Source organism: Plecotus auritus (assembly GCF_963455305.1).
Source record: "Plecotus auritus genome assembly, chromosome: 3".
In the NCBI taxonomy this organism is placed as follows: domain Eukaryota; kingdom Metazoa; phylum Chordata; class Mammalia; order Chiroptera; family Vespertilionidae; genus Plecotus; species Plecotus auritus.
The window spans coordinates 151,882,294-152,026,472 of NC_137772.1; the positions used below are offsets into that span (position 1 = coordinate 151,882,294).

General features: G+C 39.3%; 2 protein-coding genes across 2 annotated transcripts; one reads left to right on the plus strand and one right to left on the minus strand.

The window, feature by feature from the left end:
• The first annotated feature begins 10,363 nt into the window (after positions 1-10,363).
• On the plus strand, positions 10,364-34,079 carry CSRP2 (cysteine and glycine rich protein 2). The gene is made up of 6 exons (XM_080660363.1): positions 10,364-10,477; positions 23,486-23,598; positions 29,329-29,497; positions 32,212-32,341; positions 33,106-33,199; positions 33,775-34,079. The coding sequence occupies exons 2-6, from the start codon at positions 23,487-23,489 to the stop codon at positions 33,849-33,851; spliced, it is 582 nt and encodes a 193-aa protein (XP_080516489.1). The 5' UTR covers positions 10,364-10,477; position 23,486; the 3' UTR covers positions 33,852-34,079.
• Positions 34,080-36,520: 2,441 nt separating this feature from the next.
• ZDHHC17 (zDHHC palmitoyltransferase 17) lies at positions 36,521-119,986 on the minus strand. The gene is made up of 17 exons (XM_080662462.1): positions 119,710-119,986; positions 105,388-105,491; positions 94,952-95,074; positions 84,437-84,514; positions 83,702-83,846; positions 77,944-78,008; positions 77,134-77,296; positions 70,144-70,269; positions 59,937-60,079; positions 58,532-58,632; positions 50,449-50,573; positions 49,426-49,488; positions 46,847-46,940; positions 45,869-45,952; positions 44,188-44,345; positions 43,439-43,533; positions 36,521-39,365 (listed from the first exon to the last, which is right to left on the minus strand). The coding sequence occupies exons 1-17, from the start codon at positions 119,800-119,802 to the stop codon at positions 39,227-39,229; spliced, it is 1,899 nt and encodes a 632-aa protein (XP_080518588.1). The 5' UTR covers positions 119,803-119,986; the 3' UTR covers positions 36,521-39,226.
• Positions 119,987-144,179: the final 24,193 nt, after the last annotated feature.

The following is a 144,179-nucleotide window of genomic DNA, read 5'->3' on the forward strand; positions in this document are numbered from 1 at the left end:
TTCCTTACATCCTTGAATCAGGATCTGCTCCCCATCTGGGCTCCTGTGTTCCCACATTATGCTCTTTATTGCAGGATTTTGGTTCTTGTAACTAAACTATAAACTCTTTGAGAACAGAAATCTCTTTGAATGCTGCATACCCCAATGCCTAACAAAGTATCTTCCATATAGCAGGTGCCTTTACAAACCTAGATTAATTAACTATATTAATCAAACTAAGGATTTTTATAACAAATGTGTGTGTGCTATAGAAATATAATACATAATCAGTTCACAGCATTCTCTGGGGCACAAAATAAATTAAATTATTTAAGCAATGTTTATATGAATCATAATTATTGATTTAGAAATATCATAAGCTATTCCAAGTTCAAAATGAGTCTTCAAGTTTAAGCAACAGATTGAATATATTTTAACACTTTATGCTTGAAAAAAATCATTACCCAATGAGGGACAAGATTTGAATTGAGTCCATATTTCTTAACATAGCATTCAAAGACCCACCTGGTCTAGCCCTCGCCTCTTTTTACAAGTTTAACTTTCATTCTGTTCCGTTGCTGTCTATACAGTTATATGATATTAATGCAAATGATTTGTAACTCAAATTTATCTTTTCTTGCTAACAAAAACTACATAATATCACAGATCTCACTTCATAAGAAAAATTATCGTCTTAAAATGGACAATGGATGATGAGGAGGAAAAAAAACAATTCCTTCAGATAATAATGTTTCTTCAGGCCCCACTTGTCTTCTCTGTCATTATTATATTGCCTATGACTCTTCAGTAAGAAATTCATTCAAATATCTAGACATTTGTAACGCAGTCTGAACTGGAATAATGATTTACATGCCCTTCAAAGATATTTCCAAGGTCTAATTCTGTAGCCTGTATCTTGAAAACAGATATCTACAAGACCCACATCTGTATGTCGTGTACAATCCTAGAAACATAAACAATAAGCCTCATTCTTTTAAGAAATTATATAGGTAATACTCATTGATGTTAGAAATACAGAAAAACAAAAAGAATATAATTATACTTCTGATCAAAACAAACTACTAGCATTTTAGTGTATGCCTTTTCTGACTTTTTTGTATAGTACTTTACATACATATATAAAAGGGCTCACGGTGTGAATACATTGCCTCCCTTCCCCCCAACCCCCGACTTTGCACTCAGCAAAGTAACACAATGTGGCAGCCAGCTGCACAGGGGCTTACTTAACACCCACTCACTCTTCTGACAGGCTTCTGTCCTTCAGAGGCTAGAAAGTTAAACATTCCCAGACTACCTTGCAGTTTGGGTTCTACATGTAACTGCATTTCCACCAAGCCCTGATGGGAGATACATTCTCTGATTTGGAAGGCATATGAGTAACATGAGGTGATAGCCATGGTCAGGGACAGCAGCTCTTCTGGTAGCTGAAGTAGAAAGTGCTCTCTTTGGCTCTAGCATAATAGATGATGAGAGGCAGGACTGGGCAGCAGTGGGGTCGCCTGTAAAACTGTGCCATACTGGGGTCAGACATTGATCCTGTCTCTATAGCATTGTTGACTGCCCTGCTCCTCTCAGAAATTCAGTTAACTGCAACCAAGAACACCAAGAAATACACATGAACACTTCCCATGTCAAAAGATGCATGACTATAATCCTATCTAATAAAAGAGTAATATGCAAATTGACTGTCACTCTGACACACAAGATGGCTGCCCCCACGTGGACACAAGATGGCTGCCACAAGATGGCCGGCAGGGGAGGGCAGTTGTGGGCAATCAGGCCAGCAGGGGAGGGCAGTTGGGAGGGAACAGGCCTGTAGGGGAGGGCAGTTGGGGGCGACCAGGCCTGCAGGGGAGGACGGTTGGGGGGACCAGGCCTGCAGGGGAGGACAGCTGGGGGTGACCAGGCCTGAAGGGGAGGGCAGTTGGCGGGGACCAGGCTGGCAGGGGAGGGCAGTTGAGCGGACCAGGCCTACAGGGGAGGGCAGCTGGGGGTGACCAGGCCTGAAGGGGAGGGCAGCTGGGGGTGACCAGGCCTGCAGGGGAGGGCAGCTGGGGGTGACCAGGCCTGCAGGGGAGGGAAGTTGGAGGTGACCAGGCCAGCAGGAAAGGGTAGTTAGTGGTGACCAGGCATGCAGGGGAGGGCAGTTGGAGGTGACCAGGCCAGCAGGAGAGGGTAGTTAGGGGTGACCAGGCATGCAGTTGGGGGGGACCAGGCTGGCAAGGGAGGGCAGTTAGGGGTGACCGGGCTGGCAGGGGAGGGCAGTTTGGGGAGACCAGGCCTGCAGGGGAGAGAAGTTGGGGGCAACCAGGTCGGCAGGGGAGGGCAGTTAGGGGCAATTGGGCCGGCAGGGGAGCAGTTAGGCATCAATCAGGCTGACAGGGGAGTGGTTAGGGGGTGTTCAGGCAGGCAGGCAGGCGAGTGGTTGGGAGCCAGCAATCCTGGATTGTGAGAGGGATGTCTGACTGCCCGCTTAGGCCCAATCCCACCAGGGTCGGGCCTAAATGGGCAGTCAAACATCCCTTAAGGGGTCCCAGATTGGAGAGGGTGAAGGCTGGGCTGAGGGGACCCTCCCCCCCAGGTGCACAAATTTCGTGCACTGGGCCTCTAGTATCAAATAATTTTAGAGCTAAGGGGGACCTTACCAATCAGCAGGACTTAAGAAAACTCAAAGAAATTAAATAACTCACCCGTTTCTTCAGATTGGACGGTGGTGGAGGCAAGGCTCTTCATTCTCACTCTGCACCCCAGTGAGGAAATGGGACAAAAATGGCTGCACCCCAAATTAAACTTTGGTAGTTTTGTGTTGCATAATGTGATCATCCATCATCAGGCAGGCTTTTGCCCAAAGAGGATAGTCAGAGTGTGATGCTTTTTCAACGTGTTTGCTGCTTCATTTCTACACCCCCACCCCCAACACAGGCCCCATCCCAGACCTGCTCCCCTGCTTGAATATGAGCTGGGCTTATTCACAGTGCCACTTCTTGTGGCCGGCTTCACTCCAGCCAGTTATAATGTGGAACATCTCCTCAGACTGCAAAGCTTCATGTTTGGTTTTCCTGGCTGAAGACTTGCTCCCAAGGCACTAACATCTTTAGGGCCATCAAGCAAAGGTGCCTTTTTGTTCTTAAAATATATTCTTGTTAACAAAAGACCTGTCATTTTGTTCTTCAAATATGACAGCAAAGAGTCGTAATTGAAAAGCTCCATTCAGTAATGAAAAAGAGTGTGAGGTTCGGATCCAGACTGGATTTGAGTCCCAGTTCTGCCGCTTACTTAGCTCTGTGGCTGTGATACAAGTTACTCAATTTCCATGAGTCTTGCTTTACTCATCTGTAAACTGGGGGGAAAATTACCTTACAAGGCTGTTGTTCAAACCAGAAAAAAATTTGTTACTATAATATCTGACATGCAAGGAACATTCAATAAATAGTTATTGTTATTAGGTTGCAATATTTGCTGTTGGCTTGAAGAATAGCCAATGGTGTGTACTTTGGCTCTTCTCCATTTATAAGTTTACTAAAGGCCCAGTGCACGAATTTGAAAGGAAATTAATTAGAAGAAATATTTTAATATTGCTATTCGCCCTTTCTCTATAATAGAAGTGTCAACCAAATTCACGATCGACAATGACAGATCGAAACATACGTGTGTGATTGGAGCCAGCGAGAGCTTTATATGGATCACGTATGAGCGAGTCAACTTAGCCATTTAGATATATAAAATAAACTTGCTTAATTAGACCTGCTTTCTGATTTAGCTAAACTTTTTCCAGCCCAGTGAAGCTCCCCAACTTCTCTTTTAGGTAATTTTCAGCAAGAGAGCAGTAAAGATCAATACGAAGCAGATTATTATTGTAGATCACACAGGGAGAACAAAAGGTAAAATATTTAACTGCAGCAGTGTTTGACTATATTCTGCGCAGTGAGAAAACCTGAAGTCATTTTCAAGGTCCATCATTTCTTACTTCTTTTCAGTCTGGTCAAGTTTCTAAGCTTTCTAAATCTCTGTTTTCCAGCTAATGAAAAAAAAATAGGATTCTATCAAGTCTCCTATCTATCTACTTTAGGACTTCAATGAGGATCAAATGAGATGAGGCACGGGAAAATGCTTCACAGACATTTGGTAAAGTGTAAAATGTTTCCACTTGGCTATAAAGCAAGTCATGTTCCTGGGCTGAAGAAACACCAAAGAGACTAGTCGCTAGGGAGAGGAAGCCAGGTGTTGCTATGTGATGTCATTACCTGGCACCCACAGTGATTGTTTTGGGGCTGGGCTGGGCTGTGGGCCGCATTTTGCACCATGGGGTCTCGGCAGTGTTGGCTGCGATTTGGTGGGGTGTTGCTCTGGGGTGGTGGTGGGGCCTGTGTCCCACTTGGGGGAAGCTGAGTGTTGCTTTGTGGGTCTGTGGTGCCATTTCTCTGTAAATGGCCAGTGTGTCACGGCAGCTCCTGCATTGAGTGTCTGCCCCCTAGTGGTCAGTGCGCATCATAGTGACCAGTTGGATGGACACTTAGCATATTAGCCTTTTATATACATAGATAGTTGAATTTGGTCAGGAGAGTAAGATCTCTCCAGGGTAGTTCAATGGCCTTTCACAAAGGACTCAGATGGTTTTGCAAGTCCATGCAAATATATATGTTTAAGCTCATACCTAGCCATTAATAGGTCAGTGGAGTTTAGTTTGGCTGTAGCACTCCAAGTCTCCTATTGAAGTGATCATAGGAGTGAATAAATCAAAAGCTTGAATCTTTTAACACATGACAGTATTTAAGAATTAGGAATGGGTATTAGGTATTCTCACAGTCTTTTTGGAACAGTGTTAAGTCAATAGTGTTTAAAGTAAAACCTAAGTCAGCGGTCCTTATAAACATATAAATATAGAATTTATAAGACCTATTATTTTTTCTTACAGTATTAACCTTTTTTCTATAGCTCAACACTTTTCTTATGAGCTGACAGCTGCAGAAAATGACAGTTTTTATTTTCTTTTACAAGAAAAGGTTCATTTTACAAATGAATTTAATTCCATATGTGAGGATTACACAAAAATCCTGGCAGGCATATGCCCATAAATAATTAAATGCCTATTAATTATATCATTGTGCATTGTTTCCAAAATCCTGTTAACCTTCCTTACATCATTTCCCAGAGAAGCATTATATATATAATGTTTTAAGTGGAAATTTTTATGAGGTTTTCTCTGGAGCTTTGTTCAACACAAATGATAATTTTTAAACCTCCAATTAGACTAATTTCCTACTTTGTCTTTTCCTAAATAGGGGAAATGATCAAAATTGTTTGATAAGCCCTATTGCAAACTCTTAAAATTTTTCTTGATATTTGGTGGAGAAATATACATTTATTTTTCCATAATCTGTAGCCAGAAAAAAATTCTATGTAAAAATTAGAATATGTATATTTTATTTTCTTGGAAGTGTCTGGTGTTTATTATTACAAGTGAGATAATAAAAATTATGTAATATATCCTATAGTATGCTCTGGTTTTCATATTAGTTTTTTGGGGGAAGAACTAAGTTTTCTAGTGGTTATGGCTTTAAGAATTTATTCCCATCACTCATCAGGACAGCATCTAAAGACAGAAGTTAACACTGGTGTGAAACTTCAGAAGTGTAAGAAAATTCCCTCCTGCGCATGTACACACAATCGTATATTTATTTAACATTGTTCCATAACCAAAAGGTCAAGTAGGGTAAGGACTGAAAAATGGCAATTGGTTTGGTAACTAGAAGCTTTCAGATGTCCACAGTGAAAGGCTCAATATTCAGCCAGAACTGGAATCATCATTTCAAGGTTCTGGAATCTCTTTCCCAGCTCACTCTTGTTTTTGTTGGCAGAAGGCTCCAACTCCCCTGGGGCTAGAGACCTGTTTCTCACCATGTGGCCCTCCACAGGCTACTTGAGTGTCCTTCTGACATGGCAGCTGGCTTCCCCAGAGCAAGTGATCCAAGAGAAAGAGGGAGAGACAGATAGACACACACACACACACACACACACACACACACACACACACACACACGGAGGGGGGTCAGTGGGTGGGAAGAAGAATGAGGAGGCAATCATAATGGTTTTTTTTTACTTAGTCTTAGAATCATAACTTTATTTTCTAGAAGTGAGTCACTAAATCCAGCACACACTCAGGGGAGAAGAATTAAAGTCCATTTGATGAAGGGAGGAGAATCAAAGAATGTGTGGACACAGTTTTAAACCACCATAGTCAGTTGGGAATCTTAACTACAGGAAACAGAAAATCCATCTCAAAACAACAATGGGAATTCATTTGCTTTGAAATGAAAAGATCCTGTAGGTAGATAAACTTCCTGAGGAGTTTGTTCAGAGCTCTGGTTCCATTTCTCTGCCTCCTCTGTGCTGAATCATCTGCAGGCTGGCTTCCTACCAGCAAAAATGGCTATAGCAACCCCATGCCTCATATATGCACACAGCACCTTCCAGAACAGGTGAGGGTAGCTGTCTTTGCACTCAACAGAGGTCAGAGATTCACACTGATTGGATGGGCTCAGGTCACATGACATGCCCCTAATCCAAACCAGGGGTTGGAAGGCTTGGTTGGTTCCACTGCTCCACCCTTGAATCAGGGCTGTGGAGGCACCTCCCTGACCCCACAGGGACCCCAAACAAAAACCTGGACCTCTGTGAAAAGAGGAATGGATGCTGAAGGGGCAACTTATGAATATCTATTACAAAAGTTAGGGAAGTCTTTGTCAATTTTTGTGGGGTTTTTTTAATATGGGGAAAACAGCATTTTTATAATCTGAAAGGAAGGAAGCAGTAGAAACAGAGGAATTGAAAAGTAAGGGAATATAATTTAGAATGCTGAAGAAATGGATCAAAAGCACAGGCGGAGTACATAATCTTGGTAAGGAGTTGGAGAACTACCGGTTTCTTTGAGACCAGCTACAGCAAATGTAAACCAGGGAGAGAATATGTGTACTTAGAGGCAATATGGGAGGCTAAGGAAATGTTGGCTGGTGGTTGAGGATGTGAATAAAGAAGGGAGAAAAGTGAAAAAGGTCACTTAAGGGGTTGAGGTAAGATAGATGTAGTAGACTGTCTTGGAGGTTAAAGTTGTTTTCATACCAATAAAGGTAGAAAAACTCGGCAGCAAGAAGAAAACATAAGCAGAGCTAGAAAAGCTAGAAGGCTGTAGCAGAAGAAAATATAAATAAGGCTATCGCAGAAGATAGCACTAAGGGAAATAGTAATCATTGGAGGAAAAAAAGGTTATGAATAATGAAATTTATAAGAAAGTGGGAGTTTAAAGCAAGTTTTTTTTTTTTAAAAAAAAGCAACTATGACCAATGTCTACAATAATAAAATACTCTAATCTACCTTTTAAATTTTAAGCAAGAAAATGCATCACAGAGTATTAGAGTTGAATATGAGTAATTTTTAATTCCCACCACTGCTGCTAAATCTTGGCAAAGAAATAAGATGGAATCGCTGCTTGTGTGTTTTTTATTATAAACTGTGTAGATTAGCTAAGTGAGAGTTTATTTTTTCCTTTTTTTAACATTTACTAAAAAATTCCTCTCCTCCATAGCCTAGCTGGCTTCTAGAAAGGAATCTTTGCCCTAAAATAAAGAGGCCCTTTGTTTATATTCACACTCATCTAGTTCGGGGTTTTGTTAAGAAAAAGTAGCATGAAATAAAAATATTTTAAGAATCTGAACTTGGAGCACAAAGTCATGAAGAAAGGCATCCTTGGTTCACCTTGCCTTAGGTATGAAGGAGCTGTTACAAGTATAATGGCATTTCTTGGAAAAAAGAAACATCCTGCTGGACACATTTGACCTTCAATTTTGCCTTTTGTAAGGTTGAAAGAGTCAAACAGACTAGGACCACACGGAATTACTAAGGGCTTATTCTTGTCCATGAGGGCAAATTTCTCCCACTAGCTCTTTCCCAGGCACACAATTACTTTCTTCTGGAAGGCTCTTGTTTTTGGAAAACACTACCTTCTTCCTACCAACATCTCAGCAGCCACATAAGATGCATGCTCAGCAAAACACTTTCTATTTCTATCTCAAGGCAGAAAAGGACATCAAGATATCCTTACATAACAACAACCACATATTGAGTATTTACCATGTGCCAGGTAAATGCTTTGCATTTTACAGACATCATCTGATTTAATTCTCCTAGTATAATGATTTTACAGATAAAGAAACATGTGCAAAGAAGTCAAGTATTTCCCTGGCCGGTATGGCTCAGTTGGGTCGTGGGTTCGATTACCAGTCAGCACACATACCCAGGATCTCGGTTCAATCCCCAGTAGGGGAGGGAACAGATTGATGTTTTCTCTCTCACATTGATTTTTTTTTTCTCTCTCTCCCCTTCTCCCTTCCTCTCTCTTTAAAATCAATTTTTTTAAAAAAGTCAAGTATTAGGCCAAGCTCACAGAGCTAGCTAGTAGGTGGCAGAGTTGTATGCTGAAACTATGTCTGTTTAATTACAAAGCCCACACTTTTTCTTTTGCACCACTGTCTAAATAAACAGAAAGAATTTCTTAACATTTATAACAAAGAGAGTCGACAGTTTAAAAAATGTTTAAAGGGAATTAAATACTTTAACAATGTTGATAAACACAAATACAGTTATTTAAAACCAAATATCTCCACACTTACTATAAAATATCCTAAGACAAATATATATATATATATATATGGACAGATAGCAGAAATACTTTCAGGTTAGAAGCAAGCCCAACTTCAAATGACAGGATGTGGCGATGGAATTTAGGGACAACAAGAGCCTGTCAGAAAGCTATGGGTCAGGTCTTAGAAGCATCAAAAAGAACCCAAGGGTAGGCAGTGAAATTCACTGATACAGTTTCATTCAGATAGAAATACTACATAAACCTATGCAAGAAAAATAAGTACTTGTAAGCAGCAAAGCTAATGTAGATTCTAAAGGACAAGCTTTTCATGTCAGTCCCAGAAGTCAGGTCACTTTTGCATGAGCTGATATCATGAAAATTCGGATTGCCCATATTTAGAAAAGCTCACCGCAGGCAGGAATACTTCCAGACTCCTGCCACAATATCAGGAGAAGTCAATCACCACTACGTTTTTGCACAGTGCTCGGTAGACAGAGAATACGGCTGCTATTATAACGAATTTATCCTGGATTGGCCCCAGCATATAAAATAAAACAATATTATTCTAAACCTGCTCTGCACTTTGTCATGCAGATACATAGTGGGGCAGTGGTTCTGAAACAACGCCTTCTGCCCACTCCCCAAGAGGGCATTTGGCACATCTCCTATGAGCTACAATGGGAAGGAAAGGGTGCTATTGGCAGCTAGTGGGTGGAGGCACAAAGCATGGAGCAGCCCCCACAACAAAGAATTACCCCAAAACCTCAACAGTGTGGAGGTTGACAAGCTCTGAACCAGAGGAAGCTACTGCATTTGTGGCCTGAGGGATATTTTGGCTCACCGCCTTTTTTGAGCCTCCCACTGTCCCAAATATCAATTCTTAGGGATCATCGCACCCCACACAGAGGTCATTAGTACGCCTAGAATGGGAACCAGATAGAGACTGGCATTTTTCTTGTTCTTTTCATTTAAAACGACAAATCATCCTGTAGCTCATGGAATTGGTTCGCTCGGTTGTCCCTGGCATCCCTGGACTTTCCTGAAACCAACACACCTAAACCCTTGGAGTACCCCCTTCCTGGCCGGGTTTAGGTTACTTCCCACAGCAGCCCGTGTAGCTGTGTCCTCGTGGTGGGAAAAGCAAAGCGCTTGGGGAATGAGGCGTTTTCCTAACGTCATTTATTTAGTCTAGAGGAGAAATTCTGCTCTTTAAGAACAGGAAGGCTGCGGATTCCCAGAAGCTGGAAATCAAACCGGAGAATATTGGTCCACTGGGGGAGTTAATCAAGCTGCGTTTACTTATAAGGATAAGGCAGGGAGGAGGGTGGTGCAAAGCCCCCATTTGGCCGATTTCTACTGCTGGAGCCCCCTCGACCTTGGACCGGTCCCTCCTGAAGGAAGAACGGGCACCCGGTGGGAAGGGGACGTGGCCGGGCGGCGGGCAATTTCCCGCTGGGACCGTCCCGCACCGCAGGAAGGCTCCTTTCCCAACTCGAATTACTCCTAGGAACTGTCGGTCCAACAGGCTCAGAGGGGTCCTGCCGGCGGGAGCGGCCCCTTGCGCGGGAAGCAGCAGGAAGAGGCGGGATTCCTGCCTTTTGTTTCTCGGTCCTAAAGCCCAGAGCCCCGCGGCGCAGACGCCCCACCTCCCGCCCGACGCCCCCAGCGCTCCCTCCCGCGGGTCCAGGAACCGAGCGAGGGGGCGGAGCGGGTGGGCGGGGCCCTTGAGGCCACGCCCACCAGGGGGTGTTTTAAAGGTGCTGCACTCCCGAGGATCTTCTGCGCACTCCCTCCGACTGCGCTGCCTCAGCTCTGCACGCGCTCCAGCCTCCAACTCGAGTGAGTAGCGGCGGTGGGGGCGTCTCCGCTGACCTTGGGGGCGGGTGTTCGCACAGCCTCCCGGGGTCCTCAGGCCGCCGTGTGGGAACCCCCCATCTCCTGTGACATCCCTACCGCGGTCCCCATTTAGACCCCAGCCATCCACCTCACCCCTATTCCCCCATCCTCCCCACCCTCATACCTCTCCCCTCGCAGCCGCCCCGGCTCTGCCCTGGGATCCCGGGCCCGCAGGGCAGATAAATAACAGTGCATGACCTCCCTATCAGCGTGTCCCTGCGGGTTTTCTGGGAGAGGCGGGTTGGAGAGTTTCGCGTGATTGCATTCCGCCTTTTAGTAGCCCTGGGCCCCTCCTCCGCGGCCGGTTCCCCCTCCGCGGGTCTCCCCTGCCCGGAGTGTGGTGCGCGCTTCCCGGGGGCCGGTTCGGAGCCTGGGGGATGAGGCGAGGGCTTCCACAGCCCGCGCACCCGGAGTCCTTCCCTTGCTGCGGCTCAGACCTCCGGCATCCCATTGTTCGGTGGTCTCTGCCCACTAAGCACTGAACCTTAAACCGCAAAAGGCACAGCAGTGAAACGTCAATGGAAAACTCCCTGCTTTTTCCGGAACTTTCTACTATTCGGGTACAAATAGGAGAGTAAGAATGCTCAGTTGAGAGATTTCTGCAACAGGTCCTGAAAATCACACCCTGGGTTTCAAAGCTCCACGTAGGCAGCTCCGGGGAGAGGGGGGCCTCCTAAGTCCGGAGACACCCACCTCGACCCCCACCCAAGCTAAAGCTAGGACGTTTGTTGACGATGTTTGTTTAAATGGTTACTCCAAATGTTTGACCTGTTTTATTTGCAGTCGACAGACCGAGTTTATTTTCATTCTAGAAATGCTTTTTATTTGGGGTAACTTTTTATACTTGGACAGTAAGAATGATCGAGTTTTTAACTTCTAATCAACCTGTTTTAAAGCTCTATCTATATAAAGAACTCAAATAGGACAATCTCGAAATTGGCTATAATCTGCCTCAAATTTTTCAGGAAAGAGATGGGCAGTATTCTAAAAGGGTGGATGTCACAAAGTTTCAAAACTGCTTACCAAACTATAACCAATTTCAAGGCCTCCGTGGTCTCTCCCCACTTTCTTCTTGGTCATAGCTCCTTCCAGGTGATTTTAGCTGATGCTTCATCAGTTTTTCTCAAGGTTCTTCCTACTCTGGATTCTAGTTTCTTTTGCTCCTTCAAAGTGAAGTTAGGTAGAGACAGGGTCTGCGTCCCATGAGAACTTGAAACACACAGTGCTTACTTGGGTGCCTTAAACACCCTTTGCCCAGAGCCAACGTTGATTTATTGAACGAATGAAGGAATTAGTAAGTTACAATTGTGATGAACAAAGATTTAGCTGGACTCAAGCAGTCTATGCATTAGCAGATTTTATCTAAGGTTTCTGTTAAAAGTTTTCAATGGATTCCTCTAAATGTATTCAATGACTATTGGTTGTTACTGGTATCTGCTAAATATTGCGCTGAAAGCAGTACTCAGTGGAGCTGTTTCCTGATTAAATTGCCAAAACATAGCACAGGACTGAAGCCAGTTGGGCCCAAATTCATATCTGAGCTCCAGCACCCATTGGCTTGATGACCTTGGGCAAGCTGTTCTCTGACCTCAGTTACCTTATCTTGTAAAACAGGTATAACATCACATACCTTGCAGGGTTGTCTTAAGGCCTATACAAAGCCAGCCCAGCCTGGGGAGGTTTCCTGTAACTAGACCCTGTTCTACACGTTGTTGAGTCTGTGGGGAAAAGACTGTTAGTGAAGGCCTCTTCCAGGAGAGCTGACTCAGACATGAACACTAACCCTAGGCCTTGCCCAGAGGCCAGCTCTTTCGCCTCCCTTTGCAGACATGCACGGGTTTCCTCCCATCATTTCCTGGTCTGATAATTGCATGGCCTCCCTCCCTTGATTACCTTCATTACCAAGGACGGTGCTACCTGTTTCTTTATTTTGTTTTGTTTTATTAATCCTTACCCAAGGATATTTTTCCATTGATTTTTAAAGAGAGTGGAAAGAAAGAAAGGAGGTGAGAGAGAGACACATATCAATTATTTGCCTCCCAGACGTGCCGGACCGACCAGGGTCTGGGATTGAATCTACAAGCCAGGTACATGCCCTTGATCAGGAATCAAACCTGAGACCCTTCGGTGCACTGGCTGATGCTGTAACCCAGCTGTGGGCAAACTACGGCCCGCGGGCCGGATCCGGCCCATTCGGCTGTTCTATCCGGCCTGCAGAGCCGAAAGAGCAGAGGGTTCTCTTGCTCTCCCCTCTGCTCCTTTACTTTGAATTTATATTAGTTCACACAAACACTCCATCCATGCTTTTGTTCCAGCCCTCCGGTCCAGTTTAAGAACCCATTGTGGCCCTCGAGTCAAAAAGTTTGCCCACCCCTGCTCTAACCACTAAGCAGCACTGGCCAGAGCTACCTAACTGTTTCTGTGTCATGGACTTTTCTGGCAGCCTAGTGAAGCCTCTGGACTCCTTCTCAAAATGTGAAGTGCATAAAGTACATGGTACCAAGTTCACTGATCCCCAGAAGTTCAAGGACTCTGTGACCCCAGATTCATAACCCTAACTTAGGGAGTTTTTTCAAACTGGATTATGGAGGAGCTGCACACAAGTTCTGATTATTAAAAATGTTAAGTTTTAGTGAAAGTCATAGAGGAAGAACCAATAGAAGTATATTGTGAATCATTTGCAAAAGATATTAGATTCCTTGCTTTTTTGCTTACCCTTTCAAACCAACAGTACTACTAATTTTCCGTGACTCGTAAGAAGAGGACACATACCATGTAATACATTAGGGCCAGTTCACTATAGGCAAGAAGGTTTCTTGGCAGGTTCTCTCCCAGAAGAAAAGAGTGAGGAGAGAATTGAATCCTCATCCAGCAGGTAGTAGTACAGGAAATACCCAATTTAAAAAGAACCTATGCCAGAGCCATATAAGTCAGTACTATATTTGTGTGGCTAATAGTGGTTTAGTTTTAGAGAAACATCTATGAATTTATTTGAAGTTTGTTGGTATTTTTTTTTTCATTTGGTTCAATGTGATTTATTCTTTTTTTTTAATTTAATAAATTTTTATTGTTCAGATTATTACAATTGTTCCTCTTTTTCCCCCCATAGCTCCCCTCCACCCAGTTCCCACCCCACCCTCTGCCCTTACCTCCCCCACACTGTCCTCATCCATAGGTGTATGATTTTTGTCCAGTCTCTTCCTGCACCTCCCACACCCCGTTCCCCCTGAGAATTGTCAGTCCACTCCCTTTCTATGCCCCTGATTCTATTATATTCACCAGTTTATTCTGTTCATCAGATTTTTTATTCACTTGATTTTTAGATTCACTTGTTGATAGATATGTATTTGTTGTTCATAATTTTTATCTTTACCTTTTTCTTCTTCTTCCTCTTCTTAAAGAATACCTTTGAGCATTTCATATAATATGGTTTGGCAGGGATGAACTCCTTTAGCTTTTTCTTATCTGTGAAGCTCTTTATCTGCCCTTCAATTCTGAATGATAGCTTTGCTGGGTAGAGTAATCTTGGTTGTAGGTTCTTGCTATTCATTACTTTGAATATTTCTTGCCACTCCTGTCTGGCCTGCATAGTTTCTGTTGCGAAATCAGCTGACAATCGTATGGGTGCTCCCTTGTAGGTAACTAACTGTTTTTCTTTTGCTGCTTTTAATATTCTCTCTTTGTCTTTTGCCCTTGGCATTTTAATTATGATGTGTCTTGCTGTGGTCCTCTTTGGATTCCTTTTGTTTGGGGTTCTGTGCACTTCCTGGACTTGTAAGTCTATTTCTTTCACCAGGTGGGGAAAGTTTTCTGTCATTATTTCTTCAAATAGGTTTTCAGTATCTCGCTCTCTCTCTTCTTCTGGCACCCCCATAATTCTGATGTTGGTACGCTTGAAGTTGTCCCAGAGGCTCCTTACACTATCTTCACATTTTTGGATTCTTTTTTCTTTTTGCTTTTCCGGTGGAGTGCTTTTTGCTTCTTTGTATTTCAAATGTTTGACTTGATTCTTGCGGTCCTCTAGTCTGCTGTTAGGTCTCTGTATAATATTTTTTATTTCAGTCAGTGTATGTTTAATTTCTAGTTGGTCTTTTTTCATATCCTCAAGGGTCTCGCTAAATTTATTGGCCTTTTCTAGGAAATTCTTGAAAAACCTTATAACTGTGGTTTTGAACTCTATATCCAGTCGTTTGCTTTCCTCCATTTCTTTCATTTGTGATTTGTTTCTTTGTCTCCACATTTTCGCTGCTTCCCTGAGTTGGTAGAGTAGCTTTGTGTGGTAGGTGTCCTATAGGGCCCAGTGGGTCGGCCTCCCCAGTTACCTGAGGTGGACACTCTTGGTGCACCCCTTTGTGCACAGCCTTGTTGTAGTTAAGTCTTGATTGTTGTTGGTATCACTGGGAGGAATTGACCTCCAGGCCAATTGGCTGTGAGGATCAGCTGTGTCTACACTGGGAGAACTTCTGTGCTGGAGACACCCTTATGAGACAAGACTTGCAAAAGCCTCTGTGCTCAGCTTGGATGGGGCCGAGTCTCAGGGTGGAGCAGACAGTCTTGGCTTCCTATCAGCCCTGCCCTATGAGGCCTCTAGGTCTCAGTGTCCCTCGGTAATCGCTGCAAGCACCTCTGAGAGAAAGCTGCCCTTGAGTTTCGCCTGCTGCCAGACAGTCTAGTTTCTCCCAGAATGAGTCTGGGTTCCCAGAGTCTCGCCCGGAACTGGAGTTCAGCGCAGTCAGGAGCTTCCGTCTCCCTCCCGCTTGAGAAAGCCAGTCGTGCACTCAGCAGTCAGTCCTCTCTGCGCGCGCACCTCCGGACCTCTGCCTTTCGCAGCTCCCCTCAGTCTCAGTGTGCTTTTCTCTTTTCCTGACAGTCCAGATTCCCCCCGAATGAGTCTGGGTCCCCAGAGTCTCGCCCAGAACTGGAGTTCAGCTCAGTCGGGAGCTTCCGTCTACCTCCCGCTTGAGAAAGCCAGCCACGCACTCAGCCGCCAGTCCTCTCCGCATGCGCGTCTCCATACCTCAGTCTTTTGCAGCTCCTCTGAGTCTCCGTGTGCTTTTCTCTTTCCTTTTAGTTATAGAATTTCCACTCAGCCAGCTTTCCTGTGGTGCTGGATGATGTCCGTTTTGTCTTTTAGTTGTAGTTTTGAAATTGTTGTGCGAGGCAGCAGTTTAGGTGTTTACCTATGCTGCCATCTTGGTTTGAAGTTTGGTGGTATTAATTTTTAGGTTGAATTGGTCATTTTGTTTTGGTTTCATCATTATAAGCCACTTAATATCTATACCTCAGCTTTCCCACTTATAAAAAGGGGATAATGATAATGCCTACCTCAGTGTTATGGGAATTAAGTTACTATAAGTAAACTACTTAGCATAAGTAAAGCATATAGTAAGCTTTATATAAGTAAACTAGAGGCCTGGTGCACGAATTTGTGCACAGCTGGGGTCCCTTGGCGTGGCCTGCGGAGATCGGGCCCCAGCTTGCAGCCCCAACTCGTGCCCCCAGCCTTGCAGCCCCGCAGCCCCACCTGGACCCCACCTTGGCCTGGTGCCGCCCCCTCACCTGCTCCACCATCCCGTCTGCAGAGCGATCAATCTGGGCCGGGCCCCCCGCCTGACTCCCTCAGTGCCTGGGAGCTGGGCGGCAGCCCTGCCCACTGCCACCACCACTGGTTGCCATCTGCGGGACAATTGGCAGGGTGATCTGGCCCGTGATCGGGCCCCTGCTCGCACCTGCCCACCTGCTCCACCATCCCGCTGCGGTCCTGCTCTCGTCAGGACCTTCACTGCCGCCTGCTACCAGTGCTGCGTCGCCCATGCCCGCCATGTCCCGCGCCACCCCCTGGTGGTTACCGCACATCCTAGCAAGCAATCAAACCCCTGGTCTCCCGGTCGAATGACCACCCGAGGGGACAATTTGCATATTAGGCTTTTATTATATAGGATAATAATAAGTAAATAATAATATAGTATTTATTTTAACCTCTTATGTGCAGGCAGTATTCTAAGTACCTTACATGTATTGTTTAATCTCAGAACTGCCTTATGATATAAATAAGCATTATCTCCATTTTTGAAATGAGAAAACTAGCAGATCAAATGACCAACTTAACCTAAGATAACTTGGCAGATAAACAGTAGTCTTGACATATAAATCTTGGTCTGACTCCATCCTGTGTAAATCATTCAAACATTAATTTGTTTGAATAAATCAATATATTGTAGTTAGCATGCTTGTGAATTGCTATGGCAGATGTTGGAGGCCAGGGTGACGGAGTTTATAGCATAGTTGCATTCTAATTACAATATGTGATTTGGCAGGTAGTCAAAGGATTTTTCTGTCAAGGATTTTTCTGTACTTCAAGTTGAAGATGTAAATGGTAACAGCCTATAGAATCAGTAATTAATGGTGAGGAGGAAGACTGGGGGGAGAGGAAGGTCTTCATGTGTGCAAGTAATTTGGTACCACAGGGGTGATAATTCTCAGGTGATTTAATGATCTCAATCCTTAAAATCAGATTCGGGAGTTTTGGGGACAGCTTGAAGCCTGCAGTCAAACGAGTGGATTGAGTCTGGATTTGCTTCTTTGGGGCTCAGTGACCTCAGCAAGTCACAGAATGACTGAACTTTTTGTAGCCATATCTGGGCCCAGTAGTACTCCTTAAGGAAAAGAAAATCAACGTATATGGAGTACAGGCTCTTTGCCAGGCACTTTACCAACGTTATGAACTTCAGAATCTTCCTCATCATAGTTCCAGGAACCTACTTTCAGTGGATCCAGGAACTAAAACCGTTTTTGCCATCCCTGTATAAGCAGACCATGCAGGCTTCCCAGAGCCCTTTCTACACACCTCTGTGTCATTGGTTATGTTGTCTTGCTGTTATTTGTGTACATATTTGCCACCACAGTCACACTCCCTGAGAAACAGGCACACTTCCTAAAACCTTTATCCTCAACCCTAACCCAGGGCATGACTTATAAAAGATTGAATGAATACATTAATATGAGGGCTTCAAAAACAGTAAAGCATTGCACAGTGTTTATTAGCTGCCCCTACCCTACAATTACTTGAGATACAGAAATGAAGTCAGGAGTTAGCCAGATGAGGGAGGGAGGTAAGTCAGTTGCCCTGATGGAAGGGATTAGGGGTATAAGGAGGAATGGAGACATAAGATGGAAAGAGGAAGATGAGTATTGACAACAAAGATTGAAAATTGCTAAATATTGATGAAAAAGATTACCAATAATTGAGTGCCTACTCTAAGCGTTTTCTCAGCTCATTCTCTTAACAGCTCTATAAGAAAGGTACTATTATCCTCATTTTACATATGAGGGAAAAGAGACTGTGTTGACTCCCAAATCCATGCTCTTACTTCACCCTGAGGCTGAGATGACTCAAAGGCCAGCTTGAGGATTTGGCTTTGGTAGAAGGAGTCAAATGAAACATGGAGCCAATTGCTGAGGCTCAAGGAGTCTATCTTTGGTTCATGGTATCTACTTAGATAAGGGAAGTAGACTAGGCAGGTAATTTGGGGAGCAGAAGAAAGAGTTTTTAGAATGGACATTGAGTAAAGCTTCATGTCCAATTACTGACAGCTCTGAAACACCGGCCTTGTTAAAAATCACTGTAATTGGGGACAGTGCTATTAACTTACATATTCTTTAGCAAAGTTGACCCCTCTGGATGTGGCTCAGGATGAAATTGGTTTATAATAACTTCGCCCTTTTGGGAAATTGGGTTATAACCATGTTCTAGTGTAGCAACAAAGCTGCGCATATGGTGCTATAATGTGAAAGCTTCTGGAAGCATTTAGAATTTGTGTGTATTGATGGACTCACTCCAGACCTTTGGTATCAAAACAAAAATCCAAACCTTCGCTTTCAGAACAAATAACAAACTTCAGGTGGCGACATGTAGGCTTGAAATTCATGGATTCAAGTCATTCAGATTCTAAAATAGGACAGTAAATGCCACAGGTGGTATGAGGGAGTCATGTGCTCACTTTGTGTCTCTTGGTTATCAAGAGAGTGTTGTAATTTTACCACAAGGTGACTCAGAGTTAGACTATAGTAATTTTCTTCTGGAGGTAGGACTTTGTAATTTTGGGTGGTGTTTCAGACTGGGGAGAAGCAGCAAACAGAAATTGCAAATAGGTGTTCGGATGTAAACAAGCTTTTTAATCTAACACAGTGCATACATTCTAGTGCTGAAATACTTTCAGACATTGGAAACCAAAAACAAGGCTGAGAAACAGAATACGCCCGTTTGGCCTGCTTGTGCGAGATGTGTGTGAAGTGGGATTTTATTTCTCCTCTTACCATTCTGTAAATTAATACACAGAACTGGGAGGCATGCTGCCCAGATTGCTCAGTGCACATCCAGTTTGCAGTGATTAATGTCAGCTGTTGTGAAGTTGTACAGACAAATGCACGTGTGAAAAACGAAGCCTCGAGTGGTTTTTTTTTTTACATGTGTAGCAATGCCAAAGAGTGACAGAAATGGAAGATCATCACACTTCCCCTGCCAAATGCAGGAAATGTCCATAGGAGCACACCCTGAAAGTGTAAATTGGGGCTTCGTTTCTTACATGGTCACCATAAGTGAAACCATCGCTATACTTGCAATGCCTTTCATCGTCCCAGGAAAAGGTTTGTGAGTGACTCAATGCTATGTTTTTCTTTAACTTGTTTGTGGTGCTGAGCTTTGCTCTGTGTGCTGGTCCGTGGGTTCCCTACTGCAGTGCTGACCACAGGGTGGACAGGGTGAGACGCCCCCTCCAACATGCTCACAGTTACTGGATGTCTGCCAAGGCATTTGTTTACCATGTTTTGTCTTCAGTGACTGAGAGATAGAGAGCTACCTTTCCCTCTTTTACAGATAAAAAACACAACTATGTTATAGATAAGCCCAAGGTTGCACAACTGTTACAGTAATGAACTTAACCCAGGTCTGTCTAAACTAACTTCCCCTCCTCCCTCTTTCTTTCCCTTCCTTCCATGGTGAAAATTTCAGACATACAAAATAGAGAATATAAGGAATACCCAACTATCCACTATCTAGCTTAAAAAATAAAACAAATTCAGCTGAAGCTTTCTGAGAATGCTCTCTTTTAAAAAAAAAAAATATGTGTGTGTGTTTTTAATTGATTTTAGAGTCTGAGGAGGGGAGAAGGAGAGATAGAAACATTGATCAGATGCCTCCTGCACACCCCCTGCTGGGGAGTGAGCCTGCAACTTGGGCATGTGCTCTGACCAGGAATTTAACCGGCAATCTCTTTGTGTGTGGGATGATGCTCAACCAGCTGAGCCACAACAGCCAGGCCTGAGGATGCTCTTTCTAACATCATTTGCCAGGACCACAGAGGTTTATTCAGAAATATTTAGGAAAGCTTTTAAAAAGTTAATGACTTGAAATTTTTACTTAAATTCCAAAAATGTGACAAAGAGAAATAGGGCAGTACTACTTTTGTTTTGAGAAGGATAAGATCTGATTGGGAATCATACCAACAGGTTGAAAAAAGAAGGATTCTTTAAAACAATAGAAATGAAATATTTTTATACAAGAGGCCCAGTGCACAAAGTTCGTGCATGGGTGGGGGTGTCCCTAACCCCAGCCTGCACCATCTCCAATCTGGGACATCCCTCTCACAATCTAGGACCGCTGGCTTCTAACCGCCTGCCTGCCTGCCGGCCTGATCACCCCCTAACTGCTCCCCTGCTGCCCTGATCGCCCCCAACTGCCCTCCCCTGCTGACCTGATCACCCCCATCTGCTCTCCCCTGCACCAGCCTGATTGCCCCCGAACTGCTTGCTCCCCTGAGCTAGGCTGATCGCGCCCCTAACTGCTTGCTCCCCTGTCGGCCTGATCACCCCTAACCACCTCTGCCTCGGCCCCCACCACCATGGCTTTGTCCGGAAAGAAGTCGGATGTCCGGTCGACCTGGTCTAATTAGCATACTACCCTTTTATTAGTATAGATATGTCAAGTATGCTGGTAGGTGGGCTGGGGAATTACAGAGGTGCGGTCCCCACCCCCGAGGGGAAGAAATAACAGAGTAAGTTGAATATTGGAGAACTTTGATGGATATTTCCTGGAAAATGACACATACCCATTTGGCTGCTATGGATGTATAATAGAAGTAAGACTTGATTTGCAAGAAGTGAAACTCAGTAACCCTGAATTACATAAAGAAAGGGGAGATATTCTCCCAAGCTGCTCTTTAATAGAGAAAGAAAAAAAAAGTAATGAGTTAGGTTTTTAAAAATGCATTTTTAAACGTTATTCAGAAACAACTCAGGATAGTGTGAGTCTTGATAGAAATCTGGCTTTCTATTGGTGATTGCTCCAAAGAAGATGTGTGTGAATGTGGAAGATGGCAGGCTGATATTACTAGTAGACAGTGTCCTATATAATAAAAGCCTAATATGCTAAGTGTCCAATCATCCAGTCCTCCGTTCAACCAAATAAAGCATAATATGCTAATGATATGCTAAGGCCACTCAACCACTGGCTATGATGTGCACTGACCACCAGGGGGCAGACACTCCCAACATGTAGGTTAGCTTGCTGCTGGGGTCCTGCTGATCAGGACTGAGTGAGACGGGGCCAGACATGCCCTGGAGCCCTCCTGCAATCCCTTCCCGGCCCCGATCGTGCACCAGTGGGGTCCCTCGGCCTGGCCTGCACCCTCTCCCAATCCAGGACCCCTTGGGGGGTGTCAGAGAGCCGATTTTGGCCCGATCCTGCAGGCCAGGCCGAGGGACGAATTTGTGCACCGGGCCTCTAGTACTTTATAATATGATGAGAAATGCCTAGACAATAACAAATATTTTAAAAGCCAGCTGGGCTACTAATTCTTGGGACCCAATTTTAAGTAATTGTATGTCATTACCTATAAGCCTGGATTTGGCTTCTGGTTTCCTCAGGAACCCTGAAGGTACTTTCTACCAGATGTCTGTTGCATCCTTGAACATTCCAGAACACAGGTAACTTTGGAGCTGTGGGGCAAAGTCAACATCACGAATTGCACTCCAAACTCAAGCCAATGCCGGCTGCTGGAGCCAAGGCTGTGGGTCAGGTTGTACAGCCAGGCTCAGGTTTCATTGTGCATTTGAACAATGGAGCACCTGTCTCCAGAGAAGGGAAGGAGCAATTTATGCAACTACTAAGGGAAAGCTTGCAAATATGTTCTGTTGTTGCTAGATATTGAGCCTGCATGGTTACCTTCACAGTAGCCTGGTAACGCTGTGGACCCTTGGAATACTTTGTTCCTGCCTGAATAAGGGAATAGGCTTTTTGCAAGTTGAGACCAATAGTTTAGTGATAATTAGTCATATCAGTCTGGTCTGTGTGTGTGTGTGTGTGTGTGTGTGTGTGTGTGTGTGTGTGTGTGTTATTGTTGTTTGTTTCAAGGAACAGGAGCTCCATGTCCAAGTGACTTAGAAATTTATTGGCTCACATACAGAGTACAGGATAAAGCGAGGCATGGCTGAAGACTGTCTACATCTAGTCTCCCCATCTCTCTTTTCCTCTGATCTGGCTGCTTTTCTTACAGTGGCTAGATAGCCGCTAGAAACTCCACCCCTACATTCACACAGTTCTAAACCAGAGCTTAAATTTAACTTTCATTGAATTGGCTTGGGTCCTGTACCCATTTCTAAAACCATCACTATGGCGGGAGGGAGAATGCAGTGACCTGGCTGCCCTCATGACTGAGTCACCCAGCCCTGGAGTTAAGGGCAGAATCCACACTGTTTCCGCCAGTGCTTCTCAAACATCTGTGGCAAAGGGCCTCTTTTTGTTTTGTTTTAATTTCGAAGTACAGATTGATCCGAGGAGACTTACCAGGCAGGGGCTACGAAGACCAGTCCATTGAGAGGAGATTAGGACATGATGGCCCTCCATCAGAGCAGGATAGCCAAGGACTTAAACTTCCAGCTCTGCCACCACATCGGCCACCTTGCTCAGAGGTTATTCTGTGTCACTCAACAAACAGTTCATTTTGCTGGGAAGGGAACTCGGTAGCATGTTCTCTATGGACTAACCGCCCCATCCAAGAGGGAACATTAACTGTTGGCTGGATTAGAGGACTCTGGGATTAGGGAGCATAGAAACTTGCACTGTAGCCATCTGGAGGGGTATTTGTTGTGATTGAAGCAAGGCTCTGTGCGTGCAGTCGTGCTTGTCACAGACACACTATGTTACAATCTCACATAACTTTTTTTTTTTAATTGATTTTTTACAGAGAGGAAGGGAGAGGGAGAGAGAGTTAGAAACATCGATGAGAAACATTGATCAGCTGCCTCCTGCACACAACCAAGGTACATGCCCTTGACCTGAATCGAACCTGGGACCCTTGAGTCCGCAGGCCGACGCTCTATCCACTGAGCCAAACTGGTTAGGGCTCTCACATAACTTCAGCAGACAAATACAAAATGTGTTCTTGAGGACAACACAACACTTTCTTCTTGGAAAGTTCCTCCCTAGAAAGTGTCATAGCTTATGCATGTTACCTGTTAAGAATTTGGTGAGGTTACAGTGAATTAAACTTATAATAAAACACTCCACCCAAGTGCAAGTTCCTCATCTGTTTTCTAAACCGCTCATTATGACTGGGCGTGTGTGGGGTGGGGCCAGGGCTTGCACTCCTGTGCATTCCAGTGCCAGTTTGCTTTGTGCCCGGCCACCTGTGCTTCTATTGAATGCGGGTCCTGTATCCTGTAGGGAAAAAAACTTGCATGTGACAAGCCAGAGTTTTCTAATGAAAGACCTGTAATTTGGGAGAGGAGAGCAGGGGAGAGGGGAGGGGAGGGGAGGAAGTTACTTTGGAGGGCCTTTAAGGATGTGTTTAGAGCGGTGCATGAAGGAAGGAAATCTTCACATGCTCCTGGGTTTAAACAGCCCCCTAGTGAGCTTGGGTATGGGGACATTCTAATGCATCTTTATTCCTTCAGGATGCCCGTCTGGGGGTGTGGAAACAAGTGCGGGGCCTGCGGGAGGACTGTGTACCACGCGGAGGAGGTGCAGTGCGATGGGCGGAGCTTCCACCGCTGCTGCTTTCTGTGCAGTAAGTACCGCCCGTGCTCGACTGGGTCAGGTTTATGTGTAAGAAGCTTCGATTTACATGTTTAATGGACAAACTGTGGTTTTGTAAAACATTTTTGCCTGTCTGTTCTCCTAGACACTGTTAAGTGCTCAGCCCAGCAGCAAGAACGGCAGGTGACCCAAGACCTTGGCCTTCCTGAGTCCTCATGGCTCTGAGCCTCCCTCCGGCCTTGACTGTCTTCATTTGTCACAGCTGTCTCCCCTGCCCCATTCCCCGAGAGTTCAGGGTCGGTTAGTTGGGCACCTGACACAGTGCCTGGCGCAGGGCATGGGGCTCGGCTCCCGTGGCTGAGCTCCTGTGGCAGGCTCCCCATCCACCCCAGCCTTCTCTTCCTGGCTGAGCTTCTCTTTGAAACCAGCGAGCTTGTTTCTCACCACACTGTTGAAATTCCAATGTCTGGAACAAGCATGTCAAACTCAAAGGCTAACACAGGCCAAATAAACAAGGTTTAAGTTTCTGTGGGCCGCAAAAAAACCAAAGCTTCCATTTTCATAGAAATGTAGGTTTATTTCCATAGAGACATGCTGAATACAAAGGGCTGAAATAAATGAGTAATTGTTAACATGAAATATAGACCATTTTAATAAAAATTAATTTTTTTTCTTGAACATTAACTTACCAGCCACTGAATAACTGCACAAATTAATAAGCGTAACATAAATAAACCTATTTTTCTTGTTCTCCAAAAGCGAAATATTTCCTGTTGTGCACACCAAACAAGTCAGTCCAAGACTAATGACTGCAATCGGCTGCTAAAATATTTGCCGCTAGTATTAGTGGAGAGAAATGGTGCACCTGTGCATAAGGCGAGTAAGGGAAATGAATGCAACACGATTATAGTAATCAGTTGTTAGCGAACATTGTAGTTCGTTATTAATAATTATGTGGAACAGGATATTGTAAAAATTAAGTTATGAAATTTTATTAAAATGTTTCTTACATACCGTGATATTGGCTGGGCTGCAGAAACATTCGTTGTGGGCCGCGAGTTTGACAAGCTTGCTTTAGAAGCTCAAATTCTGTCTTCTCCAGTAGTGAATACTGTTATTTCTGGTCATTGATACCCTACAGTTGAGGGAAAGGAACTTGGGATATGGAAATACCACAGAGGCAGTTGGGAATATTGTTTAAGATGGGAAATGGTCAGTGTCTGACGTAGGCAGGAAATAAAACAACACCGGCCTATATGCTCAAAAGGGAGTAAATACCTGATAATGAGAGAAACAGAATGAGATAAGCTCCCTCTTCCAAGCACATTTCCTCCAAGTCTTCAGTTTTAAACAAGAGAGTAGTTGCATCAAAAGCTCTTCATTAGGAGGGAGGATCCAAGATGGCGGCATAGGTAAACACCTAAACTGCTGCCTCGCACAACAATTTCAAAACTACAACTAAAAGACAAAACGTCTATCACTCAGAACCACGGGAAAGCTGGCTGCGTGGAAGTTCTACAACTAGAAGGAAAGAGAAAAGAGCATTGAGACGTGCACAAGCGCTGAAAGCTGAGGTACGGAGGCGCACGATCCAGGCTAGCAGCAGGCGTTGCTTTTTTCAACCCGAAGGGAGACAAGCCCCCGATTACTCTGAAATCCAGTTTCTGGGGAGATATGGGGGACCCAAACTCCTACAGGGAGAAGCTGGACTGTCTGCCATCGGGTCGGAAAGTGAGGGAGGCTTGCTTGCAGAGCTGCGCGCAGGAATAATTGTTTCCTGTGCTGGGGCGCGGGACACGGGGACGCGGTCAGAGACGTAGAGCCAGCTAACTGGCAGCCATCGCTGTTCGCCACGCTCTAGCCTAGTGACACCCTGAGACCCTGCCCTGCACAACCTACAAACCCACCCAAGCTCCAAGCAGTGGCTTTAGCATATGAATGACCTGCCCTAGCGCAGCTTAATCTAGCAAACCTGCAGTCCGGGTCAGACAGCTCCAAAACCTCTAAACCCCAAGCAAAGAGGAGAAAACTGTAGTTCTCGCTGTAGCTCCTGCTGGGTGGCCTCAGACAGTAGCTGACCTGCACCCCATTGGAGATCCAGAAGCCAGTGTACCTAGTGGTCAGTGTGAGACACCAGATTGCAACTCCTCATATCCATAAGTGACACATTCAAGAGGCAGACTCAGTGAGCACCAAAGCCCCACAGAAACAAGTTCTGCACCATAAGCGTGTCTCCAGCACAGTAGTTCTTCCATTATAGACACAGCAGGTCCTCACAGCCAATTGGCCTGGAGGTCAATTCCTCCCAGTGTACCAACAGCAATCAAGGCTTAACTACACCAAGACTTTGCACTCAGCCCACAAAGGGGTGTACCAAGAGCGTCCACCTCAGGTGATTGGGGAGGCTGAGCTACTGGCCCCTATAGGTCACCTACCACAAAGCCATTCCATCAACACAGGGAAGCAGCCAAAATGCGGAGACAAAGAAACGTGTCACAAATGAAAGAAATGGAGGAAAGCAAACTACTGGATGACATAGAGTTCAGAACCACATTTATAAGGTTACTCAAGAATCTTCTAGAAATCTCTGAGGAACTTAGTGAGACCTTTAAGGATCTTAATGAGAATGCCAAAAAAAAAAAAATGGAAAAGGACCAGTCAGAAATTAAGCATACACTGTCTGAAATAAAGAATATACAGAAACTCAACTGTAGATAAACGTACCCCAAGAATCAAACCAAAGATCTGAAATATGAGGAAACAAAAAACACCCAACCAGAAAAACAAAAAGAAAAAAGAATCCAAAAATATGAAGATAGTGTAAGGAGCCTCTGGGACAACTTCAAGCGTACCAACATCCGAATTTTTGGGGTGCCAGAGGAAGAGAGAGAGCAAAATATTGAAAACCTATTAGAAGAAATAATGACAGAAAACTTTCCCTACCTGGTGAAAGAACTAGACTTACAAGTTCAGGAAGCACAGAGAACCCCATACAAAAGGAATCCAAAGAGGACCACACCAAGACACATCATAATTAAAATGCCAAGGGCAAAAGACAAAGAGAGAATCTTGAAAGCAGCGAGAGAAAAACAGTTAGTTACCTACAAGGGAGCACCCATACGACTGTCAGCTGATTTCTCAACAGAAACTATGCAGTCCAGAAGGGAGTGGCAAGAAATATTCAAAGTGATGAACAGCAAAAACCTACAACCAAGATTACTCTACCCAGCAAAGCTATCATTTAGAATTGAAGATCAGATAAAGAGCTTCACAGACAAGAAAAAGCTAAAGGAGTTCATCACCACCAAACCAGGATTACATGAAATGCTGAAGGGTGTTCTTTAAGAAGAGGAAGAAGAAGAAAAAGGTAAAGATAAAAATTATGAACAACGAAATGACATCAAATACATACCTACCAACAAGTGAATCTAAAAATCGAGTAAATAAAAAATCTGAAGAACAAAATGGACTGGGGGATATAATAGAATCAGGGACATAGAAAGGTAGTGGACTGACAATTCTCAGGGGGAAGGGGGTGTGAGGGGTGTGGGAAGAGATTGGACAAAAATCTTACACCTATGGATGAAGACAGTGGCGGGGGGTTAGGGCATGGGGTGGGGTGGGGAATCAAATGGAGGGGAGCTATGGGGGAAAAAAAGGAGGAACATCTGTAATAATCTGAACAATAAAGATTTATTTAAAAAAAAGAAAAAAAAAGCTCTTCATTAGTCATCTTCTTATGTAAATCTTTGTCTTCAATGAAGGATTTGTTATGTGGGGAACCCACCCTTATATGCAGTTATTTGCTGTATCTGTAGTACTTACTGTACAGTGACTATTACTGTCAGAAACTACAAATGTTAAAAATAAATTTGGTTACACTGAGAAATAATTTTCAGAGAAAACTTCTCAAGTTTTAGTTGTCCTTTTCCCTCTCGGCACCAGCATTCAAGGTGCCTGGGACTTTTTATAGTGTAACTGCTCTGTAGCGAACTAGACACGGACAACACAACACAGTTACAAAAATAAAAATACAACATAGGAAGGTTTGCTATGAACGCCTCCATGATAACTACCATTTCTCAGATTCGGTTTAACTATTACTTCTCTTACAGGTTACTTTTCCTTTTTTTTGAAGGAATCTATTTTTCAGCAGGTTTGTAGTCAAAAGAATATGTGAACACAGAGGAAATGCAAATACTTTAGTAATTGCTCTTAGTTTCATCTTGGTTGAGCCATGATGTTTACACCACAATAAAGTCGGTGTTTATGAAATGCCAGGTTTTTTACTGGTCATTTTTACTACTCCTTCCTAATATTTGCCTCTGCTCACGACAGCCTTTTAAGGAAATAGAGTAGTTAGAATGGGGGTGAGGACTGTGAGGAGAGGGGTTATGGAGTAAATTTTTCATATACTTACACTTGCTTTGGTTAAATAGATTGTTTTTGTGTTTTCTTTTTAATATGTTTTTATTTTTAGAGAGAGATGAAGGGAGAGGGAGAGAAACATCAATGTGAGAGCAATGTTGGATCGCCTGCCTAGTGCACGCCCCATACTGGGCATCAAGCCGAAACCAGGGCATGTGCCTTGACCAGGAATCGAACTGGCAACCTTTCAGTGCCCGGGGTGATGCCCAACCGAGCCACACTGGCCAGGGCACAGATGTTTTTCAAAACAGCTTTTATGTTAGTTTATATTTAATGTCCATTAAGGGTGTTTGTTCTTCAGCAGTATATGGTTTTAGGTTAATTGTCTCTTTAAACAAATGTGTGTCAGTACTTGAGTCTCCACAGCCAGGTTCCAGGGTAGGTGATGTCATTTTGTTCTTCCACAGAGACTTTGGTCTAAGACAATAGAAACTTCATAACTTTTCTCTATTCTCAGCCACCCAGCTAGTCCCCTGCCCTTCTCTCTTTCTTTCCTTCCTCTTTTCACTTCTCCCCTTCTTTCAAATAAGAGGGGAGTCCCTTTTTCTACTACACTAATGTTGGATTTCCAGCTGCCCGATGGTGCTACCAGTGTGCTCCCTCATAATTTCTACTTTTCTCAAGCTTAATTGAAGTTTTCGAAAGTGAAATGTGTCTGGATTAAACATGATGACATTTGGCAGTTTTGTGAAGTGGGATACTTAGAAATGTCTTGTGGTAAGAAATCCAGCAAGAAAGAATGTGTTCCCCTTTGAGGGGGAAGGGAAACAAATGCAGACTTCCACCCACTTGGAGATCTTCAGACAAACCTCCCACTGCCGGAGAAGCAGTGGCAAGATGGGAGCATGCTTTCTCTTTGAGACTAGTGATGAAAATTAGAATTCTAGATGGAAAACAGTTTAACCAAGACAAAGGCCAGCTCTCCCAGGAGCTGCTTCCGGGGAGGTGGTGCTACAGAGGCAACTGTCCCAAGACACTCAGCCACCCTTCTGTTGTCCGTTAGGTTGTGATTTTACATTTGGTATGAAGAGGCTAAAAAGATGGGAGTGCCGCAGGTTTGGGAGCAAAGTGTTAGTTTTGTTCCTTGGTTTTAATTACAGTATTCTCAAACTCCTCTCCCTGCTGCCAGAGGGCAGGTCATATTGAAAAGTTGGAGGCTTTAAAATTGGGATGCATTTCTGAAACAACTGTCATATCCATGGGGAAAGCAAACAGGCCTCAGATGTGGCTGACCTGGCCATTACCATTTGCAGACCATGTGTCTATACCACCGATGTTCTCAAGAGACAGGCATCTTTGGCACATTTTTAAATTCTAACTTTTCCCCCCTCAGTGGTTTGCAGGAAAAACTTAGATAGCACAACAGTGGCAATTCATGATGAAGAGATCTACTGCAAATCTTGCTACGGAAAGAAGTATGGGCCAAAAGGCTATGGGTATGGCCAGGGCGCTGGCACGCTCAACATGGACCGGGGCGAGAGGCTGGGCATCAAGCCAGAGAGGTGAGTTAGGACCATGTTCATTACCTTCAGAGATGAATTATAACAATTAATGTTGCTTGGCAAACAGGAACCTGGGAGTTTTCAGACTTTTATCTTAAAACTAGAGGCCTGGTGCACCAAATTTGTGTACTGGGGGAGGGGGTCCCTCAGCCCAGCCTTCCCCCTCTCACAGTCCGGGAGCCCTCAGGGGATGTCCTCCTGACAGCATAGGCCTGCTCCCCACGGAGAGCAGGCCTAAGCCGCAGTCTGGCCGCCCTATGCGGGTGGCAACTGGGCTGATCAGGGGAAGGCGCCACCCCCATTACCCCGCTGCTGCTGCCACTGCTGACCACCACAGCCACCAAGGTATTTTCTTTCTTTTTTTTTTTTTTTTTAAAATATATTTTATTGATTTTTCACAGAGAGGAAGGGAGAGGGATAGAGAGTTAGAAACATCGATGAGAGAGAGACATCGATCAGCTGCCTCCTGCACACCCCCCACTGGGGATGTGCCTGCAACCAAGGTACATGCCCTTGACCAGAATCGAACCCAGGACCCCTCAGTCCCCAGGCCAACGCTCTAGCCACTGAGCCAAACCGGTTAGGGCAGCCACCAAGGTATTTTCATCAACACGGACTCTAGTCCCTTCACCACGAAAAAATGACAACTTTCTTTAGGCATTTTCAAGATGTCTCTTTTATAGGATATGACATTTCTTTCTTTCTTTCTTTTTTTTTATCCTCACCTGAGGATATTTTTCCATTGATTTTTAGTGTGGAAGAGAGAGGGAAAGACAGAGAGAAACATCAATGTGAGAAGGACACTTCGATTGGTTGCCTCCTGCATGAGCCCTGACCTGGGCCCCGGCCAGGGAGGAGCCTCAAGGTACATGCTCTTGACCAGAATCGAACCCGGACCCTGCGGTCCGCAGGCCGAGGCTCTATCCACTGAGCCAAACCGAATAGGGCAGGATATGACATTTCTTAGCCCCTCCAGCAGCGGACCTTCATTTTTTCCTCCAGGAGTGAGGTGGAAAAACCTAGATCACCTTCTTGGATTCTTATTACCCAAGTTACCAAGAACCCTGTGAGTGGTGTACAGGGAGCTTAGCCAATGAGCGGTCAGAAAAGGTGTTTCCTCTGCAGCTCACGTACAGAGGCGGGACTGCTGGTGAGCTGGGAGCTGTTGGGGCTGGGGGCAGGATGCCCTGTGTGTTGTTCTCTCCGGCTCCAGGCCTGCGCCTGGCGCCTCCTCCTTACCCTACAAAGTTGTTAGCAGGTGGGAGATAATTTATATGACGTTCTTATTAACATAGTGATTGACAGATTTGGGAATTGACTTGTTAACTGCAAATGCTGGATATCTTCGTAAACAGCTTTTGAAGATCACTTTTAAAAGGAAGTATACACCGAGTGGCCAGATTATTATGATCTCTGAACGCATAATAATCTGGCCACTCAGTGTGTATCCTATATAATAAAAGGCTAATATGCAAATTGTCCTCTCGACCAGGAGTTTGACCAGCAGGCAGGCTGGCCAACCGCCCATGTCCCCTCCCCCTGGCCAGGCTGGCCAGACCCCACCCATGCACAAATTCATGCACCGGGCCTCTAATATATATATATATATATACACACACACACACACACACACACACACACACACACTGAGTGGCCAGATTATTATGTGTTCAGAGAGCATAATAATCTGGCCACTCAGTGTATATACAGTAGGTTATGGAAACAGTTTTTTAAATATGCCTACACTAGGGGCAGTTAGAGAAACCAAATTACTATTGGTTTATGAATTGTATTATGAATTGATATTTGTTACTTAGAATAAAATTTCCAGGGTCCACATCAAACATGATTCAAAAAAGTACCGAGTAAATTTTTCCAATAGGAAAAATTGATACTTATACCATTTGCTGAATGCTAACTATTGTTGTTATTATATATTATCTGCTCGACTAATTTTTAAGGTTCCAGAAAGGCCTTTAAATCTTCTCAAAGCCCAGATTGGTGTTCTGCATAGTAGGTGCACCTACGTATTGAATAGAAAAAAATTGGGAAGCAAGGAAACTATTGCTTATCCAGTGACCTATAACAGTGACAAAATTCCACTCAATCTAGAGAAAAATGAAAATAATGAAACAAAATCAAATAGTATAAGCAAATTTTCTAAAATATTTTCCCACAAAGAAAGTGATATGTTTACACTTTTGTCTGTGTAAGCTATATTTGGAAATTAATTTGTAAAGCATTGCTTAATTTTATTAATTATAGACTGCTTAAGTCAACTGACCTATATGCAAAAACTGCTTAAGTTAACATTGATTTTTTCCAACCTCATGTGAAGTAAAAAGCTAGATGTGACTCTAGTGGTACTAATATGACTCTGGGTTAAAAATATGTGTGATAATATGATTTTATAAAGCATAGCATAGTAGTTTAGTGGAGAGGCTAGCACTGGGGACTGAATGAAATTTGATATTAGGCTTAGAAAGACAGATATTTCAGTTTGGGTCTTTTTGTAACAATAATGAGCCCATAAATAGGTTAAAGTAATAACTACGGCTGCACCTGAGATTAATTTCTTCTTACCCCTTGGCTGGCCTGGGAAGGCCTCCAGCCATGAGGTGTAGCACCAAGTCCAGAGGTCCGTTGTGCCTGCCGTATGGATTTACAAGGGCCCTTTGGAAAATCTCAAATAACTTTTTTCCTCCTTTCCACAGTGTTCAACCTCATAGGCCAACAACAAACCCCAACACTTCGAAGTTTGCTCAGAAGTACGGAGGTGCTGAGAAGTGTTCCAGATGTGGGGATTCTGTGTATGCCGCTGAGAAGATCATTGGAGCAGGAAAGGTAAAGTGGTGCTTTGCATTAACGACAGCGAAGGACAGCTCTCCGCTTCTCCCCTTAACCCTCCACATCCCAGACAGGCACGCGTTTTGTAAGTAAATGCCGAGGATCAAAGTTTTTTTTAAATTGCATTTCTACCTGAATCGTTAATTTTTTGAAGTACCGCCATTATTTGACAAATCACGTCTATGTTTAAAGGAAACTTGTTTTCCTAGGGGGCACTCCTGAAGGTTATTAACAAACACGGCTAGGCTATTAACCAATCTGGCTCTGCAGGTTATTCAGTGTAGCGCAAGCATGTCCAACTCAAAGGCTAACACGGGCCAAATAAACGAGGCTTGTGGCCTGCGGGCCGAGAGTTTGACATGCTTGGTGTAGTGGGGAAAAAGCAGTGAACCAGAGTCAGCACACCTGATGCCATTCTGGTGTGTGGATTTAGGGAAGTGACTTCACCTCTTTGAGCTGCAGGGTTTGTCAACCATAAAGGAGGCCGTTTAAAGGTGCGCACCAGCCTTGTGACAAGGTCTCAGACCGCTCTCAGGGAAGTGGCCCTTCCATGGGTAGCTTCCAGTCCATGTCTTGTGTGAGTGAAGTTTGAACTAAGCCCTTTTGTAGGTGACCGAGAATGCAAATGCTGGGGTGGTCCAGTCCCCTCCGTGGTTGGGTTGAACCAGCGGTCAGGAGCTCTCTCTGGGATGATCTTCCCGAGTGTCTGAATTTGTACTGCAGGAACCAGCCTCTCAGACTTGCTCATTGGTCTCTTTCAGCCCTGGCACAAAAACTGCTTCCGCTGTGCCAAGTGTGGAAAGAGTCTTGAATCAACAACTCTGACTGAGAAGGAAGGTGAAATCTATTGTAAAGGTAAAATTAATTTCAGGTATTGTTTATCCGTATGAATATCCTGCACTGGCTATTTGTTAATGAAATGTCAGCATTAAAAACACACACAAAAGAACAGTACTCTGAAAATGGGGGGAAGCAGGCTAGTGTCACTGGCTGTTTGAAAATAAAAGATGTAGGGATACTTCCAGATGACAGAAACCCACAGAACAATTTTAGATTGATACAGTCAAGTTCTTGATCACTTCAAACTCCCCTACCAATAAAAACAACTCCACAACTAAGTCTTCTTTCATCTTTTTGTTTTAAGCAAAGTTTATGAATATATGCTTTATGTCTATAGGTGAGTATATAAGGTAATAGACAAATATATAACTTAGCTGGCCTGATTTTCATGCTCGTAACTCAGTGAGCTGAACACTATGGAACCAGAATGCTCGGACTTGGCCTTTACAATTAGTTACTACATCTTAAATAAGTTGAACTTTTTGGCATAGTCAGCAGTTTTTTAACTTCCGATGGTCTGTTCATGGGTCTTAAGCAATGCTAGCAAGGCTTAGTGAACTTGCAGTAACTCTCCCTTTCCTTTTTTGTAGGATGCTATGCAAAGAACTTTGGGCCCAAAGGATTTGGCTATGGCCAAGGAGCAGGAGCCCTTGTTCATTCTCAGTAAAGGTGTAAACCCAGAACCGAGATCACACACTGAGAATCTCCATAATCTAGGCACAGAAAATCTAACACTAAACTACTGTGAAATTCTACCAGCACTTATGTACTGTATATTGCCCTGTACTTGGATAGGCTGGCCGACTAGTAGGAAGAGAGCACTGTATCCTTTTGCTTTATTCATCAGCATTTTCAAGAACCATTTCTTTTACACTTTAAATAAAACTTCAGCTGGATTTGGGTGTTGTCTTTCAATTACCTTCTGGAAGAGCTGTTGTGATTTCAGTTAGTAGAAAATCCTTTGGGTCCCTACCTGCATTTTATTTGTGAGAGAGTCCACCCCATTACCCAGTTTACTCACTAGGTTAATGTCTGCATTACAGCTATTGGAAAAGACTTCTCTTTTAAGATGGTAAATATGCCTCAAGAGTGAGGGTTACTGAACAGTTCAGATTCCTCAGAGCTAGTTTTCAGCAGTGCAGCATCTCCTGTAGCGTGGTGGTGACTCCGAATGGCTCCTAGACAACCCGCATTAGAATCACCTGGGAGTACTAAAAGGCAGTTCCCAGGCCCAGATTCAGCCCCACAGCAGCAGAATCAATAGGGGTGGAGCCTTAGCCCTTTCAACAAATTCCTCAGAAAGGCATATTGATCTAAGGTGACTGAACTGTTAAATCAAAGATTCTTTCCTATACCCAAAGATCATTACAAACAGCTCCCTACTGACAACTGTCGAATCTAAAGCTTAGGGTGACATTTTAGACTCTGCTAAACCCTGGGAACTGAGTGCTTTCTCACATCAATTCTGCACAAGTAGCAAAGCTTGTTGCATTGTCCTGGTGCATTCAGCTGGCTCAGGTAGAAAAGGAAAATTAGATTCTAGAAGGACTATTTTCATTACTTAGAAACTTAGTTCTTTACCAAAGACTCAATCCAAACTTTTCTTTTCCAGGAGTAGGGTCTGAAATTGGTCTATAATTTAATGAAATTGAACCAGCCTGATTTGTGAACACATCTTAACCTTTTCCAAAGCCTATCTTATTACATTGCTTATTTTGAAGAGCTAAAGGGTGTGTGTTATGTCTGACATCAAAAAGATAGAAACTTATTGGGAAGAAGTGAATTGAGGGTGTACCAGGTGATAGAATTCATGCTTATTTACATCATAGCCCAGAGCACTTCACAAGTTCCAGGTGGGAGAGGGGTGGGCCTTTCCTTTAAGCAGGCTAGGGAAGTTAATTGGCAATAAATGAGATCGCTTGACTTGAAGAATTATGCAGTAATTTCTGTATGTGGGAGTTTTAAAACATCTTAGTCATACACAGATTCTTTGACATACCCATCAAAAGATGGAGTCTAATTCCCATCCCTCTGAACAAAGGCTAACCTTGGTGATGCATTTTTAACTCGCAGGATCTGATGGACAAGTCTAGATAAAAAATGACAATACAGTTTCTGCTTGCTTACTTTCTCTTAGGGTGCTTACTCATAGAACTGAGCCACCATGTTTTAAGAAAGCCCAGACTACATATGGAAGCTAAATATAGGTGTTATAGTTATCACCCATCAGCATGTATCAATCAACCTATCACACATGTGAGTGAGCCTTCAGATCATTCCAGTCCTGTTTTTGAACCATCCCAGCTGACACCAAGGGGGTTAAAGTGAGCTACTCCTGTTGAGTTCTGACTAAATGCAGATCTGTGAACAAAAATACCATTTTACACCACTAAATTTGGGGTGGTTTGAAGCAGTGATAGATTACCCAGAATGTTTTATATAATAAACTTCCCTACACAGAGGCAACATTTCCCACTTACTGTTTCCCAAATTGTGTTGGAGATGCTAGTAATATCCTAGAAAAAATATTCTATGTGAAGTTGCCAGTGCCTGGTAATTTGAGACTTCTTGCTAAATTCGATATCCATTCATAATTAAAATTATTTTTAAACTGGAGTCATGGCAAAACAGCTGCTCCGAAACTGTAAACTTAGCTTCCACTGGTTTCAGGAGTGGAGAAGGGAATTTGGCTTTGGGCAGACTGTTCTGGGAAGAATTACTTTCATCATGTGGATGCAAACTGACAGGGTAGCACCCAAGTAATCCAAATGTGATATTAAAGTGCTACGTGGCAAATACATGTTTTTATTTTAAAAACTATCCATTTGGGCTGATGTGGTTCAGCTGGTTGGGCCTCATTCCGTGCACCAAAAGTGTGTGGTTTTGATTCCCAGTCAAGTGGGCTCGATCCTTGGTCGGGGGTGTGTAAGAGGCAGCCGATCAATGTTTCTCATTATTGAGGTTTCTATTTCTCTCTTTCTCCCTTCCTCTCTGAAATAAAAAGTGTATTTTTAAAAATCTCTTAAATATACTTTAAAACTTGGAGATTCATATAGTCCCAGAGGATCCTACTAACTCCATATAACCTAAGATTCTTACAGAAAACTTTATTTTCTTTATTAAAAAATAATAATTACACACACATATACACATAAAATTGTGGAGCTTTTTTTTTAGAATACCATTACCACCCTTTAACCAATTTCTAATCTTGCAACTTGAATCCTAGTTGACTCGATATAAATATATAGAATAATCTATTCACATTATAGGTACCACTACTAGTGTTTCATCAATTTCTTGAAGTGAATCAAGTGAAATAAGCAAGCACACACCTAAGAGTCAATATTTATTCTGATTAATATTTTAAAAATTTTGACAGATTTAATTTATGTGAGGAGAGCTAATTTATTAAACACTTTACAGGTTTTCCTTTCCACAGAGTAACACGGTAAGTAGCAAAATAATACTTGGCACAGTTATAAATAAAGAAAATATAAAATAAAAATATCAATAGCTTAATTATAATGATGTTGTTTTATGCCTTCTAATATTTCAAACAAATTCCTGGGAACAACAAAAATATGAAGGAAAAAAAACTCCAAAGAAAAAGTTCATGTTCAGAGCTGAGAAATGTTCCTATTTGTTAAATGTACCCAATTAAGCTGATATGAACTACTTCCCAAAGGGTCACCTTCATACACAAGTTTAGAACTGGGTTAAGCTGGTTCCATATACAGACCTATGAAATAATTAAACAGAGGGCGCAATGCTGCACAGTTGGCTCCTGACCATCTGACCATTTCTGAGTTATAGATTTCATTGGTATTATGAGATGGTTAGTACTAGTTAACATTGCTAATATTTTCCATGTAATTATATATCTAGAGGGTTTTTCTATTTAACTGAAAGACATCTCTTGCACTGAAAAGAATATTGTACCACAAAGAAAAAACATGGTAGCAACACTCTTATCCAAATTAGAAAATCACCGTAGTATTTGACTGTTAATAAAAATGTATTCAATAAAAACTGTAACCGAGTCTTCATGTGAAGTGGCTCAAAATACAAAAAATTAAAACAAATTCTAGGCTTTTATAAATAATTGTGAAATAAAAAAATTATCTAAAATTTGCCCCAATTAGTAGTCAAAACTAGCAGAGACATTTGTAAATTGACCAGTTTTTTACACTCTGACAAAAATGGCACAATGCTATTGCCACCCCACAACCATCTCTTCCCTTTTCAAAATAAAGTACATATACCAATTTTCTAATCTTAAAACACTCACAAACACACTAAGAGTAATCTTTCTGATGTGTGACTTATGGTCAAAGGAACTATATAAAAACAGTATTTGGAAATACTGAACATCAACTATATACATTTTCACTGCTCCTCTTACTAAGGCAAGGGGCGGCGGGTATATCACTAGATTGCTTTAATACCTGTAATCTGCATTTTACAGGGAATACTAATTTTACCAAGCATCAGACATGCAGTGAACTTGCAAGGTATAATGCCTATTAACAGCAATATGAAACATCACTAGAAGCTCATTAGTTATCTTTTCTTTTGGTTGGATAAAATGAAATGAGCAGCTTTAAACAACTAACACATACACAGACACAAAGAGAAAACTATTTGATAAATTATTTATATACAGATACACAATCTTTACACTGGCCTAGGATCTGTCATTAGTCTGACCACCCTTTTCCCACCCTCCCCCAGCCCATTCCCTCTCACAGGTTTCCCACAGGTTGCTCGAACCACAGTTTGCTACAGCACTTAAGAGGACTACAGCAAGTCTCACTCTGTAAACAATATTTATGGAAGCAGTGACTGTTAGCTCATTGTGAGTATGAAAATGCTGCAACAAAAATTGATCAGTGCATCACGTTTAACAATATAAGAAAATCTTTTTTGAAATCCAGATGGCATTAACAAATTTCAAAACATTCAATACTGATGAACTCAAATAAACTTGGGGATTAAATTCTTTCTGATAGGTCATATTTTTAAAACCAGAATATATCATTAGCTTTTCTTTTATTCAGATGTGCTATGTACAGAGATCATGCTCCATCTTTAGCTAAACTCCATCATTTTGTCTTTTTTTTGTAGCTCAGAATTTTAAAAGTAAATTCACTTATCTATTAGTGAGAATTTAGCATTAACTTACTCTGCATTTTCTTGAAAATACCTTAACTCTTAAAAAGTAGATTGTGTGCACATCAAATTAAATTCTAATTTATGCTTTACTGGATAGTAGGTGCTAGAATACATTCTATGAGGTGTATCATGCACTTAGTAGGGCTTTTAAGCTTGAACAAAATGGCATGACTTACTATACTCATGCAAGTGTTTTGTTATCAGACCATAAAACCTCACAGCAAGGTTACTACTAAATTATTTACTAAACCAGAAATATATCAGCACTGCAAGAGCTGATAACAATATAATATTGTTAGCACATTTTTTTTTTTGGGTGAACATTATTTTCTTGTGCCTTTGAAGACACATTAGAGAGGATCCCTAATAAAACCACATGATTTTCATCACAGTATAAACATGTACATTCTAAAACATACATAACACTAGTTTGAATCAACTTAAGACAAATTCTCATGGAATTAACTGCAATACTATTAGTAGATTGTACCATAAAATTTAGCTGTATACCATAAATTTAGTTTTAGCAAGACTCAAACATTTCTGATTAGTATCTGTCAACAGAATAAGTTCACTCTTTTTTTTGTGAAAAGTGTTATGAGAACAAAACCAAAAAGCTGAGTACGTTGTGAATTCCCACATTAAAATTCTTTTTAAGATCTTTACTCTTCCCGGAAGTGGCAGTGTGTTCTGTCCATATTTACCTTTGTTAATAAAAGTGTTGGAAAAAAAGACTGTAAAATTCACTGTTAGCCCCACATACAACATGCTCTTGTTCAAAGGATGTGGATTCGAGTGTGAGAGAGACACGGACAGACACATTTTCAGGCACCACTTAGCAATATGCTTCATAAGATAAAGACGCTGCTACACAAGCTGGTACCCAGATCCTGATATTTGGTCATATTCTATTGTATACTGCCTTGTCCAGTCCACGATAACAGGACGAAAGAGGCCACAGCATCGAAATTCAAAGAAGTCTATAATATTCCTTACACATCCATGGCTAAAAAAACCCGAAAAAGAAAAAGAGTATTAGTATAATGATTTAATATATGAGTTTAATATAATTTTGGTGGTAAATATTTTTTTTCTAAATTTAAAAACTCAGGTTACTTGCCAGAAAGAACCTGTTTTTTCAATATTTATAGCTCAATAAAATATATGTGCATTCATGTTTCTTTACAGCTTGGCCAACCCTGGTTTTTCTTTTCTCTTGTGTGCTAATTTAATGGGTTACACACTTACATTTTAAAGTTATTCAAATTTGCATTTCATTCTTGTCATGTAATTTTTTATAAAACCTTTCCTTGATTGGTGGTTCTTTGGCAAGAAGACAAACTACATCCAAAATTGAGCAAGTAAAAAACGAAATAAATAAAAATAGCATGAATTTGGTAGTGTACATAATATAACAACTTAAAAAAGGATCCAGGCAAGTTCAGGGAATTTTAGAACTTTGACAACACCTTTGGAAAAGCAGTCTGCTTCCCCTCTTACACAACTACTAGGGGCCCAGCGCACGAATTCATGCACCTTGAAAGGAACTCTGGGCTGCAAGGCTGTAGTGGGCACAGGGGCGGGTCTTGGCCCATCCTCCACGCCCCCGCCCAGCCCCTCCCACCGCGGCCCCCAGTCCCCTGTCTGCCGGCAGCCCCGCTCCTGCCGTCACTCCCATGCACTGATGGTGCCGGCCCTGCTTGCACCTGCTGATGGCGCAGAGCGATTGGGGCTGATGCCAGCAGCAGGTGCAAGCGGGGCTGGCACCGTCAGTGGGTGAGAGTGATGGCTGCCAGCCCCGATCGCCCCTCAGGAGCAGGGGGAGGTGGAAAAGCCCTCAGGGGCAATTGGAGCCGGCAGCCGCCACTCACACCCACAGATGGCGCCGAGTGATCGGGACCAGCGCTGAGTGATCAGGACTGGTGCGCCAGGTGCCAGCAGCAGGTGCGAGCAGCGGCTCTGGTGCCAGCTATGGTGCGAACAGGGCTGGAGCCAGCAGTGGGTGTGAGCAGCAGCTCCAGTGCCAGCAGCAGGTGCGAGCGGGGCCATTGCTGGCAGCAGGCGCGAGCGGTGGCTGCTGGCCCCAATAGCCCCTTAGGAGCAGAGAGAGGTGGAGAAGCCCTGAGGAGTGATTGGGGCCAGCAGCCGCCGCTTGCACCTGCTGACGGCGCCAACAGCAGGTGCGAGCAGGGCCGGCACCAGCAGCAGGTCTGAGCGACGGGCGGGACCGCAGCACGTGGGAGCAAAGAATTTTCAGTAACCACCAGAAGCTCACCCTGATGACAGCGACGATTGCCCTGCCTTGGTCTGGTGCCCCCGCTCACCTTTTCCACCATTCTGCCGTGGTTGATCCCCACCATGTTCCGTGCTCTGCCACCTGCTGCCGATGTCTGCCATGTTCCACACGCGCCCCTGGTGGTCAGCGCATGTCATAGCAACCAGTTGTTCTGCCGTTTGGTCTATTTGCATATTAGCCTTTTATTATATAGGATTATGCCTAAAGTAGAGTTCTGAAAACTACCTAATTGCCTCTCTTATTTTTGTCCTTAGTTATAGGCTTGTTTGCTTCCCAGAAGCATACAATAGTTAATAGGACTGCAAAAGCTTCCAGGTGGTAGGCAAGTAGCTTGAATAAAACTCCAAGTTTTAAATATTTCATATAATTAAGAAACTACTATTTCTTGGCATCAAACTGAATTCATTTTTAAAATGTATATATAAGGAACAGGAGTCTTTTCAATAAATGGGGTTGGAAAAACTGGATAGCACATGTAAAGAATAAACTGGACCATCTTACACCATTAACATGGAAATTAACCTAAAATGAATTAAAAAATATAAGACCTAAAACCATAAAACTCCTAGAAGCAAACAGGCAGTGAGCTCCCTGACATCAGTCTTGGCGATGAATTTTTGAATCTGACACCAAATGCAAAAGCAAAAATAAACAAGTGGGGCTACATCAAACTAAAATGCTTCTGCACATCAAAGAAAACCATCAATAAAATGAAAAGGCAACCTACTAAATAGAAAATATTTACAAATCATAGATCTGCTAAGGGATTGCTATCCAAAATATATAACAAAATCTTACGACTCAATAGCAAAAAAGCAAACAATCCGATTAAAAAATGGGCAGAAGATCTGAATAGACATTTTTCCAAAGAAGACACACAAATGGCGAAAAGGTACATGATATGAAAAGATGTTCAACATCACTACTCATCAGAGAAATGCACAAATAAGATAAACTTCACACCTTTTAGAATGACTATTATATAAAAAAAAAAGACTAACAGTAACAAGTGCTGGTGAGGAAGTGGTGAGATTGTAAATTAGCGCAGCCACTATGAAAAACAGTATGGAGTTTCCTCAAAAATGTAAAGATAGAACTACAATATGACCAAGCAATTCCACTTCTGGGTATTTATCCAAAGAAAACAAAAACACTAACTTGAAAAGATAAATGCACCTCCATGTTTATTGCAGCATTATTTACAATAGCCAAGAGGTGGAAACAACTTAGGTGTCCATTGATGGATGAGTGAATAAAAAAAAGTGATGCATACAGAGAAAAACAAATACCATATGCTATCACTTATATGTGGAATCCAAATGAACAAATGAATAAACAAACAAACAAAACCCAAGCTCATAAAAAGAGAACAGTTTGGTGGTTGCCAGAAGTAAAAGGTGGCGGGATGGTTGAAAAGTGTGAAGAGGATTCCTCAAAAGGTACAAACTTCAGTTATAAAAGAAGTAAGTCCTGGTATACTGTACAACATGGTGACTATCCTATATAATAAAGGGCTAATATGGAAATTGTCCCCTCAGGAGTTCAACCGGGAGACTGGGAATTCGATTGCTTGCCATGATGTGCTCTGACCACCAGGGGGCGGCACAAAACATGGCAGGTGACCAGCAGCGGCAGCAGGGCACTGAGGGAGCGAGGGAAGGAGGAGGTGGGGAGGTGGGAAACCTGATCAGCCCTGATCACTGTCCAGGCCTAGGGACCCTACCCATGCATGAATTTCGTGCACCGGGCCTCTAGTAGTTAATAATATTGTATTGCATATTTGAAAGTTGCTAAGAGAGTAGATCTTAAAAGTTTTCATAAGAAAAAAAAAATTTTAACTATGTACGGCAGGGGTCCTCAAACTTTTTAAACAGGGGGCCAGTTCACTGTCCCTTAGACCGTTGGAGGGCCAGACTATGGTTTAAAAAAAAAAACTATAACGAATTCCTATGCGCACTGCAGGCCCGGGACGAGTAGTCTGCTAAGCAGGACAGGCAGCAGCACCCGTCAGGCCAGATAAATGTCCTCCGCGGGCGGTAGTTTGAGGACCCCTGATGTATGGTGACAGATGTTAACTAGACTCCTGTGATTATTTTTCAATGCATACAATTATCAAATTATGTTGTACACCTAAAACTACTATAATGTTACATGCCAATTATACCTCAATTTAAAAAGATAAGACATGTGGGAATTATTGTCTCAATCAGAGGGTAAATAAAATACATAACTTGTACTGAAAAGTTGTCTTAGAGCAGTGGTCGGCAAACTCATTAGTTAACAGAGCGGCAAACCGCGGCTTGCGAGCCGCAGTTTGCCGACCACTGTCTTAGAGCATGGGAAATTTCCCTAAATATAAACTTCAATTGATTGTATTTTTAAAATCTTATTTCATTTCTCTGGATACATTCATTTTCTAATGAAAATTTATAAATTGATGGAAAGATTAAAAATCAAATACTTATGTTAATAGGTCAATAAAGTTTGAATTGTGCAATTAAGGAAAAAAAGAGTACCACAAATTTATAAACAGTTAATGTGATAAATTCTAAAGTTATGATAAACTAATTAATGCTATGTGTGGCTGAATCTAAAATTTAGTAGGATTTATAAACTATTTTACATATTTCTAAGTAAAAGAAACATTTCATATTTAATATCCTATTGCCATAAATAAATAAAACACTTCTCTTTGATGTATTCACTCGATAATTGCTGAGTTTGATTTAGTAAGGAAATTTATATGCCAAGGAAAAATATTAAATTTATAAACATGTACGTACTTAAATGGGCTTTCAATAGATGTTGTTGTGACTTTAAAGTGCTTGTATCTTCTGGCATTCATTCTTTCATTTGTAGTAATACCTAAACATGATATCTAAGAGAGAAGGAAAGAAAGCCATTAATTCTCTGAGTATTTAATGTAAATAAGTTAATGAACTCTCAAGGTCAGGATGGAGAGAAAAATGATGAAGTCTGCTTTTGGTTTTCAATTAGGAGAATATCAAGCTAGTTCACAAAATATCATTTTGACTCCATGAAAAATAGCTCATAAAATGGGGAATATATTTAAAAACAGGTTACTTGGCATTGTGCGCATGGAGAGATGGACACTATGTACACAGACCACCTCAATCAGCCCCTTTAAGAATAAGCTTTTTAAAAAATACTTAATTTAATAAAAGACAAATAAATGTTGATATTTGTTGGTAATAAAACATTATTATTAAAATGAACACAAATTTAATGGCATCATCAATCTAAGCTTATAATTATATCCAACTGGATGTATTTGAATCAGGAAAAACAGAAATAAAAAGTTCTGTCAAGAGCAGTATTCAAAGTCAAAAGTTCGTAAAATAAGAAGAGGGAGGAGAGGAGAAGAAAAATACAAAGAAAAAGTAAATTAAAATTGTATTCTTTGAAATGTAAGAGTGAGTGGAAAGAGAATATATTATCTTTTAAGCAAGAAGTGAATTTTTAGGAGTTTTCAATTAGTACACTAAAGAACAAATAATGCACTTGCACGTACCTGGTACATCTGACACATGAGTAATACAGCCACCCACATGAAATGAAAAACACTGTTCAGAAACATCCAAAACATCCAAGGTGAACATGTGGCAATTTGAGTAATATATGTCCAAAATCCATCCTTGGTATAAGTGGTCTCACAGTGGAGTCCCCAGTCTAAAATCAGAAAAGTACTCACATTTACTCAATAATCACCCAAGCACCTGTGTAGATATTTGTGGTAGGCACCACTTAAAAAACATGATCCAAGCCCTGGCCAGGTGGCTCAGTTGGTTGGAGCAATGTCCCATACACCAAAAAGGTTGCAGGTTTGATTCTCAGTCAGGTTACATGCCAAAGTTGTGGGTTTGGTCCTCAGATGGGGTGCATACAGAAGGTAACTGATTCTCTCTCTCTCTCTCTCTCTCTCTCTCTCTCTCTCTCTCTCTCTCTCTCTCTCTCAAGAAAGCACAAGCCAACACAATAAACATAACCTTGCATGAGGCTTAAAAAAAAAAAGGGCTGCCCCCCTAAAAGAAACCCAAAACAAAAAGCATGATCTAAGAGTCTAGCTTTAATTAGTGACTTTCAATGCACATTTTTCATAGTCTTAAATAATCCCATTATACATTAGTGAAAAATGTGAGTGTGTGTGTTGGGGGTTTAGGGTAAGGGTTGGGAGGTGTAGAGATTGAGAAAAAGAAAAAAACAAAACAGGAACAAATCATGGTTAACATTGTGGTGGTGATTGCGGGTGGAGGTGGGAAGGGAGGGTGGAGGTGGAAGAGGACATGAGATAAATGGCGATGGAAAAATAAAATAAAAAGTAAAATAAAAACAAAAATCACATCAGAAATGGAAAGCAAAGCAGTCAATCTTCAAAAAAAAACAAACACACCACTGTATTGTAACAATATTAAGATGTTATTTGATGGATACTATACACACATATTTGAGGACACAGCCTCCTTTTTTATTAGGGCAATAAGAGGTTATTCTTAATATCTGTGTGCGTAGGAGAACCAGGAAATCATCCTTCCAAGATTTATGTTTAAGCTGGGATCTAATACAACTTTATGCTAAGTACCACCAAGACCTGCATAGTAACTAATATATTCATCTAAACTCTTTCCAATTTATGTTTTCAATGCAATAAAACCCCACAAATTCCTCTAAGGTACTAAACCTATATGATCAAGTGAATGACAACTTATTCTTAAAAGAGTAATTTCTAATATCTTTTAATATTCTCTAGTAGGCAATAATTACCTCACTTCTCAAAATATTTCAAGTTCTCTGCAAATTTAACTTCAACTATCTTTTACCAACTGTTTGGTAAGAAAGAGCAACTAGCACAATCACAAAATCTATAAACTACTAGAGTAAAGCAAGCAAATGATGTAAAAAAGTGTATATTTAACCCAGAAGCTTTTCAAAGCCTACTAAGCCAACACATTTTTCAGGGACACACGTATTAAACAATAGTTAGTTAATTGATCATTCTGTTGCTTATACTATATGTTAAACATTATTGATAATTCTATTATCTATTTTTTCTTTATGCTACATTGCAGTGAGGTGCCCCAAACCAAAATTTTTAGTTAAAATACTTTTGTCATTTTCATATTGTTGTTAACATGGTAAGCATGAGTATGCAAACATTTGTGTTTTAAAAAGAGAAAAAACCTAGTTGTACTCACAAGAAATACAACCATAAATCATCCAGCAGATCATAAAAAGTAAGAAGAACAGGTAGCCCATAAAGTATCTATGGTTGCCTGCACCTAAAAAACAACAAAGAAGCAATTTTTTTCAGCTAAGAAAACAACTGGAAACACAGCAGGGGTGGGAAGAATTAGGGGAGAGAGGGACTGTCATGAAAGGTGTGATACAACTGAGACAATAATCACACACATTAATTATTTTAGAAAATGTTCAAGAAAATTAATGATTTCACCAAAGTCTTAATATAAGAATGCCTTTAACAACATACAAAGATGTGATGACTGCAATGATACTCATTTTGAAGGCAAAAGAGTCTCAAAGAATCAAGTAAATCACAATTCTGAGCTTTAATGCTCCTCTTTACTTTGTGATGTTAAAATATCCCTATTTTAGCTTTACTTTTATAAACTTCATAATCCAACTTTTCAAAGGCTTCTCCCCAACAGTTACACAATCTTTGTAATGTTTCCCTGCTGTCACCTCATGAAATCCCAGGGCCATCTCTCAGATCACTCAGCTCATCTCTTCAGAGTACACCATTCTTGAACACTGAATTATGTAGAGTTCTTATTTGTCATTCCTCTCTTCCTCTGTGCATCATATCCTTTCAAATATTTTTATTGCCTTACTTTCTCTAGTTTAACAACTACAACAAAAAATACTATCTGCCTCCTTTTCAATTTCACTATTATCCAATGGAGAAAACAGGAAAGAGTAGGCACCAGAAAAAATTGATAGAGAAATGCTATCAATCTTTTCTAGACACTGATTTTAAACGCATCCTCTCAACTGAGCTGGTTCTGTCAACCTGAAGATAATTAGGGCGTTAGGGGGAGTGAGTGTAGTAAGGTACAGGAATGAACTTTCTACTATCAGCTTTAATATTATACTTTATTAATTACTTAGAATAACTTAAATAAACAATATACTTAGAAATTACTAATAAAACTTACCTACACAGTTACCCACCCATGGGCAATGATGATCAAATTTCGCTATACAGCGGTTGCACACACCACAATGTTTGGACCTCACTGGTTTCCGTATCTGTTAATAGGCATGTTAAAAGATTATAAAAGGCACTATATCTTGGAGAGGAGAGCAGAACATTTATTTTCTCAAAGTATAATTATGAAAAAAACAACAACAACTATATTTTTGGAAAAGAATTTTACCAAGGTTTCCAAGGGTAAAACAAAACAATTTCAACTGCAACAACAAAGCTGAAAGGATAAGGCTACTCTAGAATATAAACTCTTAAGAATGGAGTAGAATCTCCAATTTGCTGTGTGGATGAATGGTACTATTTTAATTCATAACCCTCAAATTTCTGAATAATAAAAACACCACTTTCCAGGCTTCTAAATGAAAATTTATGTGATTAATGGTCATGATATTAGTTGTTCTTTAATAAAATGAAATTGTTCTTTAGTAAAAGGAAGGTCAAGTTAGAAGTGAATAAAAGCTTTTAGAATTCAAAATCATTTAATATGAGTCTTCCCATATTCTAGCAAAAAATGTAAGTGTACAGATCTATTTCTCTTTCAGTGCCTCCTGCGATCTCAGTTTCAGGTATAGACATACCCTGAAATGCATGGCCATATCTAAGAAAGTACAATATGCTTAGGAAGTTTAGGTAGTCCCTATTTCTTGCAAAACAAAATATAAATACATTATTCAGCTTCTGACAGACAATAAAGAGTTCATGTTTATGTCTTAATGTTTTAACTGTTGTAAAATATTTTACTCTATATTAGTCTAAATCAGCCAAGTGAATACAAGAACTCAGTAGTAATCTACGAAGGGACTGGTAGTCCCAGTACTGGGTATATGGCAAAAAGCTAAAGTGATTAAACTATGCCAGAAACAAAATTTATAATATCCTTCACTGGTGTTTTAACAAAAGCACTGCCATTTCCCCAATAATTTGCATGAGGTTATACACAATTCTGAGGTCCTAAGAAGAAAACCTAAATGGACTCTGCAGTTTTTACATGTACTAATATGATCTGTGGATCAAAGAAAAGGGTAAGTTAGTCTTTACCACAGATAATGTGACTACATCTATTTAGGAGAAAGTAGCATGATATATTAAGTAAATTCTACTCTCACCTTGAACCCTCAGCTACATTTCCCCTCTGGGAATTCACTTGTCCATGAATTCTGAACTAAAGACTAACAGAAGTCCTGAATATAGTAGTCTCTTCAGTTCCCTTACAAAGTAATTGTTTTTAGAAAATTGTGATCTAGCTGTGTCTCCTTAGAGACTTGCCTATTTATCAAAGTGAAAGATACCCATATGATGAAAAATACTGTTGATTTGAATCATTTCATAACATGTATGTTCTTACTTTACAAAACCAAATTATCTACCCAGGAGTACATGGCTTATAAAAACATATTATAAAACATTTACACTATGATGGCAAAAAGTTTTGTTCTTGTTATTAAATATTTGTTTAACAATAAAACTGTACTCAGTGACTCTATAAAGAATTTGTTTGCCATATGGCAAACACATCAGCAATGCATTCTTAACTTTATAGGACAGAATAATTTCCACAGAACAGGCTATAAAAACATTCTATAGGTTAAGAATGCCAAACATGTAAATAACCCATTGTAAAGCACAGAAACAAAAACTATTTTTTAAAGAATGCTTGAAAATAGCACCCTAAAGTTGCTTCTAAAAGCACAGCAGTATATATTTTGAATATTCAAAACCATGACTGTTTGGTCAATGAATGTTAAGTGAAGCAACTTAAGGAATCTGTAGCATTAGAGCTCAGTTTTGAAAACTCATTCCATAACCCTAAACTATTTTATTATTCAAATGTTAAGACATCAGTTCAGTTGCAAAGGTATAAAAGAGCATTTAGTTTCAGGTACAATTTGAAGATATTTCAATTTCCATGTAAAAAAACATGGTAACCATTGTAGCAATTTACACACTTTTCACAAGAATTATAAAAATTAAAGCAGAAAATAATAAAAACTAAAAATATTCTATAGAAATTTGATGTCTATAATAAAATAATGTCAATATTACCATAGCTGAGTCAACAAGTAAATGCTATCTAATTTCATACATATCTTTATCTATGACCTGGTTGAAGATAACAATTTTTAATATCGATAAAATAGTGCTCAAAGTTGCGTAACATTCTAATATAGCCAGACTGATGTAGTTAAAAAAATATAGTGTTAGGGATCATACTAAATCTTTGATTTTAAAGACATTATTACTTAGTTTTTATTTGTTGAATTACATTTTAAGAGAGAGAAAGAGAATAAGAATGAATATCGATGAATGGCATCTCTGAATCAGAACTATAGTCAAGTTCTATCAGGGGGGAATAAGCAAACTGGGAAGGAGACATAGTTTTACCATCTTTCCTCTTGTATCTCTTTTTTGGAGGGCACAAAATGTGCTCAGCAAAAGAACATCTTCTCTTTGTTTCCCACACCCTCTATGCTATGCCACTGCTAGGGGAAGAGGATAGATGGAAGAATGAAGAAAAAAAAATACTACCAAACAGGTACTGCAGAATATACTGAGGTCCAGACTTCCTGTCTCTGCAAGTTCAACTATTGTCTGTAAATTAAAAATATATATTTTACTCAAAACTGAACAATGTTCACCAACTACTGTGCCATCAATATCAATCAATCAACATGATGTTCATCTTTAAGTAACCAATGTTTTCAGCTCAAATAAAATCTTTCATTCATTTACTTATGCTATTTCACCACAGTATGAATATAGGAGTTTTGTTCCATGGATATATGAAAAGGCGATCCTAAACTTAGTTATGGGAATATTCCTCTGAGAATAAAACTAAGTTACCTACCCTAACAGCTGGTCCTGAATCTTCAGAACTGGATTATGACTAAGGAAACCTGTCAAACCAATTATTAGCAGTAATGTCTGAAGAATACTATAACATAACAGTAGCAATCTCCTAGAAAAGGGGGGGGGGGGGGATTGGGCCATAAGAACATGCCAGTGTTTTAGTCTACTGTAGGCAGACATAATTCATCAGGATTTGTTTTGTTTAAAAAAAAAAAACTGGTTAAAATAGATATTTTCCGTATGTCCATAACTAGTGCTTAAAATAATAAAATTGGCTTCCTAAGTACCTGTGTTACAGGTGAGGGGTGCCCAGGATCATACATACAAATATTTCAGTTATTGTGATGATATATCTTCAGTATCAACCAATTTATTGGCCTTTCAATTTACAAAGTCTTTCAACAAACATCTACTGAATGCATATTATTTGTGGAGGGTTTACAGAGATGTTTAAAATACTGTATCCACCTCTCAAAGCAATCCCAGTAGCCTTATGAATAAGCGAAGCATAAAAGTATCAAATGTTATGGAAGTGTAAGGACAGGCATCACAAGAGCACCAACTATACATCTGTTGGTTTTGAAACTTCTTTGGTTTGAAAATTCTAAACAACAGTTTCTTCCTTTGTACTCTAATATCTACCATAACTACTGGTAATTTGGCAGTGAAACTCATGTGACTAGTTAGATTGTTTCTTGCTACCTTTTTCTTTTGCTCTTCTGTAGCTTTAATTATCCCTGGATCAGATTTCCAAGACTTCCCAAAATTGTAGAAAAGTGCAACACTATTGGCAAGGAATGGAAGATGGATAAATAAAAAGTTGAGATGTACTTAAAGTTAAGGAATCTAAAGAGCCAATGAGTTACTCTTACAGGTAAATTTATAATCCATAAAATTTTATCACAAAAAAAAAACACACAAAAGCCCACCTACCAATCAAAAAATACAAACTGATTTAGTTATTACATGAAAACAGATTATTACATCTACTATCCAAGCTGGTTTATCTATTTTGTAAACATCAAATGAGATATTTTCCATATGTCTATAACTAAATGTAAAAAGTAAAAATGTAAATTCTTTTTTTTAAACATATTTTTATTGATTTCAGAGAGGAAGGTAGAGGGGAAAGATAGAAACATCAATGACGAGAGAGAATCACTGATTGAGAGAATCACTGATTGGCTGCCTCCTGTATGCCTCCTACTGGGGATGTGCCCTTGACCAGAATCGAATCTGGGACCCTTCAGTCCGCAAAAGCCAATGCTCTATCCACTGAGCCAAACCAGCTAAGGCAAAAATGTGAATTCTTTATAAACATTAAATCATGTAGGCTTATCTACTTTTTAAAAGTCAGCAAGTACATTAAAAATTCATTGACTAGATCATTTTTAAATTATTATTTCTTTTGACAAAAATGAAGGGACTTCTCATGTTCAAAGTTATTATCATACTAGTGGCCGGGTGCATGGATTCATGCACATTGAAAGGGAATCTGGTGCAGGTGAACCAGATTCGGGGTCGACAGGGCCCCAGGAGCAAGCTAACCCATGGACGATTCTGTGAGGAATCAGGCTTCCTCCTCCTTCCTCTCTGGGCCCGGGATGTGGGTGAACCAGATTCGGGGCTGATAGGGCTCCAGCAGCCACCTAACCTATGGGTCGGAGCATCTGCCCTCTGGTGGTCACTGCACATCACAGCTACTGGTCGAACAGTTGAATAGTCGCTTAGGCTTTTATATATATCTATACTAATAAAAGGGTAATATATTAAGTAGACCGGGAGACCTTCCAGACAAAGCCATGGTGGCGGTGCCGAGGCAGAGGCAGTTAGGGGCAATCAGGCCAGGAGGGGAGGGGAGTTGGGGGTGATCAGGCCAGTGGTGGGGGGGGCAGTTGGGGGTGAGCAGGCTGGCAGTGGGGGACAGTTGGGGGCAATCAGGCCAGCAGGGGGGGGCAGTTGGGGGCGATCAGGCTGGCAGGAGGGGGGAGTTGGGGGTGATGGGCTGGCAGGAGGGGCAGTTGGGGACGAGCAGGCTGGCAGGGGGGGCAGTTGGGGGCGAGCAAGCCGGCGGGGGGGTCAGTTGGAGGTGAGCAGGCTGGTGGGGGGGGCAGTTGGGAGCAATCAGGCCAGTGGGAGGGGGTAGTTGGGGCGAGCAGGCCGGCAAGGGGGTCAGTTGGGGGCAATCAGGCTGGTAAGGGGGGGCAGTTGGGGGTGAGCAGGCTGACAGGCAGAGTGGTTAGGGGTGATCAGGCAGGCAGGCAGGCGAGTGGTTAGGAGCCAGTCGTCCCAGATTGCAAGAGGGATGTCTGACTGCCGGTTTAGGCCCAATCCCACAGGATGGGGCCTAAGCTGGCAATCAGACATCCCCCAAGGGGTCCCAGATTGGAGAGGGTGCAGGCCGGGCTGAGGGACAGCTCTCCCCCCCCCCCCCCCCGTGCACTGGGCCACTAGTGTATATATCTATATATCTATATACCTATATATACATAGAGATAGATAGATATACTTTATTTATATGCATTAAAATCTTTATATAGCTACCAAACTCTTGAGATATCATACTCATATATTTAAAAGATTGCTTTCAAATTCTCTCCTTTGCCTTTTTTGAAAACATTCAAGCTAACCTTAATTTTAGAAAAGATATTTATAAATTGCTTAAAACAGAAATAGTTTCTATGGTCTTATTTTCCTATCTAATAAAAATATAAAAATGTACTAGGCATTTAAAAAGCATTAGGAAAAATAAAGCGATGTTTTTAGAACAATACATTTCTGAAACACAAAAATCTAGAATACTAAGATTTCATTTTCCATATTTTATGTAAGAAAGTATCATACAACAATTTTGTAAGACTTTTGGACATGATCACATATATACACTGTTTACATTTCTTATGAAGCACAGAAAAAAGAACAGCTTTTTGAATAAAATAATCCTATATTTGTGTGGTAAATACCCAAACACTAAATAACCTCATAAAATATAGTAGTATAGGAGAAAAGAAGGAAGAAGAGTCATTATTATCACTTGTCATTCATACATACACACACACACACACACACACACACACACACACACACATATATACACACTAGTGGCCCGGTGCACGAAATTCATGCACGGGGGGGGGGGGGAGGAGGGGGACCCTCAGCCCTGCCTGCACCCTCTCCAATCTGGGAACCCTCAGGGAATGTCTGACTGCCGGTTTAGGCCCGATCCCACAAGACATCCCTCTCGCAATCCAGGACCACTGGCTCCTAACCGCTCACCTGCCTGCCTGCCTGATCACCCCTAACCACTCTGCCCGCTGGCCTGCCCACCCCCAACTGACCCCCACCAGCCTTCTTGACCCCAACTGCCACCCCTTGCTGCCTTGCCGGCCTGATCACCCCCAACTGACCTCTCCTCGCCAGCCTGCTTGCCCCCAACTTCCCCCGCTGCTGGCTGCTCACCCCCCAACTGTCGTCCCCCCCGCCGCTGGCCTGATCACCCCCAACTACCCTCCCCTCCTGGCCTGATCTCCCCTAACCACCCCTGCCACCATGGCTTTGTCCGGAAGGACGTCCGCAAGGTCTCCCAGTCTAATTAGCATATTACCCTTTTATTAGTATAGATATGTGATTTCTCTTTCTCCAGTCTCCTATTTCTTCCAACTTTTACCATCTTTATTTCAAAAAATGCACTGATACAGTCCAGATGGTGTGGCTCAGTGGTTGAGTGCCGACCCATGAACCAGGAGGTAGTGGTTTGATTCCCAGTCAGGACACATGCCCATGTTGCAGGCTTGATCCCCAGTGCGGGGAAGGAGGGAGTGTGTGCAGGAGGCAGCCGATCAATGATTCTCTCTCATTGTTGATATTTCTATCTCTCCCTCTCCCTTCCTCTCTGAAATCAATAAAAACAGAATTATAAAAAGAAAATGTACTGGTACAGAGGAGAGTAAATACAAAGTCAATTTTCAGCTGTTCCAACACCTAAAAGTCTCTTGAGAATGAAGTTGGGTAAATTCATGTGCAAAGAATGCTGAATCCTAGCATTTTTCAGAGACAGTACTTTTACTTATAACAGTTTCAGAATGTAAAATAAAAGACCATCTTTAATAACTTCAGAGACTTTTGCTCATGTGCACAAAAAATATACAAGAATATTTATAACAATATTGTTGGTGGTGATTGGATACCTAAAGAAAGGTATTAAAAAACTTAGAGGATATTAGAAGGAAACTAGAAAAGATATACAAAAAATTGAAGTAGAAAAAATGTTTAAGAGAAAAAATACATAAGAGAATGGTGAAAATGATAATTTTGCACTCTCTTCATTTTTATATATATAATCATTCCAGGCTCTAAAGTTCTTCACATCTATCTTTAGTTTAAAAACTTAGTTGACCTTAAAAACTAATTGAAAATAATTTATTTTTAGACACAAATAATTTCTAATAACCTACTGTCAATATTTCAAAAGTGCTGCCCAGCCACGGTGTCTCAGTGGTTGAGCATCGACTTATGAACCAGGAGGTCATGGTTAACCAATTCCTGGTCAGGGTATATGCCAGGGTTTCGGGCTGGATCCCTAGGAGGGGGCATGCAGGAGGCAGCCGATCAATGATTCTCTCTTATCATTGATGTTTCTATCTCTCCTTTTCCTTCCTCTCTGAAATAAAAATAAATAAATAAGAAGTGGTGGCAACCATAGTTGTACTGGGTATGACAGTGAATTTCAGAGTTGACTATTATAAAAGCACAGTCAATAAAATTTTCAAATAAATAAAAGGACAAGAAACAAAATAAAATCACGCATGAATCTAACATCCAGAGATAATCACTGCTAAAATGACATGTAGTCACTTCCAGTTCATATCCTTTGTGCATTTTAAAATTAGAATCATTCTGTAACTTAAAGCATTTTTATTATATCCTAAGTATCAGCCCATATCAAGTCTATAAAAGCATTTTAATAGCTATTTTATCTCATACCATATGTAGTGTAACTGATACAACTATCCCTATATTAAGATTGGATATTTAGGTTGTTTCCATTTTTCTCTATTATAATAGTACTATGATAAGCATCCTAGTAAATAAATCTTTGATCTTATCCCTGATTACTTAATTATGAATAAGTGATTAAGAGATCAAAGGGTATTTTTTAAAATATATTTTATTGATTTTTTACAGAGAGGAAGGGAGAGGGATGGAGAGTTAGAAACATCGATGAGAGAGAACAATCGATCAGCTGCCTCCTGCACACCTCCTACTGGGGCTGTGCCCGCAACCAAGGTACATGCCCTTGACCAGAATCGAACCTGGGACCTTTTAGTCTGCAGGCCGATGCTCTATACACTGAGCTAAACCGGTTAGGGCTCAAAGGGTATTTTTAAAGCTCTTTCTACAGGTTGCCAAATTGCTTTAAAGGAAGGTTTATGAATTTAAGGTTATTCTATATGGGGTCAAAGGAGTGGTTCTACACCAGACTTGATAATCACCTACCTATGTGACTCTGAGCAAGACATACAATTTCTCAGAACCTCAATTTATCCATCGGTTAGAAATCAGCATTACAATTTGTGCATTTTGCTTTTTCTAATCTTAAAAAATTGTTCTGAGAACCAAGTAAAATATCTCAGGAAGCTATAAACCAAAAAGCACTGAATAAATATAAAGTGTATAACGGGGTGGTAAATATTTAATGAATAGTAAAAAAATAAGAACTTATTTATTAAAAGAAATAGTTTATGTCAATATAAAATTCATTATCTTCACAAAAACACCTAGTTTGGTATATTATGAAAACCATAAAGTTGATCCTCATGCCTACTCGGTAAAAAATTTATTTGCAGCCTGCAAATCAATACTCATGGTGTTTGTGCAGTCATTTATGTTTATGCACTAAGTGGCAAACAGTATGAGTCACCCTACACACACATTCTCAGCTGAGCTGAACAAGGTCACACTCTGCCTTCGTGTTTCACCTTTATAGTGTGAACAATGTCCTTTTCATAGTTTATTTAGTGCCATATCTTCCACATCGCTGTGCTTTTTATTGGTGACTTTGCCTTTTGAAATGGCCTCTAAGTGTAGTGCTGAAGTGCTATCTAATGTCCTAAGTGCAAGAAGACTGTGCTATGCCTACAGAGAAAATACATGTGTTAGGTATGTTTTATTTAGGCATGGATTATCATGTGGTTGGCAATGAGTTCACTTTAATGAGTCAACAATAAATATTAAATTTTGTGTTTAAACAGAAAAACATGTAAAACAAGGTTATGTTCTGACTGGTTGATAAAAATGTTGTGACCATAGGCTTATAGGAAGCTAACCTTCTTTTCCCCTAGGAACAGTGGGTATTCACAGTGACTTTATAGAACTTAACTATTATGAATAATGAAAACTGACTGTAATTCTATTTTTCAAAACTAGTCTAATCAGCTTTAATTACATACGTAGTACTTAGTAGCAAGAGGAAAGTGGTAGAAGCAATAGCAAGGAGACGGGGTCAGCAAAAGAGGTAGTCCCTGATAGCTGCTGCGACTTTAGCTCTGCACCTTAATCATTATCCTGTATCTTGAGCCTCCTGGCTCCTTTCTGTCTAATATCCTTTGTGTGTCCATTATAAATTCATCTGGGCTCTTTACTATTTCCTTCCCACAGGTTTTTTGGGCTTCTCTCTCTGGCTCAGAAATTTAATACTGAAAAACAAAAAATGTAGCTCTAAAATCATATAGGAACTAGAGATATGGTTCTTTTACAACACAGACAAGTATAAAAGGTGTTGTTTTTTTAAATCAGAATTTAAAGTAATTTGTGATTGTATTCCACATCCATGAGTAAGATATACACAAACACATCCAAATATGTAAATGCACATTTAAAGCCTATTGAGACATCAACTTAGATTTAAAAAGTCATATATAAATAATAACAGGTACTTATTTAGCACTTTTTATATGTCAGGTATGTCTTGCACTATATTATATTCATCTTTTCTAGAATTCTCTGAGACAATACTATGATCAACCCTACCTTACAGGCAAGTATAAAATTTAGTATTCTCATACTACAATTTTTATTTGAAAAATTAGCATGTGCAATTTATTCCATGCATTTAAAAATGAATTATATACAAATCTATTTTAAAAGCAGAATTATTCAAATAGGGCAAGTTAAATAGGCTTGAATGTTCTGGCCTTTCCTTCCTCTCACATTCTCAACTCTCCAGCCGTGGGAATCTGCATAGCTCTTTTTTATACTATATCCAAATAAAGAAAATTCAAATTGTACTATGTAAGAAAGTCTGGCATAAAGTTTTCATTATTTTGTAATTTACTAATTTTCCTGTTTTTTCTTCACTTACATGCACAACAGATTAAGGGTTTAGCAACAGTCTCAAATTATTTTAAGATAGGAATCTAACTTTTTTCTTGAACATAAAATTTACTGTCCAATTTAGGAAATCAAGTTAAAAAATATGTCTGGACTACAAAGTCACTTCAGAGGTCAGTGCTTTTTTATAAATTTAAAATAGATGAGGTAATGAAAACAAGTAAATCTGTTTTACTCATACTAAATGTTCCAATAAGACAATTCTAATGTTTAATAATAAATTCTTGAAAGACAATTTTTATGTGAAAATATTATGCAAGCCCAGAATGAGCTAGTGAAAACTGCCACATGGAAAAATTTCACTTGATACTTACACAAGGAAGTATTTTAAAAGTACTATACTTTCTGAAAGTAATCATATACATGATAAAAATATAAGCATTACAAATGTAGTTACAATTGTGCCTTACTCTCAAAAATAAAATAAGCATGTTTTGTTTTTCAACTAAAATACAGGATAATTTAACAAAAATAATACAGTATTATAACATGCAAGACTGTGAAGTGAAACCAGGTACTAATTAAAATCAAGTCACCAAAAACTGCACACATTTAAAATCTTATATACTTTGTGGTAATGTTTTGAAAATGACTTAATGAACATTTATGAAACATGTGCCTTTATTATACTACATTAGACTCTCTTACTGACTGAACTTTTTCTATGTAAAAATATCATAAATTAACAATGATCTTACTTCTTTGATACCCACACATGCACACACATTTACAATTTGAAATATTATTTTTTTAAATACACTACATTGAAACAATTTACTGAAGTTAGCAAATATTTGAAGATGTAGCATTACATGCTTTTCATGAAGTAAAAGAGAAAATTAACTGTTAGCTACCTTAGCAAAAGTAAGTTGTGAAATTAAGAAAATATTTAGAGAAAATAGCTTGATATTAAAACATAAAAATCACAGTTTAAAAGAGAGGTTTAGAATATGTGTTATAGAATCAGATAAGTTCATGTTTTTATACCAGAGACTAGCTGTGTGGCCTTAGTCAAGGACAACAGCCTAACCTAGTTAAGCCTAAATTTTCTCATCTATAAATTGGAGATAACAATACTAATGTACAGGATGTGTATTAAATGATACAAAGTATTTAAGAAAATGCCCTTTAAACATACAATAAATAGTAGCTATTATTATTATTATTGATGTTATTAAGAGCAATTTTCAAAAGCAATCTATTCAATATGTAATATGTAACATTTTAAAAACAGTATTTATATACTTATTGTTCTAGAAATACTGTTCATACTTATTTTTCTAGAAATAGTTTACTGTTAATTGTGAGTTCAGTCCTAATGTTAAATTATTATTAAACAATTATTTAAATAACAAACAAAAATTTCTTAGATATGGCCTTTATAACCAAAGGATATCATTCCAAAACCAGAAGAACCACGTGACATACATCCAGAATTTGGTTGCCAAATATATTCCAAGGGGCAATGCACTATGCATTGAATGATCAAAAAAGGATCTGTAAAACATAAGTTTTATAAAATTTGAGCTCTATATTTTATTGTTTAAATTAATATACATATTTAAATGAAAATTACACACTTTTCACATAATAAACTCTGGTTAACCAAAATCTAGAAGTCCAGGATGCTTAAATTCCAAGACTGTTTTCATAGTAATCAATAATAAATGACTTCAATCTGAATGACTCAGCAAGATTTTGAAGCTTCTTTTAATTCACCAAGAGTTTAAAATTATATTCCATTACTTTTCAATTTTAATATTTCAGGGTACTCCTACACTCTTAATAAAAAATTCAACTTTATCATTCTGCATTATTCACTAATGATGGGTTATAATTTGACAAAGAAGTAGAAAGCTATCCTAAAGTTTTTCTTTGTATTTCATCTTTATTTCTCCTAACCTATATACTCCTGTTAGTCTTCACCACATCTTTTCAAGTAGAATGAACTACTAATTCAGTAAAACTGAAGGTCATTATTTACAGCATTTAGAATTCAGGAAAAATAAGTATTAATAAATTTCATCAAACATAAGCAGGATCAATCATCCATGTAGGCTAAATAGAAAATCGTGGTGAATTCCTGTTTATAAAGGCCTTCAAAGCTCCAAGAAACACTTAAATGTGATTAATTACCTAGAAGTAAGCCTATTCCTGAGAGTTAACACATTAGTGTATTACTAGTCATTCTCATCTCTGTGTAAATTATTTGCAGAACTCTTTTTTGAAATTCAAGGAATAACAAAGTACTAAAGGAATAAATGGAAGGTGGGAAGTTTTGGATCACAGACTAGTGATTGATTGCTGGATGGGCAATTTTAAGGCAATGTCTAAGGATAGAAGAAAAAGAAATTATCACAATGTTTAAAGAAAAAATAGGGAGAAAATAATAATGATAAAAAACTGAGCTTGCTTCATATGCTTAGACTTTACCTTGCTACTAAAATTAAACCTCTTTTTTGCATATTACCTATGACCAAAGAAAATATCATTCCTATGACAAGGTAAGTTCAAGCATTATAATTATCTAGAAAGAAGCAATATGTATCTTACATTTAGAGTTCAACAAACTCAAGTCCACTTTTATTAAAATGTTTAATAGCCTTAAGAATTAATGCTAGACAACATTATTAAAATTTTTAAATATTTCACATATAAATTTGCCAAAATTCTTTAACATTAAGATCAAACATGTTACAGAAAGGCAATTTTCTGAACATACAAAACATTAATTTTATATAGCAGGATCCAAATTATAATCTTACACTTATAATTAAGGTATAGTTAAAAATGACACTTACTTTGAAAGAAACTGTACTGTAGCCCAAACACCACCATACATTAGCCCTTTAATGAGCCAGGAATCGATATTTAGGTCTGCTATAAACCCAACCAGCCAAATAACTAGGAAAGGAGTTCCTAGCATTACTTTCTGCCGAAATTCCTGTAAAGAAAAAAACAAAAAAAAAAAACAATTAGAAAGTTTTTAATGTTTTAAGTAACCTCAATACGAACCATTGTTACCTTTGTAAAAACATGCAACAAGAGAGTGAATTGATTCATTCAAATATGCTTACTATATGCAAGTATTATTCAAGGTGCTGGTCTCTATCTTCTGGAAACAGGCAATACACAAATAATTTAAAAGTACTTGGTTAAAATTGTGGAAAATGAGAATAGAAGTTACAGGAGTGAGTCTAGATAGTCAGATACAGAAGAGAGCAGTACCACCTGCTAACACATGAACAGGCTAGAAATAGTTCATGACAAATACCACCCCATTTTACCAGGGGCATTGATAACTAGAGACAAGGACAATCAGAATGACTAATGATCGAAGAACTATGTAAGATAAGGAAACTGAGGATGCTTAGCCTGGAGAAGGCATTTTGGATGATACATATAAACTGCATTATCAAAACCTTAAAATTAGATACAGTATAAAATTAAACAATCTACAGGGTACCAGAATCCATAGAATGGAGATTATGTGCCTCTGAAAACATTTAAAAGCCAAGTGCTTAATACTCCAGAGGTAGTTCTATTTCGTTTTTATACTGGTTGGGTTATTAGAAAGTCCTCTCTAAGAACCTATCTATTTCCTTGTAACATCTCCACAATAGTATCTTCAGAGCAACACTGCCTCTTCCACATAACAGCCCTTTCACAAACTTATAAGCCTCTATCAAGTTTCTTGAATTACAAAACTATAACTTTTTCAAATAAATGGCCATGTTTTCCCCAATTCAACCATTTCTGAACTAAATGTGTAATTTTAACTTAAATTAATGATTAAACATATCAACTCCAGAGTTTAATTTTATGTTGTAGTAAAATAAGTAATCCTTCCAATTTTTTTTCATCTCTAGTATTTTGAATTTTATATCAAGACACTAGAGGCCCGGTGCATGAAAATTCATGCACTGGGCGGGGGTGGTGGGGGGGGGGTCCCTCAGCCCAGCCTGCCCCCTCTCACAGTCCGGGAGCCCTCAGGGGTGGGAGGCAACCTGGTGATCAGGGGAAGGCAACGCCCCCATCATACCTCTGCTGCTGCCAACTGCTGGCAGTGCAAGCCTCGGCTGGCCCTGGTTACCTGAGCCTCAGGCGGCCCCGGGCAGCTGGGCAGCCACCATCCGAGGCTTGCCTGTGCCTCAGGATGGCCCTGGGTGGCTGGGGGGCTGAGGGGACTGGGGGACTCCAGAGGCAGGCGTTCGAACGCCGCGCGACTGCCTCCCTGGTGCGGCTGAGGGGACTGGGCACCACCATCTTGTGGCTGTGGGTGCCGCCATCTTTGTGAGGGTGTGACAGTCAATTAGCATATTGCCTCTTTATTAGATAGGATTAGAGAAGATTTATAACTAGAAGAAAGAACCTATAGGTAAGGGGATAGTTATTGGTGGGAGAGAAGGTGGACATGTGTCATTTGAAAAAGTCTGGTATAAAATTTTCTGTAATTTGGTTTGTTTTTAGTCAAGATACTTGTTTTCCCTCAGCAATGACCACATTTCTTCATTAAAAAATAAGATACAATTCACATATAGTAAAATTCACCTTTTCTGCATAGTTCTCTGAGTTTTGATTAACATACACAGTTGTGTAATTAGCACAAAAATCAAGAAACAGAATAGTTCTATCAAGTCCACAAATACCCTGCAGCCGCAGGCCCTGCCCCTGGCAAACACTAATCTGATTTCTGTTCCTAAATTTTTTTCCTTTGCAGGAATGCCATATATATAAACTAGAAGCCCGGTGCACGAAATCATGCACGGGAGGGGAGTCACCCCAGCCCAGCCTGCACCCTCTCCAATCCGGGACCCCCTCAGGGGATGTCCAACTGCCTGGGGATTGGGCCTAAACCGGCAGTCAGACATCCCTCTCACAATCCAGGACTGCTGGCTCCTAACTGCTCACCTGCCTGCCTGCCTGATCACCCCTAACCACCTCTGCCTGCCTGCCTGGTCACCCCCAATGGCCCCCTTCTGCCATTCTGGTCGCCCCTAACTGCCCCCTGCTGGCCTGGTTGCCCCTCATTGTCACCCTGCCAGCCTGGTTGCCCTCAACTGCCCCCCCGCCAGCTGGGTCATCCCCAACTGCCCCCCCTGCCAGTCTGGTCGCCTAACGCAGCCTGCTGTTCAGTCGTTTGGTCATCCCTCACTAACCCCCTGCTGGCCTTGTCGCCCCACGCAGCCTGTGTTTGGTCATCCGTCCGGTTGTTTTGGTCGTGATGGCCCCTGGCTTTTTATATATTAGGATGGAATGATACTGAATGCAAACATTTAAGTCTGGCTTCTTTCACTTCAAGAATGCATTTGATATTCATCCATGTTGTTGTGTTTATCAGTACTCAGTTCCTTTTTAATGGTGAGTAGTATACCACTACAGGATTTATCTGTTTTTTTATCCATTCCTCAGCAAAGGAATTAGGGTTATTTCCAGTTTTGATGATTGTGAATAAAGACACCATAAACATTTACATGTAGGTTTTTGTGTAACATAAGTGCATTTTTGTGGTTAAACACCTATGCATGGGATTTCTAGATTTTTTTAAAACTATCATATAACATACACAATACAAAGGTATAATAGTGATACACTATTTCTATAGATATGATAAATTTATTTTCTCTTATATTTTATTATGGAATTTTTCAAATATAAAGTAAATTTGAAATAATTTTATACTGAATACCTGCATGTCTACCACCTTGCTTCTACAATTCAGTAATCTATTTTTTAACTAAACTTTTTATTTTGAATAACTGTAGATTAACATTCAGTTGTAATAAATAATACAGATAGATCCCAAGTAACCTTTAACCAGGTTCCCCTAATGACTAACATCTTGCAAATCAGTAAAGTAGTATCACAACCAAGACAGTGACATTAATACAGCTATGATACAGAAAATTTCCATCACTATAAGGATTCCTCATGTTGTCCTTTTACAGCCTCCTCCAGCCCTACCCTCACCCCCATAATTAACCTCAGGCAACCACTAATCTGTTCTACATTTCTATAATTTTGTCATGTCAAGAATTTTCTATAAATGGTACACGACTTTATAGAATTGGCTTTTTCATTCAACATAATTCTTTGGAAATTCATCCAGGTTATTGTATGTATCATTAGTTCATTTCTTTTTATTGCTGAGGAATATTCCATGGTACAAATTTACCATGGTTTCTTGAACTATTTACCCATTGAAGGACTTTGGGGTTGCTTCCAATTTGGGGCTATTATGAATAAAACTGCTATGAACATTCACATACAGGTTTCTATGTGAACACAAGTTTTCATTTCTTTGGGATAAATAACTAAGAGTGAAGTTTCTGCATTGCATGATAATTGCATCTGAAGTTTAAAAACAAAAACAAAAACAAAAAACACACAAAACTGCCAAACTTTTCTCCAAACATTCCCACCATCAATGTTTGAGGGATCTGATCCTTCTGCATTCTCACCAGCGTTTGGGGATTTCACAACTTTTTAGTTATTCTAATAGGTATATGAAAGTAAGTTGCTGTGGTTTTACTTTGCATTTCCCTAATGACTAATGATGTTGAACATCTTTTCATGTACTTATCTGCCATTTTTATATCTTTGGTAAAATAATTCTTCTTGTCTTAAGACGATTTTCTAACTTGATTTTTTACTTTTGAGTTTTGAAAGTTCTTTATATATTCTAAAAACTAGTTCTTTATTAGATATGTGTCATTTGAGTTTTGAAAGTTCTTTATATATTCTAAAAACTAGTTCTTTATTAGATATGTGCAAATACTTCTCTCCAGTCTGTAGTGTGTCTTTTCATCCTAATAACAGGGTGTTTTGTAGAACTATAGTTTTTAATTTTGATAAAGTCCAAATGATCAACTTTACTTTTATGGATCATGCTTTTTGTGTCAATTCTAACTCTTTGCCTAGTCCTAGATTCTGATGATTTTTCTGGTTTTTTTTCCTAAAACTTTTATAGTTTTATGTTTTATATTTAATTCTGTGAACTATTTTATTTTCTTATATGACGTAAAATTTGAGTAAGGTTTTATTTATTTACTCACCTATGCATATTCAAAAGATCCAGCATTATTTGCTGAAAAGGTTATCTTTCCTCAATTGAATTGCTATTGTACTTCTGTCAATATCTTGATGGCTCTATTTCTGGACTCTATTCTTGGCCACTGACCTGTGAGTTTATTTTTTTCCAGCAACAAAAATAGCTATATGTTGACGATAGCAAAATATTGCTAGAATTTTTATTTAATTGCAATGAATCTGTATATCAATTTTGGGAAAACTGACATTTATTATGTTGAGTCTTCCAATTCATGAACACAGTATATCTTTCCATTTATTTATATCTTTGATTTCTTTCATTGGCATTTTAAAAATTTCAGTACATAAGTATATTACACATTTGTTTGTATTTACACCTAAATATTTAAATTTTGAGGTTTCTTTAGAAATCCTAAATAGTACTTTATTTTTTTAATTTTAATACCCACATATTTATTCCAAGTGTAAGAAATAAAACAGATTTTTAAATATATTTACCTTATATCCTTTGATCTCGCTGAATTCATTTATTAGTTTTAGAAGTTTGACAGATTCCTTGGGATTTTCTATGTAGACAATCATGTCAACCACAAATAGGGACAATTTTACTATTTTTTCCTTTCTGACCTATTCTTTCTTTATATCACTAGCTAGAATTTCCAGTACTATGTTGAATAAGAGCAGTAAGAGATATCTTTGCCTTGTTCTTGATCTCGGGAAAAGCACTCAATCTTTTACCATCAAGTACAATGTTAGTTAAAGGTTTTATATATGTTCTTTATAAAGTTCAGGAAATTCTCCTCTATTCCTATTTTTCTCAGAGTTTCATCATGAATGGACATTAATTTTATTGAATACTCTTTGGCTGATACAATCATAAAATTTTTCTTTTATAATTTGTTAATAAGGCAGGGTATATGAAATAATCTTTGAATATTTATTCCAGGCCTTGCATTTATAAACCCCATTTGGTCATGGTGCATAATTTTCCTTATATATTGCTGACTTATATTTGTTAGTATTTTGTTAAGGTGTTTTGAGTATATTCATAAGGGATGCTGGTCTATAGTTTTCTTTTTTGTACTGTCTTTGTCTGGTTTATTTAGACCATTTACATTTAATGTAATTAATAATAAGTTCCAGTTTAAGTCTATAATTTTATGTTTTGTTTTCTGTCTGTTCTCTGTTTTTTTGTTCTATTTTCTTTTTCCTGCCTTCTTTTGGGTTATTGGAAAGTTTTTTAGAGTCCTATTTTCATGATCTACAGTGTTTGTGAGTATAGCTTTTTTAGTGGTTACTCTAAATATTACATTATATAAACATAATTTATCATGGTGTACTCGTCTTCATTTTACCAGTTCAAGTGACGCTTACCTCCTTTTATGTCCTTCTAACCTCATTTATGTTATACAGTATCTCAAATATATTCTCTACGTACATTTAGAGTCACATCAAACAGCATTATAATTTTTGCTTCAACTGTCAAGCAAAATTTAGGAGACTTAAGAAGGAAAATCTACCATATTTACCTATAATTTTGCTTACCATAATCTTAATGTTAAGATTCTTGATTTTATTTCTTTTGCTTAGAGAACTTTTCTTAGCCATTCTTTTAGAATAGTTCTGCTGATGACAAATTCTCTTCGTTTTTCTTTATCTGAGAATGTGTTGATTTTCTTTCATTCCTAACAGATATTTTCCACTGTATGGGATGCTGGGGTTGATAGTTCTTTCCATTCAGCACTTGGAAAATGTGTCAGTTCCATCTGAGCTCTATGGCTTCTGATGAGAAAGAAATCCAGTCATTTGAATTGTGTTGCCCCTATTGGTAAAGGGATTTTAAGATCTTTATTTTTTCCAGAAGATTGACTATGATGTGTTTAGTGAGGATTTCTTTGTGTTTATTCTGTTTAGGATTTGTTCTGCTTCTTAATCTGTAGTTCTGTCTTTTGCCAAATTGGAGAAATTTTTGTCCATTATATCTTTCAGTACTTTTTCAGCTTCACCCTCTTTCTTCTATTCTTCTGGGACTCCAATCATATTAATGTTAGATATTCTGTTATAACCACAGGTCCCTAAGCTTCTGTTCTTTTTTTTTTTTTTTCCAGTTTATTTCCTTTTGTTGTTCAAAATGGGTAATTTTTATTGTTCCATCTTCAAGGTCACTGATTCTTTCTTCTATCCCCTAAAACTTGCTGTTGAGCCCATCCAATGAGTTTTTTGTTTTTAATTTTGGTTACTGTAATTTTCGGTTTAAAATTTTTTTATTTGGTTTTTCTTTATATTCTATTTCTGTATTTCTATTTCTTTGCTGAAACTTTCATTTGTTTTAAGCATGTTCATAGCTACTTGGTGAAGCCTTTTTATGACAGCTGCTTTAAAATCTCTTATCAGATAATTTTAACATCTCTCATATTGTTGGCATCTGTTGATTCTTTTTTCATTGTTTTAGATCTTCTTGGCTTTTAGCATGATGAGTGATTTCCAACTGAAACTTGGACATATTGAGTATTGTGTGATACTAGATCTTACTTAAACCTTTTATTTTACATGGATTCCTCTGATGTAGGTTGGGAGGGGAGTGAGGCACTTTCTCATTCCTGCCAGGTGGGATGGAAGTCCAGGATTCTTGCTTGGCCTCGACAGGGCTCCTCATTACTGCTGAGCAAAGCTGGAACTTGTAGGCCTCCAATGAACCACTACTGATGAAGCATAGTAATTCCTCCTTTGGAAAACTGCTGTTTGAACTACTCTGTTATTCTTAGACAGTCTCTTATTCTGTAGGTCAACTCTGTTGTTTTTAGATAGTCCCTTATTCTGTAAAATAACTGTTTTAGTTTGAATAATAGAAAAAGATAAAAACTTAGCTGTCTGACCTTGCAAGCTAGCCATCTGACGTAACAGACAAATACTGATACTGATAATAATTCCCATATTCTTATGCCAAGTATTGGTTCATTATGTATTCAAGGTTACAAACTGTCTGTAACAATAACCTACACAGAGCTCTTTGTGAAATCTGCAGACAAAGAAGCTCAAAAGGTATAAATATGGGAAACTTCTTCTATGTCGGGGCTCAGAAATTTGGGAAACACCTCCCTCTGGGCCCTCACAAATAAAGACTCCTAATTAATTGGCTCATTAAGGCATCTCGTATCTATCTCACTGATTTACGATATAACACTGATACCTCCCTGGCTAGGAGAGTTAGGTGTGCCTCATTACTATTTCCTATGTGTTCTCCACTGATACAGCAGGGGATGGAACGTCATTCACAGCCAGTGGGAATGAAAGTCTCAACTGTCTACTCAGCCTTTTTCTGACACCACCCCTGGAGAGAAGTTGGAGCACCTCATTATAGCCTGGTAAGGACAGAAGTCCTGGCCTTTGCTGTGTGAATCAGTATTTTCTGTAGTGTTTGGATATAGCAGAAAGTTATTTTCTAAAAGCTTCTAAAATTTTTCTTTTTTTCCTCCTTTTTTTTTTGGGTCCTTTGAATAGAGAACAGACTTTTTTGTTGCAAGCTTTTTTGTCTGCACCCATTCATGATTCTAGGCTGTTGGCTTTGTCAACTCCTCTTCTGGGATACTGGTATATAAGGCAAAAATAAACAAACAAAAGAAAACACAGGGAACTCAACACCATGTTATTCTTTGGGGCCTGAGTTCCCTAGCCATTTTGCCACGTTCTCTCCATCTTCCACAGTCTTTTTACATTTATTTTATAAATGATGTTCAGGTTTTTTAGTTACTTAGAGGGAGGAATAGGGAAAAGTACATGTACTTCATATTCCCGGGTTTATTTTCACATTATCAATAAACATTAAAAAATAAGATATTGTGAAATATCCACTGTAAACAAAAGGGATCATGGATTTTTAAATGTGCAGAAATACTAATTTAGAGATTTTCATCTAACTTTTCATTAAGCAAGTTAATAAATCTGCCTGTCTAAAATTTTCTCACTTTAAAAACCCAAGTTCTAAAATCAAAATTCCTTCCATATCTAATTGTCTATTAGCACTGCCCAAAAAAAAAAATCTTTTTCCCTTTTGGAATGATTTATTTTTGGCATATACTATTGAATCCTAGGTCTTACTGTCTTCTTATTTAGTTTTAAATACAGAATATACTTTACAGACTAACAAATAAAGTCATGATCATGATTTACATTTCTCTAATTTGAGATGGAAAAAGAATAGTCTACATAATTACAAGTACTTAATTCCACAAAGCCCCTAATCATCATCTATTTTTATCTAGTAACCTTTTTTAAAAAGGTAACATATTTAAGGCTAAGTCAAAACAAAACAAAAACACAGGAATACTTGACTTCTGAACTTATCACAATAATATATAAATGTTAGTAAAACTGTGCTAAGCTTTTTAATGAAGCTCTTTTTTTAAAACAGATCATGTTCAAATACACAAACCTAATATATAGTTCATTATTGCTATAAATAACTTTACATGTTAATGAATATCTAGAATTTACAATGTCATTTTCATCTGACAATATATTTTTAAAAATTTAGAATAGTTATACTAAACAAATGAAAGCATAAAGATTATGAGACATCCCAAAGTAATACAAGATACTTTAATTACTAGCCTAGTTATTATAAGACATCAGCCATTTTCACTCTGCTGAGCAAAACTGCTCTAAATCCTGGAGGATAGAGCAACACCAAAGAAAATAAATAATAAGCCATATTTATATCATAACTAATGGTGAAATAAGAGTTAACATAACTTGCAAAAATTGTTCATTATTCTCAACTATGGCATAGAAAATAGGCAAGTTTATAAACTATAAATTTAATTCTTCTGATGCCTAAATAATACACCAATGAACTTTCAGCTCATTAAGGAAGTCTGAACTACAAGTAAATGAGGCATGCTTTCAAGTGTGTTTCCCTTTATTCAAAACTTGTCATTTTGTTCTGATAACAGACAGATCAATATTAAATTTACACAAATAGTTTTACCACTGGAACAACCTGAGGAAGACATGCATAAGATATGTATGCCATTCAAGTTTTGACTATTGACAAGTTAGCAAATACCTTGTCAATTGTTTAGGTATATAAAGAAATTGTCAATCAGCTATTTTTTAAGGGAAATTTTTAAGGCATACCAACTCTTTTGGAAAAACGTTCTTGATTTTGAAATCATATAATTACAAATGGGCAACTGAGCCAAAAGTCACACAGTTTATAATTAAAGGTATATGAAAGGTCTAAAATGGGATTTCTATAGAGAAGTGAAAAAATGTTTCCTCTCTTTAAAAACAGTTACAACATCACAAAAGAATGAATAGCTTAACTTAACTAGAGGTAGACTTGTGAGTAGTTAAAAAGATATGTATTGGGACTAAGATTTTTTACAACTGATTACCATATTAACAAATGCACTTAAACAGGAAAAACTTTTATCAATTACTTAACTAAGGCCAGCAGAATCAATGAACTAAAATTTATGAGATTTAAACAATCTCACATATACCCTTCTTAATTATTAATAGACCATCAGTCAAATAGGCAGAGCCTTGAGAAACTTTGCTATCTACCTTCATTGTATGCTGGGTGAAATATTTAAATATTATATCGGTCAATGTCAAAATTAAAGGCTGTAAATGCTTATGAGAAAAAAGTATGCTTGCCCTCGCTGATTTGGCTCAATGGATAAAGCATCGACCTGCAGACTGAAGGGTCTCAGGTTCGATTCCGGTCAAGGGCATATGCCCTGGTTGCTGGCATCGAGATCCCCATATCCCCAGTAAGGGGCATGCAAGAGGCAGCTGATTAATGATTCTTCCTCATCATTGATGTTTCTCTCTCTCGCTCCCTCTCCCTTCCTTTCTGAAATCAATAAAAAAAATTTTTGAAAAAGAAAGTATGCTTATGAATCTTACTAAAAAAAAGACTAGATATTTGAAAATTTTCAGTCATGAACTTACCTTATCAGCTTTCAGTTTTCTAAGGAAAGATGGATTATCATATCCTTTTGCTTGTCTTGCCTCTTGCAAATGGTTGATCATCCAGACATTTTTTCTCTGCTTTGCCAAATCAAGTGCTGATTCACCCTGATAATATAAGTGGAAGAAATTCATATTAATAGTAAAAACAAAATATTTTAGTTACTAACTTTTAAAGCACATCCATAAAAATAAATTGACTGCATATTAGCTCATTACTGTTTTTATACTGGGCAGTCAACTACTAGAAGAATCTAAAAATCATTAAATATTACTTATGCTTTCCCATTCAAGGTACAATCAAAAAATGTATTTACTCGTGTAGATTCTATTTGTGCTTACATTTTGGCTTATATTATAGAGAGCAAATCAAAAAGTAGGTATTTTAGTACCTGCTGGATCAGAGACTATCACACAGTTTATCAGTTATTTCATATTCATTAAAGGTTTCATTAGTAATAGTTATTGCTACATAACATCCTGCTATATTACCAAATTTTCAGAACTCTTTCACTTTAATTTTAATGATGACAAAAGTCTGAAGATGAATACAGGAATAAAAAAAATCAATTTCTACTTCTACTACTGTTGTATTGCCATTCTTGATCACCTTAAATTCATTCATCCATAGAAATTTCCAAAGAGAATAAGATAAGAGCAGTAACCAAAAAAGAGTGAACCTCAAGTTATGAACTTGTAGTTCCCTTTTATCTCAAGAAAAAGAATGCCAAGGAATACAAGTGAACAGAACTAAAATGGTTTAAAGGAAGTAAGAAATAGCATCCCTAATTCTGTATCTATGCTTCTTTATGCCTGTATTAATTTAAAATCTTCTCCTTTAAATTAATCAGACACCTACATATCTATTCTATTTAATGGTCTCCACTATTTATCTAGTACTTCAAGTATAAATGTGAAATTAAACATTTTCCAAATTTGCCAAAATTTCAAGAATGTATCAATGAATATTTAAAATAACTTCAAAAAGAAGAAAAAATATTAACATTTTAATTTTAAAAACTATATGAAAATAAAGGAATAAGGAGCCTCGGGGTGCCTTACTTATGAGGGATGATTATCAAGTATAAAGTACAGTTTATTTTTTAAAAAACCTAAAAAATTTAAAAAAGCAAACAAAAAAAATAAACACACCACTACCACCAATAGCAACAACTATAACAACACCAAAATAACAACAGAAAGCCCAACCAAACCTTTAATAAAAAGAGCAATTGTATTTAATTAGGAACAGGCTAATCTAGGTGGGTCTTCCACAAATAGGAATATTTACTTTTAAATATCTCCTTACCTATTCAAAGATTCTATCACCTAAGTTGTTAGAACCAGCTAATTAATCCAAACTATAAAGATTACCTGAATAAAAGCAATCCCTTGGATAACAACTCCCAGAGAATATTCTGCAGTTGCCTCGGTCCAGCTGAGCATCCCTTCCACTAGAGGGCCATGTGACACCTAGGGATTGCCTAGATAAAAAGATGGAGGGAGCTTTAAGAAATCTTTCAACTACTCCTCTAGTCAACTGACTGCTTTTGTATAGTTCTTTTATTCAGCTGGTAAAATAAACAAGCAATTAATTTAAAGAACTGTATTAAAACCAGGGTTCCGAATAAAGTCTTTATTTGATCACTCCATGTGTTAGCTAAAATAGTAAATAATAACATCTCTTAAATGGAGTATTTATGGACGATGTGACATGTAATAAAAGAAATTCTTCAAGGATTTTGGTCAGATAAATAAACACTATGGAAGGTAGAGGGTTGGAAGATCATATTTTGCCTAAGTTAGATTGAATTTCATTATTAAAACGAAGGAAAATTCTTCCTTGGAGACCATCTAGGTCAGGTACTTAAAAGATAATAAAACTACTTTCTAAAAACAGTTTCTTACCTCATTTCAAGAAACTATATGAGTCTTCCAATATGTTAATTAACAAAGCTCAGTAATTTCACATTCTTCGCAAGCTAAAATTTATGTCCTTTGATCATGTTAGAAAAAAAATTACAAATGCTTGGGCATTACTCCGAGATTGTTTTCTCAATACCCAATTCATCTTTATTTATCTACATAACCAAAAAGATGTGCAAGGGGGTAAAATATTTTTTTAACTCACAAATGAGATGTTACCATAAAAAAGGATAACTACATAGGTCATTTAAAAAAAATATTAGTATTCCCAAATAACTCCCCCCATTGTTACTACTTAAAATTCAAATTTATCCTATGTAACTATTATCTAAGTTCTTAAATTTTTTTAAGTCATCAGATGAAAGCCTTCTAGAAAAGCTGAAATTTAATTTTTTAATAGTAATTTCAGAGGTCCATGGATCCACCCTCTAATCAAAATTAAGAAGCTCTAGTCTGGGGTATATGGCCTTTTCTAATCCTTCTAAGGATCAAAGTAGCCATTTTAAAGTTACCTACCATTTAATACTGTCTCCAAAATAAGTTCTATCTTCTTTTGATAAAATAATCATTTGTTTATACATTAAAATAATTGAATTCCTTAGTCAAATAACTAATTTACAAGGGTAAATACCTAGTTAATATAAAGATAGATTTCTAAGAAACTTAAGCTTTGCCTTATTTAGGAAATAGCTATTTTAGAAGAAGATCAGCTGATAGTTATATAACTATTATAACACAAAGTATAATTTATCATATTCTTTAAAGAATGTAACTTTTACTGGCTATTAAAGCCATATCTAGATTTGTATGCTACATCTTTTTGTCATAATTCATGATTAGTAACAAACTCTTTCTTAAACTTGAAATAAGAAATGTAAAAATATACAGGTATAAATCAACTTTACTTGTCAAATTCCTGGACAAAGAATCTTGGCTGTTTTTTTTTAATTAATAAACTTTTCCCTTTCAAACTTTGCAGCAATTTAAGTTTATTTAATTAGCTTGGCATTCCACATAGGTAGAAGACACCACTCAAATTAAATATGAGTAAAGCAGAACCAATTCCTATCACCTTCACCCCAGAAAAGTTTTCCTTCAGTCTTCACAACCTTAATATATATCACAAGGCATTCAGTTATTCAAACAAAAATGTACCATCAATGCTATTTTCTTTCACCTTCATATCTAATCTACCTCTTCATTTCTACTCTATCATAATTTCCAAATCAACTCATTTATCACTATTTCTATTCCTACAATAATAAGCTAAACTAAATCATCTTTTGCCTAACTTACTGCAATAGCCTAACTGATCTTCATCCATCCCTTCCATTTTCTTAATTCTGATGCTATTCTTCCTATAGCAACTAAAGTAATCTTTTAAAAATATTTAAAACACAAAGATTATATAACCAGCCTACATAAATCCTTCCTTTTGTTTCTCAGGACTGAGAATATAATTTAAGCTCCTTATCATGGCCCTGTATAATCTGGCACCTGCTTCTCTCAGTGGCTTCACTCCCTTGTTCACTGCTATCGGTCCAGGCTATCATTTTTGCACCTCTAACATGGCAAGCTAATTCTTGGCTTATTCATTATCCCTAGGCCTTGCACTTGCAGGTTCCTCTACATCAAGCATGTCAAACTCAAAGGCTAACACGGGCCAAATAAACAAGGTTTAAATTTATGTGGACCGCAAAAAAACCCAAAAGCTTCAATTCTCATAGAAACATAGGTTTATTTTGAAAAGTATAGCATAAAAAAAAAAAAGAAAAAGAGCAATGACAAAATTAATGTTTTCTTCCTGACACTTGGCATCTCTTCTCTGCTACTATCTTTCCTACTTCAGGGAAAATCTTGTACACAGTGATTACTTTCAAAACTGACCCAAGGTGAATGTCAGTAATTCTGGATCTGATAGGAGACTTATTTCCTTTCATAATTGTAAATAATTGCTCACACCTTTATATTGGCTGGGCCACAAAAATATTCGTTGTGAGCCACATGCAGCCCGTGGACCACGAGTTTGACATGCTTGCTTTACATGGTAAATTTTTCCCCAAATATCTTTGCATAACTGCGTCCTTTTCATCCAACAAGTTCACAGCAAATGTCATCTCCTCAGAGGCATTCACAAATCACTCTCACATGATGTGGTGCCCTCAGTCCTCATCACTCTACTCCATTTGCTTATGTGTACATGTGTGTTTAATTTACTATTATCTGTTCTCTCAATACAATGTAAATTCTGAGAGAATAGGGACTTCATCTCTCTTAAATACTGCGACTTCACAGCATTGAACATTATTGAATGAATAAATGACTTCCATTAGAAGGTAGTGACTAGACTTCAGCATATTAGGAATGCCAGATTCCAGTAAAATAGGCATCTGATACTTATTTTATCATTTTAATTACATAAAAAGTGCATTCTAAAACAAAAATCTACTTTTCCACCAGTGTAGATAAAAAGATTATTTTTACTCAGAAAGTATAAATGTTCCCTGAGTAACTGAAGCAACTCCTTAGACTCTCTTTAAAAATAATGTCCCTCCAGAAACTATCAGGGAATTAATTACATTTAAAATATTATTGTCAATAAATAACCCTGATTATACATGTCAGATAAAATGAAATCTTCATAAAAAGAAAGTGACTAAAAAAAAAAAATACCATGACTAAGTTCTACAGGCACAATAATTATCTTAATTATTGACAGTAGATTCTGCACAGTATTCACATGAACTGTACTAGTTAAGGAAGCTACATTCCATTTATCCTAACTTGGCACCAAATAATTCATGTGTCTGAACCTAGAAAATATTAAAAATATGAGGCTCAAACTATTTAAATATTTTCAAATATCTCTATTCTTACCATTACTTTTCTGTGTAAATTTATTATAGATTATTTCTCTTACTAAGACTATTCAAAAGCTTATGCAATGGTTAATGTGGAGTGCAAGCGTTCACTATTTATTTTAAAAGACATTAAATTTACAAACCACACCTCAAATTCTTAAAAATCATAATCAAAGAGAAATTATCTAAAATTTTATATGAATAGAAAAGATACTTTTAAATGCTCAAAATATATACGCTGCTAGTTTCAAATTCCAGAATGGTGTAGTCATCTTGTCATAATGCCTTGGTATTACCACAATTTTAACATTGATACAGCTCTTGGCAGAATCTATGAAGATTCACTATTTGCCATATTGAATCTGGTTCTATCTTTTCAATAATATAACACTGAAAATCTTAAAATGTATTCTGGAGGCATAATTATTCTAGGAATGACTGGTAGCAAAAAAAAAAAAGAAGAAGAATAAAAATAGCACTCTAAAACAATTCAGGTTATAAAATACAAGGTAATCTCACTGATTTTTTCTTATAGGGATATTGGTCAGATTTAGTCAAACTCCTCCTTCCTTATACTTTAGGTCTTAATCCCTAACTTACTAATTACAGTGTTACGAACATTTCAGAGTTTCCTATTTAAAAATGTATGGAAAAGCAAAAATTTCTCCCTATAATTTCAGAGTAGCAGAGAAGCATATTACGTAAGTCATGAAAACTAACAGTAAAGCTCAAGACTACACAAATCATCACTCAGTCACCAAATGTTTAAGGGTGCCCATCATGTGTCAGGCACTATGACATGTTAACTTGCAGACAAGACCGCTCTTATCACTTTGGGTAGGAACAAGAAGACTTTATTTTTTTTAATGAGATAAAGAAATTTTTTTTTAATTTCTTAGTTTCCAATAAGATATGTGATATTTACTTTTAAATATTGTTAATTAGACTCATTTCTAAATATTGGTTATATTAACTACATTAGGCATCTTATATCTAGTCTAAGCTATTTCATTTTAGTAGTTTAAGCTTCACTTTTTAGAGTAATACAAGAGAAATATAAATAGATGCCCTGATCCAGCAGGAGATAACCTACTTTTTGATTGCCATTTCATATTATTATGTGCTTGAACCCTTTTCATATTTAATTACCACATATCCCTTAGAAATTTAAAAAACATGACTCAAAATACTATGGTTTATAGTCAAAATTAAAGAACATGTCATTGACACAAAGTCATTTATGAATACACATTACTAAAGGATGATGTTTAAAAGTTTAGCCCGGCTGGTGTGGCTCAGTAGTTGAGCATCAACCCACGAACCAAGAGGTCCCTGTTTTAATTCCTGGTCAGGGCACATGCCCAGGTTTCGGGCTTGATCCCCATTAGGGGTATGCAGGAGGCAGCCAATCGATGATGTTTCTCTCTCATGAATGTTTCTAGGTCTCTAGCCTTCTCTTGCTCTCTCTAAAAGCAATAAAAACATTTAAAAATATAAAAGTTTAAAGTCATTTCACAGAAAGAATGTGTTGCTAAAAAACAAGGTAGATCCTTAAGCTTTAAAAATGAGAATGGTTACCCAAAATTTAAGACTACCAAAAGAACATTCTTACAAATATCCATAAAATATCTACAAATTTCAAAATGCTCAGAGTATAAATGGTAATTGAGCTTTGCTTAAATAATTTTGTGTACTTTTCCTGGATTAGTCCAGCATCTGGAGCAGAGAGGTTGTTCTCTTTATAAACATCACAAAGGTGTTTATCAAATTTAAAGGTCTTGACCTTTAACAAAAAGACAATAAATGACCTAGTCAAGGAATTACTAAAAGTTATTATGGGTAATGTGGTTTAAGTATAAACTTGTGATTCTCTGTAATGATTTTCTTAAAAAAACCAAACACTACTCCCCTTCAGCTATAAAAATACAGATTATATAATTTAATTTCCAAAAGTAATAAGAATTCACTAATGAAAAGGGCACCAAAATCTGAAAATTACTTCAATACTAAAAGATGAAAGTAAATAAACCAGTCTTTCAAAAAAAATTTCTTGCATGAAGGCAAATAGTTGAGCTTAAATAAGTTTCTTCCATCTTTGACAGTTTGTGAAAAAACCTGGTTTATTGAGAAATTTGTTTCTTATAACCACATTTCACATAGCATAATAAATATAGGATATTTTTACCTTGATATTCTGGGCATCAACATTAGCTCCAGCTTCCAGAAGAAGACTAATGACTGTGGTATTCCCTGCTAGTACTGACCAATGCAAAGCAGTGTTTTTGTGATACTTGTCACCAAGGTTAACTGAAACATTGAATGTTAAAAGCAATCTAGTTGGATCCACACTGAAAAGGAAAAAAAAACAACAACAACAACAACCCTAATTTCAATTATAGAAATCATTACAGATACTAAACTGACTGTGTTTGTATTCGCATTCCATCTTGGAACACTTCTAATCTAACCTATACTCAACAACTTTATAATCACAAATGAGATAACATTTTAATATGAAGTATTAAGTATGTGAAATACTATATAAAGTAATATAGTTCTAAGAGAGAACATACTTGGTCCTGATATTTTCTTTTTTTGATCTTGGAATTATGTCTTTAATATCTATATAATTAAACAATTATATTTTTAAAATTTAAATCTGGATTGTTCCAAAAATGATTTAAGGCAATGTACTAATATATAAAACTTGTTAATATGCAAATCATATGAAAAAATTCACTGCATTTTTAAAAAAGATAACATCCTCTTCCATTCTTAGAAATCGTTGAAAGAAAATAGATTAAGGTACTACATTACTAAGATAAGGGTAAGCGTAGAGATTCAAACATCCAAAAAGGTTATTTATGTCATATACTATGTATTCATAATGAAAAATTTATTAACAAGTATAACATTAACTGCTTTCTCTTTTCAACTATTTACCTTTTATTATGTTGAAAATTATGTAAATAAGTATTTTATAATGCATACATACCTATGTGTTCTATAAGCTGCCCACATTAAAGGTGTCATTCCATTCTGATCCATCATATCTACATCCTGATAGAGTAAAAAAAAAAAAAAAATTACTAAATTCCTAAACAATTTACTTGGAAAAATCTAATTTATTCAATCATGGGTGATTTATTTTTTTTTTCTTAACTTCAAAGTAAAACTATTCACTGTCACTAATTATTTTAATGTGTATGTAAATATTTAATTGATGTATATATTAAAGATATACTTAACATATATTTATAGTTTTCCTTTTTAGGATGCATTATTAATCAGCCTTTCAATGTTTTGCATTTAAAGATCTTCACCTACTTATGATCTTTCAGCCATAAAGGATAGATTAAATGATTAAAGTCTTTAAAAAACTTATTTTATACTAAGTCATAATAGAAGGGAATAATGAAACTCTGTTTATTCCTAAGCATTTCAAAACAATGAATAAAAGACCTATCTTTTTAATCAATTAAATAAATTTAGTGTTTTCTCTTCAGTCTATCGTTATACATGTACTTTTAGAGTTAAATAATTCTGCGAAGTTCATGGTGATAAAGCAGTTCTCTGCCTTACTCCCCACTATTTTCACCTTTTTAGTCCATTATTTTGGTATTTACCTCCATATCTTAAAATAAAATGCTTAAAATTGCTACTTTTTGATTTTTCAATGTCAGGCATTATCTTTTGAGACCCCCTCAGTTTGCAAAATGAGAATTTCTCTTTTTTCTCTCCCTGCACCATCACAAGTATATACCTTTCTTGTTCTTCCCTCTCAAGAGAATTGTAATTTTGGTTCTAAAATACTTGATATTTACATTATTATAAATATGTGACTTCCCAGCAAAATCATGTAATAAACCATGATTACTTTTCTTCTCCTACCCAACTTTTTGCTTTACTTGGTACTATCTTTCCCCCCACTTTTGCTTAGTTGGGTTTTTTTTAAGCAAATTGAAATGAAAACTACCACCTAATCAACCAAAATTCTTCCCTGATTATCCAAGTCTAACTTCAAGACATTCTGATGTATCAGGGATTCTATCAGTTTCACTTCCCTAAAATTCTCTCTCCTAATGCACTCCAATCTGGACCCATTAACCTATATGACTGAAGCATCTGTCTCATTAACTAGGAGTTGAGGATCAAAATTATGTTAAATTCACATATTCTCAGTGTCCAGCACAGTAAATGATCAAAAATCATTCATTAAACGAAAAGACGTTTATCCATCTACTCTTGGGAAAGGCACAGGCTTTAGAATAAGACCGACATGGTTTTGAATTCCCAGCTCTACCACTTAATAGCTATAAGACTGGAAAAATTACTTTAATTCTAAGCCTCACCTTCCTCATCTAAAAATACAAATACAAAAAATGGCTATAAGACCCTTGTAATGATTAAATGGAATCCTATGTGTAAAGCACCTAGTCCAACGCCTGGAACACAACAGACATTCAACAAATATTAAGTTTCCTCTTCCCCCCTTTCCCCATCACCCACTCCTGAATTACATTAAACCACCAGTTCTAATCTGACCTGTGTTATCTAATTACCAGTCAGTGGAGAGAGAGTGAATTTACAGTGAGTACACTGTAAAACACATAATATCTTTATGCAGCAGTTCTCTGTGAGCCACTATTACTGATGGGAGTATGTCTCAAATGTCAATATTACCCAAGTGTACTGAGGCAGAAAAAAAGCTGAGAACCACTACATTAGACAAACTAGAACAAACTAAACTAATGGTCGTCATTAGTTTAGTGTCTCATCATGAATAATGTATTTAAATGCTATGCCTTATCTATTATAAATCCATTTCTGGTTTTACTTTAAATATTTTGGGGAACATTTCATGTAACCTCACACAATATTTCCAATACTATATACATTGATTTTTTTTAATTAAAAAATCTTCTCTAAAAAATGGCAAGCTTCCTTGTTTATTACATGGGAGTTAAGTACTTCATCTTATTTCACTTCCTTCAGCTGTCATGGTTTCAAGAAAGCTCAACTAAATTTGATGCCCAATTAAAACAAACAGGTAAATTATTATGTTTAGATTTCTTCTTCCTTTTTGTAAGTCTTTTCATTTCCTTTGAAAAAAGTGATGGCGTTAAAAATATCAATAAATAAAAAATGGAAAATTATGTCATCTCTAGAGTACTAAAAGAAAAATGAAATTCAACCTTTTCTCTCTTTGGCTCAGGATTTAAAACTTGGTACTTCTTTTCCAAGTTCAGCCTGGATGTATGGTATTCTCTATTAGGAAGAATTAACAAGCCCAGATCAATAGTTTATGGGAATTCCATGATTAACAGGGATCCGTAACTTAGCATTTTCCCTTTTTCTCCTGAAAATCATCCAAAAGAATTGGTAGTGAGCGCTAAATATATTTAATGGTATAACTAAAATGAAACATTTGTGAAGAATAGAATGACAAACTGTATGGAAATGTTATATGTCCTAAAAATGTAAAATAGCTCCAATTAACAAAAAATGGGGGGAAGGGAATAGAAAAAGGTTGAAAAAAAGTATGATGAGTGCCTAATCTGTAATAGTTATAACTCAAAGGATGTTATTTAAAGCTGAAAAATCAAGTAACAAAAATGTAGTTATATTTATCAGAACAATGTTAATACTAATGTTATTGACTAAATTCAGTGAAAGGAGAAGAGAAAGAAGAAATAAAAATATACTTATTACTGCTTATACTTGGGAACTAATCAAAACTAATAAAATTTGACTGAACACTGATTGAAGAGAGAGCATTGTGACTATCTGAAGAAAGGATTTACCAAGCAGAAGAAACAGCAAACACAAAGGCCCTAAGACAATACTGTGTCAGAGTTGCTCAAGAAACAGCAAGACTGGGATAGTTAAAGCAGGGTAAGATGGCAGAAGTTAAGTTTGAGAGGTATCCAGGACTAGATCACATAGGCCAGTGGTCAGCAAACTGCGGCTCTGTTGACTAATGAGTTTGCCGACCGCTGACATAGGCCAAGGAAGGACTTTGGACCCCATTCAAAGTATAATGTAATGCACATTAGAGGTGTGTGCTTTACAACATATTAGAGTATACAAAGTAAAAAATGCTGGAAAAATATATACAAAACTGTTAAAGGAAGTAACCTCATTGGGGAAAAGAGGGGAGGGAGAAGTAAGATTTCATTTTCTAAATCATACTCTTCTATTATGTTTGAATAATTTAATTATGCATGTGTTACTGCTGTAAGCAGAAAAATAATTTACCTATGAAAAAGGGTATTTTTTTGAAAGACATATATCACCATCATCATGCATTTATTATACAAAAAGTACCATGACAGGTAGAAACCATTGCTCTTTAATAATTTTATAGCCTACCCAAGCATGTCAAAAGTGAGGACTGCTGGCCACAAGTTTGACATGCTTGAAAATGATTACTGAAATCATCCAAATTCCAAAATTAGTGCACTAACAAAAAGACCAGGAAGACTCAAAGATTTACACTTTTCTTACCCAGTTAAAAACTGAAAGGAAAAAAAATGAGTATTATAAAATTATATCTGCAATACAGAAAGCCATTAAAGATACTGTCATATGCTATGGCACTATCTCTCCTTCAACCACCACTCTAGAAGAAACTGGGAGAACAAGGATAATCCCCTGTAGTTGGTCTCCAACGATGGCCCCCAGTAAACCTCACCTCCCGGTATTCAAGCCCTTGCATTACCACTTTGAACATGGTCCGGCTCTATTACTTGCTGTAATAGAAAAAATAAGAGAAATGCTGCTGTGCCAGTTCAAGACCTAAGACTTAAAAAAGGCAAAACTGCTTCTGCTTCTGTTCTGTTGGGACCTCTGAGCCACCATGTAAGTCCACTTCCCCTGCTGCAGAGACCACATGGGGGTTGGCGGGTATTATGGAGAAGTTCTGAGACTGCATGGAGAAAAAGATAGAGGCCAAGCTGTCTCAGCATTCCAGTTGAGCCCAGACTTTTAGCCATTCCTTCCAAGGTACAAAGTATGTTTAAGTGAGCTACCCTCTAGTTCAGCTGAGCTCCCAGATGACTGCAGCTCCCAGCAATTATCACAAGAAGAACCACCTAGTCAAGGCCAAACCACAGAACTGTGAAAAATAATAAATTCTGGTGTTGCTCTTACCAGGGGTGGGCAAACTTTTTGACTCGAGGGCCACAATGGGTTCTTAAACTGGACTGGAGGGCCAGAACAAAAGCATGGATGGAGTGTTTGTGTGAACTAATATAAATTCAAAGTAAAGGAGCGGAGGGGAGAGCAAGAGAACTGGATAGAACAGCCAGATCCAGCCCCCGGGCCGTAGTTTGCCCACGGCTGTCTTAAGCCATCAATTTTGGGGTAGTTTGTTAACACAGTGATAAATAAACTCCCCCTTCCAGCAATTAACCAGTTTATGCCACTTTTCCTAAGCTATAATGCACACACACAACTGTCATTGCTTGACACTGCCAACAACAAATATCTTAAGGGATTCATAAAATAAATACTATTCAAATTCTAAATCAGCATAAAAGTTTAAATTAAAATAAATATGTTAATAACAATCAACTCAAATCATTTGTCTTACTCTTATAATGAGATCCTTAGCTATAAAACTAATATTTAAGCATAACCAGAAAAAATACATGAAAGAATTACAAAAACATGATACATATAAACTTGTAATATTTAACATGATTATAGTCAATGTACATTCAGGAAAAATCAGAAAAAAAACTTAAGTCATGAGAAGTTTTCTGGCATGTGTGAAGCAGCATTATTTTATTTAGCAGAAACTGAAAAACTGATTTTAAAGATTTTATCCCCCTTGAGAGGTACTTAATATAGAAAATAGCCAGTAATGTGTTCAAAAAGTTTAAATGAATTCAGATGATATATTTTTTTAAATACCTGAATTTTCTTCCTTACTTTCTGGGATTCACCTCTGTTACTCTCAGAAATCAAAAAGCCCAACTTAAAGGACTATTATACGTTCATGATTATCTTCCTTATTTTTATGTTAACTACATGAAGTATCACATAGATGAATATCAAATTAATTACTGTATATATTTATTTCTTCTCTTCACCCATCAGAAAGTATCCCATATAATAAAGAGGTAATATGCAAATTGACTCTCACGCCCTCGTGTCACAAGATGGCCGCCCCACATTGTCACAAGATGGCCGCCACAAGATGCTGCCCCATGTCGTCACAAGATGGCCACCAAAAAATGGACGCCCCTACATTGTCATAAGATGGCCAGCAGGGGAGGGCAGTTGGGGGCAATCAGGACTGGGGGTGACTAGGACTGCAGGGGAGGGCAGTTGGGGGCAATCAGGCCAGCAGGGGAGCAGTTAGATGTCAATCATGCCGGCAGGGGAGCAGTTAGGGGGCTATCAGGCTGGCAGGCAGAAGCAGTTAGGGGCAATCAGGCAGCCAGGCAGGCGAGTGGTTAGGAGCCAGCAGTCCAGATTGTGAGAGGGATGTCCGACTGCCAGTTTAGGCCCAATCCACAAGGATCGGGCCTAAACCAGCAGTCAAACATCCCCCGAGGGGTCCCAGACTGGAGAGGGTGCAGGCTGGGCTGAGGGACATGCCCCCCGCCCTCCAGTGCACAAATTTCATGCACCGGGCCTCTAGTTATTTAAATATTACCAGGTTATTACACTTGTAACACCAATGATATCAGGCATTTAAACCATGAAGAACATCTGATTAAAATCCACCATTGTGGTTTTTTTACCTGTCCTTTTGCAATGAGATAAGCAACAATTGAGGTATGTCCAAACTGAGCAGCCAGATGAATACAGCTACATCCTTCTCCATCAATTAATGAAGGATCTGCACCATATTTCATCAGTTGCACAACCATAGATAGATGTCCTTGTCTAAAACATAAAAGAATAAACAGTTAGATATACAGTTATTTCAAATAGTATCCTCTGGAAAGATCTTTCTTTTAAATAGGGTAATGGTAAAAAAGGTAATATAAATATCTTTTGAAGTTATTTTATAATAGGCATATGTGTCAAGACATATTTAGGGTTCATGGTTCTTAATTCTTAACTAGAATAACCATCCTTGGAAATTTAGATACTCATAACTTCTTTAAATCTGTAATAAATAGTTACTATATTCTATTACTCCTATTCCATTATGATAGTAATCGTTTGGTAAACTGGGCAACTTCTTTAATTGTAATATATATAGGCTGCAAAAGTATTATTACATTTACAAATCTAAAGTTTAACCCAATCATATAACTAACTGGATTAACATATACATAGTTAATTCCCTAAGAACATCTGGACAATAAACTTTTATCCTAATACAGATAAAAATACATTAATATAATGATGCTAATACTATTGGCATAATATGTTTTCCTATTCATTATAGCATATCATTAAAAAAGTTGCTTAGTTACAGACTAATAAAGAAACCCAAAGGAAAAATAAATCCAGAAGCAGATTTAAACCTTGTGGCCCAATGCAATGGAGTTGAATTTAGGTCTCCTCCAAGCTGATCCACAATAGCACCTTTCGAAATGTAGTATCTATAAGACAAAATTTTAAATAATTTAGACAACTTGCATTTTCAATTTTTAAGAAATTATGTAAAAAAAAGAAAAATGTTTTTCATTTTAGATCTCAAGCTAGTTTATGCCTTTAAAGATAAATGATCGTTTATGAGAGTTTAAAAAAATATATTTAGCAGAATTTTATATCAAACACATCACTGTCTTTTGTTCTAGAAGTAAAAGGAAAAAAAATTGAAGTTACCAAAAAGTTACCATTTGGTAATAGCAATACCAAATAAGAATCATGTGAAAAAGCAAGCAAGAAAAAAACAAAAAAACACGCAGTCAGAGAACCACAAAGACTTGGTTCAGAAAGCAGTAGATAGAATCTTGGAATCAGGAGAGCTATATAACATGCTACAGTCTATGGCAGTGGTTCTCAACCTTTCTAATGCCGCGACCCTTTAATACAGTTCCTCATGTTGTGGTGACCCCCAACCATAAAATTATTTTCATTGCTACTTCAGAACTGTAATTTTGCTACTGTTATGAATTGTAATGTAAATAACTGTGTTTTCCGATGGTCTTAGGCTCTACAGCAGCGGTTCTCAACCTGTGGGAATGAATAAGACTTAGCTGCTTCTTATAATGCTTGCTTTAAGAATAATCAATGCAATGACTCTTGAATATAGTAAATGATTTACTTGTGGTCCGTGAGGTACAAAAGGTTGGCGACTAGCTGGTTTAAGGAAACCTTTGGAGCAGCGATTGCCAACTGGTGGTCCGCGGACCTCTGGTGGTCCATGAGGTCTGAAAGGTTGGTGACTGCTGATTTAAGGCATTTTCATGTCAAATGCTTGCTGATGGATGTATATTACTGGGGCTCTTAAATTGTTGTAAGTTTAATGCAATCACTCTTAATATACACAATTCTAAACATTTAATATATTCATAATTACATGCTTGATTCAGAAATTTTCTGCTTTATGTATTTATTAAATTGGTGCTTATAAAGCATTGTGCAGTGAGGAGTCCAACCCCACTCTATCATGTAAAATAGTTTGAAGTACTTTAAAATATTTCCATTCTAAAATATTTTCAGTCCAAAATATCACAGTTTTAAATTCTGTAAATTAGAACAAAAATACAGAATGTTTATAATCTGAACACAGACATTTAACTAGTCCTAAATTGTTTCTTAAGGTACCTGGCAGAGATTATGTAATAGCTGAAAATTATATTTTGAGCCCAAAGAAAAGTACAGCTCAAAGAACAGCTTTGATAGAAAATATTTTCTGAAAATATTCAACTGGCATTTAAAAAAAAAGAAAATTTGATTACCTTCTCTATAGTCAATATATCTGCTCCAGAGAATTATTTTTACTCACATTTCAAATACTTTCTAGAGCTAAGACAATAAGCAATTTCTAACATGGTTTTAAAATACAACTTTGTTTTCAATAGGATGGGGGAATTTTTTTTTCTCCATGCTAAAAAAGAATCACTCCTATTACCTTTTCATTATAAACTCCTGGAAGAGAAGTACTACTATCCTATATAATAAAAGGGTAATATGCAAATTGTCCAAATGGTGGAACAACTGGTCACTATGATGCACACTGACCAGTTGCTCAATGCAGGAGCTGTGCCCTGGTGGTCAGTGCGCTCCCACAGGGGGAATGCCACTCAACCAGAAGCTGGGCTCATGGCTGGCAAGCGCAGCAGTGGTGGCAAGAGCATCTCCAGCCTCTGTGGCAGTGCTAAGGATGTCCAATTGCTGACTTATGTCCATGGGGAGCGGGCCTAAGCCGTCAGTCGGACATTTCCCAAGGGCTTCCGGACTGCAAGAGGGCACAGGCCTGGCTGAGGGAACCCCCCCGAGTGCACAAATTACATGCACCAGGCCTCTGGTATTTTTATAACATGTTATTCTTTGTAGCTATAAGACCCTAGCTCAAAACTATACTCCTGAGAAGTCCGTATACTTCTTATTTTTAAACTAGACTTTCCCTGCAATACTAGAAGAAGGTTATTATCACAGAATGCTATTCCAAGTACTAATGATCCCCAGGTATTGAGAAGGGACCATCAATGAACAAGAGATATCAACAAGCATTTGAAAAATGAAAAACAAATTGCTAAAACTCCAATGTCTCCAGAGGGGGGCACCAATGAGAAGCAAACCAGAATCCTATCTAATAAAGAGGGAATATGCTAATTAACTGTCACTGCCTCACAAAGACGGCGGTGCCCACAGTCAATAAGGAGGGAATATGCTAATTGACTGTCACGCCCTCAAAGATGGCAGCACCCACAGCCACAAGATGGTGGCGCCCTGTCCCCTCAGCACCGCCGGGGCAGCAGGCATGCGGCACAGCCGGGTCCACCCCCAAATTGGTCCGGCCGCTCTGCGCGCCTGACTCCGGAGTCTCCCAGTCCCCTCAGCCCCTCAGCCACCCAGGGCCAGCCCGAGGTGCAGGCAAGCCTCGGATGGCGGCTGCCCAGCTGCCCAGAGCTGGCCCAAGGTGCAGGCAAGCCTTGGATGGCGGCTGCCCAGACGCCCAGGGCCGCCCAAGGCTCAGGTAACCAGGGCCAGCCGAGGCTTGTGCTGCTGGCAGTGGCAGTAGCAGAGGTGTAATGGGGGTGTCGCCTTCCCGATTGCCAGGTCGCCAACCGCCCCTGAGGGCTCCCAAACTGTGAGAGGGGGTAGGCTGGGCTGAGGGACCCCCCCACTCCAATGCATGAATTTTCATGCACCAGGCCTCTAGTTCTATATAATAAAAGCCTAATATGCTAAGTGTCTGGTTGTCTGTTCAACCAATCAAAGCAAAATATGCTAATTATATGCTAAGGCCGCTCAACTGCTCGCTATGACGTGCACTGACCACCGGGGGCAGACAGTCGACCGGTCGACCAGTCGCTATGACATGCACTGACTGCTCCAACCTGTAGGTTAGCTTGCTGCTGGGGTCTGGCTGATCGGTACTGAGCGAGACAGGCCAGACATGCCCGGAGCCCTCCGGTAGTCCCTCCCTAGCTGGCCAACCTCCCACGTCCCTCCCTGGCCCCAATTGTGCACTGGTGGGGTCCCTGGACCTGGCCTACACCCTCTCACAATCCGGGACCCGTCAGGGGATGTCGGAGAACCGGTTTCAGCCTGTTCCCACAGGCCAGGCCAAGGGACCCCACTGGTGCATGAATTCGTGCATCAGGCCTCTAGTATATTATAAAACCCTAGAAAAACTAAGAGATTAAAGTCAATTGTTACCTCCAAAGAAAGTAATAAGAAGCTGGACTGTAAATATAAACATGGCTGAAAGTCAATATAAAGGTTACTGAAAAATTGCTTTCTGACCTATATATTCCATGAAAGTTAGCATTTATTTAACATCACAAATAGGCATTTTAGTGACATGGAAGCAATCAAGCAGCTGACAGTACCATAAAAGTATTCACTGATTTAACAGTATAGTGTACACTATACTGCTAAATCTTAAAATGTGACTACTCAAATTTTTAATATTATTGTAGTAGTAATTCAAACTCTTAAACTGTAGGTTCATTCTTGCATCTCTAAACTTCATTGTATGGTGGTGACTTAGGCTTCAGCCTCAAGCCCATGTTGATTTTAATAGTCAATCATCAGTGTTTGCCAAAAGGTGTTTCCTGTGCACCTTTACCCAAGAAGTTTGAGACTCTGGACATTAAATCAGAGAACCATATAAAACATTTTACTAAAAGTGTAGCAATCCAATGAGAGTTTACAGACTGAATAATAAGAATTCCAAGCCATTTTCCTTGCTCTGGTCAGCAGGCAGCTAGACAGATGCTTAGGCCCACCCCACAAATTAGAAGGTTCTTCTCCTAGAGAAACTGAGCAACCCCAGAGAAAAACCTCCAGAAACGGACATTTGGGAGGCTCCTATTGTAAATTCTCTAAGTCTCACAGCTTCCAGGGTTGTTGTTTTTTTTTTAAGATTTTTATTGGTTTTTAGAGAAAGAAGAAGGAAGAGGGAAAAAGAGAGAAACATCGATGTGAAAGCGAAACATCGATTGGCTGCCTCCTGCGGACCAGGGCCAGCTGAGGCTTGTGCTGCTGGCAGTGGCAGTACCCTGACGGGGAATCAAACTGGTAACCTTTCAATGCATTAGACGATATCCAACCAACTTAGCCACACTGGTCAGCGCATAATCAGGTTTTTTATGTCTCTCCTAAATATGAATGGCCAAATAGGACTAGACCAGTGGTCAGCAAACTGCGGCTCACGAGCCACATGCAGCTCACGAGCCGCGGTTTGCCGCTCTGTTGACTAATGAGTTTGCCGACCACTGGACTAGACAATTAAGTGAAAGTTCAAATATGGAAGAAGGCCAAAATAAAACAAGCCCAAAACAGACAATAAATAGAGAAGAAAAACACAACAAAAGTTATAGCTTCCAAAAATATAAGAGACTATATACCTATGATAAAAGAATCTAATTTTTCTCTAAAGGTAGGGGGGAAACAGAAGAAATGCTTAAAAACTGAAAATGTGTTAGATATAATTAGAAATAAAAAGAGGGATTAGAAGATAAGTTAAGAAACTCTCTCCAAAGTATAACTGCTATACTGGGAGACAGAAGGTAGCTGGAATAAAGCTTAAAAAAGGGGGGTGGGGGGTGGGAATTAATTTGGTTGGTTCCAGTAGCTAACAAATAAAGAGTTCCTGAAAGAAAAAAAAAAAAAAAAACAGAAAATAAAAATGAGTCACTCTTGAGAGCACAATGCAAGAATCCTTCCCTAAACTAAAAAAGCAAATTTCTAGGCTAAAAGTGGCAAATTAATGGCCATAAATTGAACTTTTAAATAAAAACCCATCAATGCACAATAAACTTTCACAAAATTGGGGCTAAAGAAAAAAAATTACATGTTGCCAAGAGTAATAAGCCACACACACAGTGTGTTCTCAGAAAATTATAAGTTCCATATTTTTTAATAAAGGCCATCTATAAATATAAAAGGCAAATATGCAAAGTGTCTCTTCAGGAGTTCCACCTGGAGACCAGGAGTTTGATTGCTTGCTATGACGTGCGCTGACCACCAGACAGCGGCATGGAACATGGCAAGTGACCAGCAGTGGCAGGGCGCTGAGGGAGCAAGGGAAGGAGGAGGCAGGGAGGCGGGGTACCTGATCGGCCCTGATCGCTGGCCAGGCCTAGGGACCCTACCTGTGAACAAATTTTGTGCACAAGGCCTCTAGTATTCCTTAAAAAAGCCTTGACTTGAAATCAGACACTACATGCATTGTTAGTTGTTGTTAATGAAGATCTTTAAGGTAATAACAGACTGTTGAAGACAAGAGGCTAATCTTTTCTATTTTATTACATTAGGGCAGTGGTCGGCAAGCTGCGGCTCATGAGCCACATGCGGCTTGCGAGCCGCGGTTTGCTGCTCTGTTGACTAATGAGTTTGCTGACCACTGGGATAGGGGCTTAATCACAAGGAACAATAACAGCCTGTAATTATTGGAATCGAGAGTCTAGGTCAGTGGTCGGTAAACTCATTAGTCAACAGAGTGGCAAACCGTGGCTTGTGAGCCGCAGTTTGCCGACCACTGCATTAGGGTAAAAACTGAGAAATAGTCGAAAGACTTTCAATTGAAGACATTAATTAGAAATATAAACCTATCCAGGCTGAATATCTCCTCCTTTCCAAAGTACATTTACTTTATATATCATCATATGAAGGTGACCCAACTACTTTGCTTGTGGTAAGTTCCTTAAATACACATTCTGATAAAATGTTAACTGTTAGAAGAGACACTTGTTCATGGGTCTCTTGTGCTCCCATGTCTTGCTAGGTATACAAAAAATGCAAGGTCCTACCCACTCTTTACACAGGCCATTTCTCCGAGTTGTGTTTACATTAAGCAGCCTTTAGAGATCAGGTAACGTCTTCCTCTGGGACAAAGAGCAAGCTTGCTTACCACTTACTATAAAAGCAATGAATTCCCCAAGCTGCAACACAAACCTGCTGTGTGTGCTGCATCCATCTGGACAATATCAAGCCACTCTTATAGGACCTAAAGAGCAAGAGGGTCCTATGCAAATACTATGTTCATGCTATTTGCTATGCTATGAATAATCAAGTCCTTTGTCTCTACTTAAGTCATGTATCTTCTGCCAGCATCCATGAAATAGAAGTAATATGTTGAAATTTTTAAGTAGGGGGTAATTCCAAACCCAATAGAAAAAATTAATCTTGAGGCTATGAATACCAGTTGTTAGTGAAAACTGTATTTATTCAGCATATGTTTGTTTTAGGAAAGTAACTTGCTATACTATGTACTGTAAGAAATTAAGCTTACCCATCTGGAAATATAATATACACAGACACTATGATTTTTAACTCACTCTATAGTTTACTGACTTTATTTTGTAACCTCACTAATCCATACATGGTTTGGAACAATTTGTAAGGCATGCAGCATCAAGACTTTTTATCTGCATTTCTCACTTCAAACTTTCTTATATATTTCTAAACACAAGACAAAAGTGAATTTTTGATCAATAAAATGAAATCAAACACATCTCAACTATAATACTTGAAGCAAGAAAATAGCAAAGAAATGTTTTAAAATTCCGAGAAAACGACTTTTAATCTAGAAATCTATGCTCAAACAACCAATAAAGTATGAGGTCAGGAGATACTGTAACTTCAAAACATTTACCTCCCAAGCATTCTCTCCCTCAGCAAGCTATCAGGAAATGTGCTCTACTAAAACCAGGGAGCAAAGCAATAAAGATAAAAACCTGAGATCAGGAAACTGAGACCAACACTGGAGCAAAGGGATTTCTCAGGATGATGGTAAAGGAAAGTCTCAAGACAATTATTGTATAGTAGCTTTAAAGGGCAAAAAGGCTGGGCTGGAGCAGAAAGGTAGAAATCCAGGAAGAACTGATAAATGATCTCATATTGTTTGCATATAGAGGGGTTTTACAGTTCTAAGAGTACAATAAGAATTAGTTATGACAAACAGCAAATTGAACAAATTTTAAAAAATGAAGCAACTGGCCCTAGCTGGTTTGGCTCAGTGGATAGAGCATTGGCCTGCGAACTGAAAAGTCCCAGGTTTGATTCTGGTCAAGGGCATATGCCCGGTTGCAGGCTCGATCCCCAGTGGGGGACTTGCAGAGGCAGCCGATCAATGATTCTCTCTCATCATGGGTGTTTCTATCTCTCTCTACCTCTTCCTTCCTCTCTAAAATCAATAAAAATATATATATTTTTTAAAAAAATGAAGCAACTGTTACTTCAGAAAAAAAAACACAGATTTCTACAGGAACGAACAGATAATCATAGAAGACTCCTAGGGTTAGCAGTGAGAATTTACATACTAACAATTTAAACTTTGCATAGTGATTTAACTAAATCTATAACAGAGATGAAGGAAGAAGTATTCGTGGTGAGGTGATCTAGGATATCTAGTTATCCCAAAGTAGAAAGTCAAAATATAATAACTGATAAATAAAAAAATAACAGTATAGAAGTTGGCAATATTCATTAAAATTCAAAATTCATCTTTCTAACTTTCTTACTCCTAAGAATTCTACAGATAGATATGAACATAAGCACAGTGATATGTGAACAAGTACAGCACTGTTTGTACTAGTAAAAACACCAGAATCAACTATAGGGAAACCATTCATTAATTAAATCCATATAATTGAATATTACACAGTTTTAAAAAAAGAATAAAGCAACTCTATTTGTACTAATCTGGAAAATCTCAAAGATATATAAATTAAATGAAAGGCAGAATAGTGTTTACTATCATTTGTGTAAAGAAAAATAACATTCTAGATAAAAGTAGCAATACAAATATATAAAATACAAGAGTAAATACTGAAAGAAAGTATTGAAAAGGGTTACTTTGGGGATAGAGGACTCAGAGAGTGGGGAGGGATTGCTGTTTCCCATTGTAACCCTTTAAGTACTATTTGGGATTTTTCCAAATCATTTATGTACTATTTTGATTAAAATGTATTAATTGAAAAAACTACAGAGATTGTGGAAGGCTAGATAATCTGAGTCAACCCTCCCGTTAAAGAAAACTAAAAAGCTCAATGAAATTTAAGAAACATTTCCTAAAAAGCAAAGCCTAAGAAAAGTAAGAGCATATATCAGGCCAAGATTCAGGAAAGGGTTAAAACCTAGAGAAGTCAGAAAACCACTTGGACACCATCTGCCTTAGAGACAAGGGTTGGGACTCCAAAAAGCTGCACTGTAGTAGTAATTAAGAACCAGAAATAAAACTGGCTTTAGCATGTTCTTCAGCCACTTGAGTGATCCAGAAAATCTAAAGCCTTAAAATTAAGTTAAAGTTGGGGCTAACGTAAACAAATACTAGAAATCTTCTCATCTTAGGCCTCAACTTATTCAACAAATAATTTTTCAAACACAATGTCTAATACATATTAAAAGATAGTCAGGCACACAACAGTATAACACATACAGACCCACATAGACTCAAAATGCTATATATTCTCAGACACAGATTATAAAGAAACTATATTTACTATATCCAAGTATATAAAATAAGATAGAAAATTTCAGGAACAAATATTTAAGTATCACATGTTTTTTAAAGAAATTCTAGAACTTAAAAATAAACAAAATTAGAAACACAATGAATATATTTAACAGCAGATTATACATAAACAGAGAATAAATGAACTGCATAAATGTTTCATTTATTCTCTGTTTATGTATAATCTGCTGTTAATAAGATAAGTCCAGTTTCCAGAATGAAGCAGAGACAAAAGGAGAGAACACACACATAGAAGAGTGGATAAGAGGCAGTATACAATGAAAAGGTCAAACATACATTTAACTGGTTTTCCAGAAAGAGACCAAAAAGAGAATGGGCCAGAGTAATATTTGAAGAAATATGACTGAGATTTTTTCAGAACTGATGAAAACATCAATCCACACAATCAAGAATTTTGTGCAATGTCATTCAGGGTAAATTTTTTAAAAATTCACACCTAGATACATCATCATGAAACTGCAAAAAAACAGAAACAAAATCTTAAAACATCCAGGAAAAAAGAAAGCCTCTATAAGCACAATACTTAAAACTGATTTCTCAAAAGTAAAAGAAGCCAGAAAACAGTGGAATATTTTAAAAATAAAACAAACAAGAGCTGTAAACCTAGATTTTTATACTATGTGAAAATTTCCTTCACTAATGAAGATTAAAAACATTTTCCTGCGTTGGAGGGTCATCCAATCCACCAAAAGGTTGTGGGTTCAATTTCAGGTCAGGGCACATACCTAGGTTATAGGTTCAATCCTGTCAGGGTGCATTCAGGAGGCAACCAATCAATGTTTCTCTCTCACACTGATGTTTCTCTCTCTTTCCTTCCTCTCTCTCTAAAATCAATATAAATATATCCTCGGGTAAGGATTAAACACACACAAACACACACACACACACACACAAAGTTTTCCCATAAGCAAAACAGAATTAGATATTAGGAGGCCCATACTGAAAGCAAAGGGAAGGTTAGAGATACATAAAGGAAAAAAAGGAATAAGATGAAAATATGCTCTCTGGAAGAAAGTGATTCATGGAGTTCAATGCTTTAGATATTACTGGCTTAATCTTTCTTTAGAATTCTAGGTGCAAATAAATTATTTTATGTGACTTAAATCTTGACTGTAAAAATGTTAAAAAAATAAAAAAAATAAAAAAATAAACTACCAAAAAAAATAAATAAATAAAATAAAATAAAATAAATCTTGACTGTAGACTCTGTGTGCTGTACTTAACTGCACACTTGCAAGCAGTTATTTTCAACTTTGTCTTTATCTAAAGGTCTTATGTCCAAATTATGACTACTAAAGCAGATTTACTAAGATTTCTATCATCTGACTCTTGCTTATCTAACTACCTGTTAGTAATACTAAACCAGCAGATTAACAGTAATAAAAATCATTTTATACTTCTTATTTATGCATCACTTATGCTGGTTTGAATAGTTAAATCAGAATATTATTACCTGTTATCTTTTTAACCCCCCTCATTTCTTTTGTAACTCTTCCCCATAGAATTCATATTTAAAATGTGAGCTGCAAGGTGGACTGCTGGAGTTAACATCCTGACTCCAACCTTTATTAGCTGTATGTCATCAGTAGTGTATTTAACCTCATTATGCTTCAGGTTCCACATTGTAGGATAGCAGTAATTATTATTTTTCATACAAGGCTACTTTAAGAATTAAAATTAAAGTAAATATACATGGAAAAGTACTCAGCTCAGTATGACACATTAATAAGCATTCAAAATACGTTAAAAACAAAACATTTCAGGAAAAAAGGTACATAGAATTTACATTTTAAAAGCTATCGTTGTTAAAAATTATTAATTTTTATAATAAGTTCTAGTATTTTTATAATAACTAATACTTAAAAATACAAAAAACACGTACTTGACTAAATCTATTCTATTGTTGATAGCAGCCCAATGGAGAAGTGTAACATTTTCTTTGTCTGGTTGTCGCACATCGTAACCTGCTTCCACCAATTCTCGGCAACGTTCATATATTCCATATCTTGAAAAAAAAAAAAGAAAAAGAAAAATAGAGTTTATTACTAATATTTTACAAGAAATTTAAAGCTAAAAATAACATTTCAGAAGAAAATAATGCTCCATTTTGATACCTAAAAATTAAAATGGACTTCTGAACATAAAATGCTACTTTTTACATATCCATATTCCAACAGATTTTACTAATCCATTTTACAGTTTTTGTCTCATCTATAAGAATGCAATATCTCATTAGTTGGAAGAGAAAAGGATACCAAAAATCAAACTTCTATCATTTGCTTCTTTTTATTTATTTATTACTTTTTTATTTTTTTTAAATCTTTATTGTTCAGATTATTACAGTTGTTCCTCTTTTTTCCCCCCATAGCTCCCCTCCACCATTCCCACCCCACCCCACCCCATGCCCCTTACCCCCCCTCCACTATCCTCGTCCATAGGTGTATGACTTTTGCCCAGTCTCTTACGGCACCCCCCACACCCTTCCCGCCCCCCTCCCCCCCCCCCCCCCCGAGAATTGTCAGTCCACTCCCTTTCTATGCCCCTGATTCTATTATATTCACCAGTCTATTCTGTTCATCAGATTATTTAGTCACTTAATTTTTTTTTTAGATTCACTTGTTGATAGACATGTATTTGTTGTTCATAATTTTTATCTTTACCTTTTTCTTCTTCTTCCTCTTCTTAAAGAATACCTTTCAGCATTTCATATAATACTGGTTTGGTGGTGATGAACTCCTTAAGCTTTTTCTTATCTGTGAAGCTCTTTATCTGCCCTTCAATTCTGAATGATAGCTTTGCTGGGTAATCTTGATTGTAGGTTCTTGCTATTCATCACTTTGAATATTTCTTGCCACTCCCTTCTGGCCTGCATAGTTTCTGTTGAGAAATCAGGTGACAGTCGTATGGGCACTCCCTTGTAGGTAACTGTTTTTCTTTTGCTCCTTTTAAGATTATCTCTTTGTCTTCTGCTCTTGGCATTTTAACTATGATGTGTTTTGGTGTGGTCCTCTTTGGATTCCTTTTGTTTGGGGTTCTGTGCGCTTCCTGGACTAGTAAGTCTATTTCTTTCACCAGGTGGGGGAAGTTTTCGGTCATTATTTCTTCAAATAGGTTTTCAGTATCTTGCTCTCCCTCTTCTTCTGGCATCCCCATAATTCGGATGTTGGTACACTTGAAGTTGTCCCAGAGGCTCCTTACACTATCTTCATATTTTTGGATTCTTTTTTCTTTTTGCTTTTCCGGTTGGGTGTTTTTTGCTTCTTTGTATTTCAAATCTTTGACTTGATTCTTGCGATCCTCTAGTCTGCTGTTGGATCTCTGTATATTATTCTTTATTTCAGTCAGTGTATGCTTAATTTCTAGTTGGTCCTTTTTCATATCCTTGAGGGGAGTCACTAAATTTATCGGACTTTTCTAGAAAATTCTTGAAAAACCTTATAGCCATGGTTTTGAACTCTATATCCAGTCGTTTGCATTCCTCCATTTCTTTCATTTGAGACTTGTTTCTTTGTCTCCGCATTTTGGCTGCTTCCCTGAGTTGATAGAGTGGCTTTGTGTGCTAGGTGTCCTATAGAGCCCAGTGGCTCAACCTCTCCAGTTACCTGAGGTGGACACTCTTGGTGCACCCCTTTGTGGGCTGTGTGCACAGTCTTGTTGTAGGTAAGCCTTGATTGTTGTTGGTATCACTGGGAGGAATTGACCTCCAGGCCCATTGGCTGTGAGGATCAGCTGTGTCTACGATGGGGAGCTTCTGTGCTAGAACAAGACTTGCTTCAGTGAGGCTTTGGTGCTCACTGAGTCTTCCCCCTGAGTGTGTCCCTTATAGATCTGAGGAGTTGTAATCTGGATGGTCCCACTCTGACCACTGGGTACACTGGCTCTTGGATCTCCAAGGAGGTGCTAATTTAGCCTCTGCCTGAGGTCACCCAGCAGGAGCTACAGAGAGATCTGCAGATTCCTCTTTTTTTTTTTTTTTTTTAATATATTGATATTTTACAGAGAGGAAGGGAGAGGGAATAGAGAGCTAGAAACATTGATGAGAGAGAAACATCGACTAGCTGCCTCCTGCACACCCCCCACCGGGGATGTGCCCGCAACCAAGGTACATGCCCTCGACCAGAATCGAGCCCGGGACCCTTCAGTCTGCAGGCCAACACTCCATCCACTGAGCCAAACCGGTTTCGGCCAGATTCCTCTTCTTTGTTTGGGTTTTGGAGGTGCCCAGATGAGACCCAGCTGTGAAGCAATGCAAGCTGCTGTGGGGCCTTGGGCCTTCTTTTGGATGTTCTGGGTCTCTCTGACTCAGCTGCAGTTTGATAGGTAAGTTTAGATTTCAAATGACCAGGCCATTCATATGCAAAAGCCTCTGCGCACATCTTGGATGGGGCAGAGTCTCAGGGCAGAGCAAACAGCAATAGCTTCCCGTCAGCCCTGCCCTAAGAGACCCCCGGGTCTCAGTGTCCCATGGTAATTGCTGCAAGCACCTCTGAGAGAAAGCCGCCCTCGAGTTCCGCCCACTTCCAGACAGTCCAGTTTCTCCCTGTATGAGTCTAGGTCCCCAGAGTCTCACCCAGAACTGGAGTTCAGAGCAGTCGGGAGCTTGTGTCTCCCTGCGGATTGAAAAAGCCAGCCGCGTACTCAGTTGCCAGCCCTCTCCGCGCATGCGCCTCCGTACCTCAGCCTTCCGCACTTCCTCTGAGTCTCAGTGTGCTTTTCTCTTTCCTTCTAGTTGTAGAATTTCCACTCAGCCAGTCTTCCTGTGGTTCTGGATGATGTCCATTTTGTCTTTTAGTTGTAGTTTTGAAGTTGTTGTGCAAGGCGGCAAGTTCAGGTGTTTACCTATGCCGCCATCTTGGTTTCTCTGCTTGTTTTTACTTATATCACTACTTATTTATACCACAAAACACTTGAGGCAGCTTATAAAAGTATATACAATCATATTTAAAAATATTAAGGACATAAAAGAGCAGTAACAAACAGCATATCAATTACTTATAATAATATCAAGAAGAAAAGATGTTTTACAAGCCTCGGTATTCTTTATTTACAAATTTAGTTTTGATATTCATGAAGGAAAATTTTAAAAGAATGTGTTGGGGTCGGAAGTGGATTGGGTGGGGGAAAGAGTCTTGTGAGTTCAAGCCAATGAAGCATAAGAGAAAATCTATTGGGAGAGTTCTAGGACAGATGTTCATATTTGATAAAGAAGAAAGGTAATGCAAAGAACCTGATCCTTTCCCACCTTTCTGCTTTTGGTCATTGTGAGGCAGCTAAATTTTTAAAAACTTTTTATTATGGAAATTTTCAAGCATAAGCAAAAGTAGAAAGAATCTATATTATAAAAGGCCTGTGGCCATCACGCCCTAACATTGAACGACCAAACAACAGGTCCTCAGGAGGTGCTGGAGCACCTCTCAGTCCCTCCCCCTGGCCCGCGAGCCGCTCATGGTGCCAGGCCATGCAGGGCTGGCGGGCCTCATGCAGCAAGAGGTGGGGCCCGCGGCTCACGCAGGGTGGGTCTGGGGTCCCTTGGCTTGCGCAAGGCAGGTCTAGGTCTTGCTCTCTAGTAGTACAACAAACCACCAAGAATCCATCATCAAGCCTCAAGAGCCATCAACTTTATTCTAAACAAAATATTGGGTCCTTGGAACTGAGACACAAAAGTAAATTTAAATGACTATATTTGTAATTTCTTAATCAGAGTGGTCTTCAAAATGGGGAAGGCACACCATAGGAAGAGGTCGCAGTAGGAGTGGCACATTAATGGGACACTCAGAGCAAACATTAAAATTTCTACCTATATTCACATCTTACCTAACACAGAGATTAGGCTTTACTAATATTTGGTACAGCTTTGACATTGCTACTCTCACTGGCTCTGTATTGCATCTGTACACACACACACACACACACACACACAAAGTAATCAACCTAAGGAAAGACCAAGAGTTCCACAAATGATAGTAGATGACAGTGGCACCTTCTTCAGTTCCTTGTTCTTTTTCAGAAAATTGTTTACATGTGCCCAGTTCAGTGAACTAAGTATATTACCTTAAAGAGCAGAATCTACCTCACATTTTGAATGAAATAAATGTCCATAAAAATCTTTTTAACCATTTAAAAAATCACTGATTATTTTTCTAACAATTAAAAGTGATATGCATTCATTTTCCCTTTAAAGTGTTCCAAAATGCTGGCTTTGCGTGTGAGGCAGGGGGATAGTCATGCCAAAAAACTGTGAGTAGTATGCTAGCAACCATATATTCTTAAGAAGGATAAAGATATTTAGTCTGTTCCCCTTTAAGGCAAAGGGAATAGTGAGAAAGTAACTTTTATTTCAGAAAAACTACAAAGAGAATATTTTTAAAAAACATGTTTGGAAATGTTTCCATCATTACATAATACCAGAGGCCCAATGCACAAAATTCATGCAAGGGGCTCAGCACTCGCAGCCCCTCCCAGCCTTGGCCGGCCCTTGCAGCCCTGGCTTCATCTGGAAGGTCATCCGGACGGTCATTCTGCTGTTTGGTCTAATTAGCATATTAGCTCTTTATTATATACTAGAGGCCCGGTGCACAAAATTCGTGCACTGTGGGGGTGTCCCTCAGCCCAGCCTGCACCCTCTCCAATCTGGAACCTCTCAAGGGATGTCCAACTGCCGGTTTAGGCCCATTCCCCAGAGATTGGGCCTAAACCGGCAGTCAGATATCCCTCTCACAATCCAGGACTGCTGACTCCTGCCTGCCTGCCTGCCTGATTGCCCCTAACCGCTTCTGCCTGCCAGCCTGATCGCCCCCTAACCACTCCCCTGCCAGCCTGATTGATGCCTAACTGCTCCCCTGCCGGCCCAGTCGCCCCCAACTGCCCAGGACTGCTGACTTACCTGCCTGCCTGCCTGATTGCCCCTAACCGCTTCTGCCTGCCAGCCTGATCGCCCCCTAACCACTCCCCTGCCAGCCTGATTGATGCCTAACTGCTCCCCTGCCGGCCCAGTCGCCCCCAACTGCCCTCCCCTGCCGGCCCAGTTGCCCCCAACTACCCTCCCCTGCCAGCCTGGTCGCCCCTAACTGCCCTCCCCTGCCGGCCTGGTCCGCCCCTACTGCCCTCCCCTGCTGGCCCCGTTGCCCCTAACTGCCTTCCCCTGCTGGCCTGGTCACCCCTAACTGCCCTCCCCTGCAGGCCTGATCTTTCCCAACTGCCCTCCCCTGCCAGCCCAGTTGCCCGTAACTGCCCTCCCCTGCCGGCCTGGTCACCCCTAACTGCCCTCCCCTGCCGGCCTGGTCACCACTAACTGCCCTCCCATGCCAACCTGGTCGCCCCTAACTGCCCTCCCCTGCTGGCCTGATTGCCCACAACTGCCCTCCCCTGCCGGCCATCTTGTGACCACATGGGGTTGGCAATCTTGTGCCCACATGGGAGCGGCCATCTTGTGTGAGGGTGTGACGGTCAATTTGCATATTACATCTTTATTATATGGGAGGATAATTTCTGAAAGATTTAAATATATCACCTATAAAATCCTTCTCATGTGGACACACTAAAAAATTTTGATACAGTTTTCTAACTTGTGTGAACCCATTTCTTGTAATTTCAAAAATGCCAAAATCTGATTAATTCATAAGAATTGTCATCAGAAAATGGATATTTACAAGATAAAGATAAAAAAATATTTGCTTAGTGATTAACGCTGAAAAAGTCATGACTGTGATTTAATAAATGCAGCATACATTGCAATTCTTCCATTAGGGAATTATGTTTCTTTATGAAGTTATCCTTTTTCAGCAATCAATCAATCAATAAATAAATGAATAAATAATTAAAACAAAGTATCTAAAAAATCAATTTAGGATCAGATTTCTATATCATTTTTACATATACCACCTAAAATAATAATAAGAAAGCCTGTTTAATTACACCACTCTCACTGTAAATAAGATTAATAAAAGACATTAAAGTACATATTTAATGTATACATAAAATATATACACCAATTTCCTCCAAATTGATCCATAAATACAATGAAATTCTAATTTAAGTCCTAAATGAATTATCTCATGAAATTCTAAGGAGAACCCTAAAATTCATTGGTGAGAGTAAAAGGCCACGAATAGCTGAGACAAAGAATTTTGAAGACTAAGAAATGATTAAAACAATGTGGAACTATAAAAGATTAAACAAATGAAAGGAAAAAGAGTATTTAGAAATGGACCACAGAGTGACATCAGCATCATGGTAGAATAAGACTCCATCATTTTGTTCCCCCTCCAACAATAATTCTGTACTATTCACAGGCAAAGTGCCTCTGTGGAACTGTGGGATCCAGAACCATACGTCAAGTGAGCTGGGAGAAGTCTCACTCACCCATGTATTGGTTAATAGGAACAAAGACCTCTATCTCAGCTGTGGCCCCTGCAAATGGTCCATGATCTGGCTCTAGCCCTTCTGGGCTGTGGTCTGAGAGCTCTGGAAAACACTGTTTTAGACAATCACCCATGGATGAGAGAGCCTTTGTGGAAGTCCAGGTTTCCAGAGAAGTTGCAGCACATTGTTTCAGCAGAACAATATGCAAGTTTGGACACACTGGAGAAAAGTACTGAATCATGAACTACATGACCTGGGAGTGGGAAGAGGCTGGGAGAGTGACAGACAGGACTCTTGGAAGGTATATATATATATTTTATGTATACATTAAGGGACACAGATTCCACTAAGTTCAAAGCAGACTCCATCAAAATACATAAAAAACTTTTACAAATTACAAAACGATAAAAGAACTCAAAATGGGTAAAGAATTTAAAATGGTAATTCACATAGGAAGAAACTCAAATGGTCAATAAACATAGGGAAGATATTCAACACCACATGTAATCAGAGAAAGGCCCATCAAAACAGAGAAAACCTTTTCACAACGATCAAACTGACAATTATTAAGTATAACAAAACTAGAATTTAGTAAGAATGTAGTAAAAAAAGAACTCTTTCGACAGTGGAAGTATAAACTGACAGGCACTTTGGAAATCAATTTGTCAATAACTGCTAGTGTTGAAAAAGAATATCCTAAATAAGACAGAAATTCCACTTGAGTGTCTACCTTAGAAAAATTCTTATTTATGTGCAGGGGAAACAAGTGGAAATACATTCACTGACACAATGTTTGTAATAATGAAAAAGTAAAAGAAATTTTCAGTGTCCCTTAGTAAAGAGTGATAGAATACAGTAGTCCCCCTTTGTCCCCGGGAGATGATACCAAGACCTCTAGTGGATGCCTGAAACTATGAATAATACTGAACTCTACATATACTGTTTTTTCCTATACATAGGAACCTGTGATGAAGTTTAATTTATAAATTAAGTATAGTAAAAGATTAATAACAATAATAAAATAAGACAAGTATAACAATATACTGTAATAAGTTATGTGAATATGGCCTCTCTCTCATGTTCTCAAAATATCTTATTGTATTGTACTCACTCATGTTGTGATGAGATGATAAAATGACTTAAATTGAGAACTTCACCTTTTTACTTAAAAGCAGCACTTTAAGGCTTCATTTTGGCATATCCAAATTGTGTTTTGGGGCCATCCTTAAGTAAAATAAGGGTTACTTTAAAATAAGCACTGCAGTTTTCACCTTGACAGTTGATCTGATAACCAAGATGGCAACTACTAGTAAGTGACTAAAACTAGGCAGGTAGCTTACATTCATAAATATGCTGGACAAAGGAATGATTCATGCCCCAGGTGGGATCCAATGAGACAGTGCGAGATTTCATCATACTGCTCAGAACAGTGTACAATTTAAACTTAAATTGTTTATTTTTGGAATTTTTCATTTAGTATTTTTGGACAGTGGTTGATCACGGGTAACTGAAACTACATAAAGCAAAGCCACAGATAAGGGGGGACTCAGTCTGTACTATAAAGTAGTAAAACTGATTAAACTAGGTCTTTATTAACAACTAGAGGCCCGGTGCACAAATTCATGCACCAATAGAGTCCATCAGCTTGGCCTGCGGGATTGGACCAAAACCGGCTCTCCGACATCCCCCGAGGGGTTCCGGATTGCGAGAGGGTGCAGGCCAGGCCAGGGGATCCCACTGGTGCACGATCGGGGCTGGGGAGAGACGCAAGAGGTTGGCCAGCTGGGGAGGAACCGCAGGAGGGCTCCAGGGTGTGTCTTGCCCCGTCTCGCTCAGTCCCAATCAGCCAGACCCCAGCAGCAAGCTAACCTACCGGTTGGAGTGTCTGCCCCCTGGTGGTCAGTGCACATCATAGTGAGTGGTTGAGCGGCCTTAGTATATCATTAGCATATTACACTTTGATTGATTGAATGGCCAACCGGTCAACCAGACACTTAGCATATCAGGATTTTATTATACAGGATGATAAATCACAAAAGCGATACAGTTTTTTTAATAAAAGCAAGCTGCAAAAGGATATGTAATGTAGACTACAATTTATATAAATTTTAAGCATACATTACAATAGCATATTTTGTTTATAAATATTTGTAGAATTGTACAAGGATGTTCATGAGAATGATTCACAGCAACTTCAAGAGAGGTTTCCTTGGGGGAGACAAGGGAAAGAACACACTGGGCAACCTGTAGTAACTACAGCAAAATGTTAACATCTGCTTAATCTGACAGTTATTCTTCTCTATGGGACTGAAATGTTTCAAAATTTAAGTAAATGTTTTTAAAGGTAGAAATTATAGACCTCACACTTAGATACTTTTCAAGAAATAGCGTAGTTAGAAAGGTATGTGAAGGATTAAAAAGAAAACAGTTGTGTGTTGTTGTTTTTCTTCTTAAAATAAAAGATGCTATAATATATTTGTTGATGGAAATGATGTATTAGGTAGGGTTAGAGAGATTAATGATAAAGGAAAGGCAATAGCAAAAGAAACAAAGTCTCAAAAGGAAAAATGAATGTAGAGCAGTATAATTTGTTAAATACAATTGGCACAATGTGCTTTGATTTTTTTTGATATATAACATTCAAGAAAGTAGGGTGACATCAGTAGACTAAGGACTTCCAAAAGTCTGCCTCTCCACAAAAGTAACTAAAAACCTGGCAAAAACTGTCAAGAGTCAACTTTTTTAAAACTCTGAAAACAAAAGCTTTCAGCAATCCAAGGAGAAACAGAGAACTTGGTGGTATTTTAACATAATCATGGTCCCATCCTCTGCTGCCCAGCTGCCTTAAAAAATAAGTTTGCGTTATGGTACTTAAGTGAGCAGAATAGGGATGGAGTTCTTTCAAAGCTTCATTCACAAAGAGGAGTCATTATCTGACCTGTCTGGTTGTCTACTTGAAAGACTTACCAATTAAATCTCACTCAAACTCATTAAAAGCTTCTCCCTGGGGTTGTGCACGTCAAATGTTTTAACATCATAGTTGTTTGAGATGATAGGTAGTAGTTGGAACAAACAACAGACAAATCAAAAATCTTAAAAACAAGACCTAAGGAACGAGATATCCATAGAGGCTTTAAAAAAGCTTGGACATATTCTTGGGAATCTAGAAGGCCATGCACATTAGCTGTGATAGCCCCAAGCTCTCACCTCTGATTGACCTTGAAGTTCTATGTAAGCAGAAAGTGAAGGCTAAGTCAGAGTTGTCAGCTGCCTGGCTCAGTGTTCAGTGTCCCAACATGCACAAAGAATCCCCTGACAAAGATCAAGACTTAATGATTCTAAGGAATTAAGAAGTCTGTCCCATCTTTACCTGACCACAAACTGATGGAGACTTCAGTGACCACACAAAACAAAGACACAGACTTTACAGAATAGTTCAGAAATGTCACAAATAACAAACCCTGGAAGAGCTTGATATCCAGAACTGTCACATTACATTATTTGACAAGTTTTCAACAAAAAAATTATAAGACCTTGGGGGTGGGAGTGGCGGGGGGTGGGGAGAAGGTGTCAATCGGGAATAAAGGAGACATATGTAATACTTTAAACAATTAAAAAAAAATTATAAAACCTCCAAAGAAACAAGAAAGTATAATTTATACTGGGGGAGTAGGGGTGGTGGTGGCAAGTAATAGAAACTGTCCTTGAGTAATCCCACACACTGAACTTACTAGACAAAGATTTTAAATCAGCTAATTTAAATTTGTACAAAGAACTAAAGGAAATCATGTCTAAAGAACCAAAATATGAAAACAATGTCTCGCCAACTAGGGAATATCAATAAAGACAAAGAAATATGTGTTCATATTTCACTTAAAAAATATATATCAAAAAAAAAAAAAAATATATATATATATATATATATATATATCAAAGAAAACTACAACAGAAACTTACTGTGTAGCCTTGACTATGTCCCATGTGCTATAATCATCAATATGAGTTTTCCGTCCAAGAGGTTCACCATATCCATGGTTATAATGGCTTTGGGGTTTAATTTCCTGTTAAAGAGAAAATCACACAGAGGCAAGAATTGAGAAAAGGTACAGGAAACATTTCAATATTTCTCTACTGTTTTACATTATTTGAAGAATGCTCATCATTGAAATTAAGTTTTACCTTTTTCTGAGGTCTGTACTCTTTAGAGAAAAACCCTTGGTACACACTCCCAAAAGATGCAAAGACCAGAAATTAGTGACAAATTAGTAAGTGAAATTCATCTTTAGTTCCATAAAACTCTTATCTCTTCATCAAATCAACTCTTGTTCTCTTAGACCAGTTTTTCTATTATTCTAACATTACCCCTAGGTCTAACACCTTACTCCAAAACCTACATTACATGGCAAATAAACTCTAAGGTCCTAAAGATAAAAAGCAGGAATATTATTCTTCTCCTTTTCTCAGATATATTTTCTTATACTCATTCATGCTGAGGATTAGATGCATAAGGAACAATGGCACAGCTCTGATAAAATGTAAACCCACTAAAGTAAGTAACTTTTTATATAAAAATTCAATTAAACAATTGTTTTGTAGAATATTACTAGTATATCCATCAAAGCTTATATGCTATGTGTAATTTTCTATTTAAAATACAAAATTTGTTATGCATAATCAGCTTCCTCAATATAATGTAGCACTGAGATACAATTATATTTCTTTATATGCAAACAGAAAAATTGAGCATATTTAATTCTAATATCACCCATTCAGATTTCTATTATTCTGATAGCTCTCTCTCTCTCTCTCTCTCTCTCTCTCTCTCTCTCTCTCTCTCGCGCACACGCACACACACACACACACACACACACACACACACAAATATAAATATAAACAAAAGGATCGTGATTCCAATAATTACAGGCTGTTGTTGTTCATTGTGATTAAGCACCTATCCCAGTGGTTGGCAAACTCATTAGTCAACAGAACGGCAAACCGCGGCTCGCGAGCCACATGTGGCTCACGAGCTGCAGTTTGCCGACCACTGGATAGGGCATAACAAGGTATCTGGAAAGAATGAAATTCTTAAAAGAATTCATGCTCTCTTGGTCACTGGTATTTAATAATCCAAATTGAATGGCATTTTACTGAAGGAAAAAGGCTATTATCTTTAAATTACTGTCACCATTCAATTTGGGAAATTCCAAAATTAATTTGTTTGAGCCATAAATTTAGAAGAATGTCAATTTGAATATTTTCAAGGAGAATTAAAAAGTTTCACAAAAGCAAATTCTAGACGTTTCAACAGATTAGTTCCTTATGAAAATGTTATAGCCAATATTAAAATGCCACAGTAATAATCATTAATCTACATTAGCATATGAAAGAAAATAGACATGTCTTAAACCAAGATTCACAACATGCATAATGCATATAGTTTACTAAGTGATTTTTTTTTTTGAGATTGTTCTTGGACTCCATTAAAATAGAACTGGTTAAATTTGAATATGGACAGGTATAACATTTTGGGTATGTGCAACATTCTGAGTAACTGATGAAACAAACCAATACATAAGACTTAACCATTTAATATTTTTAAATCTTTTCTGTTTAATTTTCCCACTGAATTACAGTTCTCAACTTCTCTATGCTCTATATTCAGTGGAGTGAAGTCAAGAAAGAAACTTCTTAGGCCAATAACACTTCCTTCTTTCTAAGTCTTCTGTTCTGATTTTTATTCTCCCCTACCACCAGGAAAATAATTTTTTAAACTTTTGATTCTGACTTCTGTAGGGGTGAAACACAACTGAAGAAAAATAAAAACTGGTAGTGCCTGGCTGGTGTTGCTCAGTGGTCGACACATGTAAACCAGGAAGTCATGGTCAATTCTTGGTCAGGACACATGCCCGGTTGCAGGTTCAGTCCCCAGTAGGGGGAGTGCAGGAGGCAGCTGATCAATGATTCTCGCTCATCACTGATGTTTCTATTTCTCTCCCTCTCCCTTCCTCTCTGAAATCAATAAAAATATATTTAAAAAAAAAACTGGTAGTAGTTTACAAGCAAAATGGAATAATGCTGTATATCCAAAAAGACATGTATTGAGAGCCTAATATATGTAAAGTACTCTCCAATGTACTGGGACCTCAGGCCAGAATAAATGTAAGGCCAGTTCAAAGTTTAAGAGTGTGGCAAAAAACTCAGTAATCACAATTGAAAATATTTTAATGGATTATCTTTTAAAAATTAAAAAAATGCAAAAAAAATCCCAAACATCAGCATTTTAAAAATAGACACATCAATACTGCTAATTTTTCTATTTGCTCCAGGTTCCACAATGGCTCAGAGAAGCACTACAAACATACACCAAACACAGCCTATTGTCCTCAAGGACTTTACAGTCCAGAGTGGAAGGACAAAGTAAGTAAGAAATATAGGTCAAATAGTACTAGTAGAAGCAAAAACCGTCCAATAATAAGTTAAAACCTAAATAAAGACATTACATCCAAAAATTAATAACTTTAAAAACTATTTCAATTTGAAAATCTTTTAGGGCAAACTGCTATTCTTTTTTACTAATGACAAATATACTGCTTTACAGGCATATAACAAATATTCATAAAACAAAAAGCAAATTTCTACTTAAGGCTTACTTACTATTAAAATGTTTTCATGCTCTTTAAGGTCATTTTTATCCCCAGAGACCTATTCTCAGTTTCTCTATAGTCTCTCTAATCTCACTGACATTGCCAAATACGATCTTCCAAAAGCACCAAAAGTCACTATTTTTTCTAGTAATAGTTTTATATTAAACCTACACCGGTATCTGTGTTATCCCATCTGTAAGGTTTTTATTTTATTATTTTTACTTTTTAGTAAAAGAAATGATTTTTTTAAAAGATAGCTTAAAAAATATCCCTAGATTAATTCTAGCAGGATACAGTTATTCCCATAAAAAAATAGAAGAAATGGTGTTTAAGCAAATCTCCTACCTGTCTTATTACCCTCTATTATTATAAAGAACTTAAATGTATTTTTCTCACTTTCACACAGATTGGAAACTGGTTCATCTCTAGAACTAGTACCCTATCAATATGACAAATGCCAACACTGTCTATCAAGATAACCATTATCACTAGTCCTAGATATAACAACCATAGTTTTTAAACTTTGAAAACATAATAAAAATACTATGTTCATGTAAATAAGTATATCTTGTAAATATACAGACAATATTATTTTTTTAATTACCAATCTGCTATTATATCAGATACAATTCAACATACAAATATTTAATGACACTTTAAAATTCTGTAATTTTTCCTTGACTTTAATAGGAACCAAAAAGCTATTTAATTGATAGCTTTGGCAAGAAAATACTTATTTAAAAATACATATGTAGGTCATTGTACCTTTTAAAAACGCATTAATTCCATGAGAAACAGCTTGGTGTAATAGAAAAAGTCCTTAAGTATAAGGCTATTGAATTGAATGTCTGCCACTCTCCTATCTAGGCTACAATCCAGCAAGAATTTAGGCCCCTTACTTGTAAAAAGAGGAGGATGAATAAGATCTTCATAGAGTTCCTCTGAGTTGTTTCAAGGACAAATATCAGGACATCAAAGAGCTAAAGGTTTCAAGCCCCACTCAATTCATTTCCTTCTTAAACTGTCATTTATCCTGTTTTTAGATTTCTTTAATTAAAAAGAAAAGATTCAGCTGCTCTGAAAAAAAAAAAAAACCAACAATTTAAACTACTAGATTTGAAGTCCTCCAAAATCTCTTCTAAGGCTAACATACAATGATTTTATACATTGGAGTATAGAAAATTAGCCACTAGGAAAACACAGCCCTGGTACCTGTTGAAGAGAACTGGAAGGTGAAAAAGAACCTCCAAAATCTACTGCTGAAATAGTAGATAGGAATAAGAAGAGCTGTGATATGCTCAGTTACTATACACTGCTGCTAAGAGAAATCAACATGTTAGAACTCAAATTTATATAGCAGGTATAGGCAAATGCTGACTTACATGTCAAGGGGATAGATACCAAGTGTCTGTGACCAAAGAATCCTCTACTGGCCCAGTGCTTCTAAGTTTACTACCATCCAAATATAGATGTTTTGTAAGTACTCTATCAGAAAAGGTTCTCCAAGAATAGGTTCTATGGTACCAGCAATTACAATTTATTAGAAAGCAAACCAATATAAAAATAGGGGCACTGGTTATAAACAGTCAGAGCAATGGCATAGAGCTTGAAGAGTGAGAATCAGAATCAGGAAGAAAAGACATTCCATAAATGGTATAAAAAGGACAACTGGCTAGCCATTTGGGGTTTTGTTTTCTTTTAATTCAGCAGGCTTCAATATAAAAGTGTAATATGCTTGATGGAAAGATACCAAAAAATACAGCCACAGCTATAGTTTCTTTAATGGCAGGTAATACTGAAATGAGCCTGAGAATAACAGGGCCAAAGCAGGATTCAGAGCAGCAGGCTCCCAGGTAGAGGCTTGGCCAGGTCAGCCACTCTCCATGAGAACATACAGATGCCTAGACCTAGGGAGAGAAGCATGCACACCCTCCTGTTCTTGGGGAGTCTTTGTGTCCCCCCCTGGGCTCTTGACTGCTCTGGATGGAGACTCTGGCCATATGCCTAGTGCTCATCGGGTCTAAGTAACTTGTTCAAAATGGCTACAGGACTTTTCCTGTTTACTTCAAGACAGTAATTTGAGCTCTATTTCCCAGGTTTCCCAGAGCTGTGACTATACCCTGGCAGGACCAGGCCTCAGTCTCTTAAAGACTCTTCCTATGGATCCCCACCTCATTCCTTGTATCAGGTAACTTCAAAAGCCAGACCAAAGATTTAAAAATAAAAATACTGTCAATAAGTGTCCTAATGTGTGAAAAGAAAATCTGAGAAAAGCATAAATAACATATTTGAAAAATGGGCAAAGGCTATGAAGACAATTCAAAGAAAAATACAATGGCAAATATATGTAAATTATATTATGTAATCTAAAAAAATATATGTGTAAATTAATTAAATGTATTACAAAAAAAAAGAGGGAATGAAATTGTCAATAAAATTCTAGGGCATATAGATGCTACCTTCAAGACACATGCTTTTGGTGCATAGCCCATATACACAGGTGGATTAGCAAGCCATTAGCACTTACCCATATGCTTATGATGTGCACTGTGTAAATATCTGCTGTCAGGTATCATTCTAATAGATTGGACTCTAATTTAAGGAACTAATTGGCCTCTAATTTAAGGAACTAAATGTACTTAATTATATAATGTTGCTGCTGAAATTTAATTCCATTAAATGTACAAGATGATATTAGAACACTCTGTAGGGCTGCTGACAAGAAGATAGAAAATGAAAAAAAGGTCTCTGTGTATTTGATTCATTTCTAAGTTCTAACTAAAATCAATGGGCCAAATGTGAGGCCATCTTAAAACCTAAGAAAGTAATTTAGTAACCTAAATTCTAGAGATACCATAAGGATTTTTAAAAAAGAAATACTGATTATACATAATGAAAAAGGTAGCATAAGCATAAAACTTTTATAACCAAGTGAATAATGAATAACAAGGAAAACCAGTAGCCACACAATACTATAACTTTCTTTAAAAATGTTTTTAATTAATAGTGCCAGCAGATGGCACTACACTCAAGAGAGAATCCTTTACTAACCTATTTGATGCATCCTCTTTTAAGGGTGCATTGGACAAAAATGATGTGGTTATATAATGGAAAGATTTCCTTTTTTTTTTTTTCCAATATGCAACTGGTCTCTTACATATTATGTGTTCTGCTGTGGTCCCTGATCCCTGGCTAACAGTACATGAATGCTGTACCTAATATCAGAGTCCAACTTGAGGCACAGGTTCTCTTCATAGTGTAGTACCATTTCCTCAATCCAAACTATCTATCTATATAAAACCCTAAATATGCAAATTGACTGAATGGTGGAATGACCAGCAGAACGACAGGTCGGTGGGGGGCAGGGCCGGCAAGCAGGCAGCGCCAGGCTGGCCAAGGTGGGTGCCAGCAGGGGCCCCCCAATCACCCCACCGGTCACCCCACAGATCGGCCCTGATCGCCAGCCAGCCTAGGGACCCTACCCATACACGAATTTTGTGCACCAGACCTCTAGTCAAATTAATAATGCTTGCTTCCCACAAAATTTAGACCAGAAAAATGTTCATTATCTTCTAGTTTCTTCAAAAACTTGTTTTCACTTCATTTCCTTCTAGCATTAATCCATATGTACACACATATTTGTAACAATATGCATAAATTTGGCATACTTTCTTTCTCTCCACAAACATTTGATCAACAAATGTCTATACACACACAATAAAACAAATGTCTCTCTATGTATATTATCTCTATCTCTTTAAAAATAAACATTTTTTAAGATAGTTTAAGTTCTACAAAAACATTATAAATATTCAACACTGATATGGTACATTTTTTACAATTAATGAACCAATACTGAAACACTATTATTAACTGAAGTCTATTCTTTATTCAGATTTCCTTAGTTTTTATATAATGTCCTTTTTCTATTCCAGGATCCATCTAGGATACATTACTTTTAAGTTATATTGGCTCCTAGGCTCTGCTTGGCTATGATAATTTCTCGACTTTCCCTGTTTTTCATAAGCTTAACAGTTCTGAAGAGAAATAGTCAGGTATTTTGTAGAATGACCCTTAACTGGAATTTGTCTTTGTGGGCTTTTTTTTCCATTAGATGGGAATTATGTTTTTAGGAGGAAGTGTTTTTTAATTCAACCTAATTCTGCAAATTTCTTTGAACACTGGTATACAAAATTTATTTGCTTAAATGTTTATATATTTTATGTGATTGCAATCATAGCACTCATATATTTTATATTCTTCCCTCATTTCCTCATGACATTACATCTAATTTTTGTACGTACTATACTGCTTTTTTATATAAAAAAGTGTTAAAATCCTTACCCAAGAATATTTTTTATTGATTTCAGAGAGGAAATGGGGGGGGAGAGAGAGAGAACATCAATGTGAGAGAGAAACATCCATGTGAGAGAGAAACATCAATTGGTTGCCTCCCATAAGCACCCAGACCAGGGATCGAACCCACAATCTAGGTATGAAATAAAGGAAGATATGCAGACCTTTTGTAATGGTTAATTGAGATTTGAGATGTATAGCAAAAAAAAAAAAAAAATGCAGGCATCCATAACCCCAGTACACAGAAGAAATAAGCTGCTCTGCACTAGGAGAAAATGAAGCTGAAAGGCAGAGATGAGAAGAGATAGAAGACAGTTTTGATCTTCTCAGCTCAGAGCTTATTTGCACTTCTGCCATCCTAAATTTGAGTTATATGAGGCAGTAAACTCCCTTTTTTTCCCCAAGTAAGTTTGAAAAAGGTTGGTGATATTTGCACCTGGGGATTCTAACACTAACAACTTCAGTCTTCAGCTCACAGAAGGGTTTATTTTATTTTATTTTATTTTATTTTTTATTTTATTTTCATGAGAATGAGGTTTTGGTCACCAGTTTTGTTCATCCCTCATTACATCATGCGTAAATTAACAAGTGTTCATAATCAGAAAGTTGTTTTAAAAAACTAAACAAGGGTATAAAACAGTAACATCTCAATCAGTAGTTATTATTTTTCACTTGATTTTTTTTTCCTAATATAAAACAACTGATAAAAAACACAAGCTACCTGACATATATACAAAAAGAAACCTTCAGGTACATTTAGCCCAATGGTCTCCATTTCCTCAACAATACTACTGATAATGAAAATGATGAGCCTTAGACACTATAATATTCTAACTTATAAAAGGAAAATTCTATCATATTTAATGTGTATTATCCCTAGAAAATGGAGCAATTCCGTATCTATTATCCCTAGAATATGGAGTAATTCATTTGAAACAAAACCTAAAAATATTCTATTTAGCCCTCTAAAACTCAAGAAATTAAGTTCTTCACAGTATCTCCTTCACAGAAGGCTGAAGTTCCACTGTATTTTCAAATCAGCTGCCTGTAGCTATATTTTAAGGATTTTTTAATAGAAGACATTATCCAGCCCAGCTGGTGTAGCTCAGTGGTTGAGTGTCAACATATGAACCAGGAGGTCACAGTTCAATTCCCGGTGAGAGCACATGCCTGGGTTGCAGGCTCGATCCCCAGTGGGGGGGCGTGCAGGAAGCAGATGATCAATGATTCCCTCTCAACATTGATGTTTCTATCTCTCCCTCTCAAAAGAAGGCATTATCCAATAATTAAATGTTACATTGGGTGAAAACTTTACGTGCATATTTTATAATATAATATTGTACTGAATCAAGTTTTCAAACAAAAAAGTTTAAAATAGTTGATATTTTATACTTGAATTACCCATCTGTAATAAAATCTAATCATAAAATCCTACATAATAAAAGGCAAATATGCAAATTGTCCCCTCGACCGGGAGTTCAACAGGGCATTCAACCAGGGGGTGGGGCCAGCTGGCCAACCACCCTGGCCCCTCCCCCCAGCCGGCCGGACCCCACCCATGCACGAATTCGTGCACCAGGCCTCTAGTAATAATATAATTAGATCAGGGGTCCTCAAACTACGGCCCGTGGGCCACATGCGGCCCACCGAGGACATTTATCCAGCCCGTCGGGTGCCGCTGCCTGTCCTGCTTAGCAGCCGACTCGTCCTGGGCCTGCAGTGCGTATAGGAATTTGTTCATAGTTTTTTTTTTTTAAAACTATAGTCCGGCCCTCCAACAGTCTGAGGGACAGTGAACTGGCCCCCTGTTTAAAAAGTTTGAGGACCCCTGAATTAGATGATGCTTTGAAAGAGAATTGCACATAACCTTGATACTGAAATAATGCCTTTTTGGATTATGTAGTTGTTGGGGGTTCTGTAAAAACATACTACATCAAGTTCCCTTCACTAACTAACCCTAACTACTCTAACATACCCTTAGGATACTCTCTGGAGGAAAGGAGGTCCACATGCATTTTTAACTTTTAATAAAATGTGTGCGCATGAACACACACTCACCATCTATCCTGAGGGATCTGGAGGACTTTGCAATGCCCTATTTTGTATTCCTCTTTACTTTGTGGCCTAGCAAAGCATCAAGACCATACTTAGATGCTCAATAAATATTCCTCAAATCATAGCACACACATCTTTAAGAAAATTAAACAGTGCAAAAAGACTTGTGACGGAGAGTCCTCTGCCCATCTTCTCCTCAATCCCCAAATTTAATTTTCTTAGCTTCTTAGTCAGTTGCTTTCATATCTAATTCTAGAGGCCTGGTGCACGGATTAGTGCACCAGTGGAATCCCTTAGCCTGGCCTGAGCCCTCTTACAATCGGGACCACTTGGGGGATGTTGGACTGCCAATTTCGGCCCGATCCCCACAGGCCCGGCTGAGGGACCCCACCAGTGCACAAATCCGTGCACCAGGCTGGTTTCGGCCCAATCCCCGCAAACCAAGCCGAGGGAACTCTCTAATATATATATCCCTAATATGCAAATAGACTGAACAGACGAACAACCAAACAACCAGTCACTATGACGTGCGCTGACCACCGGGGGAGGTGTACAGAACATGGTGGGCATTGGCCACGGTGGGATGCTGGAGCAGGTGAGCAGGAGCGCCATACCAAGCCAGAGCACCAGTTGCTGTCATCAGAGTGAGCCTCTGGTGGTTACAGAAAATTATTTGCTCCCACATGCCGCAGTCCTGCCCATCGCTCACACCTGCTGCTGTCGCTGGCCCCACTTGCACCTACTGCCAGCATCTGCTGCCGGCCCAGATCGCTCAGTACCATCAGCAGGTGCGAGTGGCAGCTGCCAGCTCCAATCGCCCCTCAGGGCTTCTCCACCTCCCCCTGCTCCTGAGGGGTGATCGGGGCAGCAGCCACAGCTCACACCCGCTGCCAGCGCCAGCCCCACTCGCACCTGCAGCCAGCATCTGAGCCACCACTTGTACCTGCTGCCAGGTCCCAGGGCCGGTCCCGATCGTTCAGCGCCGTCAGCGGGTGCGAGCGGCGGCTGCCGTCCCCGATCACCCCTGAGGGCTTCTCCACCTCCCCCTGCTCCTGAGGGGTGACTGGGGCAGCAGCCGCCACTTGCATCCCCTGATGGCGCTGGCCCTGCTTGCACCCGCTTCTGGCGCCGGCCCCAATCGCTCCACGCCATCAGCGGGTGTGAGTGGGGCCAGCGCAGTCAGCATGTAGGAATGGCGGCGGCGGGAGCAGGGCTGGCGGCCGACAAGGGACCGGGGGCCGCAGCAGGAAGAGACGGGCGGAGGCATGGAGGATGGGCCAAGACCCGCCCCTGTGCCCACCGCAGCCTCGCAGCCCACAGTTCTTTTCAAGGTGCACGAATTCCTGCACTGGGCCCCTAGTATGTATATAAGATCTTTAGTTAATCTCTTCCTGCCCTCCCCCCATCCCCCTTCTCTCTGAGATTCATCAGTCTGTTCCATGTTTCCATGCCTGTGCATTGAGTGTCTGCCCCCTTGTGGTCAGTGCGCATCATAGCTACCGGTCGAACAGTCGAATGGTCAAACGGTCGCTTAGGCTTTTATATATATAGATGTGCATACTACTATTACTTGAGATATTAACTTCTTACCACAACATTAATAGCTAACATTTATAGTGTTACTAAATGCCAGGCACAGAATTTTGTACACATTATCTCATTTAATCTTCACAACAACTGAACTTTGTATACATTATCTTATTTAATCTTCATTTTAGTCTGGAAAACTGTGACAAGTTCAGTAATTTGCCCAGGATCACAGCTAGTAAATGACGAACCTAGGATCTGAACCCAAGCAGCCCAACATCGGCCCTCACACTTTTAACCTATCTGCTCTTATATCTACCCACTTCAGAGTCAAATTTTAAATACTTCTGGAATAATTCTCTCAAATTAAATAAAAATAGTGAGCAAAATAAAACAAAATATTCAACATAATAAAATGGCATTTTTCACAACTAAATATAATTTTTTGGTTCTACAGGTCAGTAATTTTCAACTTTGGCTTTGCCACAATCCCATGAGGTAACCAATTAGTTGCATTTTCATTTTATATATACTGACTCAGTGGTTACTATGCTTAAGGTGTAATATTTATAAATCTAAATTGTAATTTTATGACCTATAACCTTTCTGCTGCAAAATAAAAGGTATGAGATCCTAAAGATTAGCAGAAAGATACATTTTGAAGGGAAAGAGTGTGCCAGTAACCTATCAGAAGGAGAAACACAATTTTCAAAGTAATTTTATATCTGCTTTCTGAAAGCAAATGAGTTATTTTTTGTGACTGTAAACATGTGTATCTCTAACTACACAATAGGGGGAAAAAATAGTAATGGAAAAGACAAAATTACTTTTACTAAAGAAAAGCGTCAAAAAATAGATTTTATAAAATACTAGAGACCCAGTGCACTAAATTCATGCACTGGTAAGGTCCCTAGCAGCTGCCAGCTGCTGCCTGGTACTCCCTTCCTTCCCCTGGCAGCCGCCAGCCAGGGCCTCCCTCCCTTCCCCTGGTCAGCCCGCCCCCTGGTCAAACTCCTAGAAGAACTCCAGGTCAAGGGAACAATTTGCATGCTACACTTTTATTATATAGGATGTGAAGACAAGAAATGTAGTAGTACTTTGGTTTAATATTCTAAACAACAAAAAATGAGACATGGATATGAACAAAATTAATGTGAAACAAACAAAACAAAAAAAATGTGACCATTAAGAAAATGAGAAACTAGAGAGAAGGCAAATTGAGGGGGGAAATGAAGCAAGCAAGAGATGAAAGCCCTAGATAATCTCGGCAATCCAGTTCAAAGCTCAGATCTTGCTGAAATAGCCCCTATAATAATGCTCTGATAGAAGAGAGTATTGTGGCCTCATTCTAGGAAAGAACTAAGACGACTTCCTGAGGATGTACTAGTGGGTGAAATAGATGACTGGTAATAGCAAGTCAGCTGAACCTGTAGACCAACATATTATGGCTTCTATCTCTCCACTGAAGTCTTTCTTCTAACCATTCTAGATGACAGAAATCTGACACTCCTTATCGGTTACACTACTCAGTTCAGCACTTATTTGGATTCTGTTAAGTGTTTCATATGCATATATCTTCCCAACTAGATCATTAACTTCTGGAGAGCAGAAGCTACTCCATTTATTTTAGTTTCACCCATATAACCCAGCACAGTGCTATGCATCTAGTAAAGAGATGCTCAAGCCTATGAATCTTGAAAAATCACAACATACAATCAGACCATTAGAGTTTGAGGAAATCTTAAGAGACTTATGTAGTCTGGACTCTGTATCTTAAAAGCACAGACACTAAAAGTAGTTAAATATCCACTAGCCTCAAGTCAGAGCTGGGATTAGCACCCTAATCCCCTGATAATCAGTTCATCCTTTCCCAAATAGTCTCTAATTTCCTCCATTATAAAATAAATAATCACCTATTTAATCAGAAAACAAAGTAATAGACCAGTATTCACTGTATGTCAAGACCTTTAGTAGATTTAATTGGCAGCCTATGTGCCTAAGTCTCTGAAGACTGCTTTATACACATTATTCTATTTTATACTCACAAGAACTCTGATAGGTGTTATTAACCTAATTTTTAAAATGCAGGAAAAGTGCCCAACCAGCGTGGCTCAGTGGTTGAGCATCTCCCTATGAACCAGGAGGTCACGGTTGGATTCCCGGTCAGGGCACATGTCCAGATATCAGGCTCAATCCCCAGTGGGGGGCGTGCAGGAGGCAGCCAATCAATGATTCTCTCTCATCATTGATGTTTCCATCTCTCTCTCCCTCTCCCTTCCTCTCTGAAATCAATTTAAAAAAAAAAAAATTAAGGGAAGAAATATTCCTTGGCAACATTTTCAATCCATCATCTGGAAACTACTTTGTCTACTTCCTGATTTATTTTCAGGGCCTTGATATATTCTGCAATCCCAGGAAATGTTACCACATTGGTTAAAAAACAAGTAACAAAAACATAAAAAAGGTATAGTCTTACTGTTCAGTTCTATTTGTCAGAAATCCAGAGTAGCCTTCTCTATTGCGACTGACCCAGGTATATTCCTAAGGAAGTGTACCATCTCTTTTTGATTAATCAAAGTAATGAATACGAGCCTAGTTGAGTATTCATATATGACATGGTTAAGTGCTTGTCTTTATTCACATCTTCCTAAATAATATAAGCATCCTACAGATCAAAATCCAGAAATAAAGAAAATTAATCTAATGCAAAGTAGCCAGGTACATACTTCTATGTTCACCCTACTACAACGCAAAGATTATCTTCATCCTTTAACCTCATAAAAACTACAGGGGTTCTTCAGGAAGCTTTGCCGCTGCCCATCCACACATCACGGTGGATCATTAAAAACAAGAATGCATCAAGAACTGCTTCCAGGCCTGAACTAGCACTAGTTCAGCTATGAACTAAGAGGTAAGCAAGTACAGAATGTGGCTGATCCTGGAGCGGGGGCACTGTTTACTTACAGGGGAAGATACTCATGTGATGGGTAACGTGTTGCACTGTCCTCCCCTGGCTCCAAAACAAAAAATAAAAAAAATAAATGGTACTTTGACAAGCTAGTGGGAACGTGGGTCCATTCCCAAAAGTTTTGACCTCCCTTTTTAATTGCTTAAGAACAAATGCTCAAATAGGACATCTGATACAAGGTGTCTGAGGTGCTGCTTATATGAGGTGCTTTGCTTATAGCATAACGTGGAAGGACATCACTTTGTCCAAGAAACTGTTCTTCCTCTATACTCACCCCCCCACACACACACACACACACAGTGAGCTACATGGGAGGAATTGACAGCGTCATTCACTAAGGCGAAGGGAAAGAAGAAATCAAAAGTAGAGGCGCCTCCTCCTCGCCGGAGAAGCTTGGGGCAGGACTGGGGGCTTAAGGTGCGGCTCCAAACCAGCACCAGGCCCCCGCCGCCGGTGCACCGCGAGCAGCGCGGCGACAGAGCACAGCCATCAACATCTCCAGCTCCGTCCTCCAGGCTCAGCCAGGGACAGCGTCCCAGAGCCCGCCCCGGCCGGGCCCGCCCCGCTATCTCCTCCCCCGTTATCCGCCCGCGCTCGGGCCTGGATTAGCCTCCTCAAACTTGGGCACGTTCCACTACCCCACACACGTAGGCCAACGCCCTCCGCGAGTCCGAGGGAGAAACGCCCGGGGGCCTGAGGGCGAGGAATGCGCTCGGCGCGGCTCCTCACCTCTGGGTGGAGAAGAGGCACGCAGCCCGCTTCGGCCTCGTACTCGTCCGGGCCGTCCGCCATCTTGGTGTTAAATCCCTCCGCCCGCTGCATGCCGGGAGAAAGCGTTCACCCTCGCGGGGCTCGGGTGAGGCGGAGGGCGAGCGGCTGGGCGAGCGCGAGCCCGGCCGGCGGCGACGCGACCGCCTGCCTCTCCGGCCCCTGCCCCCGGACGCCCCCTCTGCGCCCGCCCCTCGGAGGGCGCGGGTCCCTGCGCGTGCGCGCGAGCCGGGCCGCCCGAGCGGGAGCGCGCCCTGCTGCACTGCGCGCGGCGGCGGGCGGACGGCTCTGGGCGTGGGCTGAGCTGCTGGGGGCGGGCCCCAGCCCGAGGCGGAGGTGCGCCTCCGGTCGCCCGGAGAAGGCATCTGGAGGGCAACTGAGTCATTAACGTGGGAAACCCGGCTGCAGCGCGGGAGCGGGGACGGCCCTGGAGCCGCGTAGCCGTGGTCGGGGGCCCAGGCAACCGCGGCGGCCCAAGCCCACAGCCCCACTGTCCCGCCCCGGGACCCCTCCTCAGAGACCCCGGCGGAACCGGCACCAGGTTCAAGGCTTGGGAATCTCAGGCTTGAATCCAGACGCTCATCGCTGTGAAGACAAAAACTCACCCCCTTCCTCCACACTTCGTAAAGGTCACCCCGAATGTATGCCCACCTGGGGGCCGCCCGTAAAAACACGAATAATGCTTGAGGCTTCCTCCTAGAGAAGTCTTTTAAAAAGGACCCCAACCTGTCCTCCTGGGGCTTGAATGAACAGTAACCACATAAAAAATGCACGTCCTCTAGGCGCATACAGCTCCATCTACTACATCTTAATGTGAGCCGGGAATTGAGTTCGCTGAAAAGTGAGCCCGGATAACATGCCTAACGCCACTTGTAAACGAATCTTGAGGCCGTATGAGATGGGGAATGTGCTGACGGGACAATTGTAGAAAGCATTCATCCTTGTGTTTAGCTATTAAACGTTATAAATCTAAACAGCTCGGAGGAAGATTTAGCAGAGATGATGAAACGTGACCTGAGAGATCCTGGCACGAACCTGCCCCGTGCTAAAGCCAAATCAGCCAAAGACCGCCGGGAAGAAGTCTGCGATCCACTAGCATCAGGTTTATTTGTAAATCGGGAGGAAGGACCGTCCCGAGGAAGCGTGGGTACCACGGGAAAAGGGAGGAGGGTGAAGCGCCTTTTGTGAGGTTTAGGTTCCCGCCAAAGGAGTCGGGAGTGTCTAGGGAGAACGGGGATCAGCTCTGGATTGGACGCCGTTTCTGAGGCGGGATTAGGAAAAGCGGGGATTAGTCAGGGATTGGGTGCTACCGTGAGGAGAGGGCCGGGCGCTGATGGGGTGCCCAGGAATGAGCGAAAATAGCCAAGGGGGCCTGGATGCCATGAATCACAGCAAAACTACTCCCAGAAGACGCGGCAGTGGTACAGTTGCTGCATGGCAGTGGGAAAAACAAGGTTCCCTGTTAACTTTGCAGCTGGGTTTCTCCGTGTCTGTCCGGTCACTGCTGCTTGTTCTCATTGCAGTCAGAGCTGATGCTCATTCTTTTGGTCCTGGCCCAAACCAAGAATTCTGGTTTGGATTCTTTCACCCATGATGCAGAACTAAAACAGAATTGGGGGTCTGCCTTTGGAGCTCCCAACTGCTTTCAGAAGCACCTTACCATGGACAGAAGTTATTTTCATTTCAACAATTCAATTTACACCTTATCCTCATGCCACGCATTTACTGGGAATAGAGAAAAGATGGGAGCACAGAAAGGAAACAGTGAGAAAGTTGGGCGATGGGACAGAGAAGGTATTGAATTATAAAGGAGTGAAGAAACGAGGCATGAAGAACAGGTGAGAATGTGTCATGGGTGCCCATGGATTAGGAATATTGGGGCAGAGGTACGACGAATAGATTTCAAAAAAACGAAGAAGTTTAGCCTTCCCAGTGATCCTAGGTTCATAGAGGTCCTAAATGGGAGGACGAAGGGCCAAATTCACCCAGCAAACATGTTTCATTTGGCCCACATGGTAGTTTTCCAAATATGTTTTAAGTAGATACCAAAATTCAATAAATCAGGAGATTTTACCTTAAAATCTAGATTTCTAGTTTATCTGGAAAAAAGGTAAGTGTCCAAGGCCTCTCTTCATTCTGTATATGGGAGCAAGTTGCTCTTGTTAAGCACCAGTGTTCCATCATTTTGCTGCTCCTTGGCGAGACAGGCTGTGCCTCTCTTAAAGGGATGAGAATGCTCTTCAGTTATTTTTAAGCCTCTCCTAGATAATTTTAAAGTTTCTCTTCAGGCACTCGCCAAAGAGCTCCACTCTGCACTGGTGTAAAGAACCCAGCCCTAAGCCAGACCCTGTGTGCTCCCTTAATGCATCAAGCTCCTTCCCTTTTTACTTTCCCTCCACCTTGTTTTCACTAAGCTTCTTCTTTTGAATCTGTTTTACCTCCTCTCTTGATTGCTATCTTGAAGGGGTGCCAAGAACCTCTTTGCCGGTGACATTGGTAATAACTCAAGGCGTGGCCATGCCAGGCAATGCCACTAAGTTTTACTCTTTGCCTTTTGACCCGAACCCTCTGCAATGTTCTAGGGCACCTCCCAGTTGGGAGATGGGAGGAGTATGTGAGAAAGGCTCAATTGAACAAGCTTGAGACCCCTCTTTCAACGAAGACAATGATCAATGAAAGCACTTCTTATATGCATCTGCACTTTTTTTCTTCCTGGGGAGAGAATCCACAGCTTTTATCATATTTTTAAGGTGTTATTGATCCAAAAAAGGTTGCCCAAATTTAGGAACATTTGAAATGTAAAATCCCCATTTTTAGAAGTATTGCCTCCTTTTACATTAATAAAAATTTACACTGGGGATTTTTACTATATTATATTACTTAAATTATATTAATTTATATGAGTGGTTTGTAAATTATAATCTCCATAAGAACAGGAATACCAATCCTATACAAAATACTTACCATATTACTTTCTCAACTAGTTATTCCATAATTATTTGTTAAATTAATGAAGGTAAGAAAAAAGGAAAGCATATATGAGCCTCTGTACCATATAGACAAAATTTCACATAATTTATTTCCCCTAGGGAAAATAAGATAAAGTTATACCAACTTTGTTAGGATTCAAATAGTATGTTTGGTTTAAAAAAGAAAATGATCCGAAGTATTTCCTTTGCATTCCTCCTCCTCCCAACAGCCTCCCCCCACTTCACCCCTGCCCCCCAGCACCAACCATTCTTTGCTCTTTTCTGCCTGTGCTATAGCAAACTACTCACCAAGGACTTCCTCTCCTGGGCTACCTTGGCCAAGATGGCTGCTGTTTGGGTTTGGATGATGGGAGGAACTGGAAGAAGAAATAGGCCAGAGTGTTTCTTCCCAACCCCCCTCTGGTTTGACAAAGCATCTCTGTCAGCAGCTTCATCCTTCTTAGACTACAGCACCTACCTAGTGGTCCCTGTTCTATAGTTCCAGCTGTCAGCAGGCTGTCCTCCCCATGTCCCCTCAGCCGGAGGGTATTGCTAGTCTCTGGGTGGCCACCATCCCTTGCTTGTTCCCTTAAACCTACACACATCACTGTAAGTAGTACTTTCACTAACATTTTTTTCCTTTGTCATGTGGAGGGAATTCTATTTCCTGGAGGGGGCTGACTAATACACATTCTAGGTGCCAGTCACTGTTCTAAATACATTATTTCGTTTAATCCTCATATGTAGTCTAAGAGGTAGGTACTGTTAGTATCTCCCTTTTACAGGTTTGTTAACCATTTATAGTGAGTGTGCATGATGGTTGCATGGGATTGTACCAGGGAGTCTGTAAACATCTACATGTTAGGAAATTTGCAAACAACTAAAGATACATTAACAATCCCTGAAATCAAAAATGCAGACAACAGCTAATAAGCTATTAGGTTGAGATATAATAGTTGATTGAGTATCATGACTGGATATGACTATTGTTGCCATAAAATTACTTCTTTGATCCAATGTCAAATACACTATTAGCTTTTCTATGACAATTCAGCAGTCCCAGAAAAGTGTTTTATAATTGACTATCTACATAGTACTTATAATTGAGAAGATGAAGTTAATTCTTATTGAAAACAAATCTTAGTGGTCAGTGGGGAAAAGGGGGATATCTGTAATACTTTCAATAATAAAGATTTAGCCCTGACCAGTTTGGCTCAGTGGATAGAGCATCGGCCTGCAAGACCGAAGGGTCCCAGGTTCAATTCCCGTCAAGGGCATGTACCTTGGTAGCGGGCACATCCCCAGTGGGGGGTGTGCAGAGGGCAGCTGATCGATGTTTCTCTCTCATCGGTGTTTCTAACTTTCCCTTCCTCTCTGTGAAAAAATCAATAAAACATATTTTTAAAAAAATTAAAAAATAATAAAGACTTTAAAAACTATAAAAAATAAAAGAAATCTTTTACATTGTTATCATTAGGCAAAGCTGTTGAAATTTTATGTCATAACCCTCCATGAATTAGGGGAAAATATATAAAACTTAAAACATATTTTCAATGTTCTCCCACATGTTTTCCACATCTCTACTCATCCTCTGCTTACCTGCTATATGCTGCCATATAGTTAACTAGAGGCCCGGTGCATGAAATTCGTGCACAGGGATGTGTGTCCCTCAGCCCAGCCTGCACCCTCTCCAATCTGGGATCCTTCTCACAATCCAGGACTGCTGGCTCCCAATTGCTCACCTGCCTGCCTTCCTGATTGCCCCTAACTGCTTCTGCCTGCCAGCCTGATCACCCCCTAACCACTCCCCTGCCAGCCTCATTGATGCCTAACTGCTCCCCTGCCAGCCTATTTGCCCCAACTGTCTTCCCCTGCAGGCCTGGTCACCCCTAACTGCCCTCCCTTGCAGGCTTGGTCACCCCTAACTGCCTTCCCTTGCAGGCCTGGTCCCTCCCAACTGCCCTCCCATGCTGGCCATCTTGTGGCAGCCATCTTGTGTCCACATGGGGGCAGGATCTTTGACCACATGGGGGCAGCCGTCTTGTGTGTTGGAGTGATGGTAAATTTGCATATTACTCTTTTATTAGATAGGATAGAGGCCTGGTGCACGGGTGGGGGCCAGCTGGTTTGCCCTGAAGGGTGTCCCAGATCAGGGTGGGGGTTCCCTTGGGGCATGGGGTGGCCTGGGTGAGGGACCTGTGGTGGTTTGCAGGCTGACCACGTCCCCCAGCGACCCAAGTGGAAGCCCTGGTATCTGGGATTTATTTATCTTCTATAATTGAAACTTTGTAGCCTTGAGCGGAGCCAAGCCTCCTGCTTGCTCCGTGGCCACAGCCATTTTTGTTGGGATTTATTTATCTTCTATAATTGAAACTTTGTAGCCTTGAGTGGAGTCCAGGGCCTGCCAGGGTGTGCGGAAAGCTTGGCTTCCTCCATTGCCGGGGAAATCCAAGCCTCCTGCTCACTCCATGGCCACAGCCATCTTGGTTGGGTTAATTTGCATACTTGCTCCTGATTGGCTGGTGGGTGTGGCTTGTGGGTGTAGTGGAGGTACGGTCAATTTGTATATTACTCTTTTATTAGATAGGATGTCATTTATGTTTTTCAGAATGGCTACTGGACTTGGCTAAAGTCTGCACATCTTCACTGACCCAAACCCACTCTGAGAACAAATTGAGTATTCTTTATGCTTTGTCTTTAAAAAAAAACAAAAAAGAAGAGGACTTTGATTTGGCCATTGTGACACATGAAGGAAGTGGCCCCCGCTATGACATCTACTCTCCTATTACCCTGATTCTAGGGCACAATACGCTTATGTTTCAGGCATGCTTAACATAGGGCTGGAAACAGCAACAGTGATTGTGCTAATAAAGGTTTTGCCTCTGCTATTCTGGACCCCTGCCAAGTCTCCTATTCAGGAGGATATTGAAAGAATAAACTTTTATATCAGGGCTTCATTAGGACAATATGGATGTATGGAACTGTTGTAGGCCTAGACTGTGACCAGGTCACTTCCACAATGTGGTTACTCTTCCCCAAGCTCCTGGTCCATCATTGGAAGGATACAACCTGATAGTTTATATCCCAGAGATTCTTCTCACACTGGCTTATTTACATCTGAGAATCAAACTGAGATCTGGAAATGTAACTATAGTTGTTACAACTACTTCATCTATTTAGGAAATAGTTTAGTAAATAAAAACATTGTTCTATTCTGATTTCTCAGGCTAGTCAGACTACCTGAGTTTGAATCCCAGTCTCATCATCTTAATTCTGTGACTTGAGGAATGTTACATATGTTCTCTGTCTGTAACATGCTTGCATGATTACTCTGCCATTTCTCTTCATCTTGCTCAGGCTTGGGTAGCTCTGACACAGTGGTCGGCAAACTGCGGCTCTGTTGACTAAAGAGTTTGCCGACCACTGCTCTGACAGATATTCTATTTGTTGTGATACGGTATGGGTGACTTTTACTTTCTTTCCTCCATACCTGAGTCCTGATTGCTTTCCACTTTTCATTTTTATTTGAGGACAGGGTATTTTATCTTCTGTTTACTTTTCTGTACCTCAAAGAAATGGTGAAAGATAGATAAGCTCTGTTGAGGCAAGATACAGGCTGCATTAGAAAATTTAAGTCATGCTCTCCTTGCTGAGTGTTTGTTCTAGCTGAGAATTATATGTCATTTCCATAGCGAAACATCCCCAAACATCAGGTAGGCTCCCCATCTTAGTGAGTAGTCCTGGAACTTTTACTTTCATTAGAATCAGTCCCATAGTTTACTTCCCCCATATCACCAGCCTTTCTTGTAGCTATTTCTAGTAATGTACAGTGAAGAAATAGAAAATGTAAGGAGATCTATTACATTTGTTTCTCTACAAATTTTGGGATACAGTATGACTCAGAACTTGGTATATTTGTCAGTATAGCTTGAGATGGGCAAATGGGTGAAAGGGCAAAGTTAAGAAATAAGCCAAACTGCCGAAACCGGTTTGGCTCCGTGGATAGGGCATCAGCCTGCAGACTGAAGGGTCCCGGGTTCGATTCCGGTCAAGGGCATGTACCTTGGTTGCGGGCACATCCCCAGTGGGAGGTGTGCAGGAGGCAGCTGATCGATGTTTCTCTCTCATACGATGTTTCTAGCTATCTATCCCTCTCCCTTCCTCTCTGTAAAAAATCAATAAAATATATTAAAAAAAAAAAGAAAAGAAAGAAATAAGCCAAACCATACTCTGCTCTGTTTCAGAATGTTACGTTTCTTTGTGTGATTACCAGTTCTTTTCTTTTTCTTTTTAACTTTAGACTATGCCTCTTTCATATTTTGGTTGCTGAATTGGTAAATTTTCTAGACTTTTTTTTTTTTTAAACAAGTATTAAGGGATAGAAAAATCTGTGATGCAGTTTTAGTTGGCCACCTGGACATTTCAAAATTCCCCAACACATGGGAGTTTTCTTCTCCTCCCACTCAGCTTTTGATATGCTGATATAATCAGATGCATGAGAAAATATTCCCACATCACTGAACCTGAGAGTCCACTTAACTCAACCACCCCTCTTTGCTAAGTTTGGGTTCTTTCTGTTTTTTATTATTATTACTAGAGGCCCGGTGCACAGAATCATGCACCAGTGGGGTCCCTCAGCCTGGCCTGTGCCATCTCGCAATCCGGGACCCCTCAGGGGATGTCAGAGGCCTGGTGCATGGATTCAGCCCGATTCCCGCAGGCCAGGCCGAGGGGCTCCACCGGTGCATGAATCCGTGCACCAGGCCTCTATTATGCATATAAGACCTTTGATTAATCTCTTCCCGCCCTCCCTCCCTCCCCCCTTTCCTCTGAGATTCATCAGTCTATTCCAGGGGTCCTCAAACTACAGCCTGTGGGCCACATGCTGCCCGCCGAGGACATTTATCTGGCCCACCAGGTGCCGCTGCCTGTCCTGCTTAGCAGCCAACTTGTCCCAGGCCCGCAGTGCACATAGGAATTTGTTCATAGTTTTATTTTTAAACTATAGTCCGGCCCTCCAACGGTCTGAGGGACAGTGAACTGGCCCCCTGTTTAAAAAGTTTGAGGACCCCTGGTCTATTCCATGTTTCCATGCCTGTGCATTGAGCGTCTGCCACCTGGTGGTCAGTGCGCATCATAGCTACTGGTCGAACAGTTGCTTAAGCTTCTATAATAATCTATAATAATAAAAGCGTAATATGCTAATTAGACCAGACAGCTGAACGACCTTCTGGACAAAGTCCCAGTGGCAGGGGCTGAGGCAGATGTGGTTAGGGTTGATCAGGCAGGCAGGCAAGCAGTTGGAGGCAATCAGGTAGGCAGGCAAGTGGTTAGGGGCGATGAGGCAGGCAAGCGAGTGGTTAGGGGCGATGAGGCAGGCATGCATAGTGATTAGGGGTGATCAGGCAGGCAGGCAGATGAGCAGTTAGGAGCCAGAGGTCCCGGATTGCAGGATTGGGCCTAAACTGGCAGTTAGACATCCCCCAAGGTGTCCTGGATTGTGAGAGGGTGCAGGCCGGGCTGAGGGACCCCCAAATTTCGTGCACTGGGCCTCTAGTTTATATAGAGAGATTTATTGCATACATTTTTCTAATTTAAATCTCAAATTCAGCTTTTGGGATATGTGCTGTTAGATTAGTCTATCATGAGAAGGTGCCGGAACTACAGATTTCCAAACATACATACACACAATTTTGCATAAATATAACAGGGTTCTGGACTCCCTTAGCATAGTCCATGGGTCCCATATGAGGAAAAATTCCTGATCATGATAAGTCATAGCTTTAGTTCTTGACTAATGTCTTTCACCTATAAAGGACTTTGGGAAGTCATCTGGTTTATCCTAGTGCCTCCAGACAAAATAATTCTCATAAATGTAGTATAGAAGAAAGACTATTATAAGAAAGTGAACACTGATTCTTGCTTTACAGCTAATTAACTATATGATCTTTGTCACTTTAATTTCTCAGTGTTAGTTTTATCATCTATAAAACTAAGGGGCTTAGGATAGGTCTCTTTATTTTTAAAAAATATATTTTATTGATTTCTTACAGAGAGGAAAGGAGAGGGATAGAGAATTAGAAACATCGATGAGAGAGAAACATCGATTCAGCTGCCTCCTGCACACTCCCTACTGAGGGTGTACCCACAACCAAGGTACATTCCCTTGACCAGAATCGAACCTGGGACCCTTCAGTCCACAGGCCGACGCTCTATCCACTGAGCCAAACCGGTTAGGACTAGAATAGGTCTCTTTAAAGTTTCTTTTATCTTTATGATTCTAATTATAATAATACCTTCCTAAACAGATAATGATTTCCTTTTAAATTGCCATAATGAAAAGTCTACACTGTCTGCAATTAGCCTCTGTTCTGTCTGTGGTAGTTTTTACCATCAGAAACTTCTTCAGATCTCTATCCTAAACCTTTCATGCTGTAGGTCTTCTTTATTTTATTTTCTTCTCAGTCTTCTTAATATTCTCTCTTATCTCCCTTATCTAAATCATCCCCAGACAGGTAAAGTCTTACTATTGAAACCTAAGGCAGACTTCATCACTAAGCACCCCTTTTCCCACTTTTAAATTATTAATGTGTGTGGTAAATGAGATGAGACACAGTCCTAACACCCAAAGGCAGCCCATTAGATATTCTGCCTCTCAGATAAGAAAAGCTAAACTGTTGTAGCTGTGGTATCTGGTAGTCCCTGCTCTTCTCTCCTAGATTATACCCTTCTAAGCTTCACTCAGAAGATGGCATAGCTAAAGATACCACATTAAGAGAATAAGATTGAAGTGAAATCATTTACCTGAATCTAGAGCCTTACTTTATTTTAGGCATCAGCATTGAGTTGCTACAATTAAAATTAACCATCTTTTTCCTCCTCATTCATCCCAATAACACTTTCCAGAGTTAATCACGGTTAATCATGCTGTAACCTCTACCTGGAACACTTTTCCCTTTTGTCCACATGGAAAATTTCTAAGATGAGACTTTAAGACTTGACTCAATTATTTCCTCTGAAAAACCTTATAGCACCATGCTTGGGACTATATCTTACCTTTTTGTCTTTGCTTGGGTTCCCATAAAGGAAGAACCTGAGACAAGGGCTCACTCACATTCATTTATTTGGGAACATAATCCCAGGGAACAAGAGTTGGGGTAGAGGACTAGGAGTAAAACAGGATAAGAAAAGAAAACCAAGGCAGAGGTACATTACTGATCTGGTTACCTTTGTAGGCAGTGGGGGCTCTTACCTTGCTGGAGAGTTTCTGAGGGGCCAGAATTCAGAATTGTCATACTAATTCTTTTTTTAAATATATTTTTATTGATTTCAGAGAGGAAGGGAGAGGGGAGAGAGAGATAGAAACATCAATAATGGGAGAAAATCATTGATCAGCTGCCTCCTGCACGCCCCCCACTGGGGATTGAGCCCACAACCTAGGCATGTGCCTTTGACCAGAATCAAACCTGCGACCCTTCAGTCTGCAGGCCAATGCTCTATTCACTGAGCCAAACAAACTAGGACCATACTAATTTTTACTAGAAACCAAAGTGAGGGTTCTGCCAGTTGCTAAGTATACTCTATTCCAATTGTTCAATTGGAAACCAGGGATATAAACAAAGGTGTGTCTGTGGCTCCACTGGACCACTGTGAGAGGAACTTGGGCCCTGGTTTCCCACTCTCCCTGGAGGCTATGATAGTGCTTCTAGCTTCTTGGTATTAGTGTCAGCTCAGATCCTGTATCCATCAAGCCTTGAAATGCCTATATGTTTTCCCTTTGTTAACATATAATTTCTCCATAAGCGAGTATATGTCCTTTTGGTGAACAATTGGGGGAATCTGTAGCATATATACTTGTGCTGGTATTGCTGGGTCTTTACACAGCCTCCTCTTCAATTGACGGAGTTTGGGTCTGAGAACTTGCTTACATTTGTAAACTGGGTGAGAGGTTGAAATTTCCCATTGAGACAGCTGTCATCAGCCTTCTGTTCACCAGCTGTTGATTTTTTCTGGTTATACATATAGGTCAAGTAATACTCTAGTGGATGCTCATTTAACTTATCCTAAGGAACACCATTGTTTATTAATCATTATCTCAGAATCCTGTAGGTGAAGACATTCTGGTTGCCCCTCTGGTCTTGTCACCCATTATCATAATTACCATCTGGCTTCTGATAAATTGGACTCAATCAAATTGACATTAGGAAGCCCAGTTCCACAGCAGCATCTCTTACTGTCAACAACAGTGAAGAGCTACCACCGAGCTTCTCAAACATGCGAGAGGCACCCTCACCACTGTATTTCTTACTGCCTTGGAGATGGATATGTCTTCTGGGAAACATAGTCAGAGGCTGGGTCCTCAGGGCTCATCCACCAGTGAACGTCTTAATAATGCTGATTCAGGCCAGGAGTTATCACTTCCCATCAGCAGTGGGAGTGTCTGACTGGCAAGGCATTCCATTCCAGAATCCTTTCTTGGGTGTTTCTTGATATCAAAAATCTCATCTTGAGTTCCCTTGAAAGGCAGTTCTTTATTTTATTTTCTTCTCAGTCTTCTTAATATTCTCTCTTATCTCCCTTATCTAAATCATCCCCAAGGAGTTGGATGCAGTTGGTTTACTTTGGGAAATTATTCCAGTGGGCAGGAGTAGAGGTCTGGAGAGGAATGGTAAATGGAAGGAAAGAAAGCCAATCCAAAGGCACATTATCAAGCTGGTCACCACTGTGGGCACTGGGAGCTTGATCCTGCTGAGAATCCTTTGAGAGTTGTGTGAATTGTGCCTTGGAATTGTCAGAATTATCTGACACCGAAGAGGAGACAGCTGATTCTTTGTCTCTACTCTTCAGTGGTAAAAGGTTGCCCCAGTAAGTGTCAACTCCCACACATTCCCCAGTTTGTGCCTGTGCCAGAACAGCTGGATGGACTTCTGCAGGCATCCCGTGTGCTGGTGGCAGAGAAGCCCTATGCAAAAAGCAAGAGATGCTCCATGCACTTGAGTCAAGGCCATGACAGAGCATGGTTGGCTGTGGCAGCAAAGGCTAGAGCATAAAAAAGTGTGCTAAGAGATATGAAGGAGTAAAAGATGTCATACACATATGCCTCTCTTATTGTGCTAATCAGACTATATCACAATATTGTGTGCCTCTCACTAATCCTAGATGCTAAGTACTTTAAAAATAGAGACATGGGGTAAATTGGCATTATATGTCTCCTGAAGTGATTCATTGTGAAGAAAGCAATATCACTCCTTTGACATTCCTACCACAAGCCATATCCTGAATCTAATTATGAAAGAACAACTGACAAACCCAAACTGAGAGATAGTCTACAAAATTTATAGCCTGTACTCCTTAAAAAAATGTAAATGCCATGAAAGACAAAGAAGGACTACAGAATTGTTCCAACCTAAATAAAAACTGAAGGCAATATATGACCCTAAGTTTTGTTTTGCTATAGCAGACATTATGGGGACAAATGGCAACATTTGAATATGATCTGTATATTAGACAACAGTTTTGCATTAATATTACTTTCTTTTTTATATATATATTTTATTGCTTTTTTTACAGAGAGGAAGGAAGAGGGATAGAGAGTTAGAAACATCGATGAGAGAGAAACATCGATCAGCTGCCTCCTGCACACCTCCTACTGGGGATGTGCCCGCAACCAAGTTACGTGCCCTTGACCAGAATCGAACCTGGGACCTTACAGTCCACAGGCCGACGCTCTATCCACTGAGCCAAACCGGTTTTGGCTAATATTACTTTCTTAATTTTAATCATTGTATTATCCTATATAATAAAGAGGTAATATGCAAATTAACCCTAACGCCCTCAGAAGATGGCTGCCTACGACCAGGCCGACAGGAGGGTTAGTGAGGGACGACCAATCTTTGTGGAGCATTCCAGTATTCCAACTCATCCTAGAACTAATCGTTTTCTCTTTTGCATTTGACTACAGCTCCTGTTTTTTTTGCAGCTGCTCTAGAGATCTGGGCCAATCCAAGCTTTTTAGTTGTACACATGGCATTATCATTTCATTCCTTGCCTCCTTCTTACATAACCTCTGAAAAGCTGCTTTCGGTGCTGTTGGCATGGAGTCAACCCATCCTCTATGATTTTTATATATTTAACCTACAATTTTTGAGGCTATGGTAAAACCATATTGTCTGGCCTTTTAAAGAGGGTGTGAGACTGTCATTCCCAAGAATTAAGAGTGACTGTGCGAATGCAAGTCCACGGCTGCTTTGCAATGTGGGAATGGGGAGGTTCCCGGGAAATCAAATGGACTTGAGGCAGGATAGTAAGAAGCTAGGAAAATTCCTTGCAAGTAGAATGGGGAAACTGAGACAGATAGCTGAACAAACTGGCCAAGCAATTTATATCCAAATATAGGTCACCTCCCTAGAGATAACATCTAGATCTCAGTTGTATTTCAGCTCCAGGCCCAGAAGAGAACCAAAACCATGAGGGTGATGCCAAACCAGGGCCAGATGCAATGACCAATGACCCCTCCCCTGGAGCTGACCAGTCAGTAGAAACCACGACCCTGATAGAGCACACCTGCAAAAGCTGATGAATATTCTATTGAGATCTCCCCTAAGACCGCCCCTAAATTCCCAGCCTTTAAAAACCCTCAAAACAAAGGACACAGAAAGCACTCTCCCTCCTGGGAGCATACCCATGCCTTTTCCTTCCTCCTCTCCTTCCCCCACAGGCACGAGTCTCCTAAACTCTAAGGGTCCCCAGGAGACTTGCAACCAGGAGAGCAATGGGCAGCCGCAGCTCTTCCCAGACTAATCCTCTCAACCTGCTCTAAGGCCCCCTTTTCTCTGACTTCCAAGTGAGCTAAAGCAGCCCTGACTAGGCTCTCCTGTTGCTTCTTCTCTGCTAAGCCCTTCCTTGTTTCACTGTCCCCAGCTGGAATAAATATACCCTCAAAGTCACCTGGACTTGTGTTGCGACATCTTCCCTGCACAAAGTCAAGAACCCACACACTACCAGCTGGCCCTAGGCAAGACCCACTCAGGGCCAAATTCTCTTTCCTATAACAGACTAGATACTTTTTCCTCATATCAAAAATCCTATTTTATTACAGATGACCAATCTACTTTTAACTTTAAGTGTATGCTTTAAAATGTTCAGAGTAATTTAATGTGAAACTCAAAAACATGTATACTCTTTCTTGGAAATTAACTCCAATATTAAAAAGTCCAGCCATCTGCCCTGCCGGCATGGTTCAGTGGTTGAGCATCAACCTATGAATCAGAAGGTCACAGTTTGATTCCCAGTCAGGGCACATGCCCAGGTTGTGAGCTCAATCCCCAGTGTATGGGTGTGCAGGAGGCAGCCAATCAATGATTCTCATCATTGATGTTTCTATCTTGCTCTCCCTCTCCCTTCCTCTCTGAAATCAATAAAAATATATATTTTTTAAAAATCCAGCCATAAAAATAATACAGTTTAGAGAAATTGTAATACAAATGGTTAATAAATATATGGTAAGGTGCTAAAGCTCATTCATAATTAAAGAAATGCATATAAAAATAACAATGCTATATACCAGATTTCACTACCAGATTGGCTAGGGTCAAAAGCAGGTGCTCTCAGACACATGCTGCTGGTAAGAGCACAGCCTGGCACCTCTTGAGATGGCGTTTCCATAGTATCTATATCTAAATTTCAAATATGTCTACTTTTTGACCCAGCAATCCAATTTCTAGAAATTGCTTTAAATATACATCACATAAGCATGCAAGAATATATATTACAAGGTTATTTATTGTAGCAGTGTTTGTAATAGTGAAAAACCTAAAATCATCTTAATTGTATTTCAATAGATAAACAGTTAATATATGACAGTACATTCATATTATAAAATATTTATATGACATGGGCAGATAAAGTGGAGAAAGCTAATTATAAGTGCGTGCTTGCGTGCATGGGTGCATGTGTGTGTAGGCATAAGCTCATTTATGTGATTTGTGGGGGGAAATTGTACATCCCTAAAAAAAAAAAATAATGTGACTTCTACAAAGCAGGAATCAAGAGGGAAAAACAGGATTTCTTTTTTTTCCCAACTATTTTTATTTGTGCAGCATACACTACTTTTATAATTAAAGGTATTTTTAATTCAGTCACAATTTTGTATTACTAAACAATCCATAAAACATTACAAAACACAATTACACTCTGCTGTAAAATTAAACAGTAATTAAGCTTACATGCCACTACTATAGTAGGTGGTGTTTTAAAATGATAATAAATTGAAGTGTGAAAGCAGAGTAAACAAAAATGTATAAAAGTGATATTTAAAGGTTAGTCAGTTTTTAATCTACATAGATAATACAATTATTAATATAAATGAACTACTTCTATCCCTTGTCTTCAAGTCCATATCTCTTCCTACCGTTCTTCTATTGACATCTATGAGAGCAAATTTATTTTTTTAATATATTTTTATTAGTTTCAGAGAGGAAGGGAGAGGGAGAGAGATAGAGAACCACTGATTGGCTGCCTCCCGCATGCCCCCTCACTGGGACCGAGCCCACAACCCAGGCATATGCCCTGACAGGGAATCAAACCGTGACCCTCCTGGTTCACAGGTCAACATTCAACCACTAAGCCACGCCAGTTGGGTGAGAGCAAGTTTATTGTATGGAATTATATTTTCAGTAGCCAACAATGAAGTCACTTCTATCCCTGGTCTTCACGTCCATATCTTTTCCTACTGCCCTTCTGTTGACATCTTTGGTAAGGCAGCAGAACTATTTTGCAGCAGGGTCAGGGTTATGTAATTCTCTCCACTTGCTATCTGTGCCTTTGAAAAAGCCAGGTTCTTTGAATTATGGGGAGGGGCTCTGTACTATGTATGCCTAGGAAAGCATCATGTGCAATAGCGGGGGCAGCTCTTCTCCTCCTTTATAAGCAAGGAAATAAGGACAGTAGAACTTGCTAGAATTTTCCTATGATTAGAAGGTTGAACTAAGTGCCCCCAGCTATACTCTGGAAGGAGACTGAGTATATAACACAAAAAGAAAGTGCAGGAAACACTGAGATACTGAGAAAAGTAGACCAACCTTACCCAGGCCTTGCTAAATAAACCTGGGTTTAGCAATTATTTATTAAAGTATTTCAATGTCTGTCTTCCTACCAGACTAAAATCTCCTGGGGTGCAACTAACACAATGATTGGCACATAGTAGATACTCATTAAATATAGATTTGAATTAAATAGGTGGATCAATGAATGAATGTCCAAAACAGAAGAAAGACGTATTAGAGAGTTGCACAAACTCCCTAAATGAGAGGGAGGAAAAAACATCCAGGTGATGTGAATGAAAGTTAGTGGCGAAAAAGCATGGGAGGAAGAGTTAGAATGGGGATCTTGAGCTGTCTCCATAGTGTAGTACACTTGGAGGCCTTATTATTTTTGGGTAACCTGGGATAATCTAGAAAAATGTACAACTGAAGTCGGATAGCTTAAAGCTAAGATGAGGTGTGTCCAGATTTCCCCCTAATAAGGGAAATTCCAGTGCTCCTGCTAGAGGAAAACTTTGGAAAGTTCAACCCTAGTAAACTCCCTTAGAATCTGTGTGAAATAATTCACACACTTGTCTGCTCAGATTCTATTATTCTATACCAATTATGAGCTGTATATCATCTGCTTTTCCAAACCATTCAGTCCCACTTCAGCCCCAGAGGCACTTCAGGACTTCCAGACACCATCAGGCGCCGCTAAGAATAGAGCTACTGCTGCTCTACTATTACAAGTACTAACATTCTTATCACTGCCAGTACCATCACCACCAAACCCACCATCATTAGCTAAGAGTGAAATCACCCACTGGTAAGTTACAACCCTAAAATATGTCAGGGATCCTGACCAATCAGGGTGGCATCTCTTTTCATTTCCTCCTTTGGGTGTGGTAACCAGGAGAATGGTGGGCAAAGAAAGGCAAAAATATTCCCTGTAGTTATATCTCTATACCCCTATCTCTATCTCTATTTCTATCTCTATGTTATTAGAAATATGCTAAGAAAACTTAGATTTGAGAGAAGAGCTTTGGGAACTAGATAGGTTTTGGAGCTTCAGAAATTCAAATTGGGACTCAATACCTCCAGGATTTTCTCTCTTGCTCACACCATCTCTCATGTTTACTTACTTTTACTTGGCTTCTTTCTCTCTTATAACAGATGGACTTTTTCCACTGGCATAAAACATATCTGCCATCAATCTTGGGCTTACATAATCCCAGTTATCATTCCTAGAAAAGGATATATTTTCTCAGCTTCATTTTGAATATTTCTAGGGAAACTTCTGAGTGACTTGAATCATTTACTTATCCCTGGACCAATCAATATGGAGAAGAAGATAGTTTACTGTCTGAATGGGCCTGCCTACATTGCATGTCCACCTTTAGGCCATGGAGTAGAGTACAGTGATTGGTAGCTCCATAAAAACTATATGAGATGCATAATGGGGATGATCCCCTGCTCCCAAAGAAGGAGAAAAGAGGTGCTTCAGATGGTTACAAAAAAAGATAGTTCCAGAATAGCTAGCTAGATGGGGAACTAGCTAATTAGATGACTACATAGATGACAGCTACATGTGTTAGTCATCATTATATGGTCTAAATATTTGTTCTCATTTTTTCCAAAAGATTTACTTTTGCTATTCTCTTATGTTCAATTATTCAAATGTATTATAAAATTATTGCCATACACCAAAAAAAGAAAAAGAAAAACCTGTTGATATCTTAATTAAAATTGATGACACTATATTCAATGTCCTATAAAGTTCTTGTAGGTGTTTTATGTAATACTAGAGGCCTGGTGCATGAATCCGTGCACCAGTGGGGTCCCTCAGACTGGTCTGTGGGATTGGGCAGAAACCAGCTCTCTGACATCCCCCGTGGGGTCCCGGATTGCAAGAGGGTTGAAGGCCAAGTTGAACACCCCACTGGTGCACGATCAGGGCTGGGGAGAGACGTGGGAGGTTGGCCAGCTGCAGAGGGACTGCGGGGGAGGCTCCAGGGCATGTCCGGCCCGTCTCACTCTGTCCCAATTGGCCAGACCTCAGCAGCAAGCTAACCTACCGATCAGAGCATCTATCCCAGCTGTGGACAAACTACGGCCCACGGGCCAGATCTGGCCCGTTCGGCTGTTCTATCCGGCCCGCGGAGCTGAAAGAGTGGAGGGTTCTCTTGCTCTCCCCTCCGCTCCTTTACTTTGAATTTATATTAGTTCACACAAACACTCCATCCATGCTTTTGTTCCGGCCCTCCAGTCCAGTTTAAGAACCCATTGTGGCCCTCGAGTCAAAAAGTTTGCCCACCCCTGATCTATCCCCTGGTGGTCAGTGCATGTCATAGCGAGCAGTTGAGCAGCCTTAGCATATCATTAGCATATTATGCTTTGATTGGTTGAATGGCCACTGGTCGACCGGACACTTAGCGTATTAGGCTTTTATTATATAGGACAGGTAGGAGATTATTAGCATAATAGCTGACACCAGAACATTATTTGATTAGGAAAATACCCTAACAAAGTAAGGATAGGGTTGCCAATACTGCTGCTCAGTCTGTGCACTGCACAACTCCCAGGAGCCCCATTTATGTGGACTACAATGTAAGTGAGGCCCCTGGGGTTATGCAATGAAACAGTTCTGGGAGGAAGGAGCCAAAGCAATGAGAGAGTGGCTTAATTTATCTGAATGAGAACATGAAAAAAAAATTTGATTTCAAATACAAGCAAAAGTTTATTAAAAAGTCACAGAGGTAGAAAAAGTGAGCCAGCTGGGCTGCATGGGCTCAGGAAACAAATTACAGAAGCAAAAGAAGGACCCTTGGAGCTTTGGAGAGAGAGAGAGAGAGAGAGAGAGAGAGAGAGAGAGAGAGGAGAGAGAGATAGAACAAAGGTACACACCTTGAGAGAAGAAGAGGGGGAAAGGTGCTGGCATGCGCTCTACTCCAGATGACTCCTTGGGGAAGGAGGGGTTGGGGAAAGGCAAGGGCATATAAGAGAGAGAAAGATGGGGAGAGAGAGTTGACCAGGAAATTTTTTATTTAGTTCTTGAGAGGGAAGAAAAAACAAGGGAAGAGAAGAAAAGGGAAGGGAAGGGAAGGGAAGGGAAAGGAAGGGAAGAGGGGGAAAAAGGGAGAAAAGAATGAGAAAGGTAGCAGGATAAAAATAGAAGCTCATGTAATGGTAGAAGGATGAGTGATGCATGGGTGAAGTGGCCAGCTAGAAAACCTTACCAATGAGGTGAACAAGGGACATTTTAGAACAAGAAGGTTCACCCTAGCTGGTTTGGCTCAGTGGATAGAGCGTCGGCCTGCGGACTGAATGGTCCCGGGTTCGGTTCCGGTCAGGAGCATGTACCTTGGTTGCGGGCACATCCCTAGTAGGGGGCGTGCAAGAGGCAGCTAATCGATGTTTCTCTCTCATTGATATTTCTAGCTCTCTATCCCTCTCCCTTCCTCTCTGTAAAAAATCAATAAAATATATTTTAAAAAAAAAGAACAAGAAGGTTCTACAAACAATTTTAGTGGTTTGAATTGGTTTATGCAAGCTCCTCAGGGTTTGCAAGTCTAAATCTGTGATAACAAATGATAAAGCATGAGGGAGATACTATTTCTTGAAACTAACCCATCCATAGAGAATACTTAGAAGTATGTCTCTTTGTTTCATAAGAGTTTCTAAGAAGTATTTGAAAAAACATAGAGTATGTGCTCACTGGTTTTTTTAAAAAAAGGTCATTTTGTAAAATGCTTAAAAATCACTTTATTTTTAGAATGTTCCCTTTCATCGCTGACATCTCAGTGTACTGTAACTTGAAATGTTTGTGTGTTGAGTGAGCAGAGCACAATCACTCACAGCAGTGATAATACTTGCTATCAATCAATTAAATGTGCTATCAATCAATATATCATGCACAGATGCACATTAATGGCCCAGAACATTAACTGTACTTTAGTAGTAATATAAATAGTTTAAAAATGCAAAAATATGCTACATAGAATATTCATTATAGGTATAGCTTCTAGCTCTTTGTTCATTTTTAAATGTGATACTCCAAACAGTAAGTCCATGATTTTAAAGATGTATACATGTATAAACTCCACACTTTTTAGAGAACCTCAGGGAGAAGGTAATTTCATATGTATAAATATGAATCAAAATTTAAAGAAAAATTAAACTAGATTATTAGTAAACTTAAACATTTCTGCATATTTCGAAAAACAACAATTTTGTGCACAGTCAAAAATTTCTAAAATAATGGTTAAGTGCAAAAATATTACATGTAAAAGAGTTTCCTTAATATTTAAAACCTAATTAGAAAAAAAGAAAGAAAAACCTAATTAGAACAACAAAGTTCCAAAAATTGGAGGGGGAAAAGGGATAAAGTGTTAGGTGGGGTAATGTTTCTGGATTTCTAAATCCAAAGCTTAGTGGTTTATAGAAAGGTTTAAAAAATATTTAAAAGAAATATAGCTTTTCTTAGCATGTACTTGCTTTTCCTCCTTGTATCCTCCTGGAGTCCGGTACACTAGACTGTAACATAAAAAGACAAATGCTCTTTTATAAATAATGCAGAGAGGGTTAATCTACATAATGCGGTCTTGGTTATTTTGCAGATGACCCCTAACAGCACCCAACGTGAAGTCTTCACTGGCCTTCTCCCAGCACCTTTGGTCCAGCTGCTCAGGGATGTCACTGAGGCTTCAGGCTCTTTTCATCTTTCTGCTCATGCTCAGTATGTTACACTATTGCCCTCATGATACCAAAATAGCTGCCTCAGCTCCAAACGTCACATTCTCAAACAACAAAATCACAAAGCAAGCAAGCAAGCAAGCAAGAAGGGCCGAGAGCACCTCCTCATGTAGCTCTCCTTTTATTTTCCAGAAGCTCCCCAGCTGACTTCTCTTTTCTCTTTTGTCTCAGTGACCACAACTCTGTCACCTGTCTCCCCTAAACCAATCACTACAAAAAAAAGGATGGATATTTTCACTGAATTGAACACTCACAATTGGCCCCTGGGGTAGGAGGGAACCCACTTTCCCTAAGTATATTGGTACCAAGTCTCTGAACAAAATTATATTTCTGTTGGGAAAATAAAAGAAAGTTAGTTTTTTGGTGAGTAACCAATAGCATCTACCATGCCACAAAGACTGGTATATACATCTAAATGTCAATTTATTAATTTACACCGAGAACTATTATTGCCATAAGAACTGCACACTTGAGTTCTCTGACCCATATAGTCTTTCCTTATAGAATAACAGCAACAACAAACTTTGAGGAAAGTTATCTTGAAAAAGCTATAGGTGAATGCAGAATCAGACATAGTGGAGTGGTTATTTCTCTATGCTCAGGTTGATTCCTCTGCCTGCAATGCTTTTTCTCTTTTTTAACGCCCACATATCGTTTAAAATTCAGCTTAAGCATCATCTCTTTTAGAAAGCTTTCAAAGGTCACTCCCACCTTGTCCACCTGCATTTCCCACCCCCGACGCTGATTTGCTTGCCTCTTTTCTGTATTAGCATGGCATACTGTGCATAACTGTATCATTACACCTACTCTATTGTACCATACTTATCAATTTATGTGCTATTTCCTCTAAATGTGAGTTTCTTAAAAGCAGAAATTGTGTTAACATGTTTTTATAGATTTAGTGGCAGCACAGAGCTCAATATACAGATACCAAGGGATAAATATTTGTGATAGGCAGAATAATCTCTGCCCCCACAAAAGTTGTCTAAATCCTAATCCCTGAAACTTCTTGTGATGGTTAATTTTATGTTGTAAAATAAGAGGATGTTTTTTGGATTAAATTAACTTCAATTTTTTTTTTCAATTACAGTTTACATTGTATTAGTTTCAGGTGTACAGCATAGTGGGTCATATGCTTTAAAAAGTGGTCCCCCTGAGCCCTGAGCCCTGGCCAGGTAGCTCAGTTGGTTAGAATCATGGTGGGTTAGATCATCGTCCTGATACACCTGACTGTAGGTTCGATCCCCAGTCAGGGCACATACAAGAATCAACCAAATGAATGCATAACTAAGTGGAACAATAAATATCTCTCTCTCTTTCTCTCTCTCAAATTATAAATAAATTTGTTTTTAAAAGAGTGATCCCCTGATATTTCAAGTACCCACCTGGCTACATACATAGTTATTACGATATTATCAATTATATTCCCTGTGCTGTAATTTACATCCCTATGACTATTTTGTAACTAGCAATTTGTACCTCTTACTATAATTCCTTCACCTTTTTCACCCAGCTCCCTAATATTCCTCCTCAATGGCAACCATCAGTCTGTTCTCTGTTTCTATTTTGTTTATTCACTTACTTTGTTCTTTATATTCCACATATAAGTGAAATCATATGGTATTTGTCTTTCTCTGATTTATTTCACTTAGCATAATACCCTCTAGGTCCATCCAATATATCACAAAAGGTAAGATTTCATTTTTTATGACCAAGTAGTACTCCACTGTGTACTTTTTTATCAACTCGTCTGTTGATGGGCACTTGGGTTGCTTCCATGTCTTGGTTATTGTAAATAATGTGCATATGCATATATATGGCAATGCATATATTCTTTCAAATTAGTGTTTTGAGTTTCTTGGAATATATATCCAAAAGTAGAATCACTGGGTCATAAGGCAATTCCATTTTTAATTTTTTTAGGAACCTTCACACTGTTTTCCATAGTGGCTGCACCAATCTTCATTCCTACCAACAGTGCACAAGGGTTCCCTTTTCTCCACATCCTCGCCTGGCCTGTTTGTTGATTTATTGATGATAGCCCTTCTGACAGGTGTGAGGTGGTATCTCATTGTGATTTTGATTTGTGGATGAGATTAACATTCAAATGAGTGAACACAGATTGCTCTTCATTTGTGAATAGGCCTTGTCCAATCAGTTGAAGCCTGAATAGAACAAAAAAAACTGGCCTGCGTGAGCAACAGAAAATTACCAGCAGATTGCCTTCAGGTTTTATCTGTACCATCCACTTTCCTGGGTCTTGAGCCTGCTGATCCACACTGCAGATTTTGGACATGTCAGTCTCCATAATCATGTGAGCTAATTCCATATATATCTCCCATTGGTTCTGTTTCTCTGAAGAACCCTGGCAAATACAGCTGTGAATATAGTATCTTACATGGCAAAAGGGAATTTTTAAGTGTAATTAAATTAAGGGTCTAGAGATGGGAAGATTATAAGATTATCTGTAATTATCCAGTAGGCCCAACATAATCACAAGGGTCCTTATAAGAGACACAAGTGTCAGAGTTGGAGAAGATGTAATGACAGAAGCAGGGGTCCAAATGACATAATTGCTAGCTGGGGGACCACAAACCAAGGCTATGATCCAGCAGTTGATAAAACAAGAGTAAACTCTCTCCTAGAGCTTCAGAAGGAACCCTGCCCTGTCACACCTTGATTTTAGCCCAATGGGACCCATTTTTTACGCTGACCTCCATAAATATAAGATAATAGATTTATGTTGTTTTAAGTCAGTGTGTTCGTAATTTTTTTTCCAGCAGCAAGAGGAAATGAATACAGTGGTAAAGAATTTTTCGGGATGGTGACAAAATGAGTTAAGTACTTAATGCATTAGGCTATTGTAATAATAACTAGCATTTCATCATTGCTTGCTATATAGTAGGTGTCTTTACACATTCAGTATTGATCCAAATAACCAAACCAAGATCAAGATACTATGCAGATAAACAAACCAAAATTCAGAAAGATTGAATAATTTTATGAAAGTGCCATGCCAATAACTGAAATAATAGGTATGAGAAATCAAGGCAGATTTCTCTAAATCCCAGTGTCCCCAAGATATCCTGAGACATGGAGCTCTACAACAAAGCACCCAAGGATGGCTTTGAGAGCTTTTGAGCCTCCCCCATCTCCTTCAGCATCCCTAAATAACAGTGAAATTGAAGTGAAAACAGTGTGCTTATTTGCAAATGCAGTTTCAAGACAGGTTTCTAGCTTCTCATAGTGGGGGGATTGCCTTCCAAAGTCCCTCCCATAGGAAGTTCTGGAGCTGCCCAACAGTCTGTCCACAGACAGAGTCCTGTTAGTAGGCTCCCACTCTCCATGGACTGAGACAGCCTAAATAATGGGGACCTGGCTTGTCCTTATTGTCATGTTTTTGTATGTTTATTAATTCCTATATTTTGAAAATATTAATTCAATCAATTAAACCCTAACCAGTGCTTCTTCAGGCAATGAGCCCATCTTTTAAGATGATTTTGCATATCTGTAAGTGCATCTACTTTTTACAGATTTCATAAATTTATAATGAAATGAAACTATTTCCAACTCTATGTGCTTCACCAATACATCACCCCAATGTACTGACTACACACAAATTTATGCAATGAACATTTGTCAGTGCACATTTAGAAAATCTTTTTAATGAGCATAGACTTATAAAATT

Coding starts and splice junctions, on each gene's coding strand:
- CSRP2 (XM_080660363.1), top strand. CDS start 23,487: ATGCCCGTCTGGGGGTGTGGAAACAAGTGCGGGGCCTGCGGGAGGACT. Junction 23,599..29,328: donor CCGCTGCTGCTTTCTGTGCA/GTAAGTACCGCC, acceptor TTCCCCCCTCAG/TGGTTTGCAGGAAAAACTTA. Junction 32,342..33,105: donor AGATCATTGGAGCAGGAAAG/GTAAAGTGGTGC, acceptor GGTCTCTTTCAG/CCCTGGCACAAAAACTGCTT.
- ZDHHC17 (XM_080662462.1), bottom strand. CDS start 119,802: ATGCAGCGGGCGGAGGGATTTAACACCAAGATGGCGGACGGCCCGGAC. Junction 83,847..84,436: donor CCATTGCATTGGGCCACAAG/GTTTAAATCTGC, acceptor TTTATGTTTTAG/ACAAGGACATCTATCTATGG. Junction 46,941..49,425: donor TATTCTGCAGTACCTGTTTG/GTAGTATTTTTT, acceptor GCCTATTAACAG/ATACGGAAACCAGTGAGGTC.